At 32.2% G+C, this 144,179-nt stretch overlaps 12 protein-coding genes and 1 non-coding gene across 23 annotated transcripts; 5 read left to right on the forward strand and 8 right to left on the reverse strand.

Annotated features, from left to right (window-relative positions):
• Positions 1-1,066: 1,066 nt before the first annotated feature.
• Positions 1,067-6,357, forward strand: LOC113864657 (receptor protein-tyrosine kinase CEPR2). Of its 4 annotated transcripts, XM_027498632.1 has the most exons (4): positions 1,194-1,330; positions 1,722-1,822; positions 2,435-5,142; positions 5,707-6,357. In XM_027498632.1, the coding sequence occupies exons 3-4, from the start codon at positions 2,583-2,585 to the stop codon at positions 6,069-6,071; spliced, it is 2,925 nt and encodes a 974-aa protein (XP_027354433.1). In that variant the 5' UTR covers positions 1,194-1,330; positions 1,722-1,822; positions 2,435-2,582; the 3' UTR covers positions 6,072-6,357. The 4 variants fall into 4 exon arrangements, with proteins under 4 accessions (XP_027354431.1, XP_027354433.1, XP_027354432.1 ...); XM_027498630.1 differs by having other exon boundaries at positions 1,067-1,822; positions 2,445-5,142; XM_027498631.1 differs by lacking the exon at positions 1,194-1,330 and having other exon boundaries at positions 1,372-1,860; positions 2,445-5,142.
• Positions 6,358-6,629: 272 nt separating this feature from the next.
• Positions 6,630-9,901, reverse strand: LOC113865738 (serine/threonine-protein kinase-like protein CCR4). The gene has a single exon (XM_027500466.1). The coding sequence runs from the start codon at positions 9,351-9,353 to the stop codon at positions 7,053-7,055; it is 2,301 nt and encodes a 766-aa protein (XP_027356267.1). The 5' UTR covers positions 9,354-9,901; the 3' UTR covers positions 6,630-7,052.
• Positions 9,902-14,579: 4,678 nt separating this feature from the next.
• On the reverse strand, positions 14,580-16,981 carry LOC113865486 (adenylate kinase, chloroplastic). The gene is made up of 7 exons (XM_027500075.1): positions 16,658-16,981; positions 16,491-16,589; positions 16,294-16,422; positions 16,083-16,217; positions 15,759-15,905; positions 15,536-15,610; positions 14,580-15,114 (listed from the first exon to the last, which is right to left on the reverse strand). Exons 1-7 carry the CDS (start codon positions 16,856-16,858, stop codon positions 15,010-15,012), a joined length of 891 nt encoding a protein of 296 aa, XP_027355876.1. The 5' UTR covers positions 16,859-16,981; the 3' UTR covers positions 14,580-15,009.
• Positions 16,982-23,835: 6,854 nt separating this feature from the next.
• Positions 23,836-43,958, reverse strand: LOC113864617 (TATA-binding protein-associated factor BTAF1). Its single transcript, XM_027498540.1, has 28 exons — positions 43,774-43,958; positions 43,591-43,685; positions 42,798-43,012; positions 42,322-42,376; positions 41,230-41,311; positions 40,381-40,715; positions 40,036-40,144; positions 39,283-39,898; positions 38,959-39,091; positions 38,690-38,758; positions 36,349-36,560; positions 34,679-34,901; positions 34,365-34,538; positions 32,533-32,958; positions 32,019-32,453; positions 31,762-31,881; positions 31,200-31,679; positions 30,130-30,668; positions 29,259-29,751; positions 29,109-29,177; positions 27,444-27,548; positions 26,942-27,169; positions 26,596-26,859; positions 26,454-26,503; positions 26,138-26,247; positions 25,954-26,036; positions 24,771-24,983; positions 23,836-24,367 (listed from the first exon to the last, which is right to left on the reverse strand). The coding sequence occupies exons 1-28, from the start codon at positions 43,820-43,822 to the stop codon at positions 24,197-24,199; spliced, it is 6,153 nt and encodes a 2,050-aa protein (XP_027354341.1). The 5' UTR covers positions 43,823-43,958; the 3' UTR covers positions 23,836-24,196.
• Positions 43,959-49,196: 5,238 nt separating this feature from the next.
• Positions 49,197-67,564, forward strand: LOC113864311 (phospholipase SGR2). 5 transcript variants are annotated; one of them, XM_027497898.1, is made up of 21 exons: positions 49,197-49,659; positions 49,892-49,992; positions 50,104-50,298; positions 51,028-51,183; positions 51,580-51,651; positions 51,771-51,923; positions 52,428-52,478; positions 52,680-52,850; positions 53,387-53,536; positions 56,202-56,267; positions 56,355-56,858; positions 59,196-59,274; positions 59,393-59,481; positions 59,846-59,918; positions 60,283-60,391; positions 62,514-62,607; positions 62,689-62,751; positions 64,185-64,233; positions 65,363-65,460; positions 66,181-66,227; positions 66,965-67,564. In XM_027497898.1, exons 1-21 carry the CDS (start codon positions 49,461-49,463, stop codon positions 67,215-67,217), a joined length of 2,772 nt encoding a protein of 923 aa, XP_027353699.1. In that variant the 5' UTR covers positions 49,197-49,460; the 3' UTR covers positions 67,218-67,564. The 5 variants fall into 5 exon arrangements, 4 of the variants coding, with proteins under 4 accessions (XP_027353699.1, XP_027353698.1, XP_027353701.1 ...); XR_003504821.1 differs by having other exon boundaries at positions 49,227-49,659; positions 62,702-62,751; positions 66,965-67,441; XM_027497897.1 differs by having other exon boundaries at positions 49,227-49,659; positions 59,363-59,481; positions 60,289-60,391.
• Positions 67,565-67,988: 424 nt separating this feature from the next.
• On the reverse strand, positions 67,989-69,297 carry LOC113864312. Its single transcript, XM_027497901.1, has 4 exons — positions 68,867-69,297; positions 68,714-68,767; positions 68,510-68,635; positions 67,989-68,396 (listed from the first exon to the last, which is right to left on the reverse strand). The coding sequence occupies exons 1-4, from the start codon at positions 69,230-69,232 to the stop codon at positions 68,217-68,219; spliced, it is 726 nt and encodes a 241-aa protein (XP_027353702.1). The 5' UTR covers positions 69,233-69,297; the 3' UTR covers positions 67,989-68,216.
• A 1,314-nt stretch (positions 69,298-70,611) lies between these two features.
• On the forward strand, positions 70,612-72,732 carry LOC113865218 (chloroplast envelope quinone oxidoreductase homolog). Its single transcript, XM_027499627.1, has 4 exons — positions 70,612-70,780; positions 70,856-71,000; positions 71,077-71,168; positions 71,549-72,732. The coding sequence occupies exons 1-4, from the start codon at positions 70,715-70,717 to the stop codon at positions 72,236-72,238; spliced, it is 993 nt and encodes a 330-aa protein (XP_027355428.1). The 5' UTR covers positions 70,612-70,714; the 3' UTR covers positions 72,239-72,732.
• A 16,504-nt stretch (positions 72,733-89,236) lies between these two features.
• LOC113866459 lies at positions 89,237-89,343 on the reverse strand. Its single transcript, XR_003505099.1, has one exon. It is a non-coding gene; the product is annotated as a small nucleolar RNA R71 (small nucleolar RNA).
• A 13,107-nt stretch (positions 89,344-102,450) lies between these two features.
• On the forward strand, positions 102,451-104,691 carry LOC113864315 (chloroplast envelope quinone oxidoreductase homolog). Its single transcript, XM_027497903.1, has 4 exons — positions 102,451-102,712; positions 102,788-102,932; positions 103,006-103,097; positions 103,520-104,691. Exons 1-4 carry the CDS (start codon positions 102,647-102,649, stop codon positions 104,207-104,209), a joined length of 993 nt encoding a protein of 330 aa, XP_027353704.1. The 5' UTR covers positions 102,451-102,646; the 3' UTR covers positions 104,210-104,691.
• A 244-nt stretch (positions 104,692-104,935) lies between these two features.
• Positions 104,936-107,129, reverse strand: LOC113864316. The gene is made up of 4 exons (XM_027497904.1): positions 106,586-107,129; positions 106,013-106,065; positions 105,607-105,777; positions 104,936-105,520 (listed from the first exon to the last, which is right to left on the reverse strand). The coding sequence occupies exons 1-4, from the start codon at positions 107,000-107,002 to the stop codon at positions 105,295-105,297; spliced, it is 867 nt and encodes a 288-aa protein (XP_027353705.1). The 5' UTR covers positions 107,003-107,129; the 3' UTR covers positions 104,936-105,294.
• A 1,509-nt stretch (positions 107,130-108,638) lies between these two features.
• On the forward strand, positions 108,639-111,058 carry LOC113864314 (patellin-3). Its single transcript, XM_027497902.1, has 3 exons — positions 108,639-109,866; positions 109,947-110,097; positions 110,177-111,058. The coding sequence occupies exons 1-3, from the start codon at positions 108,881-108,883 to the stop codon at positions 110,429-110,431; spliced, it is 1,392 nt and encodes a 463-aa protein (XP_027353703.1). The 5' UTR covers positions 108,639-108,880; the 3' UTR covers positions 110,432-111,058.
• A 4,723-nt stretch (positions 111,059-115,781) lies between these two features.
• Positions 115,782-118,402, reverse strand: LOC113864626 (patellin-3-like). Of its 2 annotated transcripts, XM_027498558.1 has the most exons (3): positions 116,828-118,402; positions 116,596-116,737; positions 115,782-116,495 (listed from the first exon to the last, which is right to left on the reverse strand). In XM_027498558.1, the coding sequence occupies exons 1-3, from the start codon at positions 118,213-118,215 to the stop codon at positions 116,241-116,243; spliced, it is 1,785 nt and encodes a 594-aa protein (XP_027354359.1). In that variant the 5' UTR covers positions 118,216-118,402; the 3' UTR covers positions 115,782-116,240. The 2 variants fall into 2 exon arrangements, with proteins under 2 accessions (XP_027354359.1, XP_027354360.1); XM_027498559.1 differs by lacking the exon at positions 116,596-116,737 and having other exon boundaries at positions 116,828-118,339.
• An 11,165-nt stretch (positions 118,403-129,567) lies between these two features.
• LOC113864861 (protein NRT1/ PTR FAMILY 5.10-like) lies at positions 129,568-141,159 on the reverse strand. Of its 3 annotated transcripts, none has more exons than XM_027499041.1 (4): positions 140,769-141,159; positions 140,481-140,698; positions 132,643-133,175; positions 129,568-132,490 (listed from the first exon to the last, which is right to left on the reverse strand). In XM_027499041.1, exons 1-4 carry the CDS (start codon positions 140,881-140,883, stop codon positions 131,671-131,673), a joined length of 1,686 nt encoding a protein of 561 aa, XP_027354842.1. In that variant the 5' UTR covers positions 140,884-141,159; the 3' UTR covers positions 129,568-131,670. The 3 variants fall into 3 exon arrangements, with proteins under 3 accessions (XP_027354842.1, XP_027354843.1, XP_027354844.1); XM_027499042.1 differs by having other exon boundaries at positions 129,568-132,506; positions 132,665-133,175; positions 140,769-141,040; XM_027499043.1 differs by having other exon boundaries at positions 131,499-132,490; positions 132,643-133,168; positions 140,769-141,040.
• Positions 141,160-144,179: the final 3,020 nt, after the last annotated feature.

The following is a 144,179-nucleotide window of genomic DNA, read 5'->3' on the forward strand; positions in this document are numbered from 1 at the left end:
TTGTTTGTCAGTATTATTCATAGTCTTTTTTTCAAGTTTTTTCATACACTTTTGATCATATTTTTTTAAAGTTTTAGAACATTTGGTTTTTTTGTTTTAAAAATAAAATATAATACAAATTTATATTAGATTTTATTTTTAAAAACATAAAACTATTTTTAAAACAAAAATCATACATATTCTTTTGTTTTTTCTTACTTCTTTTTTCTCTTCTCCCTCCCCCCAAACATCCATAGTGCGTTTCTATGACAACCACTACATCCACTTCTCTTGTGAGAAGTTTTGAAAAAAAAAAAAATTGATCTTTAAGTCAGAAAATAAAATATTAATTTTACATAAATACATATATATATATATATATATATATATATATATATAAAGAGACAAAATTAAAAAACTGATTGAATGAATCGTAAAGCAGCAATAATAATAATAATAATAATAATAATACACTTAAAGATAAGAAATAAAAGGTCACGAAGACTTGAGGCCAAAAAAGCTATATTGTTGTGCTTAAATCTAAGCAGGGACATAGCGTGTCCACGTTTTCTTATCGAAGTTTTTTTTTATTTTGCTCAATGATTTCTTTGATAGACATTTCAAGTAAAATACGTTTTTGTTAAAAAAGAGAAAACATGTTTTTGGGTACAAGGACAGGTTCTCTCCTATATTTTCTTATTTTCAAGATTTTTTCCCCACAAAAAAACGACCAAGAATTTTCATCTTCTTATCCAAACACGTGTTGTGGTACTTAAAGGTATGAATCATGATAGATAACAAAAAAAAGTGAACGTGATAAAAAACTTATTGTATTATTTTTGTTCTCAGTTGGTAATTCATTTCCAGCTTGATGTCTCTATTTAGACCAATATTTATCAATTTTACAAATTGACAGATTAATCTGTCGGTCCCATGAGAACCCAGAAAAATAAAAACAAAATATTTGTAGACTAAGCAGGATAAATTAAAATTGATTAGTAATATATATCATAACATAAGTGATATTTGTGTAAATTGAATAAATTTAATCATTGTGTATTTATGTTGAAGCTGAGATAGTAGTAGCAGTATTGAGTAATATAGGAATAGATTCGTGAAAGAAAGAGAAGAGAAATAGTTGAACGGTGTTAAAATGACCGTACTTGTGCATAGTGGATGGACCACTAGTAGTGGATGAAAGGTGGAACAAGTTCAGAGCAATCTGGGAATAGCACATTCTAATGCTAATCTCTTAAAGCATTTTGAAAGGACTAGAATACAATACATCAATCAGAATCATTGGCTCACCCCTTGACTATAGGCAAAGGCATTCAAATAGTGTCAAGCTTAAGCAATCTCTCCCTAACTTTTTCTGTTTAGCTTTTTACTGATTTCACTTGCAAGGCATCATTAGATTAAATTAAATTAAATTTTATGAAAAGCATTTTTGTCTGCTTCTCCCCCATCCCACTTCACCTAAATGGAAATTGGAAATAGCTCACTCTCTTTTCTATGTCCAATTCTAGCCCACACACCCCACTACCAATTTTGTCTTTCTGGTTTCAACTTAGAACAATATTTCCGACAGAATACTGTAGGGTGTAGCAGTGTTTGTGTAGCCTAGCTACTTCTCTGACTCACTCATGCATCAACAATTCCATTTCGTTCTCAGCTCTTGATGTCCATGCATTTCCATGACTTTTTTCTATCCTTTCCCATAATTTACTCTATAAATTTCTCAGTTGGCAGAAAAGAAGGCTCAGTTCCTTTTTCCCCTCTCAGTTTGGAGAAGTGACACTCCTCAGATAGAGCATATAATTGATATACGTTCACTCAAAATCAGGTTAGATCATACTCAGATACCTGATCCTTTTTTTTAAGGCAAGTTTAATCCATGCTGCTGAAATTTGTATCTTCTATTTCTTGATGAAAATTCTACTTTGATTCACTTTCTTGAAAAAAGAGCAAAAGGGTGCTTCTTCAGGGTTGAACTAGTAACAATTTTAACTTATTCCAATTGAAAAATGAAAAGGTACCTTTGTAACTATTACCTTGTGATTAGCTAGCCCCAACCCCCCCCCCCCCACACACCAAAAAAAAGGGCATCATTCTGATGTCCACGGTAGTTAGTGACAGTAACTCATGATTAAAAAAGTAGTAGTATACTTGGCCATAATTATGTGTGCTTTGCTTTCAGAGAAAATTAGATTAGAACCTCTTTTGTGCAAAAGATGCGAATGAGTGACTTCAAAGCATTATCTCTTTCTTAAATTCTTTGATTAGAATCATAGTAATGACAGTGCAATTATTCTCTACAGATAGAAACAAAGTTGACGTTCCAACGCCACCTTTTTCTGCTCTCTGACCTCACCATCTTGCTTTTCCTTTGCGTTATTTATTCATGTATGGATTGTTTACAATTTTGTGTGAGTGAATAATTTTGTTGCTTGATCAGCTGTTTCCAGGATGGTGACTTGTTTCCCTGCAATTATGGATTATTGATCAACAAAGTTCAAATAACATCCGCCTTCACCACCTTGCTAGCATTCCAATGATTCTTGCTTCTCTTCTGAACTGACAAATTTGTCCCTGAATTTGTCCTGATGGCCAACATTCCACGTTTCTTTCACTCTTTCCAGTTCTTGGCAGTGCTGTTACTCAATTCCTTCTACTCTATTTTCCCGCCTTGTGTGTCACTAACTTTGGAAACCAAAGCGCTTCTTCAGTTCAAGAGCCATTTGAAGGACTCCTTCAATTCCTTGGATTCATGGAATGAATCAGACTCCCCATGTGGATTTTATGGAATTACATGTGATCCAGTTTCTGGGAGAGTCACAGAAATCTCACTAGAGAATAAGTCCCTCTCTGGTGACATTTTCCCATCACTCCCAGTTCTGCAGAGTCTGCAAGTTCTGTCACTGCCATTCAATTTACTTTCTGGAAAGCTTCCATCAGAAATAACCAGCTGCAGCAACCTCAGAGTGTTGAATTTAACTGGAAATAAGTTGGTTGGAGCAATCCCAGACCTGTCAGGGCTGAGAAACCTGCAGGTTCTAGACCTTTCAGCAAACTACTTTTCTGGAATCATCCCCAGCTGGTTGGGGAATCTTACTGGACTGGTTTCACTGGGTCTTGGGGAGAATGACTACAGTGAGGGTGAGATTCCAGAGACTATTGGAAATCTGAAGAACTTGACCTGGCTCTATCTTGGTGGTTCACATTTGATAGGAGAGATTCCAGAATCAATGTATGAAATGAAGGCATTGGAGACACTGGATATTTCAAGAAACAAGATCTCTGGCAAACTTTCTAGATCAATTTCCAAGTTAGAGAATATTTACAAGATTGAGCTCTTCTCTAATAATTTGACAGGAGAAGTTCCAGCTGAGCTTGCAAACCTCACTAATCTGAGGGAGATTGACATTTCTGCAAATAACATGTATGGTAGTTTGCCAGAGGAAATTGGTAATATGAAGAACTTGGTTGTTTTTCAACTATATGAAAACAGATTTTCTGGAGAACTTCCCGCAGGATTTGGGGATATGCAACATCTCATTGGGTTCTCAGCTTATAGAAACGCCTTCACTGGGATTATTCCAGAAAACTTTGGCCGGTTTTCGCCACTTGAAAGTATTGACATATCTGAGAATCAATTTTCAGGTGATTTCCCAAAGTTCTTGTGTGAAAACAGGAAGTTGAGATTTTTGCTTGCATTGCAAAACAATTTCTCTGGTACTTTTCCGGAGTCTTATGCTGCATGCAAATCTCTGAAGAGATTTAGGATCAGTAATAACCAGTTATCTGGGAAAATTCCAAATGAGGTTTGGGCACTTCCATTTGTACAAATAATTGATTTGGCTTATAATGATTTCACTGGCGTGGTACCTTCAGAAATTGGGTTATCTACTAGCTTAAGTCAGATAGTTTTGATGATGAACAGGTTTTCAGGTAAGCTCCCATCAGAGCTTGGTAAGCTAGTGAACTTGGAGAAGCTTTATTTTAGCAACAATAATTTCTCCGGTGAAATACCACCTGAAATTGGTTATCTGAAGCAGTTATCCTCTTTGCATCTAGAAGAGAATTCATTAACTGGATCAATTCCCACAGAACTGGGTCATTGTGCAAGGCTGGTGGACTTGAATCTTGCTTGGAATTCTCTATCTGGGAATATACCACAATCAGTGTCACTTATGAGTTCATTGAACTCTCTTAACATATCTGGAAACCAACTTACAGGTTCCATTCCAGATAATGTAGAGGCAATAAAGCTAAGCTCGGTGGATTTTTCGAAAAACCTGCTTTCTGGGAGAATTCCATCCAGCCTTTTCATTATTGGTGGAGACAAAGCTTTTGTTGGAAACAAGGGACTTTGTGTTGAGGAAAACCTAAAGCCTTCCATGAATTCAGATTTGAAGATTTGTGCCAATAATCACGGTCAGACAAGGGTCTTTGCTGATAAATTTGTCTTGCTCTTCTTCACTGCTTCTATTTTTGTTGTTATTTTAGTTGGGTTGCTGCTTTTGAGGTGTAGAAGCATCAAGCAGAGTGCCGGAAAAAACATGGAATGTCAGAAGGAAGCAACTCAAAAATGGAAACTTGCGTCTTTCCACCAAGTAGATATTGATGCCGATGAAATATGTAATCTGGATGAGGATAATTTAATAGGAAGTGGTGGTACGGGAAAGGTTTATCGAGTGGAGCTAAGAAAAAATGGAGCCATGGTGGCTGTCAAGCAACTAGGGAAAGTAGATGGTGTAAAGATTTTAGCTGCAGAGATGGAGATTTTGGGGAAAATTAGGCACAGAAATATACTTAAACTTTATGCTTGTCTACTTAAAGGAGGATCCAACCTGTTAGTGTTTGAGTACATGCCAAATGGTAATCTTTTTCAAGCTCTTCACAGACAAGTAAAGGATGGGAAGCCAAACTTGGATTGGAACCAGAGGTATAAAATTGCTCTGGGAGCTGCAAAAGGAATTGCCTATTTACACCATGACTATAATCCACCAATTATTCACAGAGATATAAAATCCAGCAATATTTTGCTTGATGAGGATTATGAGCCAAAAATTGCGGATTTTGGTATTGCAAGGTTTGCAGAAAAGTCTAATGACCAGTTGGGTTATAGCTGTCTAGTTGGCACACTTGGTTATATTGCTCCAGGTAAATTTGCCAATGCTTTTAACAGAAATTTCAGTATGCGGTTTATGTTTCAGAAGCATCGCATGTTTGACACTGTTAGCTTATTATTTATGAGTTATGAAATGTATCAGACTATCTGCTGTATACAATTTTTTTGTTGGTTATCTAGAATTTTTAATTTCTTTCTGAATTTACTTGAGGAATCAGGATGCTGCCCCCAGAGTGTACTGTGTACTTGTTATTAATGAATGGCTACATTACCAAGATTGGTTGATCAGTTGAATTTCTGTTATTGACATAATGCCAATGGAACAAAATAAATGTGTCAGTTCAAATCATATTTTGGCCCTTATGTCCCCGAGGTTAGCTGAACAAGTTATAGATCTGTTTCGAGTTAATTTTATTTTTGATAAACAAATGACATAGTCTAATAATTTGGTGAATAAAATGTGTTATAAGGTTTCTTTTTGTCTCTAAACAGATAATGTTAAATCTTGAGTTTCTTTATAGGACACAAGCTCTCTCTATGCACATTTGAATATGTAATAGCAAATGTTAATTTATACATTGCACTCCTGCATGCAGAACTTGCTTATGCCACTGACATCACTGAAAAGAGTGATGTTTATAGCTTTGGAGTGGTGCTATTAGAATTAGTGTCCGGCAGAGAACCCATTGAAGATGATTATGGAGAAGCAAAGGATATTGTTTACTGGGTTTTGACTCATCTCAATGACCGTGAAAGTGTTCTCACTATTCTTGATGATAGAGTGGCACCTGAATCTGTTGAATATATGATAAAAGTGTTGAAGATTGCTATTAAGTGTATCACTAAGCTTCCATCTTTGCGCCCCACTATGAGAGAGGTTGTCAAGATGCTCATTGATGCTGAACCTTGCACATTGAAATTTCCTGACAGCCGTCTTGAAGATGCGAAAGCTTTTCTCTAGTGCTCTTCTTTACAAAGCTAATGTATATACCCTTGCAAGCTCCCTTGAATTATATATAGTTTCTGTTTGAGAAACACTTTTTCAACCTTGTCGACATTTATATGATAATTATGCCTTCCTAAAGTGTTATCCAAGCTGGCAAGCTTTTTTCTTTCTCCTGTTTTATTGCTTTGCGTGTATGGGTATCTTGCTCTTTTTACTTTACCCCGTTTTTTTTTTACTTTATTTTTAAGGCCTATTTTTTATTCGAATTGCTTAAAAAACATGCACTCAATCGAGTTTCCCTTCATATTAGTTAGGCCGTACTACTTTTAAAAGTCGAATCTTTTGGTCCAAATATTTTAACCCACTTGGTACCGGTGGTTCTGAATGTTTCTCGAGTTGTTGGTGGAAGTTTTTGTGAAGAAAATTCTGTAACTTAGAAACTTCACATTTTTCTTTCCTTTTGTTTCTCATTTCTTCCACAAAAGCTGCACACCACATGAGAGGTTCCATTGTCACGTGAATTGTTAAAATAAATGAAAACGATATGAACAAACACTACGTCAAATGAAATCTGAAGTTCGAAGTTGAACAGTACATATATTTTGGTTTGTTGCAGATCTTATTCAAAAATTTCTAAATATGACTTTGTCTCGAGAAGAAAGAAATGAAACACTGACCTAATAGCAAGTAGTAGTAGTTACAAAAAAATAGAAAAAAAAAGGTACGATTCCGATTCATTACACACTGTTTTTTTTATTCCTTTCTGGGTTTTTCAGAATCAATTTATAATACACTGTTTGGTCCCTAGAAATTCAAAATAAAACAAAAATGGGACCGGGTTAGTAATTGACTCCTCTCTAGAATAAGATGTGACATGGAAATTAGTACTAACAAAAAATGGAGAAAGAAAAGTGGTATAATAATGTACAAAAGTTGACCGTTTCATAATCCAGGGAGCCGAATGGGAAGGCCTTAAGCGTAAGGAAATTTGGTGAACTAGTCAAAAGAAGCAGCAGTAGTGGACCTTGACAGTGTTGGTTGGGCCAAGCATGCATCTAATGCTCTTTCCAAGTTATTTACAACCTGAGACATAGTTGGTCTCTCTCTACCTTCTAGCCTAACGCAATCTACTGCCAAATAACCCACAAACGCCACGGCCTCTATCTCAAAGGGTGAGGGTGGTGGCATTCTTGGATCCAACACCCTATGAATTTCATCTTGAACAATGCGGGGTACCACAAAGTCCACCACATTTCTGGGCACCCCATTTTCGTTTTTATGGATGGCTTTGTGGCCAGAAAGAAGCTCTAGCAAAACAACGCCAAAGCTGTACACGTCAGTCTTGGGAGTCAAATGTTGAAGCCTATAGTATTCAGGATCCATGTAGCCAACGGTGCCAGCAGCAAGAAGTGAAAGGTGTGAATGATCATCTTCGGGATGAGGGCCCATCAGAGAGAGCCCAAAATCAGAGACTTTGGCCGTCCATCTGGCGTCCAATAATATGTTGGCAGATTTGATGTCACGGTGAATGATTGGTGGAGTGGCGTAGTTGTGTAGATACTCAATGCCTCTGGCAGCATCTAAAGCTACCTTTATGCGAAGTGGCCATGACATGAGAGCTGAACTTTGGAGCTTGTGAAGATGATCACTGAGGCTACCATTGTTCATGTACTCGTACACCAAAATGCGCTCTTTGGTGTCCTCATAGAAACCCAACAGCATGACCAGGTTCTTGTGGTGGAGTCTTGAAAGAGACTCAAGTTCGTTCACAAAGGCATTGTCTTTGTCTTGTTGGCCGCCCACAACTGCATAGGAGGTGGAGGAGACTTCAGCTCTCTTGATAGCAACCTCCTTCCCATCTTCGAGCGTGGCATGATACACTGAACCAAAGCTACCTATTCCAATTTTGTTCTCTTCTGAGAAATTGTTGGTGGCTTGAAGCAGCACTTGCAGAGAAAACTCCTCCAAAGAACTGCCATTTCCCATGCTGATTACATGGCTCAACCGCTTTTGAAGAACTCGAGCCGCAGCTTCAGCTTCTGGCTCGTCCAATGGCCCAGAGTCATGCACGCGGCTTCCTCGGTTTTTGCAGTTGCAGTGCCTGTAAAGGAAGAAAGCCAAGACGAGGAAGAAGATAATGCAACCCACGATTCCAACAACTAGAAATGCCACCATTTTGTTGCTCCAACCACTCTCTGATGCTTCTTTTTGGGGGGGGGGTGGTGGTGGTGGTGGTGATGATGACTGTGGTGGCTGCAATGGAGATTCAAACACGGGGGGACAAGGCTGGCAAATGATGGAAGGAGAGTCACAGAGTTTGGCAGAGTTTGACAAGGGTCCACAGCGACACTCATTCCTACAAGGTCCTGGGAAGACATTATCAAACACCTTCCTATTTGACTCAAACATTTCAGTACCCCAACAAAGCAAGGAATAGTTTGAAGACACAACTCCACAGAAAACACTTCGCTTTGCTACAATTGATTCAAAAAAGGTGTCTTGCAAACTCTGTGGCATGCTGAAGTTATTGGATCCCCAACAAGCAACTCTTCTATCAGAGCCAAGTGCACAACTTCTGTTCTCCCCCAACGCCAAGGAAACGAACCTCCCCTGTGGCTTCTCGCCCTCTACCTCTCCCCAACAATCCAAACTACCATAACGAGAGATGGCACAAGCATGCCTAAACCCAGCTGCAACTACCGAGTAATTTCCACCAGGCGTAGGCCCATGCCCAACAACTCTACTATTAGTGCCTATGCAAGTAACATCCCCCGTTTGTGATAACCCACACACGAAATTCTCTCCCACAGCAATGCTTAACATTGACATGTTCATGCTAGTGCTTGAATTGAAGCCATTCCATTGCCAACACTCTAGGCCAAGGCCGTTAGTTCTGTTTACAAGACCACAAACGTGAGAACTGCCAGCATCAATGTCTTGAATAACGGGTCCACGGTAGATACGCTTGTAGGGAACATTGGTGGCATTGGCAGAGAATCTCCAACAGCCCATGATGGAGCCAGAAGAAGATGGTGGCCTTAATGCACATAGAAACCCGTTGCCACCCACAATCTCCGAGTAGGAAATATTGGGGTTCAGTTGGAGTCCAATAGCCGGAGGGAAGCTAGTACAGTTGAGATTTGATTGTCCTTGTTGGTTTGAATGTTGCAAGACACAAATAAATGTTTGGGTGGAAGTCTCCGAAATGGAAACGGTTGAGAGTGCGTTTATGATTGAAAGACAAGAAAGGAAACACAAGGAGATGAAGAAGTGGCTGAGGCTAAGGAGAAAAGCCATGGGAAAGAGTAGCAGAACTCAATAATCTCATGGTGGGAGAAGTGATTAGAGAAGCGTGCTGAGATGAAAGGCCAAAAGCAAAAGCTAATATAATATAATAAACGCGGTTTCAGAACAGAGACAGTAACGCTGTTTGTTTGTTAGGACTAATGACCAGAGGCTAAGACCAAGTCTACATTTCCATCTACTCTGACTCGGACTTTGCTTTCTTCCAATAACATATTACTCGGTCGTTTCACTCGCCAAATTTAAAAAATAAAATGCAAAAGGAAACATCCATTTCAAAGTTCTATTCCACCTGTTTTATATTAGAAAATTCAATCAATAAAATTGAACATATTCGTCCAACTTCGCTCAATGCGTCGGTACCTCTGTTTTTCTCCACACTTTGTTGATCATAAGGTCAGTTTCATCGCAGGGCATTGCCTTTGTTATGTATTAATCTATTATAACATTTTCATAAAATATTTCTCTGTGTTGATTGTCATAATCATAAGGATAAGATGTCTACGCACACCTCGTTAACACATAACAAAGGGCTAAGTAAAGTAATGGTAATGAATAATGATAAAAATCATTCAAATTGCATTTGCTATTTGGTATTTAAACTAATTTTTTTTCTGAATTGGGGTTTATATTAATCAATTTGATTAGAAATAAATCATTTCAGCACATGAATAATTATAAAAATATTTTCTTGTTTTTTATTCCGTTTCTCATTTTTAAATATATAAGGTTGTGAAAGAAATAAAGTTTATCATTTTTTAAAAATTGGGATAGAAAGAGGTTGTGTAAAGAGAAGCAGCATGAAGCTCCAAAATTGTTGCTATAGGGATTTGATCATTCGCGTGGAGTAGAAGAAGTATGCATGAATCAATCTCTCACATCACATGCCTCATTCCCACCATCCCGATTAGAGATTAAAGATGAAATTATGAATGAAAAGACTCGAAATGAATCAATTAGCCCATTCTGGCATGCAATAAACAAAAACATTGATTCTTAAGAATATGGACACTACAGTATCTCAACAGGTTCGAATTTTATTTCAAGTTCTCCTAAAAAGCTATGACGTGGAATATAAGCAAGTTAAAGTTGTCATCACAATACAGTAAGAAGAAATAGTTGCATGAAAATATTTATTATCATCAAATTTTTTTATCTTATGCACTAAGTGCATTAGTTAAAGAAATAAATAAATAATTACTGAAAAATATGAAAGGAGAAAAATCATTTAAAATTTAACATTTTAATAGTTGAAAGCATAGAAAATGCATATTTAATGTCCTTTATTAATCTATTCACTTGATACATAGGATAGAAAAATAAAATCACGTTTGGCAAATACTAATTTGCTACGGCCTACAACATGTTTCTGCTGATTTGGTGGGTTCTGATTCATTATTTGACCCGCGATCTATACGAAGCTGTTATTTAGTTCCACAGATTTAGCACGTACGAACAACTAACATCGCTGACCTTTCAACTTCGATTGCCCAAACTTGTAGGAGAGTCAACAAAGCTAACATTAGTACAGAGCAGAGACTAGTGATGAGAGGATTATTAAATGGATTTGTTAAGAAGACACAGAACTATTCAATAAGCAAATGTTGATTATATGGAGAGAACTACAACAGGTTCCTGAAAGTCAAAGATTCATCAACAATACAATCCATATAGATCCATTCTCCAACTTAAATTGTTAAAGTGGGTGGAAAATAACATTTTAGTAAGTTTTCAACGTAAAAATGCTTAACCACTCTGAGTGACCACATCCTTCAAACGATTTAAAACGATAGAGAGTACTATTTGTGAACGAAGAAGAGTCCGAAGCCTGAAAATAAGAGTTTAGGCCAAATGGATATTTTATAGGGAAATTATACAAGGTCAGTTGAGTGTGCACCTACGGTTATCAATTATTCTTAAATAACATTTACGTTTTTAAATTTATTTACATTTATTTCTAGAGATAAAAATGCACTGAAAAAAAATACGATATTTCTAGAAAAAATATATATGAAAACTTTTATTAGACAATTATTGTAATTTTATATTATAGCTATGCAATTGTTATTAGTTTCTTTAATAAATATATGGATTAAAACAAGGACATTTTAAGATCTTTATGAACGAAGAGTTGTACAAATTACCCCAATATTCTCTTCAGTAATATTCGTAGTTAGTAGGTTACAGCATCTCTATAAGTAAATAAATTTTAATGCACATTAGTGTTTAATGTTATATTTATTAAATAGAGCATATAATTGATTTAATAAAAAAATGATACATTAATAAATATTATATTCATTAATTATTATATATTTTCTTAAACAAATGACTTTTTGTATTAGAAAAATTATTATTAAACAAAATAATAACATATAAATTTGATACCTTCAAATATATACTAAAATGTGTATTAAAAAGGTTTATTAATTTTAAAATAATTTTTATAAATTTATTTTAAATTAAATAATATAATAAATAGAAAATGATAAATATACATATAACAATTTATATCATCCTATTAGTATATAATGTTATATTAATTAAGGAGAAGAATCTTCTCACACTGGTATAAATCTAAAAACTCTTATACTCAATTTGAGCTTTTCATTTAACTTGTATTTAACGGCCAATGAAATAATAAATTATAACTCATTAAATGTAAATTAAATAAAAGACTCATATGAGTGTAAAAGTTTTTAGACTTACAAAAGATTATCATGTCCCATTAATTAAATATAATATATGATTAGGTTAAAAAAATATTATATTAAATACCAACATTACAATTAAATATTATATTCATTAATTAAAATATATTTATCATACGAATACCATTTGTATTAAAATATATTGATGGTGTAAAAAGACTTTATACTATACTTCAATTATAGACTCATAATTAAAAATTATTAACTTTTATAATTTTTTAAACTAAATTAAGAAATATTTTTCATTTTCTTAAGTATTAAATTAAGTTCAAACAAACATGAACCGAACTAACCTGACCAATAAAGAGGTTGCCTTTGAAATTTTTGGTAAGACAATAAAAAAACTATTAGGTCTCAGACCAAAACAAAAACTTTAGTTCCCAAACAAAAAGAAAAGGCACTAATGACTATAAATATCTAAGCAAAATCTAAATTACTACTCTTTATAAGTGATACAATATAATTTGAGCAAATGGCTTCTACACATTATTGATAGAAAAATATTGATAAATAAAAAGGAGAAAATTATTGTAACATGAATAAAAAAATTTATAACAAATGATTTCTATATATAACGTGAACAAATGATTAACTATTACATCATATATGTAAATTTTCAACAACAAATACGAATGATGTGATAAAAATATTAATTTATACTCTTGTTATAAATGACATTGTTGATGAGATTTATAATTATATTAGTAGTATAAATAGTATATGTTACTTGTATCTTATCAAGGATATAATCACATGATGCATGATTAAAAGGGATATTGTTGATAAAGTTATTTTATTATTATTATTAAACATATTAAAATGAACTAGGGATCATAAGAAAAAAGATAAAATAAGAAATGACCATCTATACAAGAATATTAGAGTAGTACTTATAGAGAAAAATATAATAAAAATTTGTTTAAAAGAATTTGATAACATGCAAAGAAGGCTAAAGACATAAGTGAGAAAAGTGAATAGTATGATTTTTAATACAATAAAGAAGGAATAGAGAGAATTAAAAGAATCTTGAAAAAAATTATTAAAAAATATATTGATTAATGATTAAATTTCAAATTTAGTCTTAGCAAAAAAAAATCTCAAATTTAGTCATTAATACTATTAGCAACAGATATATTAGTTCCAAAGATTTTAAAATTAATATATTAGTTTGACTTTTGTTTCTATCAATCACTTTAGTCCTTCAAGTCATATATTTGTAATACAATAAGAAAATATTGGCATGTCACATTAAATGACATGTATGATTAATTGTATGACAAAAATGATATCATATATGATGTGATATATATTTTTATTTCATGACTTCTATGTTATTCTTATTCCTCTTAACTTTAACTCTGTCCTTAATAAAGCACTGTGTTTACTAGTTCTTTGTTGTTATGTATTTAACCGTTATACCTAATTGTAAATGCTAAAAGATTTTAATTTGTCATTGCTGCCTTCAACCCACTAGAAACCACTACTACTCTTTGAAATTTTAAAAATGGAAGGGGAAAAAAAAACCTAGAAAGAAGAGAGAGAGTCAAATGAGATTGTAGTTGCAAAAGATGTTGTTGGTTTTGGGTGGGCAAAAGAAGAAAAAGATTAAGGTGAACAACAATGATAGTTTTTGATAAAGTAATTATCAACAATAGTAGTGTTAAAAAAGAATGAAGAAGAAGAATGATTGATAGATAGATATTTTTTAATAAATTTTGGAAGAAATTAATTTTATAAGGGTATTATGGTAATTTTTGACAATAATAATATTAAAAAATGAATAAAGAAGAAAAATAGTGGGTAGATAAAAGATTTTAAGAATTAAAATGTTTACCAATAACAATTTCAAGGACTAAAATAAAATAAATATATATATTACTATGATGTTTTTTTTTCTACCAATTAATCATATATGTTGATGACATGTTAACATTGTATTATTATGTATTGATAACATATAGTTCAAAGAACTAAAGTCATCAACAAAGTCAAGGATTGGCATGGAGATTTTAAAATATCAAAAATTAAAATATCTAATACTATTAATCTCATGGACTAAATTGAAGGTTTAATCGATAAATGATATTTTAAAAATTTTAGTTTTTGACTAAACACAGTGACATTGAATAATGTATTTAATTTACCTTACCTAATAAGATAAAACTTGATTATTACATACATAATAATAAATATAAAAACATTAAAATATAATTTATAGCGAAGAGTTTAACAAAAAAAAAATTCATTATGCTATAATTATACTTAAAAGTAGATAATTTGTATTGTTGATTTTAATGAAAACACACATTGATAATAAAAATATTATTTCAAACAAATCATTTCTAAAAAATTATAATTTAATAGAAATTTAATTCCTTTACACATTTTTATATTTTATATTATATTTTTTATATATTTACACAAACCTGGGTAACGTAAGGGTTTTATACCCCGTTTTACTATCAATCTTCAATTCCACGACACTGATACAACACCAAAGTAAGTTGTACTATCAAGAACACAATAGATTCTTTTCTATTTTCTTTTGGTAGATCAAATTCATGATTTTCAGTCATCAATAAATAATACAGAAAATGGTACTTGGTATAGAACGCACAACGTACCAACCAAGCAATAACAGGAACCAACCAACCAACAACAGATAGTTCACTAAATCCTCCATTTACAAGCCAGCCAGCCAGCCATTACATGAAAACGAATTTAAAGTAATAATTTTGTCGTAAAATGAACTTACAAAATATATTGCGCACTTCACTATCACAGGTCCCCATGCATGGTCCAAACCAATTACTGCATTGCTTTCCAAAAGGGATATAAAGCCGTCAATTTCAACGGATCAATCTTCACGATAATATAGCTTTAAATCCATTACCTCTAGCAGGGAACCATGCTAGATCAAGATGCCAAAACATGGTCTTCTATGCAGCCACAGATCCTGAAGCAGCCTTCCTTTGCTCCAAAAGACTCGTCAGTGCACCATCAATTTGAGCAAATACTTCCTCCTTAGAGACATTTCCATTAATCTGAAGACAACAAAGGCACGTTAGCTGGGGTTTACCCAAATATATATGACCAGAACCTGCTCAACTTTATCTTTCCTGTATATTAGCTTTTGCATCAGTCGTATCTTATTGAAAACTAAATATACCGCCAGATAGCAGCCACTAATAACACTAGAAGCAACACAACATTAAAGCTTGAAGCAGTTAAGCAACAAACATCTATTGCCCATTTAATTATTGTTTAGTTCAAATTCACAAAAGACCATTTAGTGTGGATATCAATGCTTTATACTGTGGTGGCACTGGCAAGGATTATTCACTCTAAATTGGTAGCTTATTATATTAGTACATACATGCATGCATGATAAATTGGTAATTGCATTATTTAAGATGTCCACTCCACAGACGTTTGTTGGAGGGAGAGAGAGACTATAAAGCATACCTTAACAGTTATATCTTTATACATGGACAGAACTGCCTCCACATTTTGATGATGGGTGTTTAATCGCAACTTCACCTAAGTCAAAAGCAAACAATAATGGAAAAGAACTTTCAATGGCACTTAATTATAAGCCTGTGTGCGTGTATTCTGCATTTTCTGACAAAAGAAGTGAGATATTTATGGAAACAATGGACTAGAGAAACATATAGGGATATATCCATGCCTTTTCTTCAGTATCATCAAAACGTTGCGTAAGCCTAGCTGCAATTTCTTTTGTCTCAGGAGGAGAATACTTCAAGTGATATATCTTGCCAGTAACAGGATCTAATCTGCGTCCAACTACTCTCTCCAAAAGAATATCTTCAGAAACCTGCACATTATAACAAGAGCTACTATGACTTTTTTGCATATGAAGACTAATGGTTTCTGGTGTTTATAGCAGCAGAACATAAGTCTCATTGGGTATGTACGATGGCATTAGAATCCAAGCTCCAACTGCTTTGACAATGATTCAATGATAATTGATAAAAATACAAGAAATGTTGACCTCAAGAAGAACAAAAATATCAGGTTGAAAACCAAATTGGTGAAGTGCAGTAGCCTGCGACAAGCTCCTGGGATATCCGTCCAATAGCCAACCATTCTCTATAGAATCAGGCTTCAAGAGGCGCTCCTTCACCATCTATAGTACAAAAATGAGGAGGTAAAAAAGGATAGGAACAAAATGATTTGAAGAGAAATGATCCGTTCTTGCTTACCATGACAACAATTTCATCAGGGACCAACTGTCCCATCTCCATATACTGTTTGGCTCGCTTTCCATTTTCACTTCCGGTGGCAATTTCTGCTCTGAGTAAATCTCCAGCGGCAACGTGCACCAAACCGTACTGCATATATGAATTGAATGAGAATGAATGTGTTTATGAAAAGGAAAAGTAGAAGTAGCAGCAGTAACCTTGTTGGTGATGAGGTGGCATTGGGTTCCTTTGCCAGAAGCAGGAGCTCCAGAAATCATAACATGGAGACCCTCCTTTGACTCCGCCGCCTTCAAAATCTGTAATTATAAATCAATTTTCGTTTCCTAACAGATAAATGGAAATTGAAGAGTGGAATGGAAGATACCAGAGAGTGGGTATGGGAATGGAGGGCGTTTGGAGCAGTGAGAGGGGATCGAAAGTCACCGCAAAAGAAACGACAAGGGCGTTGCCGTTTTGGAGTAACTGAAAGAGAGGATCCATGGCCACGCGCCTTAGTCTTATTAGTTGGAGTGGGGATCCAAATTGATGCCGCTGCCGTATTCAAAGTGATGCTGCTGCAACCCATTTTGCTCCCTCACTCACTCACACCCTTTCCATTACTACTAATTTACTGCTTCTACAGTTCTCCTTGCTTATCATCAAACACTTCCTCCCTTCTCCCCAATTCATGCCCATTTCACTTATCACCCCATCGCACAATAATTATAATTTTTCAAATACATTTCACACAATATATTTACTTCATTTATATTTCTAAACAATATTGTCAATGGTTATTTTTAACTTTAATGAATAGATGGATTAAATATTTTAATTAAAACTTGAAAAATAAGATATTAAATAGTAATTTTTTTAAAAAGAGAAATTATGGAATTTTATTAATGTTATTCCTTTTTTTCTCTACTTAACATTATTTATTATGATTTAATCCACATTGATTGTCTTAAGTTGAAATTTTTCAAAATTCAAATAGATTTTACAAATACGTAAAATATGAAATTTAAATAGCATTTTACTAATTGGTATTTATATTTTCTATTTTTAATCAATGTGTCAATAATAAAGAGTATATTTTTAAAATTGGTTTGAAATTAACTCATGTTAATATATCTTAGCTTTAAATTTTTGAATAATTATAAAAAAGAAAAAACATAAAAAAATAAAGATATTAATGAGAAAAACTAAAGTAACAAAATGATATTATAATTTATAATAAATAGAAAATAACATGTTACAATTCTATTGAAACTTTTGAATATTACAATTTATAAGAAATAGAGTAAACGAAGAAGATTTATTGATGATAATAATAATCATGAATATAAGCAATGTGATTCTCGCATACTGTGGGCTACACTTTGCAATCTAAACAAAGGGGAAGAAGGGATGGGTGAAGGTGGGTAGTGGACTAGTGGGGAAAGAGAAGAATAGAAAATTTATTTGTAAATATATAAAATATATTCAAAAATTTATTTATGAATATTAACTTTAATATTAAAAATTAAATAAAACTGATTTTTTATTTAATATTTTAAGAATTAAATCACAACAGAAAATTTTATAATATTTATAAGAAGCAATCAGATATTTAAGCTTAATTTTAATTATACTTTTAAATGTTATTACTTTATTTTTATTCATTATCTTTAAGCAAGAGTTTAATTTTAATATATTAATATACATAGACACTAATAAATATGTCTCCGTATTGCATGAGTTTGTTTTATTTTTATTAAATTAATTTATTTTAAAATATAAAATATATAATTTAAATATATAAATATAGTAAAAAAAATTATTATATTAAATATATTTACACTGAGGAAGATTATGAAATACTTTTTTATATACAATATTTTTTGTATATTCTATATATTTGGTATCTTCTTTAATAATAAGTATTTTTATTTCTTTTGTTGACATTATTTTAGACAATGCAACATATAATTGACTATGATTAAATATAGGTTTTGGCAAATATAATCAAACATAATTTAATGATTGTCATTGATAAAGAGTCTTGTTCTATTGCACATTCCTAATGTGGGATTGATGTTTCTAGGTAACATAATTGACATTCTTTCTTTGAATTACAAGTGGGAAGAAAATCCATTAAATTTTAAAGTATTCAAGAATTTTACGAGATACATAAGCTTTTGTTTAATAATTTAATTTGATTTATCACCTATAATTTTAAAAAATATTAATAAATAAGCAAGCATAATTTTAATTTATAATTTTATTATAAAATATTAATTATAAAATTAGTTATGATAAATTCTATAAGTGTATAACTGAATTATATTAATAAATAAATAAGCTCATATTATCACAGTTTATAATATTAATATCAATATATGCATGAATAAATGTTTATAATCATTCTCTATTAATTAAAATAAAGAAGTAAATTAATTTTAAAATATGAAATAATTTTAAATAATTATTTGTTAATATAATAATAATAGAATTAATAAAATTAAGATAATAATAAATTTAATAATATGTTGCCTCTTAAAAAAGCCAATAAATAAATAAATAAATAAAATTTTAATTTAAATATATATATATTATACCGTCATTAAAATATTTATTAGGTCTGTAATTATTTTAAAAAATATAAATATAACTTTAATATAAACACATTAAAATATTATACTGTCATTAAAAAAATAGATGTGTTCTAACAATTTTGACATAGATCTTTTGTATTTGAGATTTGATTATTGCTTTTAGATATAATTTTTGTATGATGTCCACGTGTCTATCTCTATAATCTAATATTTGATATATCACATGGTTTTACAAATAATAATAATAATAATAATAATATATTAGTGAACCTGATTTAAATATTTTTTTAAAATTAAAAAATATATAATTTTAAGAATATAACATAATAAATAATTATATTAATAAAAAAATATTTCTATTGAATTAATATTTTTACGTATAATACTTGTATTTTGATTTATATCTTGAGAACTAACTTTAAGTCCACAAAATGACTGAATTTTCCATTGGAAAGTATGATTCTTTGCATTTGTAATTGAATATTTAAAAAAAAAAATTTAAAAATTAGAACTTGTATTCCAATCTAAAATTTTTGAATAATCATATAGTGAGAATATAGAATTTTAATAAATAAATATAATTTGATATGTTGATATAAAGAATATTTTTATAATATTTTAAACACTAACCTATCTTTCTTGAATTGTAAGTCTTCCAGTAGTTGTGAAAATTTAAACGTGGTACTCATAAAATTTTAAAAGTACGTAATAGAAAATGTTTATTAACTTTTGAAACAAATAATATATATAGAAATTAAATCTAAAATTTGAACTTAATTCAGAGTTAAAACGTTACATTTTTTTTACATATTTATTCATTACAATATAAAATTATTAAATATATAAAATGAACAGTTACCTAAAGATTTAAATATTAAATCATATTCATTTTCATTATTATGACATTTAATAATATTTAATTTATTTTAATTATTATAATTAATTAGTTTTAATTTGAGAGTTTTGAATTTATCATCATCATTATAATATTTAAAAAAAAAATTACAACAAAATCATTAAGTAAAAATATTATTAATTTTTTAATATAAAAAAATTAAATTTTTCATCGTAATTATTATAATATAAAATATAAATAAAATATTATCTACATTAATAAGTTATAAATAATTATGATAAGTCAATTCTTATTAAATTATTTTTAAAAAAATTAAAATAATAGAAGTAGAGAAAAAAAAAGAGTAGTTAAAATATTTTTAATTAAGATTTGGGTAGAAACTAAGAGAGAATAATAATTTTATTTAATATAAAAATTAATCTCTACATCAATTAGAATTACAGATGTTAATATAATATAAAATTTATGCGTTATATATAAAATTTAAATAAATTTTATATTAAGAATAAAGTCAATACATAATATATATAATAATAAAATAAAATATATATATATATATATAATAAGATAACAAAATTATTTTTTAAATGATAGAAATATTTGGTGATATTTTATTTTTCAAATTCTATATAATATTAAATGTATTTATACAATATTGTAATAAAAATTGTTCAATCTTCTAAATTTTCCATTGTTGCCTTTTGTTTATCAATTTTTATTTCATCTTCCTCAAGTTGCAACCTAATAAAAAATATCAAATATAAATTATTGTATGATCTAAAAAATTTGAACAATACATTACAAATTTATAATTTATACATCAATTTCCTCCTTCTTTTATCTTACTTTGAGCATTTATTTTTTCTTTAATAAAACTTGTATGCATGACCACTCTAATCACATCTATTCATAAAATAAATAAATTTAGGAAACTAATTGATAAATTAAATACAAATAATATAATAATTTTAGTAAAATTTTATAACAAAATATTTGTTAAGACGTTATTTTCAAAGCAACATTTCAAATCTTCAAAGTTTACAAACTCAAAGATATGGTAAAAAAATTATCTTATTATCATTTAATTCCTTAATAATAGTTAGTGGCATAGAATTGCAACATGAAAGAATTATTTTCAACAGCAACAAATCTATCTTTGTTCTTTGTCACTGAAAAATTTGTTATGAAGTATATTTTTTCTTCTTTTAATATACCCTTGAACAGGTAAGAAATACTTTGTACTATGGAAGCATGTATGTAATTGCTCCATAGAAAGATAAAATTAATCAATTAAAAAATTTAAAAATAAATTAAGTTAGTTAATTATTATACAACAACGTATAAAAGATAATGCAATTATAATTTATTAAAAATAATAAATTTTTAATCAAGAAAATACAAATACTAATACTTTTTCATCATCAATTAGTACCGTATCAGTACTAATTAACTTTTTTTAGCGATATATATTTAGTGTATCACACAATTGTGATCCATTTATCTTTATTGGAATTTGTTATTCTTTACAAAAGCATGAAAAATATAAAAGTAAATAATTACTTATGATGTATTAAAGAAAATAATGATAGATTTGATATAAATTAATCAGTTAAAAATAAAATTTAATACATAATATCATTTAAAAATAATACACCTTTATGCTTACACAAAAAATTAAATTGAAATATATAACACAATTTAGTAAAACAAAATAAAAAATATCAACGTGAAAAACATATATACTTACATGAACAGGTAATTCTTGACAGTTGACATAATTAAAAAATATAAAAAAAAAGACAATAGAAAGAACTGTGAATTACTAAAACAAATTCTAACTTAAAGATCTAGGAGGAAAACACACCTTAGAACTCATCTATTATACCTCCTATAGAAAATAAATATTCGCTTGTATCAAAAGTACTTGGTGGAAACCTCCTATTTAACTCTAACTGAAACTTTGACTAGCTCAAATTAAATATAGTTTTTTTTTAATTTAAAGTATATTTTAGTATTTGAAGTACAAATTAAAACATAGATTATATATATTATATTTAATAAAATAATTTAAATTAATATCATTCAAATTTAAGTATAATTTAAAGTAAATATATAATTTTATTTTCAATTAAAATGTAACTTAAGAAATTAATAGATATTTTTTTTACTATTTAATTTTTTCGTTCATTAGATACATGTAAAAATTTAATAATTTTTTTATTAAGCATCATGTCATTCACAATAATATTATTATTGTCATTTTTAAGATAATATAACCATCAATTTTAATAAATTTTTTTAAATATAATTCAAAGATAATAAATATGAATTAATTATGATTATAATTCTTAAATTATGTAAATTATTAAAGTAATTTTAAATTATTTTATTTGATCTTATCTTGTCTTTTTATTAAAAATTTAATTTAATAATATATAATTATTATATTATGTAAGTATAATTTTTTTATTTTAAAGTAAAATTTAGTTTTTGAAATATAAATTAAACTATATATTATGTTAAAATAATTAATAAAATAATTTAAATTTGTAAATTTGTCTTTTTATTAGAATTTTAATTTAAAAATATATATTAATAATATTATAAATGTAATATTTTTAATTCAAATTATATTTTTGTATTTTTAATAAATATTGAAATATAAATTATATTAAAATAATTTAAATATGTAAATTTATATTATCATTAAAAATTTAATTTAATAAATTTAATTTAATAATATATAATATAAAAAAGTAATTTTATAAATATATTTTTTTATTCAAATTACATTTTAGTATTTAAAGTATAAATATAGATTATGTTAAACTAATTAATAAAATAATTTAAATATGCAAGTTTATCTTTTATTATAAATTTAATTTAACAATTTATAATATAAAATAATAATTTTATAAATTTAATTTTTTTAATTCAAAATATATTTTAGTATTTGAAGTACATAATAAAATATAAATTATATTAAAATATAGTAATAATTTTAATTCATAAATTATAAAAAATATTATAATTAATTTTAATAACGATAATTTAAGTTAATTTATAATATAAATATTTATATTGTCGTTTGTAACATAATATAACCATCAATACTAATAAATAATTTTTAAATATAATTCAAATATAATAAGTATGAATAAAATATAATTTTAATTTATAAGTTTTACGTTTCGAATTTTAATGCACAGAATAATAAGTAATACACAAAATAATAAGTAAATGTAGTTAATACGAGTGACTTTATACATTTTAAATTTTAATATATAGAGTAATAAGTAGACGAAGTTACATATATAAAAATAATTTTTTATGTTCCAAAATTTAATACACTCAGTAATAAGTGCAGTCAATTTTATATAGATATATAGATACATGCATAATTTAAATAATTATTTTTTTGTCAAACATAAAAAAGTGAGACCTACTAACTGAGTAAAAAGTATAATTTTTAAGTTATTTAAAAACCATTAGAAAGTAATTTTTCAAAAAAAATGTAAAACTTAACCTAATCCAATTCATTTCCATCTCAAAATACAAAATTTAAATTGGTAAAGATGTTCACATACAATATAAAAATTTGGTGATTGCATTAAAAAAAAAAAGTGGGAATGAAACAAAAATAATAATAATTTAAATAATTAAGAGTATGTTTGATTTATTTTTTAAAAACAGTTTTTAGTTTTTAACTTATTCTAGCTTTTTTTTGTAAACCATAATTACTTAGTGCTCTTCCATACCGAACTCGGTAATAGAACACAATTTTAATCTCGTTATTCTTCGAAACACGAAAGAGGATAACTTATTTCGATTTCTTCTGGACCCAAATTCTCTCTCGTGCCATCCTGTCACGTTGATTTTGTATTTTCGCTTAAGCGAAAATGCAAAATTTTGCTTGACTGAACCGTTCAGTTCGCGCCAAAATGCCCAACTATTCCATTATATTTAATTAGTTAAAAACAAAAATCCCAATTTAGCAACTCTTCAAATTTAGAAGCGTTTCACTATTTATCTTCGATGGCTTAGCAGATTAACAACTACTAGATAGAGAGATCTTACGGATTTCCGTATTAGCAGCACTCCAGAGAACATTGCAAAATGCAAGGCATTTCATGTTAGCAACGACTATAACTATAATTAGGATCGATTGTATATATACAAAATCCAAAAAAAATATTACTCCATCCCCTCCTGAAGCCGTCACTAGTTCATTTCTCTACAAATCACCCAAACAAAGGGCCTCCACACCTCAAACCTCACTATCCTCAATGTCCTGTAAAATACAGACACTGATTTACCTTGTATGCATGCACACGAGGAGATGCCAGAAATGGGGTATTCGAAAAGTGACGACAAAAAATGACTGAAGGGCATGGGAGGAAAAAATGAGATGTTACAATGTCAAAATTTGTACTCTTGGATATGTACACTCTGACTCTGAAATGAATCTGGAATATTAGCCATTGAGCTTTGCCAAAAATTGACTTAGATTGTACTCCTCTGTATATTGTGATTGATCCCATAGCTCCTCCAATCCCCCAAGTATTGCTTTCAACCCTTTCCCACTGCCGACCAATTTAGCATCTCCATCAGAGTTGTTCTCTGAACTCTTCACACCAGAAGCCCCCTATACAAATGATCATGCCCAAAACATTAGAAAAGAAACAAAAACCATGGTCATTAATATTCTCCAAAATCACAAAAAATCGAGTTTTTTATAAACTTGTATCTCCTGTGCATGTGGGTATCTAACTTGCATGTTAGAATGGGTCAAAAGACAGAAGCCTCAGAAGAATATGATGGCTTACAACTTCTAAAATCCTAGCCCAAGGCAGAAGCCCCATGCATAAAATAAAATGGCACACACTAATCCTCTAGCAACTTCAGTTGCCAGGGTAGACATACATATAGCATACAAAAACAAATTAATAATGTTCAATCTTCATTCATAAAATACCGCCCCGGTCATATTCAAATTATTATATTCTGCATTGAGAGCAACTATACAAGACATAAACACGTATTCGTACCTTCTTGGAGACTTCTGCTGAAGCAAATAAATCAAGCAACTGATCTGTATTCATTGTTTTCATACTAGCATTTTCCGCATTAATGACAGCATTAGCCACTGACAATTTGAACCTTTGTAGACTCATAACTTTCTCCTCCAATGTGCCACGCATTATTAGACGGTGGACATTAACTACTTTTTTCTGACCTAACCTGTGTGCTCTATCCATAGCCTGAAGGTTAAATAAATAATATAAGAAACGGTGTCATTAAAAAATGAGTATTAGACATTTCATGCACTTAAACACAATGTAAAAAAAATTACAATACAAGACATTAAGCATCCCAACAAAACCATAGATGAACAAGACCTGTAATTTATTAAAAATAATGAGGATATTTAAAAAAATAATGGTTTCCCATCTTTCCCTCTACTTTCCCGCTCATCAAACACTAGTGAAAATGTTGAAAAACGATAGACCTTCAATAATGGAAGGTTACATGAGAAGAAAGAAAGTGGGGACTAAATACGGAATCAAAAGAAAATGTAACAGAATAGGCTCTGATGCAATGCAACAGTTTAGTGGCTGTTAACACAACAGACTAGTATAGATTGAAAAGGGGAAAAAGGGAATTATGCGGGTTGTAAATTGTAGTCTAAAAGGAAAAGTGATGTGGGAGTTGACAGGCCACTCAGAGAGCCGGAAGCTGAGTTGTATTCGTTATTATTAGTTTCTGAGATTGATCTGGGTATCACACTGATCTTGGGTTGATCAACAGTGAGTAACTAAATCAATAATGATTCATGGTAATCTTTCATTTCTTTCCTTTCTCTTGGTGGTACCAGTTCTGTTAAAAAGCTATTCCTAATAGCTTCTCCAAGTCCAAACAAACCTGAAATTTGATTATTTCTGCTGGTTTTTATTTTTCAAAAGCTTATATATATATATACACATATATGGGAGAGAGCGAGAAGTGCTTTTTTCACAAAAGAATCTTAAACATACATCATCCAAAGCCATACTGGAAACAAACGACTACTACATATAACTAGAGTTTAATCTGAAAAACCTGATTACAGTCTGTTGGAAGAAAATTAATCCAACAGCTAGTTTTGAATTATAAGCACCCAAAATTAGAATGGTACTGAACTGGAAAAAAAAAAAAAAAAACCAAAGATTACAGTAAGTGAATTGTAATTACCTGATGATCTCGCATTGGATTCCAGTCATGCTCCACAAAAACAAGGGTGTCAGCAGATGTCAGGTTCAAACCAAGCCCACCCACTGCAGAAAGATAAAATTATATAATTTCAAAATAGTAAGCTACAACTACAAGAGAAATAAATGGGTAAATCAATTCAGACAAGGTGGTGAAATTTTTTTACCATGTGTTGTAAGCAGTAAGACATCAATGGTAGGGTCTGAATTGAAAGTTTTGACAATTTCAAAACGCTTTTCTGGCTCAACTGATCCATCCAACCGCAAATAAGTGACACTGTAACACATAAAAGGTAAAAACAAGATGAAAGTTCAGAATAAGCAAATCCATTTTGGAGAATAATAGTTCCATGCAAAAAAAAGTGGAAACTGTTTAAAAACAAAAAGGAGCTTTCAAGTTAAAGCTTTAAATGAACCAGCTTGGGAATCGAAACTGCAAAATTTATTAACTGGATGAACTGGATGACTAGTCCAGGAACTAACCTTTTCATGTGTGTCTGAAACAAATCTCTTTCAATTATATCAAGGAAAGCCTGAAAATAAGCAATTGTTAAAATAAAAAATCAGTAAACCATTTATTAATCTTCTGAAAGAAATTAGCCCCAAAGAAAAGGGTAATCATCACCTTATGTTGAGCAAATATCAAGACTCTATGCTGCCCAACGTTAACCGCACCCTCAGAACCTGAATTATCAATTCCAATTCCACACTCTTCAAGAATCTCATGAAGTGCAACTAGTTTTGGGGAGTGATGGAGTTTGCGAAGTTCAGAAATAACATCAGAGCCAGTAGGAAACAGTCCTGAGAGGATGATAGAGAGTGAATCTGGAATCTTTTCACCGGTGACAAGCAATGGATGACTACAGAGCTTTAGCAAGTATTGGATTGCCTGAAGCATGGAATAGATTTCTGAGCATAAAAGAATGATAGAACAAACAGTAATTAACTGATAACTAAAGAAATCACATTGCCTGGAAAACATGTGAAGATGCTTTAGTAGAACTGCTACTTCCTTCTGCTGCAGCTGACTCGTCTGTTGTTACAATGGATGACATTTCTTGTTTTACTTGGGAACCAGAAAACTGTTCATATAGTTTAAGCTGTACAGGGCTCAAATCACAGTATCTGTCTTGAATTATTTTCTCTGGCAGATCTGACAAGACTTCATCCTTTGTCCTGCGAAGGAGGAAAGGCATTGCCTAGAGGACAGAGGTATATCAAGTTAGGAAAACAAAAAGAAATCTTCTTGTCTTGTATTTTGCAGTACAATAATACAACAATAATAACCACCAAGTCTTATCTCACTTGATGATGTTGAATACATAGATCACACGACATTATTGAGATCAATCATAAACCAAAATTTCAGAAATCTTAATCAAAAAGTCTCTTTTAATAACTTCGTTTAAGATTCTTGAGTCTCCTTCGACCCTTCTGTATCAGACTTTGCTGTAATGAGAAAGAGAAAATCACCTGCTTGTGCAATGCCTCCATAGCAAGTGCTCCTGCTTCAGCATCCTTAGCAGAGCATTTTGGATCTCTTGCAGCCAAAAGCGGTTTTCCATATGTGGCTTGGAACTGTTAAAGCCACATTAAAGAATGCTCATTGTGACAACAATTTAAAAAGAACACTAAAAAAAACATTTATTGGTACTCAGCAAATAAGCATTACCATTAACACAAGTACTAGCTAGATGGCTAAGACATTTTTTAAAGAAACTCTCATGAAACATATAAGCACAAAATGTCAGGAGGGAAAATCAAATACTTGAATGAACATGGTTTTGCAGTATATTCTAAATATTTTTATGGTTAAATGGATTTTTTTGCAGGGAAAAGTTGTGCTACTGTGTGATAAACTGATAACTGAAACAAGAAAAGACAATCATTGTCACATACCAAATAAACCTAAGAGATTAAATTAAGTAGAGACCCAAGAACAGTTTTATATCTTCTGGACCTAGATGCAAGATCATTTTGGCAAGGCAAGCATAAAAGTCCTTTTTAAATTTGAGTTGAACCTAACTCAAACTCAAAAGCTAGTTCATAAGGTTAGGATTGTCTTAGCTTTTATAAGCTTTACTTTGACCATAAATACAGTCAATAACTCAATATGAAATCCCAAGTCCCAACACACACTCCATGCCTGGGACTGGACATCTGGTGCAAGGAGGATAATATCACATCCGGAACTAAATCAACCCAAACATTTGAGTGATTGAGTGAAGGCCCAGGTTTAGATTTATATTTCTAACAGCCCAAAAGCAAATTAAGACACTATTACATTAAATCTAATCATGGCCATACCATGAAAAAGCTCATAGGAAATTCAGGAATGGTAGTTGGTAATGCATTTCAGCAAGTAATTCCAGTAAATTAGCTTTGGTAGGTGAAACATTTGAAATTAGGAAAATGCAAGACGTACAAAATTAGTTTGCCAAAATTTTTCCACAATGGGTTGGCATTGTTATTGAATCAGATGAAGGAGTGATTCCCACCACTTTGACTAATTCAACCACCCTTGAATCTAATTATATTGTGGTTCAATTCTATCAACTTCTATCCAGCTGAGTAGCACTATCATCCAAATTAATTTATCATCATAATGAATGAAATAGACTCAGTAAAATCAAATTTTATAGAACTAAATTTTGTTTCATGCAATGTGAATTGACATTTTAAATCAACCATACTGCAATTAGGCTTCAGTTGAGGACTTATGATGGCACATTCACTCTATCAAATGGCAATAAATGGGGGTAAAAAGTAAAAACTTTGGAACCAAAATGTTGTCTCAATTGTCTCTAAAGAAACTCTCTCTCTTCCCCCCCCCCCCCCACCAACATACACACTCTCCCATGCCAAAAATAGTGATTTTGAGGATTTTAGCTGGAAAACATTTTTGAGAGTCCAAATTGAGCTACTCCAAACATGCAATAAATATGATCAAGGGGTACAATTCATTTGGTCAACTATTTCAAAAACTTATTGTATAAAATATAAACACAATTCTGTCCCAGCATTTTAAGACCCTAACATACCAAATGAATCATGTTTCCAAATTATAGCAAATACCAATCACAGGTTGCAGTTATATTTTTGTAACATCAGTTGTAATGATTAGCAGCAAAAGGATACCTGTCTCTCAGTTCCAAGAAATCCAGGCATCAGAAAATCAAAAAGTGACCACAAGTCCATAATGTTATTCTGCAAGAAAAAGTAGCATAGTTATCTGATTATTGAGGATAGGATTGTGACTTTAATGAGACATAAATTTTCATTACCAACCTGTATAGGTGTCCCACTCAATATCAAGCGGTGTTGGGCTTTCAACTGTTTTACAGCAAGTGTAACTTTAGACTTGGCATTCTTGATTATATGTCCTTCATCTAAAATGCAGTAATTCCACAGCAGTTGTCCCAAATAATCAATATCTTTACGGACAACATCATATGATGTTATGATGACATTATGCTTGCAGAAATGATCTCGAAGAAGCATTCTATCCTGAGCAGAACCAACATATTGAAGACTAGATATAACAGAAAGATCAATATATTTCTCTATCTCAAAGGCCCAGTGCCCAACTAATGTTGATGGACAAATAATTAAAGAAGGCAGAAGATCCTCATTCCCAATTGAAGTTCGATGCTCAGCTATATCAGATGCCACAATTGCTGATGCTTGAAGTGTCTTTCCAAGTCCCATGTCGTCACATAAAATTCCATGAAGCTTAAAACGTTTCAAAAAAGCTAACCAATTTATCCCTTCCTGCTGATACCTGGAAGCATAAGAATAAAATATATTAAAGGTTAAACTAATAGATCCAAAAATTAAGAATATAAACAAAGATAATGACATAACAAGTCATGAACCAAGTAACTAGAGGAACAAAGACATGAGAGTGGAGGAATGAATTGTCTTGGATGAGATTGAAGTAGGGACATATCATCTTCATTGTGAAGACTTAAAACAGTTTTTTTATTTTTTTTGTTCTATGGATACAACACAACACTGGGAACTGCTTAAAGATTTAAAGCTCAATTCCATCATCAAGCCATGCTATCCAAAATGGAATATTGAGCTCCACCACCACCACCCCCCCCCCCCCAAAAAAAAAAAATAATAATAATAATAAATAAAAATAAGTCCAATTTACCTCCTCAATGTTACTTTCAATTCAGTGCACAAATTGTAATCTTCAATATGAGAGTTGTCAAGTAGTTGCTCCAAAAACTGCAAATCTTCTGCATTTTTGGATATACCTTCCCCTAATCCAACTGGTTGAGGAAGGCCTCGGGCTAAAGGAAGTAAAGGTACAAGAGCAGCAAAACTATGGGTCACACTCTGTCTGACAGATTGATCACAATCACTCATGCACCTTAGAAGTGGAACCACCAATAGAGGAGCATAAGGGACCAACTCAACACCCAGCCCCTGAACAAGAAAACTAATCAACATGCCTGCCCCTTGCCGAGCATAAACTGATGATGCATCTTCCAACATAGGGATAGCGTTTTCAACCACAGCTCCCATAACTTTAACAGTCATTGACTGTGCCATGGAAGTGATGCAGCGTGAAGCAGCTAATCTAACTGCAACATGAGAATGCTGAATGCATTTGAAAATGCATGGAAGAAGTGTCAACAATTTTGGCTTCAACTCCTCATTTAACAGGGGAGCAATAGAGCGCACCACCTACAAGAAAACCATGATGCATATCATGCAGAATAATACAAGCAATCACTAAGAAGAGATGCAAATGAATATTGAAAAATTATAGAATTTATTTAAGCAAAGAAACCAATACAAAAATGTTATCAGACCAAAAATCTAAACAAAGCATATTCCCAAACTTGAAACTATTGAACTACAGTATAGTTTAAAACAATATATATACATACATACATGGTATACATACATACATACATACACACACACACACACACACACACACATATATATATATACTTTCTTTAATTTCAGAAATTTACAGATAGGGGAGACTTGTAAAAAGCCAGGAAAATTCGCTGGGGCTGTCTTATTTCCCGTTTTCTATCCTACATCATAAAAATATTAAAACAATATAAAAAATTTCATGAATGAATGCCTCATTGACAATTTCATCCCATCTTGTGATACTGCAGTTCAACTCCACACAAATTCATAGCTATTGATGAGAAAGTCTCATGTAAGCCAAGTTCACTGGTAGAAATCAATAACACCAACCTGGATATTGTTAATCAAAGTCTGAGGGTCACTAACAGATTCAATGGCCACAGCATCTTGCTTTTCATTACTGACAAGTAGAGATTCAGAGGAGCTTGGCTTAAGCACCTCAGTAAGGCAATCCCACAGTTTAGGAAGCTTATCAAATAATGAAGAACCAAACTTTTCACACAGAAGCCTCAGTGATAGCTCAGACCCACGTCTACTTAAAAATCCCTCCACCTTTGACCGATCTTCACCTGCCAGCACATGGACCTTTGACTTCTGTTTGCTCACGGGAGTTCTAAAAGACAGAAGACCTTGGTCATCAATATTCTCCATGGTGCAAATGGATTTGGCTTGAGGTGTCTCAGAGGGATCCATGCAAGTCAAACTACATATATTCTTAATTAATTTATCATTTGGGCTAGGTTTACGTGCAACACAATGATACATTAGCTCGGCAAGGGCCTCAGCTGATTTCATTTGTAGTATTTCCTCCTGAAGATAAGACATATTTTGTCCAATATCAATCTATTAAACATATACTAAGCACTACAAAAACAGTACGTTAAATTTGCACCTGCTCTCGTTTGATAGAAGCCATCAAAGGCAAAATGATTGGGTTAAGTCGTGTAGGAAATTCAGACATCCAGACAACTGCAGCTGCAACTGCAGATGTGACTGTAACATGCAAATTACTCTGCAAATCATCCCATGACATGAACCAAAAATAAACATGTCAAAAATCTATTGAGGATAATTTAAAACAAAAACAAAGCACAAACCATGTAATAACACTTCAAGAAAGTTTAAAAATAATAAATTTTTGAAGCATACCTGAACACACTTTAAATATCCAGAAGTTGTCAAGAGTCTCTGTTTAGTGGATTCAATATCATCCATAATATTCTTTCCCAAGGATTCATTAGCAGAACTATCATTACACAATGCTGGAATTTTGGATGTAAAACCAATGGCATCATCAACACTCAAGCTATCCAACTCAATTTGGATAGCAGTCAATAAGTCATTAAACATACCAGAAGACTTGACAGCATTTAGTAATTGACCGGTCTCACCACGCATCTTCGCATAGGTTCTTGAAAGCTCAGCATAAGGAAGAAGTGAATCTTTAGTTGGGATTGCAGGGTCAGAACATGCTAACAAGTCCAGTAACCACTCTTTGAGGGCACCAGGAATACCATCAAGTTTTTTGGATGAATTCCTGTTCTTAATCTCCTTGAACCAAGAAATAAGTACCATAGATCCAACCTGAGTAGAATAACAAATATTAGAGGCAGGAAAAGAAGGCTGAAGATTACCTAGACATTCATTGTGTATGAATTCATACCTGCCGTTGGACACCAGATAAAGAAGTCAGAGAGCTCCACAGTGGATCAATCACATATTTTAATGAACCCTCTGGCAACTTAGAGGCAAAAATTCCCAAAGCAGTTGCTGTAACTACTCGAGTATGAGTTACAGATGTGTCCACATCAGCACCAACAACTATCTTAACAGAATTCATAGGAACATCTCCATTTTTATCATGTGGAATAGTTACTTTTGTAGTATCAAGACTAAAATCCACACTACATTCATTTTCAATCTTTACAGCTCTCATTTTAGCAGCTGCTCTAACTTGACTTTTTCGTGGAAAAGAAACAGGCCAATACATCTTTGAGGCATCTAATGCTGAGCCAAATGGTGTAGATGCAAGTTCTATCCAAGAAGCCATGTATGACCTTGCAGCCATCTCCAAGTCCTCCACTGAACACTGCCATCAATTAGGCAGACAACTTTATGGATGAGAAAATACAAATATAAAATTAACCAAGACCAGAGTGGGAAAGAAAACACTTTTTAGGGCCTAGGGAAGAGTGGAGAAGATTCTTTAGTAAAATGAATCCCCATCCACATTTAAAAACAAGAATAACAATGGTCAGTTCGAGACAGAGAGCAGAATGAAGATAGAATTGAAACAAACGATCAAATTTGAACCCAAATAAAATAATTTTGATGCAAAAATTATACAAAATAAGCAATGGCCAAAGATATGAATTAGCAAGACCGAACATATAGAGTGGCTTGTCATCTAGTCCAAGAAGAGATCCTGTCAAGGAGCATTTCTACAAGTTTCATCAACTTGTAGGACAATCAGCACACATATTTACAGAGCCTCTTCTTAGAGGTTGTGAATTAGCTACAGTTCTAACAAACATGGTGCATATGATTTATATGCTCCAGCAAGAGAGAGACTGTTGTATTAGTAGCTACATAGTAGCTATCCCATTCATTAGTATCTATCAGTATTTGCTGTACACAGCAGTGTTTTTTTCTGAACAGTCGTGCAACACAGCACAGATGTATACATCTTCTCTTTGAAAAAAAATACGAGAGATAAATTAACACGTGCACATTGCTCAGTTTTCTCTACCGTTTTACATGTATCAACAGCATCCTCTCTCTATGTGTGGTTCAAAACATACACCAAACAGTTTGGAATTAAAATCAAAATAGAACCAATTTACATTATAAAAGTTGATTGCAAATTTACATTATAATCAATTTACATAGTATCCTTAAAAAGAACAAAGCTGGAGATGATAATAACACTTCTCATATTTTTTCTACTGAAATTTTTTTAGTTTGCATTCTTTTAGAATAGTTATGATATTTTTTACAATTATTTTCGTTGTTTATTTTATTATTAGTAGCTAAATTCTACACATCATTTGATTGGACTAGGATAATTGGCTAAATATTAGCAATAGCTGGAAACCCTGAGTCCAGATATAATAACACTAACTTGATACAGAATTAGAAACCAACAAAAATACCATTTGGTTTGCATAAATCCACCCACAAACTGATCCAACAACAGGTTTCTGATAACAATTACTGCTTTTAACATAAGAAATCTCAAATTTATATTGCTAGAATCTTTATAACTGTCAGAAATGTTGAATTTGAGTTTGCAATAATGTTCATGCATGTAATTTTAGATCATATTTAAACACCGTAATGGGTATGATACTATGATTTCTGTAGCTTTTAAAATTAATTTCTTTCAACAATCAACATATGAAGTCCTGACTAAATGTTTATCTCTGAACAAGGAGATACACACAAATAACATTTAGTCAAAAACATTTCTATGTCCCATCTTATCAGATGATATACCTGAACAAGGAGACTCCAAACTCTCTCAGAACATTGCAAGATATCGTCGTTTGTTTCCAATAGCAGATTCTGGAAGACAATTCTAAGGGTATCTCCAAATATAAAAGATGGCCAAAATGAAGTACTAGAGAACTCAGACATGCTTCTCTTATATCCAGCTTCAAGGAGCCTCTCCTGAAGACAGAAAATTTACAGTAAGCCATTAAGGCATGTATCACCTTTTGTGAAACAGAAACTGTATTATAAATATGTTACAGGAAGTGTTATATAAGATTCAATTTTTGCACCGAACATCAAGGAATAAAGATAAATACCAAAGTTCTTATTGCAGAATAACGGACAGATGTGATACTATGCCTCATAAAGGGCCACAAACGCGGTGCCAATGTTGAAAGCACATAGGGATTATCTTCTCCATCATCATCACCACAACCACGAACTCCATTTTCCGTTTCCTTGTCACCAAATTTTAATACTTTATACATTTTTGGGGCCATCTCTTCTTGAGAATAAATTTCTGCCAGAAGATTCATTACACTGCAAACAGATAACAATAATATTATTTAATACTAATATAACATCACAAAACTTTGGTTTGATGCCTTTGATCTCTACAATATACAAACTAACCCAAAACCTAGAATTAGCAGGAAGTAGTAATACTCTCTAAAACAATTATAACTGCATATGATGCAAGCACTGATATTCAGCTACTTCAAAGAATAGATAACAAAAGGATGACAAGATCAAATTACTATTATAATGCATCAGATTGCATCGTATATAATCAGCAAACAAAGATAAGTGATTAGTTTAAAGGATGTTACTCAAAAACAATCTAGCAAGAGCATGTAAGAACATAGGATTATAATAAAAAGTTTTATCATTTAAATTTTGCCAAAAATAAAAGGAGAGAAATTACAGAAATATTGAAACCCTAGTCAAATAGAAATGTTGGATAGGGGATTGATGAGGAAAAGACAGGGATATGGGCCTCCAAAAATGAACACAGCCTTGCCCAATTTTAGAGAGAACTGAGATCTAAATCATACAGCTGTGAAATATATTTCAATGGGTTAGATCAAGATGCAGACATGGATGAGTTGCATTGCAGCCTATTTAGGGGTAACTCCATCAGATCATACAGTTACCACAAGGACAAAAGTTATAAATGACAAGGGTACAACTTTATTACCCTGAAGTTTCTCAAAATTGTATCAACAATCCCTCTCTCTTCCCCTTATGTCACCCAGGGGACTCAAACCAGTAACCTTGATCCTATTATAGGAAATCAAGTGCTCATCACTAGGCTAAAGGCTACAACTGACTGGCAGCAAGGCTATAGCCTAAAACCTTTTTCCTTCCAGTTTCTTAAACAGCATCAAGTTTAAGGGATGCACCTATTACAAGTGACATGGGCCAGGATGTTGAGCCATTCAAATTTCAGTGGATATGCTAACTAAATAAAGCCAAGCATAACATAAGAAGCACAAGGCTTAGGGGGTATATGAGGAGGGTAAGATACTAAGATGAATGCAAACATTCCTGCAAAGAGGCTATTTGTGGGATTTGAACCAATGATTTCCATGTCACAAGGCAACAACTTTTGCCGTTTTGCCAGGGCACACCCTTGTACTATAATAACATAACAAAATTTAAAATCCTATTTTTTAGAATATGTGACACTTGAGGATAACAAATTGAGGGAAAAGGTACCAGTACACATCAACATTATATTTATATAATACATTAAATTATGACCAAAATGGTATCATTACAGACTGGCCAATTAATCAACATCATCAAATAAACAACCTAAGGTAACAACAAGCAAATTCACCAACATATAGACTCTATAATTGATGGAGCATGGAAGACATATCAGACAAACATATTATCATTGCTGTCTACATAAATGAGGACATAATAATGTAATGTAACAAAGGTTGTAAAGATAACTATCAAAATTTAGCCAGTAAAATACCTGCTAGTGGACGGGCTTAAATCATCCAAATCAAGCAATATATCCCATAAAAGCATCACAATTGAATGCAACGTTTGACCCTGTAATGCAACAATTGCAGCCGCAGCTGGTAACAATGCATCAGCAGCAACCGCCCGGACATCATCATCTGGGTCCTCCAACCCAGATTTACAAGCAGGAAGAACACGTCCAAGCAAATCAGAAAGCATCTCCTAGTATAAGTAAGAGATACATCAGAAGCCAGAATAATATAAAACATCTCTTGAATTTCATGTCATTAAAAAAGAAAGAAACAACACTTCCTATGTGGGTAGGTTTGATTGAGTTTTCATGTAATATCTAAAACAAACCAATCAATCTTTTTGTGATTCAATTTGGATCACTTTATTTGGTTTATATGACTTATATATATATATATATAATTATGAAGTTTAATTTAACTCTTAATTTAAATAAAGGAGCTAAATCCAGCCAAAATTGAAGTGAATTTGTTAAGAACAACAACAACTAAGTCTTATCCCACTAAGTGAGGTCAGTTTGAATTTGTTAAGAAAACAAACAAAAAAAAAAAGAGAAGAAATATTAATCAAAGGAGTGAACTTATGAAAACATGGTTGATTTGTTTGTAGAGAAGGGAAAAAAAGATACTCAATGAAAAGAAAAGTGAGAGGGTCTAAAGTAAATAAGTGTCTCATATATTTATGCAAAGTAATGATAATAATAAGGAAAAATTAACTTGTATATAATAGAAAAAGTAATATAAGTATACTAAATATGCAATTTGGTTCAGTTTTAATAATACATTTGTAATAAAATATACTAAATATGCTTGACACATGGCATATATGTAAATATTAGAGCATATATAACCGTTACTGCAGTTATAGGATATTATAAAACATATTTATCAAGGGTTAATATTTATATAAAACACAGTTACAGAAGTTCGGGGAGCCATTACCATAATTAAGAGATTTGATTTTTTCTTCATACTCTGACGTGATTATAAATGCACAAGTGTGGACACACAACATTCATGTAATTTTTTCTATATCCTACATACTCAATAGGGAAAGAACTAACCACTATCAAATGAAAAATGACTGTGATATAATCTTCTTAATTAGCTGCTACCAATGTTGTACTAATATAGGGATTTTTTTCTAGAGTTCAGGAGGTCATTGAAACATTGTACACTCTACAGAACTAACTACAAATGAATTGGGAAGGGGGTCTTTGCCCTACTGTGTTTATAATTTATGCTATTCATCCTTTTGAGACTTTATTTAATACATATTAAGAGCAGATATCACCACTCAAGTAAAAACCATTAAACTCAGTCCTTGCATAGACGTGGGAAACAATTAAACAGCTACATCACTGTTGGCAACACAATGACACCTAGTCAAAGTCATAGAACCAGATGTCCTTCAGGGATGTAACTTGCAAAACCCCACCAAAGAAATACTATACAGGCTAGTTACTTTCCTAATTCCAATTCAAACCCAACCACCCCCATTCCACACTGCCAGGTTGGTCCATATCCCATGCATTTCACTAAGGCAAAGATAACTCTTCTTTTAAAAGCAAAAAGGATTTATTCAACATTTTATTACATGCAACACTACCACATCAAAGAAGCTGGCTATTAGTCATTCAAATAACAACACATCATGCTACACACAAACAGAATAGAAAAGTATACAGAGTTGTTATATGGTAAGGGATTAGAGATCCAGAAACTGCTAACTCATAACCTCATCATGCATGACACGTCAAGATCTAGAAAAATATAATAGGATTATGGAAATTTCTCCATTCTAGTAATCAACAAACACATAATTGGTCTTTCAAACGATTTTATTTTCTCTTTATGATGAGAAACTAGCAATAATCGCAAAGAAAAAATTATTGAACTAGAATATTTGAAAGCCATTAATTATCACTTTGCTGTTTTTCAGTTAAGAAAAAAAATAGACTGACACCAATACGATGCAAATTAGATTTCAATGAGTGTCAAGGATGGAAACAAAAACTGAACGGCAACTAGGATCAGGCCTTGCACTACATCAAAAGCACAGGAAACATATTATAGACACACTCAAAAGAAAAGAGACAGAATTATCATGAAAATTTATTGCATACATAAAAATCTAAGTGTATATTGAAACCCATAAAAAGTTTTTGCAGACAATGACTCAATGCATATGACTACAGTGTATTGCACAGACAATGGCCAAAAAAAATATATGCATAACAAGAGAGCTAAGTAAGTGTCCCAACTGTGATACATATAGAGCAAAAAAACCTAGAAAAGAAGTGGTGGCAAATAGAAATTCACCTGCCGTACAGCAACCAAATATTTGATACCCAGAAGACTGCCATGACGAATCTCCCACTCTGGCCTACACTGAACAAAAGGCAACACCAGAAGCATAAAGATTAAAAACCAATCTGAGTCAGAGAACACATAAACCAAAACCAATAAAAGAAATTGTTCCATGGGAAAGAAAAGGACACAGAAAAAGTCAGAGAAGTTGAATGCATATTAAAGCTATGAAAATTATAAGTATTAAAAGGAAAAAAATTGTGCCATTAAGTGATGTTTACCTGCATTTTCAACAATATGTTCAATGTTTCATTTACTAGGGCTGGGTGCATATACTTAAATGCAGCACCTAATGCTTGTGCACAGGTTTCACGCACTGGAGCAACAACCTGATCAGATACATAATCTCCAAAGCTGAAATAAAATACAAAAAAAAATGATCAAAAACACATGCAGAAAAAGAGACAGCCCTGAGGTATAAAGTTGACAATAATAGCCAATAATAAGAAAAAACAGAAGCACAGCATTTTGTCAATCAGCCATGTAAACATAAGTTCACCAGAATCTAGATTATTCATTAAGAGACATGAACAAAAATTTCATACCGATCAAGTGACAACACACACAAAAAGCGTATCACACAGTCTTGAAGAAATTCACAGTTTCGAAGCCAGGAACTTCTAGCCACTTTAACCAAGTTCACCAGCTCACAATTCTGAGGAAGATTTCTGAGCACATTAAGATTTCCAGAGGGAATCTTATTGTCATCAGAATGACCCTTCTGCTCTGCAATATTAGCAGGCTCCTTGCATGCATCATGTAAACCATCAGAGAAAGATTCCAGATCGATGTCAACAGAATTACCATTAAATTGCCCACTTCCATAGTCCAAAGGTAAATTGCATCCGTGGGTTTCAGAATTAATGCTGATTTCATTGTCAAATTCATTGCCACATATCATTACACTATCCACAGAGGTGGATGATGTTACATCTTCATGTTTTGGCCTCTTCAAGTTTGGAACAACTTCATCCACTGAAACTTGCATATTTAAATCAATTTCCCTCTCTCTCTTCAAAGTATTTGATATACTTTTGTCTTCTAATTCAATAAACAGGGTCCCACCCAAGCGTGAGTCATGTTTAAATACTCCAGCAGAAGCACCTTGATGTGTTAAAATCTCTCTCAGTGCCATCACGCTACCATGTCGTACCTCCCAAACTAGCAACAGCATTTGATAAATAATCATTCAAAGAAAAATGAAAGTTAAAATTCACTAGTGTGTGTATGTTTGTGCGTGTGTCCCACAATCTTTTTTCAAATTATACAAAAATGTGCCAACAGGGAAAAATGTTTACCAGGATCAAACATATCAATAATAAGTTGCTCTACAAAAGTATGGAAAGGCCATTGTCCATCTCCATCAAGCTCAAAGCCATCTTCATCATGATTAACATCAACGAATGCCTATACAAAATCACACATTGAAATAATTCCAAATCATGCCTTGTGATTGCAAATAGAAAGTGAATCAATACAAAAAATAGAATATACAATAGTAACAACAAATAACAATGCTTAACAATTAACAAAATAACTGCTACCAGCAATGCCTATAGGAGAGTAATGGATTATAGTGCCAAGCCATGCCCTAAAGAGAGCCCAAAATTACCAATGAATTAACAAGCAAAACAAAACATCACCTTACTGCAATTTACTGAATCAGGACATGAACCTTTTGAAGCCAAATTTTGAGCAACTGATATCTCTGTACTTCCATCTTCACACCAGCTTTTGGTTTGGTCCTTTGAGTTTATTTTTGCTTTGCGCTTTAAAAGATTTAGTTCCCTAGCACTTGGCCACTTGGATTTGACACTAGGAACCATATTTGCAACCATTTTCTGGATGTTATGTACGGAACAAGATGTAAAAACTCTATGATCTATTCCATTGAGATGTGAGTCTGATTTGGGAGCCATAAGATCTTCATCTCTTATCACATCACTGATATCCATAAATTGTTCACAGACATCCAAACCTATACTAACAGAAAAGGATTTTTGGAATCAGAAACACAAAAACATAGGATGCCTTAACTTAGGATATGCTTTAAAAAGGAAGAAGAAAATGATTGTGTAATAATAAAAGACATTATGTATGCTTTTAAATCAAAAGAATTGTTTTTCTTTAAAAACAACTCAAACAAATAGACACTTAAGTGAAAAGAAAGTAAATTAATGCCTCATTTCAAGTGCTTTAGATTCTGTAAGTACCAAAGCATTAACCTACCCACTACAGCTGCTTCTCTTTTTACTTACCCCTCCCCCCCCACCCCATAAATTAATACAGTGCCATTTGACTTTCTAATAATGCAGCTTGCTTTCTTCCTACCACAACACCCTGTTAGGTGCTCACAAGTGTTCATTTACATCAACTAAATGAGATCATGAATCAGCCATACATGTTTACCAATCATTAACTTGGTTAAAGTCATCATTTCACTTGCACCTATTGACCAGGGAAATATTACATCTTGAGACATTCTTACTAACCTAAACGACGCCGAAGATTTTGCTTCTGACGAACCAAACGCTCCTTTGGGTTCTTTATATTATCATTTCCGATATCATATTCCTGAAATGGAAGAAGACATAAAATGTCTACAAAATAATTTGCACGTGCAATCAAAACAAGAAAACTCCAAAAGAAATCCATGGGTCTTTCATTGTGTGTGAGGTATGAACCACAAAATGCAGTTTATGGACATACAATTGCAATGGAAAAACAAGTTCAACTGACACATTCAGATATAATACCAATCTGGCATTGTCAATATGGACCCAACTCAGCTCTCATACCAATCAACACAAATTAGAAATTTCAGTGGTTTATGAAACGGGGGTAGGTTCTGTCCAAGCACCTAGGACTATAAAGAAATTATAAATTTACCAGAACCAGAAAAATCCTTGGAAAAACATATTTATTTGCTCTACACATTGGAACTTGATTGGGAATTAAACAATTAACTCTAAAAACTTCGTAGTTTGTAGTCACTAAATATTTGCGTTAAAATAGTAGTCTGGAACAGCTAATTCTATTATAATCGCATTAAAACAGTCACTAAAAAAGTGATGGAAACATTGGCGGTGGTGTTGGGGGGGGGGGGGGGGAGGAGCATGCAAGATTCTTTGGTGTTGTGCAGCGTATGTTGTCATTTGGTGCTCAACTATTTTCTGAAAAATCAATCTAGATCACAACCACCAAGACTATCTAGTAATCCCATTCCTTGTCTAGTGTCCTAACCCCTGAACAATTCATATTTCTTTGGTCGGTATTTTTTTTTTTTTACATCCAATTTTTCTATCCGTGATTTAGAATACAGATCTCATTCAACTTCTCTAAAACTTTATAATTTCTTAAGCGTCATGAATGTTTTGTCAAAAATTGTTCACTTCTCAAACAAAAAGTTCATCCCTCCCTTAAAACAAGGATGACTCTTTACCAATCAAGGACAATATGGTCTTTTCCTTTTTGTACAATTTAAACGTATCTGCAACAAGTGGTAATATATTTGAGTGTGTGTGAGTATATTGACCCAGAAAAACAAAATATAAGGTTTAGATTGTAACAACAAATTATATTACCTGTCCTCCTGAAGCTAATAAAGCTCCATATTCAAGCACCTTGTTCATATCAAAGCTGTCAAAGGACAAATTAAATATTTTTCAAAAGATATGTTCAATCAATGTAATAAAAAAAGGGAAAAATCATTCTCAAACAACTATAATTTTTCAGTTCATGATGAGCGCTGGATGGATTTCACTTTGGAGCAGTTTTTCATGATTCAGTATAAAGCTTTGGGTAAAACATGGGAGTAAGACTCCACGGCAGTGTTCAGAAGTTCTTTGATACATCAGATTGGAGTATAAAGCAATAACTTTTAAGGCTGTTGTTTTCCCTGGGCAGGCAGCTGATGCCTCCCAATTTTTTTATGCTCCTTGTTCTATTTTTACTATTTTCTATTTTGTAGGATTACTTCCCCTAGCTCTACCTTCTTTTTTTTATCCAATAGAAATGTCTATTTTATGAAACAAAAAAATGTCATCATTCATTGTACAACCTTCTAAATGAGCTTCCTGTAATTTTTGATAGTAAATAAGGTGATGCACACAGATCCTCAATGCTACAAGATATCCCATCCTTTAACATTTTTGAAACAACAGAAGCAATAAGTTCATTTAAACTTATGTGCTTAACATTCTCAGCAATAGACCCAATCGCATGAGCAGCTGCAACTCTTGTATCCCAATTTTTACTGCGCAAATATTGAGAAACCTAAACATCATATGAAAACAGGGTGTTAAAATCAATTTCACAAATAATTGACAAACATCATAAATATACGGGACAGGGAGGAAAGGAAAAACAAACATTGGTGTTAAATATTTATCTTGAATAAATATTTAAAACAACTTGTCCAAATTAAATAACATCAATTTCTTCGATACAACTCAACTCTAACAGGCAGTCACCTAGTGCTGAAATTTTTATTTTAAAAGTTATTAAAAAAAAGCAGCAGCAGCAAGCAACCATTAAGCTATTGAATCCTGTTAACTTAATCAAAGAGGCTAAATTACCATGTCAAGAAATTATTCCAAACGCTTGCAATATTAGGGGCAGGCCATGAAATGGTTTTATTATCTTAACATTTAACCATAAAATTGTCCACCAACCAAAAGTTTTGATTTCTTAATGAGAGAGAGATATAAAAGAGAATGAGTTCATTACTAATTTTGACTTTTACACCATGGTACTTAGCAAAATTGACATAAAATGAAGACAGTGCATAATGTGATGTAAAATGAACATATAACAACAAAAAAAGGGTGAATAGAACTATAGCAAAATAATACCTTCTTAAGAAGACTGGTCAAGTCTTGAGGGTGTGATTTTGCAATGTCCCCTATTTGACGAGCAGCTGTCAACCTTGTTGCTTGGGTTGAACCAGCTTAAAGGTTTTGGTTAAAGAAAAGTAAAAATAAATAAAAAAATAATAGATTAAGTAAAAGTAAAGAGAAGGAAAATATGGAGGATACTGTCCAGGAGAGTAAGCAAGCGCTGGAGCCTAGATGACTGCTGGGCCATAGCAAATCATTCCAAATGCTTTGCTGCTCCCTTTGCCTATAATCTACAGTACCAACCAGCAAATATGCTATCGAACAAAAACATTCATAGCTACTTTTTTGCAATAGTGCATCAATGTACCCTTATACCTTTCATAAATCTGCATCCACATCCACGTAAAAGTTACAATAAAATATAATGTTATCAAAGACAAATAAATTAGTACATTAACATTAACCCATACACTGCAATTACTCCAAGAGCTAGACATGCCTAAGACAATGGAAATGCCAATCATTTATTTGCTATTTTCCAAATAACTATAGACTTTAAATTGACATGACAGTAATACCTAATAGGAACATAAGAAATGACACGTTGAAATATGATGATTTACATAGCTCGTTCTTTTAGTGTGTATATACGCAGATTTAGCATGGAACTGCTGCTCATTTCCTCTCGGCATTTTGTATTGTAAGAAGTAACTTTTTACGGAACAATATATTAGAGGATATTGATGAACATTGAGTGTATCCAGTTTAGCGAGGTGTCTAAACATAAACTAGGGCAAAGAAAAATAGATACAGAATTCAACGTGATTCAACCTATAACAAACTATGGACCTACTTCCACAAGCAAAAGACGGACAGAATAACGCCCTTCAACCATGAAAATCGATTGGCTTTACATGTTATCGTTATGCAGTGATCTCGACGAAATGGACATTATATTCAATAGCAGCAAGTTCAACAATCCAGTGCGAGTAACAATAGATTGCCAACAGTTGCATAACTAGGAAAAGTCGTGACTATAAAGATTGAAAGAAAAAAATGAACGAAAGTAAACAAATCCTGAGTTTTGATTCGCTATAAAAGCCCCATTGTTTTACACGAAAATAATAAAGCCAGAGAATTCAAGAACATGACTGCGGAATTCGAATCATTAATGTATCAATTGCGAAAAGAATAATGAAAAACGCTTTTGTGATTTGCCACGACAATGCAGACAGCAATAGAGAATAGATCATGCGGTGCAAGGAAGAATAATTCTATGAAATTCGATAAACAAAGAAAGAGAGATGAAGAATGAGAAACGAGCCTGTGGTTCTGGCAGAAACTGATCGGCGGTGAATATAGGCGCCGGAGCTAAGAAAACCGCCGGCGAGAATGAGGCGGCAGAGTGTCTGAGTCGATAGAGGGAGAGAGAGCCTCCGTCAATAGCTAGGGATTAGTCGAGAGAGAACGAGAGCAAGTGTACCTCACTTTAAATTTTTTTTCTTTGTAAAATTTTATTTATTGTTGTTATTGATTTTTAAGAAATAAAAATTAAAAGTTGGCCGGTCAATTTTTTGCGACGTCGTTTCCGGCTATGGACTTATGACCAAAAAATTTGGCATCATTTCCCACTGTGATTTGGAACAAGAATAAAAATTAAAAAAAACGAATAAAATAGTAACAACTAAAATTAAAATAAAATAACAAACACATTTGCACTAATATTTCTAAATTCTAATTAATCATTATTAACATACATATCCGAATCTAAATCATAATAATAGAGACATTTATTGTGAAGCAGTAAATTAAATTTATTTTTTAAAACTTATATAATTTATAAAGAAAAGGGATATTTTAAAGAAAAATTCAAATAAATATAAAAAATTATAATAATTTTAAGTTATTATTTTACTAAATATATATTTAAAAAATTTACTTTTTTATGATAATAACTATGTTTGTTAAAAATAACTTGTAACTTATTTACAAACTTGTAATTTATTGATTTCTGTTAATAAATTAGTAGAATTGATTGGTAAATATAAAATTAAAGGTATTTATAACTTTTGAAAGTTAACTTTCCAAAACTAATTATTAATATTTTTTTATTTTTTATTTTTAAAAAAATATAACTTATCATTTATACAATTAAAATTCAGTATATTAATTTTATTATGAATTTATTTTTTATTTTTATGATAGTATTTTTTATTTTTTTAGTATTAATATTTAATAATACATTTGTTAAATAAAATAAATTAATTAGATAAATAATAATATAAAATTAAAATTATTTAAATCAATTTGTGTAATATTTATTGATATAATATATTAAAATATTAATAATTTTAAAAATAATTTAAACTTTAATTTAAATTAATAGTATTATTTTTATTAATAAGATATATTAAAATAACTTATATTTAACTTTAGCATTATATAGATATAATATTATATGTCATTTTAAAATATTAAACATAAATTAATAACTTAATTTGTCAAATAATTTAATTTTATAAACTATTTATATATCTATAAATTTTTAGTTACAAATCTATAGATAAAAATTATAAATTCGCAGATTTCAACTTGTTTTACCAAATATAGCTAGTATAATTTGGATATCATAAAATATTTTATAAAAAAAATTCTATATAACAAATTTTTTTGTATTTATTAAAATTTAAATTTAAGATCATAAATTAAATTAAAATAACTTTTAGAGTATGTTTGAATGAAATATATTTTTTTAAGAATTTATAATTTTATCAATTAAAATTTATTATTTTGATATTTAATTTTAAAAAATTTAAAAATTTAAGAATTCTAGTGGAAAGTTTTAATAAATTAAAATTAAAGAATTATAAATTTTTAAAAATTAAAAATTTGAAATATTATTTTCATTTATTTTTTTATTCAATTTTTTTATTAATTTGTGAATTATTTAATAATATTATTTTATATTTTAATGAATTTTGTCAAATATAGTAATATTTTAAATATATATATAAATATTTTAATTACTCTATACAAATAAAAATATTTGATATAAAAAATTTCAATTCTTTTATCCAAAAAACTGTTTTAAAATAATAAAATTTAAATTTCTTAAAATTTAAAATTCTCCAAAATTTTAATTATTTTATCTAAACACGGTTTATTCAAATAATTTATATGTTCATTCCTTTTCAATATGTGAAAATTATTTACAGTAAATATTTAAACATAATATATAGAATTATAAAAATATTATACATATGTGTGACACATATTGAATGATTTTTTTTATATAGAAGTGAAATAAAAAACAAATTAATCATTGAATCTTACTATAAACGGTCAAGATTAAAGCAAGCAAATCATGTAAATTTTATAAAATTGTATATTTTTAAAAAAAATTAAATTTTAACTATTCATATATAATTGTATGATTAATTGATTTTATTAATATTATATTTTTAAACTCTCATGTTATAGTAAAAGTTTATACATATTTTATTATTTGAATATTTGAAATTTAAATAATTATTAAATTTAAATTTCAATACTAAATATTACACGTACGAAAAATTAACATTAGAAGAATTGCATCTACCTTCTTTTTAATTAAATTTGAGAAGCAAGTCTTGAATATTTTTTTTTAACTTATCAATTTGTGAATAACTTATTTATAAAAAATGATAAATGAAAAGAGAAAACATGTAAAATATCTTAAAATGAATTTGTTTGTTTTGTTATTATGTGTTTTTATTTAATCACCCAAATAAAATGACATGAGTCTTCCTATATATTGATATAAATCATTTTTAAGTTTATCATGAGATAATGAGAAATTTCCTATCTCTAACATTATATAGAATTGGATTTTAACAAATTATTGATTTAATTGAGTTTTAAAAAGTTGTATTTTATCCTTTAATTACTAATCAAATTATCAATAATATTAATAATATATGAGATATCTGAGTTGTGATAAGATTATTTTTAAATAACCCTGTTTCAACTTATTTATCTGATTTGTGTTTTGGTCTTTTTTATCATCTATTTTCATGTTATTTTTTTTAATTCAAAATTTCTTTAAATATTATTAATTTTTATTATTTATCCCTTGATAGTTACAAAATTATCAAAAGAATTGAATTTTAACATGAAAACAAAAACATATACACAAGTTTATTGTAGTTAAAAAAATATCAAAGGCTTAAAAGTATTGGAATTAGAACTAAGTTAAAACTAACACATTTTTCTCAAACACAAATTTAAAAAGAGATGACAAATTCTTAAAGCGGTTAGACAGAGAGATCAAGAGTAGGGAATAATCTCACTTCTAATGTTCAATTTCTCTTCGAAGCCTTTAAAAATATAACTCGACAGTGAAAAAAAAATAGAAAATTGAGAATAAATTTGTATAAATGTAATCGTTAATTTTTATTTTAAAATACACTGTAAAAAATTATATTTGTTAAAAACACTTACACACATAATTATGATTGTTTTAATATTTTATCTTATATGACAGAGAATGTAATTACCACCTTCATTAAATATATTTTGGGAAATTCTTCATTCTTATTCTTCCAAGATATAAAAAATCTCTGATCCTAAAGCCTCAAACAAGACAATCTTCATGAAGATCCTCAAATTCAATGAAAACTGGTCTCTTGTACAAGAAAAGCATCTTGTATTATTTTGGTTTTTATTCAAGTGTTATTTGAATGTGGCTCCTTTATAACTATTCACTTAATTTGCAATGCTTCCCTGTTCCTCATCCTTGTGCTCTTGTTATCTAATCTATCAAGCACTCCTAGATTATGGAACATTTGTATAACTTCTTACTGATAAAAAAACATATTTGTAAGTAAATATTCATACACACTCAACTCATTTTAGCCTATTTTTATATTCCTCACACTTCCAAAATCCCATTATTTTCAATTGAATCAAGTATTTCAAGTTAATTAAAATATTATCACCAACTATTTCAGAAAGCATGAATGAGCCATTGATAAAATATAATAATCAAATTTACAACTTAAAGTTCATAAACCATTTCTTCAAGAGGCTGTGCAAACCAAAATTTCATTGTAGATCGGCAGTATAGAGTAACGTGAGACGGGATATAATCATGATCTCCATGAATAATACATAAAAGTTTATTTAAAATGTGTCTATTAACCTAAAATTTAAATTTCAACATTTCAATAAAATTTAAATAAGTGATATAAATCACTTTTATTTAAATAAACTCAACTACTAATTTCCATCAATAGTAGGACAAGTGGGTCTCATTTTTTTCTAAATCTTTCACATAAAATTAAAACTTATTAGCAAGTGTTTTATGATTATTAGTTAAGAACATGTATTGAAAAACATAATAATTTATTTTGACAATTTTTAATATATTTACTTAATTTGTAATTATTTAAATTGTAATTTTTAACATGTATTTAAAAATAAAAATAGTTTATGCATAACTAGTATTTATTAAAAATTATAAGATCAAATTTATTGAAAATCATACATTATTATTAAATATTAATTTTTAAAATTTATTATTTATTAAATTTTGATTGCGATTAAAACAACCGTTTAAATACAACTGTTAGCATTTAGGATTTAGCTTAAAAAATGATTGGGACCAAATTTGGCAATAGCTTTAAAATTTGATGATTGAGAGCTGCGAGATGGGTGTCGGTCTGTGGCGATTGAATTCACCTGACGTTCAACGCATGGCATTGCTGTCATTCCTTTTGAGTATGGAGAATCCCTTTAGTTCTTTGCTATTTTTTTCATCGTAATTATAATAATAATATTAGAGAGAGAGAGAGAGAGAGAGAGACGAAGCAAAACCTTCCTGGGTGGTGCGGGTTGGCGATTCTGCGATGGCGGAAGGGGGAGAGCATCGGGGCGTGGATGCAACTACCCCTGACTTGCTCAAGAACACGCCTTCTAACATTGCGAGATTGGAGGACGTGATCGAACACTCTAAAGCCAGACACAAGTATCTTGCGCAGACTGCTAGCCCCTCCGATGGCGGTGATGTTAGGTGGTACTTTTGTAAAATCCCTTTGGCTCCCAGTGGTATCTTCCTCTTTCTTCCACACACTCAATTCCCTCGCAAATCAATTCTCTGTTTCATGCCATAGGGTTTTAGCAGCTCTTTCAATTTCAGTTTTATCTGGAGACATGCATCGTTTAGCACTCTATTTGTTATTTTCTTAAAGCTATCTGTCTGTGCTGTGTTTTCCTCATGGAGGATCAGAGAATTCGCTTGTACACATTTTTAATAAGTTCTTTTGGTGTGGTGTTGCAGAGTTGGCAGCCTCATTCCCGCGAACAGAGATAGTTGGGAAGAGTGACTATTTCCGTTTTGGCATGAGAGATTCTCTGGCTATTGAAGCATATTTCTTGCAGGTCATTTTATAAAATGTATACTTGGATAATTTTTTCTATTTGTCTTTCGTTTGAATTGGGGCTTGGGTGGCCTTTAGATGCTGAGATTCTTTCTTGTGCATGCAATGGTAGAGAGAGGAGGAGTTACTTTCTAGCTGGTGGAGAGAGTATGCAGAATGTAGTGAAGGCCCAAGAGAACGACAAAGTTTTAGTACCAACTCCGATAAGCATCCTAATGGATCTTTTCTGGGACATGCACAATCTTCTGAACTATATGAAATAGAGGAAGAGAGAGTTGGTGTCCCTGTTAAGGGAGGACTGTATGAGGTATTTGTTTTATTTTGTCTTTTGCTTTTTTGTAGCCAATTAAGAGAAAATTTGATCTTTTTTTATTCCTAAAAATTTTTCTTGTGTTATAGTGGGAGTGACTTCTTTTAAGTTCTTTTATCCCTCCTACAATTGTCTGGTTTGTCGTTGAAATTTGTGTGCGTTATGAATTTGACGCACAATTTTCTATATTTCTTCTCCAAGCCTTAGTCCTTTCTCATGCAAATGCAATCTTACTTTCCATGAAAGGGAAAAATACCAAAAAAAGACTTTGGACTTAATAGAAATGGAAAGGAAAAGTGGAAAGCAAATATTTGTTTTACGTCAACCTTTTTTCCCACAAGATAAACAAGTTTCATTTATGTGTGAAGTTTTTATGTCTTTTTGGGTATATTTGGCTAGATGTAGGAGTGTAGGATCCTATATATATATATATATATATATATATATATATATATATATATTTATTTATTTATTTATTTATATTACCTTTTCAAACTCGGATGCATATCAAAAACATAGAAAGGGATGGAGTGTTTTGGCATTCATATATGCAGCAGTTAGTATTTTTAACTTATGCTTCCGAGGATATTGTTAAACATCAACACCTATCAAACTCTTAACATTTTTAGAATTTGAGGATATATGGCTTTTCTTTTTTACTTTTACCATTAAGAAAAAGGAATAAATTGAGATCTTCTCCCAAGGCTGTGATGATCATCCATGCAGGTAGATTTGATTAAGAGACATTGTTTCCCTGTTTATTGGAATGGAGAAAATCGACGTGTCCTAAGAGGCCATTGGTTTGCTCGTAAAGGAGGGCTTGATTGGCTACCACTTCGTGAAGATGTTGCTGAACAACTAGAGATTGCTTATCGTGCTCAGGTATGTCTGTTATTGAAAATTCAAATTATTATTTTTGATGTATAAAAAAAATCAATGCAACTACTACTACTACTCTGAAAATTTTAGCACCCCTCTCCAACTTACATCAAATAGAAACAAATATTTCACTGTGAAAGGGCCTTGCCTTCCTTAGATCTTTCCATAACCCTTTGTTTTTCTTAATTTTATTCTTCTTTTTTCCCCTCTAAAACTGATACTAAGTAGCACTACATCTTATTTGGTACTGTTTAGATAATTTTCTTTCTGGCTTTTCTGTTTAATTTAGGCTTTCAGCATCTTTCTTCTTTGACATGTGGTAGGGAAGAGGATAGTCAGTTTCCAATTTGTGTTCTTTTCTTCAGAAAGTGAGAAGTTTTCATTAACTGGTTTCTGTAGGTTTGGCACCGGAGAACATTTCAACCGTCAGGACTTTTTGCGGCTCGGGTTGATTTGCAAGGCTCCACCCAAGTATGCAGATTATTTCAAAATGGATGATAATTTATTTATTTTTTTGTTTTATGGACAGATATTGTCTCTTAATATCTTGTGCATTATTGTATATTGGTATAATGGTATTGAACATGCAGGGTCTGCATGCCCTTTTTATGGGAGAAGATGATACCTGGGAAGCCTGGCTAAATGTCGATGCTTCTGGCTTTTCTAGTTTTGTTGGTTTTGCTGGAAATGGAATCAAGCTTAGGCGTGGGTACTCCCCATCAAATTCTCCTAAACCAACCCAGGTTTTCTAATCTTTTTCTCCTATTGGCTATAATGTATAGATACAGGTAGTCTGCCATTTGGGTACTCTTCAATCTAATCACTGGCTTACTTGGGTGATTCAGCCCAATTTTGCTTTATTTTTGTATCTTGTACTATTTCTGTGATTATAAGGTGTATTTATGCTGAGTACAAATACCTTGGTATAGTCATGTCGAGTATGCCCTTCAAGGCTTCAACTATTTCTTTAGTATGTTTTTTATGATAGAATCATAGAAAATCAGCAACTGTATCATATTTGACGTAAATGATCATTAGAATGAGCAAATTTTACTCTGTTTCTTGCAACAGTAATGTTATTTATTTAACTACTTGTGGTGACTGATATCTCTTTTCTTGTCTTTATGGTTTGATTTTGTATTGTGGATAGTCATTAGTTATAGGTGAATAAATTGTATGTTCATTCTTTCTGGAAGAACGTGTACACAGATCAATTCTATTATTATTAACTTACAACTTTTTAATAGGATGAATTAAGGCAGCAGAAGGAGGAGGATATGGATGATTACTGTTCACAAGTATGTAACAGAAAATCAAGATTATTATCGTTATTAACTTGTTATACTTCTCCTGTTCTTATCCATCTATCCATACTTGGCTGCTGACACCTGGGACTCTCTGTTTTATCATTTTCAAAAAACTGAATTTCATCAGATAGTAGTTCCCCTGTCCTACTATGGTTTGCTTGATATCAATTGCATGACAATAATTGTTTGTAGGTCCCTGTTCGACACTTGGTATTTATGGTTCATGGGATTGGTCAAAGATTGGAAAAATCCAATTTGGTTGATGATGTGGGAAATTTCCGGCATATTACGGCAAGTCTTGCAGAGCAGCACCTTACGTCACATCAACGTGGCACTCAGAGGGTCCTCTTTATCCCATGCCAGGTATCTGATGTTATATGTGTTATTATGCATTCTGTTTCCCCTCTATTTTGGGCTGTTTACTATGTCTCCATTCTCTATAAAATTAAGCTCTTTCTCCCCCTTGTGTTCCATTTTTGCACCTTACGTCACACTGGACCTTATTTTGTTGTTAGGGTTAAAATTAAAGCTGATTGTGTGCTGATATGTCGTGATTATATTGAGATATGTATTGCTGATCTTATGACCTGTTTCCTGAATCTTGACCTGTAGCTGGCATCAAATCCCTAAATTTTCCAAATATCTCTGCAGGAGTTCAGAAAATTCGTCAGTTTCACATGCTTTCCTTCCTTAATTTTGAGCACCTGTGGTGCTGTTAGACTGTTGTTTCCTTGTTATGTATTGTGTATAGATTAAAAATATCTATGCAAGAGAGCACTGCAATTTTTACTGAAATTTTTTACCTTCAGTTACTGAGTTTACTAATGTTACGTTGTTAGTCATGATCTCCCTTTTTTTTTTATTTGACTATAACTAAATGACATTTTCATATTATAAAGTGGAGAAAAGGTTTGAAGCTGAGCGGTGAAACAGCTGTTGAGAAAATAACTTTGGATGGAGTGAGGGGATTGCGTGTCATGCTGAGCGCAACTGTTCATGATGTGCTATACTACATGAGCCCAATTTACTGTCAAGACATAATTGACTCGGTACGTGTGTGTGTGCTGCTTTCATTTTTTTTTTAAAATTTTGTGTTACACTTTTACAAAATCTTGTTATTTCAACTTTATCCTATTTTTCTTCTATGATTTGAAATCTGTATTCCACATAAAAAAAATGTGCAGAAATGATATGAAATAAGGAACTGTACAAACTACAATGGGAGTTTACTAATTCTACAATAAATTATTTAAAATTTGATGGTTGTTTGTGCCACATCATTTAGACAAAGCTTTAACAATTGCAATGGTGAGAGCATGTAAGTTGATGTGGTCCTAGCTAAAGTTCATTTAGACACAGGTTTCACAATATCTTAGCATTACTGTACAATATCTTCAACATTCAAAGAACTGGGTAGCTGTTGTTATTCTTTCTTGAGAATACCTTTCTTCCATTGTTTGGTTGGTTTGCTTTAAAAGATAAGGAAGAAATTTGGTGCATAGTTTACATATTTCCTTTACTGGGTTGGCATAGGATGGATTTCAATAGAACATAAAATATATGTAATGTAGGAGATAGAATGAAAACAAGGAAATAATGCCTTTCTATTAGATAATTTGACTGGGCTTAATTCAACTGCAGATATTAGATCAAGAAAAGAGAACTGCCCAAGTCTTGTTATGAGTACTTGTCCATATTCTTAGGCTTTAATTGCCATATTAGAAAATGGATTGAGCCTAATTTAAGCCAAACATTTAGTTCAAGGGAGAAGGATTCCCCAAGTTTTATGAGGAGTACTTTGGCTACATTCCTATCTAATATGAGATCTTAACACTTTATTTCATTTTACTCCCTTAAATTAGACCAAGCATAAGTGATTTTGGTGTGGCATTAATGACATTGGCAATGCGTAAGCTTAAATAACAAATATTAAGCCTAAGTTTTATGAGGAGTACTTTGGTTATATTCCTATCTAGTATGAGATCTTAACACTTTATTTCTTTTTGCTCCCTTAAATTAGACCAAGCAGAAGTGATGTTGGCGGTAATGACATTGGCAATGCTTAAGCTTAAATAGCAAATCTTAAGCCCAATTTTATGCGGAGTACTGTGGTTATATATTCCTAGGAGTGAAACTTTGTTGAATCTTCTTGACTTTAACTGTCTTTATAAATTTTTCAGATCTATTGTGCATGGCAGACAACATTAGAAATTCACTCAAACAACATTTAGTTGATTCTTGCTATAATTTCCTCTAGAATCCATAAAACCCTAGACTACACATTTTAAGAGCTTAAAAGAGTTTTATGTCTGCAAACCATAGTAGTCAATCCTGGATAGCGGCATGGAGTGGCCAACCTAAAAAGGGCTATAGTGGTGATAGTGGTAGCTGGATGACCACTATTCTAAAGTTTTAATACAAAAATATACATTCTGAAAAATATAAAATTAATACACAAATTTGGAACCAAACAAAAAAGGAAAAATATAAAATTAATACACAAATTTGGAACCAAACAAAAATGGAAAACTCAAATCAGAGAAGGAAATAAATAACTAACAGCGAAGGGTGTAGGAGCAGCCATTGCTTCTAGTTGAAGTTTTGAAAATTGAAACAGAATAGAGTAGGATAATCAAAATAGAGAAGGAAATAAAAAAACAGAGAAGAAAAATAGAAAAATAAGTTCAGTCACCAAAAAATGTGCAATTTACCAGAGATGTAGAATATGACCAGAAAGTGTTTGGATGACGTTGGAAGCTTTGTTGACCTTGAAGAAGATGACCAGAGATGAAGAGGATGACTCAAAACAATTTGGGTCACATTGGAGGCTTCACTAGGGATGAAGAAGATGACTGAAGAACGTCCTTTTGCTGTTAAAAGCCTTACCTGAGATGAAGGCCACACTCCAAAGGTGGAAACATAAATATCAGAGATGAAATGAGAGGAGAGTTGAGAGGCTAGGGCTCGCGAGAGGGAGGGAGAAGACTCAGAAAATAAGGGGGGGCGAAGTCCCAAGATTGCGTCCTTTAAAAGCCCCCAACATTAAAAAATAGAGGAAATTCAGAATTTTCAGAGAGCAGAGCATAGCGGTTGCAATTTTTGCCATTTCCAGGTGTTATTCGCGGTGTGACACTACTGGATTGCCATAGCCGGGCTGTGCTGCTCTGCTATGCCGCGGCTGCTATTGATAACTATGCTATTGATAACTATTGATGAAATGAGAGGAGAGTTGAGAGGCTAGGGCTCGCGAGAGGGAGGGAGAAGACCCAAGATTGCGTCCTTTAAAAGTCCCCAACATTAAAAAATAGAGGAAATTCAGAATTTTCAGAGAGGAGAGCATGGCGGTTGCAATTTTTGCCATTTCCAGGCGTTATTCGTGGCGTGACACTACTGGATTGCCATAGCCGGGCTGTGCTGCTCTGCTATGCCGCGGCTGCTATTGATAACTATGCTGCAAACTCCCTTGCATATGCATGCTTGTTTCAAAATGCATTATGCAATTGCAAAATTACGATGCAAAGATAAAGAGAACCTTTGCATTTTATGATTATGAAAAACTGCATCCGTTTTTAAAAACTAGATTCACAATCACATTCTTATTTCCTTTTTCTTAGTAGTTGCATAGGTTGCTATAAAAGCATAGATTTTTATATACTATTGTAATAGATAATTAAGACAAATACATATTTTGACCCGTGAATTTCACTTCTCTAGGTATCCAACCAACTGAATAGACTATATTTGAAGTTTCTCAAGAGGAATCCTGGATATGATGGAAAGGTATGCTAGTCAGAAAATTTGCTTCATTTTTCCTTCGATGCATTTTAAATATCTATAATGGTTCACTTCCTACTGACTTTTGTGTAGGTTTCATTATATGGTCATTCTCTGGGTAGTGTCCTCTCATATGATATCCTTTGCCATCAAGATAATCTGTCATGCCCATTTCCAATGGACTGGATGTATAAGCAACACAGTGAAAATGAGGAATCACTCCCTGATAAGAAAAATGATTTTTTTCAAAACTCACCTATCAATCAGGATAACACATTTGATATGGTGAACCCCTCTGATGAAAAGAAGCATACACAACAGACTTGTTCAGAAATGGAGGCAGAAAATATTGGGGAGTCCTCAGTTTTAGGCCCTGCATTATCAAGTGTACATGACTTTACTGCAGAACCTAACTCTTTGGAACCATGTAATAAGGGAGATGTTTCTGAGTTCCATTCTGATTCCAGTGACATGTTTTTTGAGAAGATGGATGCATTTGATAAACCTGAGAGCATGAATGTTGGGCTACAAGTGGATAAGGAAGAATGTAAAAATACAAGCTACAAAGATGAAGTAATCAAGAAGCTCAGGGAAGAGGTTAGTACATGGTTTCTACTTTTACTTTTGTTAAATTTTGTTTTTCATGGACTTCTCTAGCAAGTTTTCCTCTTTCAATATAGGGATTTTGAGAGGCTGTAAATTTGAAGGCACCCTTACTATTAACATTCTCACTTCCCTTCAAGATAAAGCATAAGTGTTAATCATGTGCAGTGCAGCATGTTACAAATTAAATTATCAAGATGTTATTCAGCCCAAGATCTTAAGTTGTTAGGTGCATGTCTAACAATGGTTTATTTCTCTAATACACCCTGTCATTTCAAAGTCCTTTCTGCCTCCATGGAAAAAGTATAAGATTTGAGGCCATCATAATTTGTGTTAAAATTAAATTTAATTATGAAGAATGTGAGAGAGAGGATTGAATTTCAAGCAACATGATCACGTAGACTTTAATACCACTTCAACGACCTATTCATTATTCATCCCAAAAGCTTAGACGTTAGGAGCAGGACATGAAATATTTGATATTACTGTATAATAGCAAGCCATATTCTGATTAAGAGCTATAGTCACTCTATGGTGAAGATGTCTATAACATTTTCTCCAGTTTTCATGGTATGGTATTGGTAAGTCTCACTTCTCACCAAAATGTGACAATCTGTCTCAATTTGATTTGTTCTCTAGTGGATCATTGGGTTTGAGTCACTGTGGATGTTAGTTTGTTTATTACCCTACTGTATAGTAAAGTCCCTTGGAAACCAAGTCCATCAAACAACAGATGCAACAATTAAGGGTGAGTTTAGTACTTTGGTTGTTTTGTGTTTTTATTTTCGGATGATATGCTTTGGTTATTAATTACAAGAATGTGTCCTTGTTTATTCCCTTCTCAAAAATTAATTGCGAAAACAAACTAGACACCTATGTTTAAAGGAAGATTTAGCTCTAGCACAGTAGTCTAATTTTGAATGTAAATGTGAGTTACTGTTGTAACATCTGATTGTGATTCAGTGGTTGTGCCTCAAGCTCTATTCTGAACCATGAGTTACATATCCATCAAAGTAGAACAAAGGGGTGATGTGAAACAGAAAAGGTTGGAGGATGATAGAGGGCCAGAAGGAATGTGGAATCTAGGGTGATATGAGAATATTGATTCCATACAGAGAGAAGATGATACCGAGTTATGCTATAATTCCATAGTACAAGAGTGCATGTGAGTGTGAATGCTGATAGGTGAAACTCAATGCCTTATTGTGAAATTTAATTTTTTTAGGTATTATTCATTGAAATAGAAATTACGACTTACAAATACAATTGTGTTAATTACACATTTTAATAGATGTTTGATATTTATATATAAAAATGTTTAGGAAAAAAGAAATAGGATCAATTTACGATGATAAATTCTCAATGATAGTTGGTTCAACTGGTGGATCAAATTGTGTTAAGGTTTGGTTCATAGGTTGTGGGTTCAAATTCTATTGGTGGTATTTCATTAGTCAGTCATGTGTACTTGTACTGCAGTTAACCTTAGAATGGGAATCCCTCTTCTTCTCAAACTTGTAACTACTGAAAAATGTAAAAAATATTATAAAATAGGATGTTATTTTTTGGGTAACCAAACTTTGATTTAGAATCCTAAAGTAGATCAATGACAGACTAAACATGATATTATTCAACCTATGACAACAGAACCCCTGTGCCACTGTGCCCATACATACTTGTGGTGGCACAGTGAAAAGAAAAAATTATGATATATGATGAATTTCATGAAGCTATTTTACTGATTCAGCAAAGCTAATATCCATGAACTATCCTCCAATCTGCTTCCATTATGTTAATTCACATATGGGTGCAGTGCACATTGCAGATGGGTATATGGATGGATTCATGACTTGGGTACTAGGAAGCAGTCGCCCAATTTGGTTTGGTGTGTGTTTATATACTACATATGCAAGGTGTACAGTGGAATTCATACAAATACTGAAATTCTGATAGGCCAGAGTAGTTATTTAGGATAGTTGGTTAGTTACAATAGTTGGGTGGTTAAAGTTGTAGAGGAGGAGACTTGGCTTAAAAAGAAGAGGGGGTAGAAGAGTGGCATTCTTTTTTATTATCATTTTGGAAACCGAGCATTAGCTCGGATGTAGAAAGGTGAAACCTTGGAAGGAGAACCTTCCATTTAGGTTCTTTGCAATTCAATAAATACTGCCAAAGCATTTTTTTTCCCCTTTCATTCTCTGTGTTTCTTGGCTCTCTCCCCTGAAAACACAACCCATCTCTGGGTTAACAAATACCTTTGTAGTACTGTGCTATCTCTACTGCTAACATTTATTGCATTTATAACTTGCTTGTCACTGACAAAGTTTATTTGTTTAGATTGATTCATTGAGAGCCAATCTAGCTGAACTGGAATCGCATTGTGGCAATAATCATACTGAAGAAGAGCTACATTCTGGTAACTACTAGTTTCCTTTTCCTTTAGAATTTTATGATGTTTTTCTATGTTTTTTTTTTTTTTTTAAATTTAATAAGTAATAACACAGCAAATAAGGATGTTTACTCGCACATGACAGCACAACAGCTATCTAAAAAGTTATCTCCCATACAAGATGCGCCAAAGAGTTATACTCCATTTATCAAGTACACAAAGCTTCAATTCAAGGTATGGAAACAGATAAGAACTTCGATTCTGTTATGTATGTATGCATTTAACGGACAGATTCGACATTGACAAAAGATGGTCATTGTTATTTTCCCTGTTAAATGTAAATCAGTGGTTAAGGTTAAGAACTGAGTGATTTCATGACACAGCTTATTTTTAGAGCTTTTTTCCATAAACTATTGTCTTTAGCTTCTGTGGAAATTAGTAAAAAAAACTTTCTAAGGTTTTTGCTTTTCCTCCCCAAAATACTTACATAATTTTGTGATATTTTAGACATCTTTTAATTATAAAAATTTTCATTAAAACATAATAAAAGGGTCCTATAGGTCATGTTGCTGATTTGACTAAACTACATTTATGCCAGGTTGATACATTCTTTGCTGTTGGATCCCCTCTGGGTGTATTTCTTGCACTTCGTAATATCCGAATTGGTGTAGGTAATAATTTCTAAGCAAGTCTTTTTATATGGTAATAATTTCTACCAATGCTAGATCAGATTAACAAAATAAGGAAACAAATCATAATGAGGAAATATGCAAACCAATCCTGAGGGATAACCTAAGATATTCTAAATTATTCTTAGATGTAATCAAAATACTATTGGATTTTTGTCATATATTCTAAACTTTTCTACCTTTCATCTGCGTCGACTTTATTAGGTTAATGTTAGAACTTTATAAGTATATATATTTTTATCAGAGAAAGAGGTTACGATTGTAAGTGCTAGTCACTTACCAATGTACAGTTTTTAATGATGTGCAGCTAAATTGATAACTTTGTATTCTTTCTTGTTAATTTCAGGTAGAGGTAGAGGCCAAGAATATTGGGAGCAGGAAAATATAAGAGAGGAGATGCCAGCTTGTCGGCAGTTATTCAACATCTTTCACCCCTTTGATCCAGTGGCATACAGGTTTGCTACAATTTCTGCCCTAATGAAGTTTCCCCTGTGATTGTGAGTAGAGTAGTAAACATTATAATTTCTTGCGAGTTGCCACCTGTTGATTTGTATAGTTTTCCTCTGTTTTAATGTTCTTTCTGTTTACTAAATTCTTATGCTGTTTGGAACATCCATTCTAATGTATAGATTGTAATAAGAGGAGTATCAAGGGTGAGAAATATACTTGTATATCTAATGATCCACCAAAACTCCACCAAAACTGTTGGAACTTGGATGTGTGAACCATTCCTCATGGGGCTATAGTTAGATTATTTTGAAGTTCTTTCTTGATTTGTTTCTTTATTTTAGTTGGTTTTAGTCTCATAGTTGGTGGATCTAGACTTGTACTAACTGTCCCAGTACTTGACTTAATTATTAATATAAATATGAGTATTAGGTTAAGGTATTGTAACCAAGGCATAGTAGTCAATCCTAGATATTGGCAGGGAGTGGCCAACCTCAAAAACGTTATAGCAGGGATAGTGGTAGCGAGATGACCGCTATTATGAAGTTTTAATACACACTTATACATGTTGAAAAATATAAAATTAACATACAAATTTGGAACAAAACAAAAAAGGAAAACTCAAATCAGAGTAGGAGAATCAAAACAGAGAAGGAAATAAATAACAAACAGCGAAGGGTGCGGGAGCAGCCATTGCTTCTACCTGAAGCTTTGAAATTTGAAACAGAAGTCAGAGTAGAAGAATCAAAACAGAGAAGGAAATAAAAGAACAGAGAAGAAAAATAGAAAAATAAGTTCAGTCACCAGAAAATGTGCAGTTTACCAGATATGTAGAAGATGACCAGAAAGTCTCTAGGTGATTTTGGAAGCTTTGTTGATCTTGAAGAAGACGACCAAAGATGAAGATGACTCAACAATTTGGTTTACGTTGGAGGCTTCACTGAAGAACATCCCTGTCCTATTAAAAGCCTTGTCGAAGACGAAGGCCACACTCCAGTGGTGGAAACGTAGAGAACATAGATGAGCTGAGTGGAGAGTTGAGAAGCTAGGGCTCGCGAGAGGGAGGGAGAAGATTCAGAAAATAGGGGGGGGGGGGGAATCTCAAGATTGGCCCCCTTAAAAGCGCATAACATTAAAAAACAGAGGGTAAATTTAGAATTTTCAGAGAGGAGAGCATGGCGGTCACAACAGCTGCGATTTCTGCCATTTTTTGCTGCTATTCATAGTGCAACAGCCGCGGCGCTACTAAGTCGCCATAGCAGCATTGCGCCGCTCCATTGCAATTGCGGTCGCTATGCTTGCTATTTTTAACTATGAACCAAGGTAGTTAAAATTGGAATTTTACTTTTAAATCATAAAAGGGAGTGAAAATCTTAAATCATAAATTGGAATTTTGTAAGTGTTTACAAAATTCATACATATGCTTATAAATTCATATTATGCATATAAAATAGCATAAATTAGGGGAAAAAAACTTCAAATCAGTAGAAGCACTTAAATAAAGCCAGCACTCACAAATCTTAATCCATATTCCATAAGAATGTCATGCATCGGCATGAGTGAAAAATAGACCAGAACAAAAAAGATGTAAGAACAGCAGCACTAGACTCGAACTCAGGGCATTAGCACCACTGCTGGGTTTAGCTGCAGACCAGGCTGCACACACTGGGAGGACTGTTGAATTGACAACAATGTTAGGGTTCAAAGCTGCAAGAGGAAATTTGGTTTCAATAAAAAAGAGATATAAAAGAGGTTTCAACAAATGAGACTTTTCAAGGAATTTTCAGAATTAAAGTGCAATTGAAAAATCTCACAATTTGAGGGATTTTACGATTTAAATTGGGATGTTACAACGATTTTACTCAGCCACGATTTTATGATTCCAAAATCGGGATTTTAATTACCATGATTGTAACACAGCATATTACACCCTGCTAAATAATGTTACAGTTTTCTATCTCTCTTTTCCTTTCCCTAACTCTAAACCAATATTTCTTGAACATAAAGCATACTTCAGCATGTAGAATGATAGATACTGATCCAACTATGATTTTTTGCTAACATTTTCTGTTTTAAATATATCTTTTGCCTGAAAAACGTATGACATGCTATATTTTAAATTCACCACAGGATAGAGCCACTTGTCTGCAAAGAATATATCAGCAAACGACCTGTTTTGATACCATATCACAGAGGAGGAAAAAGGTTGCATATTGGATTTCAGGTTAGGCAGCAGAGATACTAGTACTACGTGTGCTTTGGACCATTTATATCTGTACCAAATAATCCCTAAGTCTTGGTGTAGGAATTTACTGAAGATCTAGCAGTTCGCACTCAGACAATAAAGAATTATATGAAATCTGCAAGGGTAAGCTAACTAAAAGGTTGAAGGTGATGCAAGAAGACTATTTTTGCATTAGATAATTTTTGTGAATTATGTGAAAAAATATTTAAAAAGCACTTTTATTTTTTATTTGGTAAATCTTGAGAAATCAGCTTATCTTTGATTATGTTTTTACAAAAGAAATAGCTTATAGAGTGTAAGCAAAATTTCAGAACTTATGATGAAAAGCTATCAATTTATTTTCTAGTTAACTTTTATTTTCTCATTTTATCCTTCATAGTTGATTATTTTAAATACAAAACTATCCTTATTTGTAATTTCACCTGAGAAAAAAATGCTTATTTTATACAATTCAAACACAATGTATTATTATATTTTAAAATCAGTTTTCATCTACATATCCGAACACAATACAATTTTCTTACAATCACAACAATTTTCTTACAATCAATTGTCACAATAATTGATTATACACAATCAATTATTGTAATACCCTATTTGTTTTCAGCTTCTTATCCAAATTCCCTGAAGATTTTGAGTTAGGATTCATTGACATTAGGTGTTAAACTTGAATACTTATACCATTTAATAACTTTTCATAGAATGCGAGATTAAATAATTCAATTGTTGGTTTAAAAGCTTTATTAAGTAAATCAACTTCATAAAATTTATAAGAAAATAAAATCATTAGGTACATCATTGCATTACTTTATTTCAACGAGTAATCTGTTTTTAAAATATCAGTAAATATCAAATTTTGGATGGCATACTTACAAATGTCAAAATTACGTGAAATTTGATGTACATGATAAAAAAGATAATATAAGATAATTCAAAGGTTGATTAGTCCATTTTGCATTCTATAAAAAACTTACTAAGTGGTGTAAGTGTTTTAGTTTGACACTTATGTCAATGGATGTTGACTCATTATAGTCATATGTTGTTAATCATATGTTGATTTGTTATCATTCTCGCTTGCTGCAATTAATTCATTTTTCCCTAATTTTTTCTCATATCGCTTTTGATATTTTATGTGAATTGCACAAGGAAATAGACACATCAAGCATTAAGAGAGGATAATTGTTATAATGACTGATAAAATTGTGGTCACCATAGTGATGATTAAGTTCAAAGGCGAAATTTTTAATTTGTTTATTTGTATTGCTTTATAATTTACTTGCTTTAGAGTGGAGTTCTTGACTCTGGTGTTTTCATTGTCAGATTCACAATTCTTGTTGAAAATAGAAATATACTAGTATACGAAGTGTAGTAATATGTATAAGTAGGACAAGACAAAATATAATATTGTTCTCTGACATGCAAAAATTGAAATTTAAAAATGAAGAAACACAAGATATATGATGGGTCTGTTAGAATGAACAGAAAACACACACTCATGATATTTGATCTTCTAGTCTTGTGCATGATGATGATTGTAATTTATGTTTTCTAAGCAGGATAAAGTAATTACAGTTTGTCAAGCAAAGAATATGGAGAACATAGAAGGTAATACAATCTTCCAAGTTCTTCATTTGGTGGCATCTTTTTAATGAATTTCAAAATCTTGAGTTTGAGAATGCCATCCCTTTTAAGATTCCTGATAGTTTAGCACATTCTTTGTTGTTACTATGGGGTCCTAAAGCACAGGGATATTTTACTTGTTGGTGTCAATTGGGTGATCTGTGGACTTTTATTGCTTTCCACGGTGCTTTTGGATTAATAATTTTCATACTACATCAATATGAACTTGCTAAGCCGTTAAAATTGATGTTGTAAACTTAATTTTGCAGTTGATTTTTAGAAGGCTCTTGTGAAGGAATTTGTTATTGTGCCTAACCTGTTAAAATAGGTTGTAATTCTTGTAGGTAGTAAGTTTCATAGACTGACTTTTTGGTAACTATTATAGAAGGCAGCAAAGTTAAAGTTTTGAAAATTGGTGTGTATGTAATTTTTTCTTTTACATCTCCTTAGTAATAATTATGAAATGGGTAATGCCTTTGTTTATATTGTACTTAGGGTCTAATATAGCTTGTCAATAATCCTTGAAAAGTAGTACTGAACTCATATTTTGTAAAACCCATGGGCTTGCTTGCCAAATTTTCATGGCAACTCTTTTAGCAGCATTGTCATGAGCTCTATCTATAACATTTCATCAAAGACTCACATATGACTTAGACGTTACGGGTTTACTTTATCTTTTACTCAATTTTTTGTTCCTAATGTATATGTGTGCATGCATCCATGGTTTGCACTGTAAAATGTGTTGCAAAAATCTAGCAATCCCATAAAGGTTACGTGCTTGATGCTGTTTTTGCAAGTGTAATAGTGTTCTGGTAATTAAAGGATTTGGCTTTTCTAAATTGAGTGGTACATTTTAGAGGATAAAATACGGACTATAACTATTGATTGAAAAATCAACAGTCGAATTTTTAACAACTTCATAATTTGTTATACATGTGCATGCGTTTCATCATAACTTTTCAGTTGTTAATTTTTCACTCGATAGTTCCAACTCCATACTTTACCCTCTATCTGCAGCTTGTTTTAAAAATATTTACTTAATTAATCCTGCAACATAAATGTGGCTATTGTTCTCCTGTAATTTTGGTCAAAATCTTGTCTATATGTACTGTAGGGGAGAGTTCTGAAGAGGAGGAAGGGTCATCATATGGATCTTTTATGATAGAGAGGTTGACAGGAAGCCAGATTGGACGAATTGATCACATGCTTCAGGTTTTAAGTTGTTCCAATTAGTTACTGATCTCTTTGGTTTAGCAATCTGGTGTGCAAAATGAGAACACACGTAACTGGTGGTGTGCAAAACTAAGTATAAGATTGTATCAATGTATAAATTTAATTTGAAATGAAGCCGATGTTATGTACTTGGATATAGCCATATAGGTACTATCCTGGCTTCCTTTTCCAGGTTCAAACTGCATAAAGTCAATATAATGACTCAACTTATATTAAGTGAGGAGTCTCCACCAGTCACTAGGTTAACTAAAGCACGTTCAGTTGGTGCAAATCCTAGAGGCCAGATACTCAAGGGTACCAGGGGTTCAGGTGGAACAAAAGTTTCTGATGTAATGATGTGTCACTTTTTCAATTTGTATGCTTGTTATTTTATTGCTATTATTGATACCCTTCAGTCTTTTTGCCTCATCACTCACCTTAATCTGGTTGGATGGTCTTCTTTACTTCTTTCCAAGGAGATATTGGTATTAGCAAGAAAAATTGTACATGCAACTATTTAAAATTTAAAATTCAAAATTTTTGTACCGAGAAATAATATAGGATAAACATGTTTTAAAGAAAATGGGACTACTTTCTAAGGCCATTCCTAGGTTCTTTCAAGCTAATGGCTGCCTTAAGTTTCTTCCATTTAGTTAATTCTCTGTCTGATATAGTGGCTTTTATTTTTATTATTAATCTGACATATTTTTTGTAATGCAGGACAAGACCTTTGAGCATCCATACCTGCAAGCCATTGGCTCACATACGTAAGTGTATTTACAATTTTCACATTTTGTAGTCATACTATCTAGATCATAGTTGGAAGTTTGGAACTGGAGCCAATGAGGCAACTATGTTATTGGTTTGATTGTTAGGTCACCAATTGAGCTTATCATTTTTTAAATTAGTACTCGTGTCACTCTGTGGTCATGGATTCTAATCATAGAGTGATCATGGATTCTAATCATAGAAGCGATCTCTTTGCTTATGGGAGTAAGGTTATATACTTTTGTTCCTTACTACGACTCAGCAATTGTGGGAACCTCTTACAATGCTCCATTCTTTTAGTGTATTTATTACAAAAATGCACACTTCATTTAGAAACAATTTTGACATTATAGAATCAGACCCTATGGTGACTAAGATGATCTGGTTCCTATGATTTTGTGAATTAGTATAATTGCTCCTCACATTCTGTGTCCTGCATTTGTTGAGTTTGGTGCTTGTTCCCCTATTTTCCTCGTTATCCAACAATGCAATATTGTGTATACTTTGTTGCTCGATTATATTTGATTAGAGAATTGTGATTGTGTGGCTTCTTTAAGGAAGTATAGCTAACTTGTGCCAAAAAGATAAAAAGGATCCATGATATATATAGGTGAGGGCATTTGTTTTGGAACTTTGACTTTGATTATTTTAATTACCAGAATGAGTGACCAATATCACAGATTTAACGTGTTTGCTTTTATAACTGACGTATTTAATCTATCTATTTGGTGGACAGAAACTATTGGCGGGATTATGATACCGCTCTTTTCATATTGAAACACTTGTATCGTGATATACCAGAAGACCCCAATTTGTCAATTGTATCTAGCGGGGGCAGCCCAAAATATGAGAGTAGCTCTGCTGGTTGGTACGATCAAAGAGACACTGTTGAGGAAGATCTTCCTTTGACTTTTTCTGACAAGTTTATGATCAGAAGTTTCTCAAGCAAAGCTAAGAAGATTATGCAGCACAGGGCATCAAATTTCTAAATGCATGGCTGCTAATGATGTAACCACCTCAGCACATCAGATAAGAGATTTGCAAGCATCCGGCGTTACTGCTCTCACGATGTTATTGAGATTGTGCAATTTATGTATATTAAAAGGATTCTCCATCTCAGCATTGTTTCATATGGATCGCTAGTGTAGAGATAAATTAGTTCATTTTCCATTGTACATAATAAAGGAAAAAGAAATACAGGAAAATTATCCTTCTACCTTATGGTTAGTACCAATATATAAGAACTGCATAAAGCTTGTGTTACTAAAATAAGCTGCATAACGATTTTGCTTAACCTTTGTCTGTTTGGGAGTTATAATGAAATGATTCTAATTTCAATTAGCGTGTCTATACTTAGTTTCACCTGAGTATGACTACAGTTAGAGTATAAACGAATGAAAAGAAACATAAGATCAATTTATGCATGATAAACGTGAACAATGATTTTCCATATTCCAGAAAAATTGGGTGAAAGACCCTAATAAAAAAAAAAAAAAAAAGAAATTGGCAAAATTGAATACATGATAGATAGCAAAAAGTGAAAGCACTTCTTGTAGAAGAATGTATTTAAGTATTCTAGTGTCAAATTCCCAAGTATGTTTGATGGCAATGTGCTTTATTTATGACGACGAAATGCTCTATATAACCAAACATTATGACGCAAAAATGATGTCTCCTGCCTATATATTGCGTGCATTCATAACTAGACGATATGGCTCCAGAAACTGTTTGGAGCTAAGAACAGGCTGTTTCTTTTGATATTTTTGTTCCCTTTTCCTCCCCATCCCATCTCTGCTATCATAACATAAAGAAAGATTTACAAATTTGGATGCAATTGAACTAACTCTGTAAGCGCTTCATACAGCAACTATGTAAGAACAAACTTGAATTATAAAGAAAGTGAAGACAGAATAAATGTGCAGTCGCTGAACGCATTGTCTATTCATCTGTTTGTAAAGGCAAATGGAGAGTGATAACTGGTGATGTCTTCATTTCTCCTCAAAGTCAACATCAATAATATCAGGGTCAGACTTGGATGAAGAGGCGCTTCTACCACCTCTGGAAGAGAAATCCCCTTTGGGTTGCCACACAATGTTGCCACAACCTGTACATCGAATTATTTGGTTCTTGTAACCAGCAAATTGCATCTTGCAAGCGGGACAGGTACCCTATCCAATTTCAATAAAAACAGAATATAAAAAGGTTAAAATAAAATCGAGAGAACTGAAAATTTGAGACACAGTATACCACTACCATATAGTCTTAATAGCAGTGAAAGTACCTTTATAACTAAGGAATTGGCTATGGTGCCAATGAGAAGAGGTCCAGCAAATGGAAGTACCCACGTGGCAATAATGAGGAAGCGAAAAAGCCAACCAGACAATGCGAACCATAGGAAGAAAATTGTCTGAAAAGGGAAAATTGAAGCTGAGTATTTGCGAATGTAATGAGATAGGAATGGAAGAGAATGATAATGTATACTTACAGTAAAGCTCTTTCCGAGTGGACTATCGAGAAAGCTACTCAGCTGCTTCCTGTACTGCAATGCAATGCAATATACAACAATACTATGGAATACAAAAAAGATATATCTATTAATCTATCTATCAAACAGAAAAAAGACGACTAATTACAGTACCTTGGGCCAGTTTCTCTGGAAATCGATGGTGAGAGCGCGGTACCGTTGTCCAATCTCGAAGTCACGATCAATCTCGCGTGCTCGGTCGGCGGCGGCCCTGGCGACGGAGGAGAGGCGGTGCGAAACGGAATAACGGCGGTCGATGCGCTCCGCAGTCTTCTTGGCTTCGAAGAGGAAGCGCTCAAAGCCATCGTTGGCACTTCGCCATGCCTCCTTCAAAACCCTATCCATATTCATATTATTACCCTTTCCAAAGGCTTTCACTTTCACAACTCTTACTCTTTTCCTCTCATTCCTAACCCTAATGTTTGGCGGTTGCCACCGCCCAGCCACAGCGGTGGCCGCCATCCCTCCTCCCCCTATCATCTATCTATTTTTCTTTCTTCTCTTCACTCAACTCACCCTACTTAAATTCCTCTATTCCTTTTATTACATGCCTCGGTATACTTTCTTAATCTTAATTATTACTTCTAAATTTATTAACTAATTTATGAGAATATAACGAATATAATGCTTTGATTTATGAAAATTTATAATATATAAATTTTTAAAAAATTAAAATAATCTAATTTTTTTTTCCCATGAAAAATGTCGTCTTAATTTTTTTAAATAATATAAAAGAATTTGATAAAATACGATACTTAATTGAATAGAATTTAATCTCATCACCATGAAAATTGTATTCATACCGGAAAGTTTGGCAATTGGCAACAAACCTTCCATCTATGGGAGGAGATGAAGGAGTCGATAATAACTGATTCAATGCATATAATTTTTGGGGCTTTACTGTCAAAATATCAATTTTTTAGAAACATTTTATAAAAATATTGTTTGAAACCTATGTTTTAGTTTGGGATGCTTTTTAAAATGTGGTATTTTTATAATATAATTTTTTTATTAATTTTAAATTCACATTGTGACAAAAAATACCTCAAGTAAACAAATAATTTTAATTATACTTTTTTTAGAATTCCAACAGGCTACTATTCTTCGTAATAATAGCAGTTTTGGAAAAAAAAATTAAAAAATCTGACTGGTATTCTTGTTATAGAATACTTTTCTTGTCACGTATAAAAAAATCAACCATTATATATTAATAATTAATAAATAATAATGCGAACGATAAATATATGGTGTACGTGTATGCCACGTGTAGGTTTCTAGCTTTCACCCGAATTCGATGAAGAAAGACGAAGCTATCGTGTTCCCACAAGGCAAAAATATGCAAAGAACATACGTATTAAAGGCATTTACTATTTTTTATAATATTTCTTCAACCAGAAAAAAGAAAAGAGATAAATCTGACTGCATTTGACTAAATATGTGTTCAGAAATATTTTTAAAACGTGTAAATGTACGTAAAAATTACAATTAATAGTATAAAAATTAAAATAAATATTTAAACGTATTATAATTTTTATAATCGTCCCGCGCTATGATTTTTATACTCAAACTATGCTATCACTTATATTATATTTATAATATTTAGTCCTTTTTTTGACTATTCTCCTCAAAATAAAATTAATCAACAAAGTGATAACACGTGAGTACGTGACAAAGATATACTCTCATACACAAAAATTAATTTAGGATAAAAAAACAAATATTTTTTAAATAAATAAATATTATTATAAAAATAATAGTTAAAATTATGATTATTAAGTAATTTTTTTAAAAATTAAAATTTTTTTTTTATTAATTTTATAAAATTGGAAGAATTAAATTAAATTAATCTGCGGTTATGAATTGAACAAGAACTTATACGGTAGGTGAGGTGATCACATCCAGCAATGTAGTTTTGAGATATAAAAGGAGTGAGATGAATTGAATTGGAAAAGGAAGAGGGAGATGGCGAGAAATGTGATGCACGCGGTTCAGTACGACGCCTATGGGGGAGGATCCAATGGCTTGAAGGTTAGTGATTGAAATTTGAAATTCACTTATCGGTTAACAGAATTGGTGGTAACTGAATCTGAATCTGAACTGCAGCACGTTGAAGTTAACGTTCCGACTCCAGAGCCAGACCAAGTTTTACTGAAACTTGAAGCAATTAGCATAAACCCGATCGATTGGACGATTCAGAAAGGCCTTCTGCGCCCTTTGTTTCTTCCAAGAAGCTTTCCCCACATACCTTGTACGTAATCTATACCTAACTCTTAATTCCCTCCGTCGTTTATTTCTGTAACTAACATGCAATTCCATCCAACCAGGCACTGATGTCGCCGGAGAGATAGTTGAGATTGGCACGCAAGTCAAAGATTTTCAAGTTGGCGTCAAAGTCGTTGCCAAACTCACTCATCAAGTAATTTCATTTCATGCTTCTCTTCATTCCAATTTCCCATTTCAGTAACATCTTTATCTCTAGAAATAGTAGATTGTCTGAATTTTAACAAGTAGAGGCGTGTAATTCACCGAAGAGGCTGTGAATAGTTGTTAAACAGGATGCTTGTGTTATTGCTGTCATACTCTGTCTGTAGGACGGCCAAAAGATAACAATACCTTGGATGGAAGTGTATTGCGTGTCTAACTGAAATCTAGTACAAATGTAGAGTACATATGATGATGCTCCGTGATTTTCAGTGAGAAATAAATGGCATGTTACAGCTGTATGTGCTGCATGATATTGTTATTTATAATGTTTGGTATGTGATATCCATTTTGGTTGTTTATGCCGAGTGACAGTATGGAGGTGGACTGGCTGAGTTTGCTGTGGCTAGTGAGAGCTTAACAGCTGCCAGACCGTCTGAAGTCTCGGCTGCTGAAGCTGCGGGTTTACCCATCGCTGGTCTCACTGCTCGTGATGCCCTCACTCAAGTTGCAGGAGTCAAGCTTGATGAGACTGGCGAGCCCAAGAACGTTTTAGTAACTGCTGCTTCAGGTGGTGTAGGTCACTATGCTGTTCAACTGGCAAAACTAGGGAACAACCATGTCACAGCCACTTGTGGGGCTCGCAACATTGACTTTGTTAAGGGCTTAGGCGCAGATGAGGTTCTTGACTACAGGACCCCAGAGGGGGCAGCACTGAGGAGTCCATCTGGTAGGAAATATGATGCAGTGATACATTGTACATCTGGAATACCCTGGTCAACTTTTGATTCTAATCTGAGTGAAAAAGGGGTGGTAGTTGATTTAACACCCACCCCAAAAACATTTTTGACTTTTGCTCTGAAGAAACTTACTTTTTCTAAGAAGCAGCTGGTGCCATATTTCGTAAATGTCAAGCGTGAAGGCCTGGATCATCTAGTTCAATTATTGAAAGATGGAAAACTTAAGTCTGTAATTGACTCTAAGTTTCCTTTGAGCAAAGCTGAAGATGCTTGGGCTAAGAGCATTGATGGCCACGCTACTGGAAAAATTATTGTGGAGCCATAGGTACAGTTTACGTGGAGTTGTTGTATTTCAAGTCTCTGCGTATCTGTACAAGGATTGTGAAAACAAGTAGAAATGAATAACTGGGCATATCATATGTTGTAAGGATTTTAAGTTAATATTTATTCTCTTTCTGGTTTGTGTATGACGATATGTTTTTTTTTTCATTCCTACGTGGTTTTGTGCATTCAGTAAACGGGTTAAGATAAACCCTATGTGAAATGTGCCTAGATTCATAGAACTCCGTGGTGATAAGTGTTAATGGGGGACCGCTCGACCTCCATATAGTGAGGGATAAGCGTTCTAAATTCTGGTTGTGTATTTTTCTGAAAGACGCATTAGGTTGGACATAGGACAAAATTAAGTTACTTTGATTTTCGTTTAGGTGCGATCAATTTTACCTTTTTTTTTCTTCCTTATGAAGCAAGAAGAAACTGCTAATCTCTGCTGCTCTGAGAAACTTTTTTCCCTTCCTCTGATGTTTAGTTGGTTTTCATGTTAATTGATGTTTATTCAGCATTCTAGTGATATGAAGTGGTTGTCTCTTCGGATGTAACATCTTTCCCGTGAATGGAATATATTTTATATGTATCTTGGAAAACAAATAAAGTAAGTAGAACAAAATAAAAATAAAATAACTAAAAAGAAAGTGTATAATTTATTTTTTATATCTTACCCGATTTTGTGTTAAAACTTTTGTTCAAGTTATAATCAATTAAAAATCTTTTAATTCTCAAAATAATTAGTCATAGAATATGTTTTAGAAAATATTGAATGAAGTTTTTTCCCCTTATTAAACATTTGAATTAGCTGTTTTTTAAATACTTTATAAGTAAAAAATTAAGTCTATCAATATGAAAGTTCATATGTGATAAATATGTTTGTCTATTACATGTGTGTATTTTATGGATTCTTTGAGATGAGATTTAATGCATTTTTATTTTTATACTTTTATTGCTTGAGGACAAATAATGCTTTTAATTAATGGTCATTTTACTACTTTATTAATGAGATTTTATCCTCTTTTTTTATTGAAATTGTTATTTTGCCTATTAAGTTGACTAAGTTTATTTTAATTTTATTTGAAATGAATAAAGGAGTGAATTCTGAACTTGAATTTAAATTTTAAATTTAAATCTAAAATTTGAAATTGATGATAGAAGATTATCTTTATTTATGGATAAGTCATTTTTTTAATAGATAAAATATTATTTTGTGGAAGTCAAATCATTATCTTTTAGACTTTATATTATATATAAAGGTTTTACACACTTGATACTAGAGACTTGACTAATCCCTCTCTCCATCTCCTTCTCTCTTTTCCTGTCATAAGAGTTATGCTTTCCTCAGAGCAAATCAACATTTTTATTTGAAAAGTATGTGAAGTAATTATATTATTTAAAGTTTCCTTCACAACTTTAACCCTTTACCATCATCTTAACAAAAATTATTGCATAAAAATAGTTATTTATTTTAATATATTTTATTTATATAATCAACCAAATGATTATATTTTTTTAATAAGTTAGATCTTAACAATACATTTCTTTATAATCTCAAAGGTTGCAATGAGGTATTTTAACTTTACTTTTATGTTAATTATTCAACAACTTCATTAAATAAGACAAATATAGTCGAATAAGTAGAATCTTTAATATCAAGCTCAAGACGAAACATGTAATATATATATATATATATATATATAAATAAAGATAATAATATATAATTTAGTTTGTTTTAATATTAAAATTTTAAAATTAAAACACATAGCGTAATAACTATATCAATAAATTAATTACTTTATCATTGGGTACTCAAAATCTTAATAACATAATTCACAATTAAAATTTATAATTATAAAAGAAACTTTCTTTCTGCAATAGGGGCAAGAAATATAATATCAACTATTTTTAAGCAATATATCGTTCACAATTGTAATACAACAAATTATGTCATTCAGAAAAATAATTTAAAAAAATTAGTTAAAGAATAAAATAAGAAGAACTGAGTATAAGAGAAATATTTCAGATATTGTTCTTGAAATTTTTCAACTGAAGAAAAAACACAGATTTTGTAATATCAAGACTGTCAGCGATATGCACATAATTGAAATTCCTACAATAAAGTAATAATGAATAATTAAAAATTTGGTTAAAAAAAAGTAAAGTATTATTAATAATTACCACAATAAGAAAAATTTAAATAATTTTAATACTAGAATAAATCTATAAAATGAGTAAATTCTAATATGTCAATATTGACATAAATATTTATTGATCTTGATATAAAAATAGAAATATTATCTATGATATATACGCTCATATTTTTTTATAATTAAATAGGAATGATATATATATATATATATATATATATATATATAATTTATTTATTTAAATACAATATTTAAAAATATGATAATACAAATATCATTCACAGAAGTAGATGTAATTATTGTAACATTAATTTTTGAAACCTTAGATATGTTATTTTATTATTATTTTTTTAAACAGTGCAATATAATCATCTCACAATGTTACTTTGACTTTATTTTTTCTCCAAATAATTTATAACTTTAAAATAGTTGTTTATATATGATGTCTTGTAATTGAAGTGTTATGCCATTAATCTTGTCCTAAACAGTTCTTTTTACTTCAATAGAACTTGTATGCATGATCACTCTGATCATATCTATTCATAAAATAAATAAATTTAGGAAACTAATTAATAAATTAAATCATATAATAAATTTTAGTAAAGTTTTACAACAAAATACTTGTTAAGACGTTATTTACATGATAACTTTTTAAATCTTTAAAGTTTACAAACTCAAAAATATGGTAAGAAATTATGTTATCATCAAGGTCTCATTCCTTAATAATAGTTGTGGTATATAATTGTAATATAAAAATATTGTTTTCAACTACAACAAACCTATATTTGTTCTTTTACACCAAATTTTTTTATGGAGTATATTTTTCCTTCTTTTAATATATTAAGCAATACTTGTCCTATTGAAGTTTGTATGTAATTACTTTATAAAAAGAAAAAATTAATCAATTAAAAAATTTAAAAATAAATCAACGAGATGTTAATTAGTATACAATGACATATAAAAGACATCATTAGAATTTACTAAAAATAATAATCTTTTAATAAAAATACAAATATTAATATTTAAAAGGTTTAAAGTCACTTCTATATATTTTTAATAAGAAAAATACAAAATACAACAACATTATGTTAAATTTATACTATTGTAGGTTAGATTAGATAAAAAAATAATGATAGATTTAATACAATTTAGTCAATTAAAAATAAAATTTAATATATGATATTACTTTAAAATAATACAGTTTTATGATTATTCAACAAATTAAAATAAAATCTATAAATGTAACTTAGTGAAACAAAATAAAAAATATCAACCTAAAAAATACATGTATAAATAACTTTTGAAAGTTGACATAATTGTAAAATATAAAGATAAAAGAAGATAATAAAGACAACGTGGATAAGTTTTTAAAAGTTATGCAAACATTACTTATATAAATCATACTTATTGATATATGAAAAGTCAGATAATAAAAAATTAATATAATAAAAGTTATCTTTTCATCAAAAATTTAATTAACAATATACAATATAAAATAATAAATTTGTAAGTGTAGGTTTTTTTAATTAAGGTATATTTTAGAGTTTAAATTACATATTTAAGTATAAAATCCATTAAACTAATTAATAAAATAATTTAAATAAATAACATTTAAATTTGAATAAAACTTAAAGTAAAAATATAATTTTATTTTTAATTAAAAGGTAACTCAAGAATTTCATTAAATTTTTATAAAAATATTTTTGTATAATTTAATCAATATTCTTTTTTATATTTTTTAACATTTGATAATGAATTTTTAAAAATTTTTTTATATATAATAAATTTGATAATTTTTATTAAATATCATTCGCAACAGTTTTGTTATTATCGTTTTTAACATTATATAATTATAATTTTTATAAATTTTTCTTAAATACTGGAAACATTTTTTCATAATAATTATGATGGATAAAATGCCAATTCAAATAGAATAGATTTAAAATGATATTACTGCATCTATCAGGTTTATAAATTCTCTCATTTTCGTCCATTAAATAATATTTGAATATTTAAAGAGTTTCTTTTAATTTGTCAAGTTGCAAATTATTATTCATTTTAAATTAATTATAATTTTAATTCTTAATTTATAAAAAATATTAAAATTAATTTTACTAAATTTTACTTTAATGTAATTTATAGTGAATTTATTTATATTTTATACTTAAGTAATTTTTATATTACCTTTAAACATTCTAAACCTTGTAAATGCAACACATAGAAATGACTTTAAACCTTTTAAATCTTAATAATAATAAATTTCATAAATTTTGTTGTAAATACATAGGGTAATAAGTAAATGCAGTTAATTTTATATATAGTCTTTTCATATGTATTATAATTTATTTATCTTTTCATCATAAATTTAATTTAACAATATATAATATAAAAAAATAATTGTGTAAGTATAGTTTTTTTAATTCAAAGTACATTTTAGTGTTTGAAGTACATATTTAAATATAGATTATATTAAACTAATTAATAAAATAATTTAAATTAATACCATTCAAATTTAAATATAACTTAAAGTAAAGATACAATTTTATTTTCAATAAAAAAGGTAACTCAAGAAATTTATTAGATTTTTCTTTTTCCTATTTTTAATATTTGATAATAATTTTTTAATTTTTTTTATTGTGTAAATGTAATTTTTTTAATTTAAAATATATTTTAGGGTTAGAAGTACACATTTAAATATATAATAGATTAAACTAATTAATAATCTTCTAATAGAAGTGACTTTAAACCTTTCAAATTTTAATAACATAAATTTTATAAATTTTATTATAAATACATAGAATAATAAATAAGTGTAGTTAATTCATTTAAATTATATCTAATGAGTTATAATATATATATATTGATAGATAGTTTTAGGGAAGATTTAATTTTTTTTTTATTAAATATCACAAATAATTTCTACTCCATGGCAAAGGCCACATTATGTATTTTTATTGTTCTACACAAGGTGAATTATAAACTATTAAATTAGAAATAAATTTAGGAAGGATAAAACTGCAACTAACATATACACACTTTCAAATTACTAAAATTTTGAAGTAGAAAAGAAACATATATTTGACAAAATTACAAATACAATAGAATCATCTATAAGGTCATAAAAATCTACACAGCATCTAATGTTCCCACTTTTCTTCTTTACAAGAACTATATTTGCCAACCACTCTGGATGTTGTATTAGTTTAATGAACTTCGCTTGCAACAATTTTTCTATCTTATTTTTTATCTGCATTTTCACTCCTAAACTAAATCATCGAGCAAGTTGCTTAATGGGCTTTGCCTCTGGGCATACAAGTTGTGCGTCACTAGGGAGGTATCTAGCCTCGACATTTTTTAGTATTCCCAAAGTGAACACATATATGAATTCTTTTAGCAATGCTACCACATCAACCTTTACTCCTGTTACAACTTAATGTAAATACCAAAAACAACTTGAAATATAGTAGTGAGTTAGTATCGTATCCACAGGGAACAACATGATTAAATTCTTTCAGACATTTAATTCTTTAAGTCATTTACAATTTGGGTGATTTTGGAGTAGGTTCTTTTTAGTAATATTGCAATTAGATAAAAGATAGTAAAATGAAATTTGTAAAACAAGATTTAATTCAAATTTAATGGTTGAGATTAAACTTCATTGATCTCTCTCTTCTGTATTTTAGTGATACGTACAGTCAAATTCATAGATCTTGTTGTTACACACAATTTTCACCTATATTGATTCCTCGCGTACATGGTTCTAAGATAATCCATTATATACTGATCCCTCAGAAATACAATAAACACATCAGTCTTTTTGGTGGATAGACTGCTCATTAGGACTAGTTATATTTTGTATTTTGTAAATATTGTAAACGAGTCCTAATGTATTTTGATGTATATTTTGCAAATGTTAACATCTTGTACATTATAAGAACAATTTATATTAATGTTATTTTGATGTTTCCTCTTAAAATTGATTTAATTCTTATTACTTTGTCATTTAATTTTTTTGTAAGTTAAGCAAAATAAACAGAATATTTTATAATTTCACTTATTATATTCGGCTGGTAAATGGATTTAACTAAAATTTTCTTTCTTATTTCTGAAATTAGTTTTTTATTATTTTAAATAAAATAAGGATGTTACAATTTGGTATCAGAGCAGTTATTCCAAACTGGATTGGGTATGAGACTAGTTGTCTATGCTATGTGCCTTTATATTCTTGCTTAACAAGAATATTGGTTGATTGATTGTTAGAATAGTCTGTTTAGTTCTCCCAATAGGAATATGTGTGATTTGTTTGCCTTAATTGTTTATGCGCGCTGGCGTGAATATTGGTTGTTGATGAGTTTTACTGACTTCTCTAATATAGAATCATGGCTGGTAAAGGTAGACCTACGGGAGTCACGAATGAAATTCTGAACTGCATGACTCAAGTACTAGAAGCTCTAGTACAAAATCAAGATGCTGAGCTAGCAGAATACTGAGGACTATCATCATTTACAAAACATAACCCTCTGAGATTTGAGGGAAAGTTTGATCCTGAAGGAGCTTAACAGTGAATTGCAGACATAGAAAAGATCTTTAATGTGATGGGCTACCGTGAAGAGCACTGTAACGCCTCATATTCATTTTTTATATATATACAAATTTTTATGAAAAATTTAAATGATAAAGTAAATTTCTTTCAAAAACTCTCTAATGAGAAAGAAATAATGAAATGATATAAGGTTCATAGAGTACAATTTTATTGATTCATAAGTATTTTAGAGAATAAAGATTCTAAAATTTCATCTGCAACAAAGAAAATAATTGTTTTACAACTGTTTCAAAAGAATGTTATAGAACTAAAAATATCCATTAAATAACTCAAAATAACTAAGTCTTATAACAGTTCTTATCCATCCATGCACTGTGAGCTTGGTATTACTCGTCTTGGTTTCCTGAAAATATTGTGTAAGGGTGAGTCTCTACCCTACCACTCATACATAATACATATTCATCATAACACATATCTTATCACAATTAAAGAAAACATCATGGTATTACATATCAAAGTTTCATATAAAGCAAGTTCTTATCTCAATACATAAACACATATTATATTCCACAGATTCACATCTTCTTTTTCATTATCTGCGCTCACCACGCCCTATAGCCACAGTTTTCCGATGCCTCTATCCTGAGGTCTTACACATCCATGAAAGTAGTTGTTGGATGGCCCAATGCAATATGGATACAACTCATGCAATAGACAGCCTTTTAGTAAAGGTAATGGTCAGAGTCAAGTCGGAAAACGAGTGTGGGCCATGTGGTGCATTCGTACATAATATTTCATGCACAATCCTGAAGTCACTCACCACCCTGCATTGTCCCAAGATATCCTATATCGTCTCCATCTTCCACCCCCAGTGTATCTCTATAACTATTTACATCATATCCATTTCTATCTTATACTCTTTTTGAGTATATTTACATGTTCACATATGCCATTTCTCATGTTCACATATATTTTTCATTATATTTCTACATACCTTTCATCATATACATTAAACCATGGCATATTCACAACACACATCATTTTTACATGAACCACAATATATTCAAACATGAAGGATTCATCTCTTTGTACATTTCATATAACAAAATCACAAAATCATATCATTCATCCTCAATATACCTTATCTTGCACTATTTGAACATAATAACACATTTTCACCATATATTTTCATATATTCATCATCAAATCACATAAACTATCAATTATTCTCACTATTCACTAATTACTTTTCACAAAAACAAAGATTATTCCACATATAATCAAGTATATAACCAGATTTATAAGAACATAAGTAATATACATAACAAAATGTAAAGTAGAGCCCTCTTACCTTAAAATAAGGATTCACACAAGATGAATCAAAGATTTTGCTCTAGAATCAAAGTTTCTCTTCGAACCTCTTAGTATGAATGTATAATCTCATATTTGAATAGTAAATGGAGTTTAAAGGGGTTTTATTTGAAGAAAAGGATAAAAGTTCAGATTTGAGGTTTGAGAACGTCAAGGGAAAGATAAGAAAATGTGACGTTCATATTCCATAGCACCACCTATTTATAGAGTTTTAGAGGAAATCTAACTCAATTTGCATTTGTCTTGAAATGTTCAATTTTAATTTGCCTTCTTCATGAAAAGTTCAATTAAGATTTGTCTTCTCCATGAAGAGTTCAATTTGAATTTATCTTCTTCATGAAGAGTTCAATTTATATTTGTTTTCTTCATAAAGAGTTTAATTTGAATTTGTCTTTTTCATGAAGAATTTAATTTAGATTTGTCTTTTTCATGAAGAATTCAATTTAGATTTGTCTTTTTCTCACTCTAGCGAGAATGCTTCAGAATATTCTAGGTTGAGATTCCAGAGATCTCTCTAACTGCCTTACTCTCATTACAACGAGAATCTTACAGTTCTAACCTTTTAAACTCTTTCGATATCCAACCACATGTATATTTAACATAAAAATGTAATTATCTTTGATACAAAAATAGGGATGTTACAAGCACAAGGTGGGCTATGCTACTTACATGCTGAGTGGAGAAGCTGAAGACTAATGGAGATTTGCCAACCCAACCCTGACTCAAGAAAAAGGGATATATTTCCTGGGAGGCATTCAGGACTTGCTTTCTACGAAATTACTTCTCAAGAGATTTACAGAAGTAAAAGGCACAGGAGTTCCTCAAGCTGAAGTAAGGAGATATGTTAGTAAGGTAGTACGTTGCCAAATTTCATGAGCTAATGAAATATTGGCCTTATTTCCAGCATGAAGGTGGTCATGAAGATCTGTGTGCCCAATTTGAGAATGGGTTTAGAGCTGATATATGCATGACTGTTAGCGTATTCCCAGTAACTGCCCTCCCTACCTTGGTAAGCATGTACTAAGTCTATGAAGCAAATTTCAAGGGAAAGTCTGTACACAGTCAAAGTGGAGGACTAGTGAGGCAAGATATAAGGCCCTCAAAATTTCAAAGGAGACCTTATACAAGCCCAACTCAATCTCAGGTGAGCGGGATTGCACCTCGCAGGGGTGGTAGCTACATCTCTAACATCCCTCGAGAACTATTGAAGTATTTTCGATGGGGAGGACCCTACATGATCCGAAACTGCCCACAACCAACTGCTGCATGTGGTCACTGTGAAAAAATGGGGCATCTAATTAGTGCTTTTTGGTTTGCACCCCAAAGGAGCAGAAGTGTCAGTGGGAGCAACAAGCCAGCACCTAAGAGCAGTGGTGGATCAAAGTCCAATGTCCAAGGTAAAGTGTTTGCTATTACTGGCTCTGAAGCATCAAAGTCTGATGATCTCATCTAAGATAAATGCATCCTGAAAGAGAAATCATTGATGTTTTTTTATTTATTTTGGTGCTACGCATTCTTTTATTTCCTTGGATTGTGTGCGATGCCTTGAATTGCCTATCTCTGTCCTGCCATATGATATTGTAGTATCCACCCCTACAGATAAGCCTGTGTAACCTCGTACATATGTTTAGGTTGTTCTATAATAATCCATGGTAGGAATTTCTTGGTAGATTTGATTTGCCTACCCCTCTCTCAGCTGGACATCATACTAGGAATGGATTGGTTGGCATTCAATCATGTCCTTATTGATTATAAAGAGAAAATATTGATTTTCAGTGATAGTGTACTGACAAATCCTAGGATTCTATATGAGGGTGACTCAAGGAACATTGTCAATGTTAAGACCTTTATGGTATTATTCTCTATTGAGGCAGAAAAGAGCGTGAAGGTGGAGCACATACTAGTGGTGAGCGAATTATTTGAGTCCTAGAGGATGTAACCGAACTGCCACTAGAAAGGGAGATTGAGTTTACGATCGACCTCATGCCAGAAACAAGTCCAGTCTCTATTGCACCTAATCGAATGTCACCGATTGAGTTGGCTGAAGTGAAAAAGCAAGTTGACGACCTGTTGGAAAAATAATTTGTGAGACCGAGCGTATCGCCATGGGAAGCACCTGTACTCTTAGTGAAAAAGAAGGATGAGAGCATGAAAATATAAACGATCAAGAATAATTATCCTCTTCCCAGAATAGATGACTTGATGGATCAACTGTGAGGAGCCTCGGTATTCTCAAAGATCGATATGCAATCTGACCATAGTATTCAGTTGAAGAACAAAGATATCCCAAAGATCGCATTCAGAATTCATTATGGACATTATGAGTACTTAGTTATGCCATTCTATGTGACTAATACTCCAACAGTATTCATGGATAACATGAATTGAATCTTCCATCAATATCGAGACCAGATCATAGTGGTATTCATAGATGACATCTTGATCTATTCAAAGAGTCATGAGGAACATGTCGAGCATGTGAGAATTGTCTTGTGGATTCTGAGCAAGAGACAGTTATAAAGTTTTCAAAATGAAACTTTTGGTTATTACAAATACAATTTTTGGGACATGTAGTATCACGCGAAGGAATCATGGTTGACCCAACTAAGGTTGAAGCAGTGTCCCAATGGTCAAGACCTATTACTCCAACACAAGTTCAAAGTTTCTTAGGATTGGCCAGCTATTATACAAAGTTCATTAAGGAATTTTCTAAGATAGCCTTACCTTTGATGAAACTGATGCAAGAAAGGAAGGAAAATATCAAGGTTTCTTGGGATAGATAGAAGAGTTACTATGATGGCCGGAGAAATCCTTTTGAATTTCAAGTGGGTGACCATGTGTTTTTGAAGATTTCACCCACCATTGGAGTATGTAGAGCCTTAAAATTCAAAAAGTTGTCACCCAAGTTTATTGGACCCTTCGAAATCTTGCAAAGGGTTGGCTCCCTAGCTTACCGAATTGCCTTGCCACCTAGTCTTTCAAATCTGCATCCAGTCTTTCACGTGTCCCAACTCAGAAAATACATTTTGGATCCATCTCATGTGATCGAACTTGACCTTGTCCAAGTTTGAGAGAACCACTCTTATGATGTATTTCTGGTGAAGATTGTCGATCATCAAGTCAAACAGTTAAGGGGCAAAGATATATCTCTGTTGAAAGTGATATGGAGTGCAAATGATGAAGGAGATGCAACTTGGGAGTTGAAATTGAAGTACGACCATGCTTCTACAAGCATGTCCATGGCAATGATAAGAGCATGGTCGTGCATCACCATAAGCAAGGTCGTGCTTCAAGTGAAGAGCCTGAGAAAAAAAAAAGAGACTCTTGTTTAACCAAGGCCCTATGAGCCTAAGATACCTTTTCTACAGTGACTTCAAGGTCACCCTTCTTATGATGAAAAGTTTCATAAGTTCTTAGACCTATTGGGTAAAGTGCACATTAATATGTCTTTCGTTGATGCCATCTCCAAAATGTCCAAATATGCTAAATTTTTAAAGGAGATTTTGACCAATAAGAGAAAGTTGAGAGCACATGAAACTATGAAGCTCACCCAAGAGTGCTCAGCTATAGTTCTTAAAAAGCTTCCACCTAAGCTTCAGGACCCAGGGAGTTTTACTATTCCTTGAATAATTGGAAAAACTCATATTGTTAAGGCTTTATGTGATTTAGGAGCAAGTATTAATCTTATGCCTTATTCTATTTTCAGAAAGCTTGGAATGCATAAACCTAAGCCGACCTCCATGTCACTTCAATTGGCAGATAGGTCGATCACATACCCCAAAGGGATAATGGAGGATGTACATGTAAAAGTTGGGGAATTTATATTTCCTGCTAACTTTGTGGTACTTGACATAGAGGAAGATGATGATGTTCCTATCATACTAGAGAGACCATTCTTGGCCACTGCAAGGGCCATCATAGACATATAAGAAGGGAAGCTCACACTAAGGCTAGATGATAAGGAAGTTGTATTTCAAGTTTTTAATTCTTTCAAGTAGCATTCTCGCCAAAAGTCCTGTCACTTTGTGAGCACTGTGGATGTTGCTTCTCCTCCTCGAATTTATGTGAAGCAAGGAATCACAAGAAGAAGGTCAAGGAGGAAGCAATATAAGAAGAAGAAAAGACAAAAACTTAAACCATCCATTAATAAGCCTCCTAATTTAGAGCTTAAATTTTCTTCTCTTTATTCTAATCCACATCTTATGAATAAACTTTCTGATGTAATAGGTGTTAGGGAGGAAAAGTTGTTGAGAAGACAATTACATATTGTCACAACCCTTTTTTGTAAGGAACCGATAATATTATTTTTACACCACTTATTTATTTGAGATAAATAATTAATGAAAAATATAAGTATAAAATTCACTTTTTATTCAAAATAAACAAAACTCCTTATGACAAATATCCAACAAGACAACATAATATTATATTTAGTTCATAATACTCAAAATACAAAAAAAAAATTACTATATAACTCCCTCTATATGAGGTCTCAAAATATAAGGAAAAATGACTTTAATGCAAAATTATTCAACTCCAGCTTCTAACATTTCTCCACTGGCCCCTCAAACTGTGAAGTAGATGCAACACCTGCTACATCTGCTCACGTACCACCGTACGATCATCGCAGTACACATGCACACAACAACATAGACAAAAATGCAAGGGTGAGCTTACAAAAATAAAATAAAATCATATATATAGAACAAAATATTACTCACAGCAACAACCCCATGCATTCCTAGTCCATCTAATGCACAACATGAAAATAGTTTCCAACTGGTTTCATAGCCTAAGTAATACAGAAGGAACTAAGTTGGTCTGGGAGTAACTCATTTCGGTATCTAGATCCAGATAGTATAGCACATCTCAACATGCTCTATCATTACACGTCTACCCACCTAAACGTGTAACTCGGCTCTATAATGATGCAAGACATATATCTCGGCATGATGCAACACGACTAATATCATTTCAACAGCTCAGTTAAGACAGGTTTATAATAAATCAGCCAAATCTTAGTGTTATTAAATCAGTTATCAACAGTTACAACATATAAAAATAACTTTCAAGTATTAAATCCTCTATATCTTAGATTTTATCAAAGAGATCTAACAAAACCAACTCAAACCTTTCCTTAATATCGTATCAAACCGTTCAAAACATAGTTCATAGGCTAAAGTAAGCTCTCTTTACCTTAAAATGGTGATTTACACCAGATCTACCAAATATTACTTGTTTTAATGCAAGATTCACCGCAGATTTGGCTTTAGAACAAAGTCTCTTCTAAGAACACCATGAACTTTTATGAGAAAAAGAAAGAGAAGAGAAATGAACGGTGAAAACTAACTTCAAACTTAGAGAAACTTACTTCAAATCCCTTAGAACGGATGTAGAATTACATATCTGAAGAGAAATCTAAGTTTATGAGGGTTTAGTATGAGAAAATGGTGGTATATGGCCTTGGAACCTTTGAGAAGTGTTAAGAAGTGAAAATTTTGTGCAAGGACCACAATTTAAAGAAAAATATTTTTGGCACTGTTCACGTTAGAGTTACTGTTCACACAACCTTACTGTTCATGCCAGAATTACTGTTCACACCGCCTTAATGTTCACGCACAATTACTGTTCACGTGCACTATTCACTGACACTGTTCAATTTTTTTTTTAAAAAAAAAGCCTCCATCTAAATTTATTTCAATACCAAATAATCATTCAATTAATATTTAACAAGTACAAAATATTATAGATTACCTAATAATAAATTATTGGCCTGACACATATCAAGGGAGTCACCTCTGAGACTTATGCCTTCTTCCCACCATGATTTAATAGGAACGTTAGGTTCGTGACATTAAACAAGCACTCCCAAGAGACAACTTGTGTCTTTTATTTTATTTAAATTTTATTTTTTTGTTTATCTTAATTTTTCTATTGTTATTTTATTTTTAAAATAAAGAATAAGCATATTGGAAGATTGCAAGAATTGAGTTGATTGTTCTAATAAATGTAGATTTTACTAGGTTTTAAAGTAGTTTTCTAGGTTATTTTTGATAGAAAATGTAATTTGGAAAATGAAAACTGCACAAAAATATATAAATATTCAATAAAGTAAATTGTTATTTTTAGTAATTCAAATTGTGTGAATTTAATAGAATTCTAATGTAATTTTGTTAGTTTTGAAAGAGATTCTAAGCTAAGAGTCTTGAGGATAAGGATTGAAGAAGAGAAAATAGAAGAAAGTGGAAGATTTGAGCTTACAAAGAGCAAAGAATAATGAAGCTAAGTGCTGGGCGTTACCACTTTTTGCAAGGAAAGTGATCATTCCAGAGCTCAAGTTCAGAGGCTAACCTGCGCGTTAACACTTTTTTCAACAATAGTAACCACATCATGAAGAAAGGCTCTGCGTTATCACTATTACAAATAATAGTGATTGTTCCAGAACTGGGGTAAGAGGAATCAGCTGCGTGTGATCACTATTTTCAAGAAAAGTGAACATGCGCAAGTTTGGGTAGAAGGAATAAGCTGCGCGTGATCACTATTGCTCAGAAAAGTGATCATACGCATAATCAAAGGGCAAAACAAGCTACGCGTTGCTACTTTTGTCAATAAGAGTGATTGTTCTAAAGAGCATTCCAACAAAACAAGCTGCGCTTTGTTACTTTTGTCAATAAAAGTGATCGTTCCAGAGAGCATTCCAACAAAACAAGCTGCGCGTTGTTACTTTTGTGAATAAAAGTGATCGTTCTAGAGAGCATTAAAAAAAAAAAAGTTGTGCGTACCGCTTATTGTGAATAAAAGTGAACAACGCATGATATTTGAGACAATTCATCTCTGCGTTGCTATTAGTATCCACAAAAGTGGTTGTTCTAGCTATGAAGATTACCAGAAAGTCTTCTGCGTGGTTACTTTATGTTATAAAAGTAACTACGCCAGAAAGGCAGAAAATTTTATAAATATGAAATTAGCTCAGAGATTAGGAATCTTTTCTCATTTTTTTTCATTTCCATACCTTAGGAGAGTTAGAGAGGGAGAATGGGAGCGACTTCCAAGCTTTGAACCTTGAGGAATCAAGCTGGGGATCGGATTTATGAAGAAATTTTACAGCTCCTATTCTTCTACTCTTTCTCTCTCTTTTTCTTTTAGGAACATGTTCTGATTTCTTTCTGTTATGGATTGATGGATCTGATTTTGATATTGTAAATTGATTGTGGATCTGGATTTTAAGATCTTGATTGTATTGAATGTTTAATTCTTTCCTTAATGCAATTCTTGAATTAGCTATTCAATTGAATTGAACCTAGAGGATTTTCATCAATGGAAGTTGAGTTAATTTCTCATATTTAAATTGAATGTCAAGGTTATGGATATCTTAGGGATAAGAATTTGTGATCGTGTGATCTCTTAATTTCTCATACTTAATGCAATGTTTGATTGATTTACACCTAAGGAATTAGGGTAGTTCATTGAATATTAGGATCATTAAGGCAAAGAATTGTCCTTCGATTAAATAAGTGAAATTAATCATCAATCAATTATGGAACTTAGAGTTCAGATCTACTTCAATTTTGCACTTGATAAAGAGGTGAAATCAGTCCTAACTCCATCCACACATCATTTCATTTCTAAATTCGTCACTCTATTTTGCTGTTATTTTCTTATTTCTACACTTTATTGCTTTTGTTTGCAAATGCTCAAAACATATCCAATATTCATTTGGCTCAACTAGTTATTAATTTGTGAAGTGGTAATTGATAGAACTAATCCCTTAGGACGATACTTGGGACTCAAATGAATTTCAAATTTTATTACTTGCTACAATTACCTAGTACACTTGCTAGTTAGTGTTCTCTCAGCTTTGTGACAAGTTTTTGGTGTTGCTGCTGTGGATTATTTACTTTCAATATCATTAGTAGCAGAGAGATAGCTAGATTGGACATTTCTTTTTGTTGTTTTGCTTTCTAATTTTTCTGTAAATTGTCTAATTTTTCTGTATAATTTTTCCCTTCATTTTGTGTAGTTTTCTGTACTATTTTCTATTGTTTTCTGCATAATTTTGTTTTTCTTTTTTCTGCATACTTTCATTTTTCATTTTTCTGCATAATTTTAATTTTCATTCTGCATAATTTTCTATGTTTTCAACATATTCTGTTTTGTAGTTTTCTTCATAATTTTTACATCATTTTCTATTGAATTCTGCATGATTCTATTTTGTATTTTGCTGCATAATTGTCTAATTTCTCTGCATAATGCATTGTTGTTTCTGCATTTAGTTGTACTTTTTTGCAATGTTCTGCAATAATTTTCTACATGATTCATTTTTACTTCTCCATAATTTTCTAAATTCATTTATATTTTGTTTCCTTTCTTTTTGTATACAAGGAAAAACCAAAAATAAAGTTGTTTTATTGTTTGATCTAGATACAGACAACGCTCTTAAGTAATTGAAGAGTGAAGCAAAGGCAAGGAAGTTGCAAAAAAAAAAGTGCAAAAGATAACATCCACTTCTGAAGAACCAAGTGTAAGCCAACCACTACCAAAAGAGAACAATATGACTGTAAACAATATGATAAGAACTTTGGGAGATTATGCTATTCCAACTATACAGGGTTATAATTTGAGTATTGTTAGACCAACAATTCAAGCTAACAGTTTTGAGATCAAACCTGCATTGATAAAATTGATACAGCAAGATTAGTTCTCTAGAAATGTTTTAGATGATCCCTATCTGCATATCTATAATTTTCTACAGCTATGTGACACCATTCGTATCAATGGTGTAAGTGAAGATGCTATCCACTTGAGATTATTTCCCTTTTCTCTTAAGGACAAGGTTAAATATTGGCTTCAAGCTCAACCACAAAGAAGTATCACTACTTAGACTGACTTAGTGAACAAATTTTTAATTAAGTACTTTCCACCATCAAAATTTGTCAAGTTGCAAAGTGAAATCACCTCTTTTGTTCAACAAGATGGTGAATCTCTTTATAATGCATGGGAAAAATATAAAGATCTACTAAGAAGATATCCTCATCATTGCATTCCAGAGTGAATGCAAATCCAAACTTTCTACAATAGGATGAATGTTGTCACAAGAACCATGGTAGATGCAGTAGCAGGAGGTTCATTGAATACTAAAACTGTAGAGGAAGCTTAGCAATTAATTGGCATGATGACAACCAGCATGTATTAGAATTTCAGTAAGAGGCATGTTGCAAGTAAGGAAGAATTTGAAGCAAAGGCACTTGAGACTTTGATCAACCAAAATCAAATAAAAAATCAATTACTTTCTGAACAACTTGCAACCTTGACTCAACAAATCAATACTTTTCAAGTTGGAGTTGCAAAAACAAGCTACTTGATATGTGACTTATGTGGAGGAAATCATATGAATGGAGCATGTGATGTATTTACACCAGAATCTCAAGAACATATTAATTACTTGGGTGATTTTTAGAAGTCTCAACCTCTATTCCATTCTGATTTTCAATATCAAGCCAATTTAAAACTTTTTATGATAATTTAAAACTTTTTCCCTCATGGAACCCAATTTTTCCAGATAGAAAAGCATGTTGAGTAATTATTATTAGCATTATACTTTCATTTGGAAACTAATAATTACCTAACTTCTTTACTTTTATGTCTACATTAAACTTTAAACCATAGATGTGAGTTTTGAGCTTTAAAGGAAATTTTTATCTTAATTTAATTAATTGTACCCTTTTTCTCATTGTTTTGTGTTATTATCTCCTTAGGATTTGTGCTGTAGAACTTGACTTGGAACCGACTTAATACTTCTCTTTTTAATTGCATGTTTTAATGTGATTGAGGCATGATAGGATTTTTATTCCTAGCTTTTCACATGTTTGAGATACAACTAGTTGTCCACTTTGAGCTTTATTGATTTTCTTGGTCCCTTGCGTTGAATTTATAGAATGTTTTGATAACCTTGAGTTTACAAATGGAGCAATTGAGTTGTTGAATTGTTTGATAAATTCTCCTCTATATCTCTCATGTGCAAAAAGAAAAAAAAAATTAGCAAAAAGAAAAGGAAAAGGGTTACATATGACTGAAAGGAGAAATGAGTAAAGATATTGATTATATATAAAATATAAAAATTACTCCAAGAACTTCATTTGTAAACTTAGGAGATGTTTGTAATTTTTATAATTTATTACCCCTTTATATATCTCCTTCCTTTCATTTATCTTACCTCAATTATTATAACTCCTTGCCCACATTATAACCTGAAAAAGACCTCATGATTTTTACTTGCATTTAATTTATTTAGTAGAGAGTTGATTTATAGTCAAGCCTATGGTAGTACACTTTTCTTTAGGAGAACTGAGTGATATCTCATTTTGTCCCTTAGTGAGAAAGGAAAGTAGAGTACCTTAATTTAATATTTGAGTGAAAAGTATGAAAATATAAAATTCTAATTGTGAATCCTTTTGATTGCTTATGCTCAGTGATATTACTCTTGTTGCTATCTTTATCTTCTTTATCTCGGCTTCCTTGTGTGTATTGTGTTTCAAGTTATTCTGTTATTCTCTTAATCAGCACTTTGCTAGAGGACAAACAAATAGATAAGTATGGAGGAGTTGATAAGTATGTAATTAGGCCATCTTTTATAGCCCATATATTCATATTTTACCTTTATTTTATTTGAATTTTATACTAATTTATATATTAATTGTGCAGTTTGGTATAAAGAGGCCCGCAAGTGGATTTTAGGTGCATTCTGGGCCCAAATTGATGGAAGATTAGGGCTTCATAGCAGTCAACACACCAGACCCTTTCAACAAGCATAGAGGGTGCTTCAAGCCCATGCACGGTCGTGCTTAAGGCCTTGCACGGTCATGCTCATCTGCGAGAAGCCCCATTATAAAGAATCTTTAGGGTTTTCAAACCCTATTAAAAAAAGGAAACCTCAGGCATTACAAGGAAGACTGTTTTACACCTTGGCTTTTGCTATTTAACCTCGTCTTTCTTCTAGGGGAATCTTTGGCATATTCTTAGCGAAACTTGGAGCTTCAAGCGCCTGAACTTGAAGATTAGGAACTCATCTCATTCTATTTTGCTTTTCTTTATGCCTTTGTTTATGATTATTTTAGTTCTTTTATTTAGTATGAGTAACTAAGTCCATAGCTAGGGCTATGGGAACCATCGTTCATGAATTTAAAGGATTTTGATGTTTGAATCTAAATTTGATTTTCGTTTTGTGATTAGATTTTATCCTATTGAACTTTTTTCTTAATCCTAAATTAATTATATCATCAGGCGACCGTACATCGGTTAATCAATAGATCTATAGGGTAAAACGAGACAAAGGATTAGGTGGACTAAACCAATCTTTCTCTTCTAATCGTTATTAAATTAACAAGTTCATAGGCTTCTTAAGCTTTGGTAAATTGATGTCTTGCATCACCATTGGGGATGTTAATTTAGAGAAAAGAATATTAATATTGCATGACCATTGGGTATTAATAGTATGAATGATTGATAATCACAAGAAAATCAAATTTAGAGTTAAACAGAAAAATAACATAAAAGATTGAATGAGAAAACTCATATGCCCTAGGTTTCTCTCCCATAAGTTTAACCAAGACATGCATTGTATTCTTTACTCTTAGTTTTATAATTGATTTTATAAATTCTTGTTTTAATTAATCTCATATCTTTGAAGCTTAAACAAATAAATTAAGAAATTCTTAGTAATTTGAAATCAATCCTTGTGGAACGATATTTCGGGAACTTAATTTAAAAATCCTTTATTACTTCTTGATGGGTACACTTGTTCTCCAAATAGCAACTACGTGATTGAATCCCTGAATCATCTCATCTCGAGCGTGGATTGCAAGACCAATTGATTGCTCCGAGTTTGTCTTTTCACATTCCCACAATTCTTGATTAAGATTTGTGCATGCATAATTTGATTGAATTTGATTTTATTCTTGAGTGTAAGATCGATTGATTGATTTCTTTTGCATTCAAGGTTTAGGAAAATTCGGTATAGTAATCATAATTCGTGTTGGTGATTCTTGGCTTTAATTTGTGTTTGTTTTAATTGCTTTAATTCTTTCTCTTGGTTTCAATTCGTTTTTGTTTAATTTTTTGTTGGTTTCTCTTTGTTTCCAATTCATTTTGTTTTTAATCTATGTTTTCATTTTTAATTTGCATTTTCATTTTCATCTGCGTTTTTGTTTTAATCTGCATTCATTCATTTTGATTTGCACTGGTTTTAATTGCTTTCATTTTTTTATTTAATTCTGGGTTTAATTCAATTTTCTTTTGCCAATTTACGTTTTTGTTTAATTTCTTGAAAATTATAAAACCCGCAAATTAACCACCATTGCATGTTCAAAACTGGAAATAGAATGAATTTGTGTCCTTGTGAGATGACCTAAGTTTACTCCCTAAATTGCATAATTATTTGAGAAATTTAGTTTTGTTTGAAACCAATATGAAGTGGTTGTCACTCATAGGACAAGCTGTATTGTTGCTTTTTGAAAGACTATGTACTAGAGGTCTATTTTGATGTATATATACTTATGGGTTTGTTTAGATAAATGCTTTGGTATTTTGATATACTTTTGTGCGACTTGCAGTATCTACGGGCTTACTTTTGATCTGGTTAGTTATTAATGAACATGCATGTTATGTTGTACCTTGCTGAAATGAAGTAACTACTATATAGGGATGTTGCAAGAAACTGTTGAAGTATGATGGTATTGCAGGTGCCAGGACTTAGGATGTGATAAGCATATATATATATATATATATATATATATATATATGACTGTGTATTGAAATTATTTTGTTTGAATGATTGAATGGCCTAGTGATTTCTACTTATTATGATTTTGGACTCGTTACAGAAGTGGCATACCTGCCTTTAGAATTTTATAATGAAGAGAACGTATTACAATGCTAATTTTATGCATTCTACATAATGTTTGGACCGAACCTTCCAGAAAATGGATGATGTTTAATGTATTTAAATAGTTTGATGCTTCACTTTATAGTTTGTTGCCATGCTCAGCTCATAACTATAAATTTTACTCTTGAGGGATAGATTATCCACGTTAACTCTCTCCTCTAACAGTGAAAGAGGGTATTCCATGTCTACATGTATGTACCACGATGACCTATTTTAGAGATAGTATGCGTAACAATTGTGACATGACACAGTGCAACTAATTTTGAGATGTCAAGGGTGATCAGTTCTTAACATGCAAAGTTCAATTCGATAAGATAAAAATCAAATATTAAAAAGAAATCAACATTGTTATTAAACATAAAAATCACATAGAGTGTGCAATAGGATCTGTAACGCCAAATTTTATAATAATATTGGATTATTAATATAAGTATTAGTATTGTTATTTGAATTATGTTGATGGTGCGCATTCTAGGCTTGGTCTCGCTGTAGGATTTGTAATGCCTAGACAACTAATTAGTCTTGTTGTAGCGAGATGGTCTCGCTATAGCGAGATTATGCAGAAAACAAGATGCAAAATTGTTTGATATTTTCGCTGTAGTGAGAATGAGTCTCGCAGTAGAGAGAAATGCCTCACTACAGTGAGAATATTGCAACTCTTGGGCGTATTTGAGGGGTTTAGAGTTTGGGAAAACATATTTTCCACTTTTCCTTTATCTCTCCTTCAATTCTCTTGACTCCTAACCCTTTTCACTTATTAGATTGCCTCCAAAGCCGTTTGTGCGCTAGATTGGAGGTTGGGATCGCGTTTTGGGAAATTGGAGGTAAGTTTCATGAGCTAAGGTTTGCGTTTTTACCCCTTTCTTCATTCTCCTAGATTTCTCATGGAGTTTTTCGTGTATTTAGGACGAAAGCATGTGTGGGGAACCCTTTGATGAAACGAATTTAGCTACTCGTCATGCAAAAGATTGTTGTCAATCCTCATCAAATATGCAAAGAAATAAATGCAGTACTAGGGTGTTGTCCTAGGTCGTCTCCAAGGAATTTTTGATTGAGAACATACATCGAACAAGTGTGAACATGTATTTTAAAGCAAGTAAATTGGGGGGAGGTTTGTCAATTTTTAGATTTTAATCAAGAGCAAAGTGTAAACTAGTGAAATTCAATCAATTAAAATGAGTAATTCCTAGTCAATCAATGAGTTCCATCATTATTCTTTCAAATGATTCACTATTCCCCTTTCTTTCCCTTGAATTAAGTTAATCTAATAAGCGAAAATCAACTTTAACATCCCAATTAAAATTAAGCATCTTAATGGGCTCCAATCTCTATTCCTAAGATTAAGCAACCTCAAGGATTAATCAAAATTAAGCAATTTTGAATAAGAATTTCGTTGGGTAATTTAGGGTTCATTAAGCAATGTTTCCTTCATGCAAATTCTATTTCATTCAAAGATTGAGGTTAATAAATTCAAGGAAAGAAAGATTTCTATTGCAATTAATCCCAAGAATTCAAGATTCATGTGCATTGACTAGGAATTATAAGGAAGTTTAGCCCTCCATGTGGATAGGCTTCACAAATGAAAGGAAGAAATGCAAGAACGTAAGTAACATTAATGTAAATTCAACCAAAATCAAAAGGGAAATTGGAAATTAAAACCTATAGAGGACCCTTGGCTGTCACCCAAGACTCCAATGTTCTGAAGAAATGTCTCAATTTGGCAAAGGAAAATTGTGTAAAATGTAAAAAGTCCCGTACCCTAATTCCTAAAATCTATTTATAGTTGATGACATGTCACCAAAGTGTCCACTTTTGCCTTTGAAAGTGTCCACGCATAGGATGGAAGGGTTGCCACTTCTCTGGAGTTGCCACTATTTGTGCTGAAAGTGGCTACTTTAGTGCGCGTGGCTACTATGAGAGCCAATAGTAGCTACGCGCAGGAATGCTTCAAAATCAGCGTCCTGGAGCTTCTGGAGTTGCCACTTTTGGGCTTGATAGTAGCTACTTTGGTGCGCATGGCTACTATGAGAGCCAATAGTGGCCACGCGCAGGAATGCTTCAAAATCAGCGTCCCTGGAGCTTCTGGAGTTGCCACTTTTGGGCTTGATAGTAGCTACTTTGGTGCTTTTAATGCCCAGACTTGTTGTAGTTGCCACTATTGCTTCTAAAAGTGGCTACTTTGAGGGCAACTTTCATCCAAGGGCCAAGATTTCTCAAAATTAACTTGGGGACTCTGCAAAATTATTAAGATAATTAAAATTGCAATCTATATCTATGTAATTGAATGCAAATTAACCAAAAATTAATAAACCTATGATATTTACTCAAAATGTGATTTCTCTATTATTTGCACTATCTAAGTCCATTTTTTCTATCAAGGAGCACCAAAAAGACAAGTAAAAATATAATAAAAAGTGGATTCATCACCCTTCTACCGTCGTTTGTGTTATGTGTCTTTATTTTGAGGTAAGGGAGACTTTACCCTTATTTCTTTGTGCTTAGAATTCGTTTATATTATTATGTAGTGGAATGTGATTGATTAGAACATAAGAAGATGTGTGTTTTGATGAAAATGATTTGATTGTAGTGGGATTGTGATGGAAAGTTTGTGTGGAATATAATGTGGTTGATGTTGAATAGTGTGTGTGATGAAAATGGTCAAATGTGTGTATAAGTGCCATGATTGAGAATGTGGGTGAATGTGTGTGGATGACATGTTGATTTTGATTGTAGATGTGTTTGACATGATTGGAAACTAATGAATGGTTACAGCGATACATTAGGGGTGTGGATGATGGGGCAGTAGAATACCTTGGAGAAAAAAGGGTGGTGGTGACACCAACAGTGAGCGTGGATGCACCACAGGCCAGACACTCTTCTCCTGACTCGGCCTCTAACCAACACCTTTGCTAAGAGGCCCATGATCGCACACGTTGTATTCGTGAGGCGGGGCTAACTGGCTACCATTTATGGCCTGAAACTGAGTAAATCCATGGGTTGAGGGCGTCAAGAAACTGTGATCACAGTGCCACAGTGAGCGTAGCTAACGTGCAGTGAGCGCAAGTGTATGTGTGAAATGATTGAAGGTGCAGTGAGCGCACCTGTGTATGAATTGATATGTAAGTATATGTGTGCGTTGTTGGAAAGAATATATTAATGTTGTTAAAGTGTGATTTTATCATATTAGTGGTTGTTATGAAATATGCAAGGTGAGTCTCAATGTTTGTGTGTGATAGTGTAGAGGACTCACCCTTACATTTATTTTTCAAGTGACCAAGACAATCAGCTCAGTGAATGGGATGAATGACACTGTTATAGGATTAGGATTTATATTTTATTTTGAAAATTGTAATTTGTTGAAAGAGTCCTGTAACATTTATTTTGATTCAAATTTATAACCCATCTCATATTTTAAAATACTTTATTGAAATTCTGTGTTGGAAACAATTGAAATGAAATTTTATTATTTTCATTCTATTGTGAAAATATCTCATTGAAAAACATTTAAAAATAAATTAAGGTGTTACAAGATCCATCATAGCCCTAACTATAGATTTAGCTACTCATGACAAAACAAACAATGAAAAACATGATAAATAAATTCATAAATTGAAAAGAAAACTCAAACTGAAAAGGTATAAAAGGAGAAAGAATGAAAATAACTCTCGCTCTCCAAGGGATGCTTAATAACTCTTGCTTAGACTTCGAAGGTACACTCATCATCTTTACCAATGATCTCCAAAACTCTCAATGGTTAATTAAGTTGGGACTTAAGAGAAGAAGATGGTGTGTAAAAAGTGTTTCTGTCAAGCATAAGGCCTCTTTATATAAGATGTACACCAATAATTCTCTTATGTTTAACTATGAAAATTAATAATAAAATAAGCTTCAATTACATTAATATAAGTCGTAGAACACTGTGGACTTATCATAGACTTATGAAGCACACCGTTGTTCTTCTTCTGCTCTTCTATATATATATTGACCTTATTTTCATAAGAAACCCTTTGATTCTTAATTAAGGTACTAGGCATGGCTTCTTTTTCTCATGACATCATGCCCATTTATGGTTATATCTTCTTTTTTTTTCAATTCAATGCTTCCTTTTCCTTTTTTGGAGGGAGTCATCGTAGGAAGCAGTCTGAAGAGAAATCCTTCTTCTTCCCAAGAGCCCTCCTTTCTCGTCTCTTTTACTGTGAAGCTGTTTCTCATTAAGTCAGATATGACAGAAATTTCATTAGCAGCTTTTATTCAACCGTTAACGGTAACAAGTTTGGTGTAACAGAGATTGAGCGAAAAAGAGAATTCAGAGTAGAGAGAAAGACAGTTCAAACTCAAGAAAAGAAAGAAGCTGAATATACTTCATTGATTGAAAGAATGAAAGATACTACTTACAAGGTCTATGGTGACACCTATATATATATATACATGCATCTAAAGGACCTGACTAATAACAAACTAACTAACAGATAAAGCTAACTAACAAACTGACTAAAAATAAAAGAAAAGAAAAATGGAAGCTTAATTATTGTCCGGTATTAGCCCCCCGCAAGCTGGAGAATATATATCAATCATTCCCAGCTTGGACAAAATGGCATGAAAGCTGGTATGAGCAAGAGGTTTGGTAAGAAAGTCAGCCAACTGGTTTAAAGAAGATACAGGCAGAAGCTTAATTAAACCTGAGAGGAGTTTTTCCCGGACAATATGGCAGTCGATCTCAATATGTTTAGTCCGTTCATGGAAGGAATCATTATGAGCTATGTGTATTGCAGACTGGTTATCACAGAAAAGATTGCAAGGAGTATTTGGTAAGCTGTGAAGATATTTCAAAAGGTGGTGAATCACCTGTATCTCGCAAACAGTGGAGGCTAAAGCTCTATATTCAGCCTCGGATGATGATTTGGATATAGTGGTTTGCTTTTTGGTCTTCCAAGATACTAGAGAAGAACCAAAGTAGATGCAGAATCCGGTTATAGATCGCCTAGAATCAATGCACCTTCCCCAATCTGAGTCACTGAATGCATGAAGCTTGAAGTCTGATTTCGACGGGAAGAATAGCCCTTTTCCTGGTGAAGCTTTGATGTACCTGAGGATGCGATGAGCAGTTTGAAGATGTATATCAGTAGGTCTGTCCAGGAATTGACTTAGCTGCTGGACAGAATAGGATATATCTGGTCGAGTAGAGGTTAAGTACAAAAGTCTACCAATGAGTCTTCTGTAAGAAAAAATATCAGATAGAGGATTTCCAGTGTCTTTGGACAACTGAATAGAGGGATCCATGGGAGTTTTTGTTGGCTTTGAGGCCAAAAGACCAGCATCAGATAAGAGTTCCAAAGCATACTTTCTTTGGTTTAATGAAATTCCCTTTGAAGATCTGGCAATTTCAAGTCCAAGGAAGAATTTAAGATCTCCAATGTCTTTGATGCGAAATTGTTTGTGTAAGAAATCTTTGACGTGATTAATTTCAGCAAGGTTACTTCCCGTGAGAACGATATCATCAACATACACTAATAGAGCAGTGAAACCGGTTGAAGTGTACTTAGTATAAAGCGTGTGATCAGAAAAGCATTGAACGAAATTCAGGGATTGGAGAGCCTTGTGAAGAGTGTTAAACCACTGTCTGCTTGCTTGCTTCAGCCCATACAGCTATTTCTTGAGAAGACAGACTTGATTTGGTTTTAGAGAAGAGAGTCCTTGAGGAAGAGTCATATACACTTCTTCATCTAAATGTCCATGAAGAAATGCATTGTCAATGTCCAATTGATGTAGGTGCCAGTGCTTGGCTGCTGCAAGTGAAAGGATTAGCCTGAGTGTAGTCATCCTTGCTACCGGTGAAAAAGTATCCAAGAAATCAATTCCTTCCACTTGTGTATACCCTTTTGCTACGAGTCGGGCCTTATATCTATCAACAGTTCCATCTGGCTTGTGCTTGAGCTTGTAAACCCACTTGCATCCTATAGGGATTTTTCCTTTTGGTAGATAAATAAGAATCCACGTATTGTTTCTCTGTAGGGCAGCAATTTCTTCTTGCATGGCTTTCTTCCAATTTTCATCTTTAACAGCTTCGGAGTAATTTCTCGGCTCCATGATAGTGGATATGTGTGCAACAAAATTCTGATATTTAGGAGGCAACCTGTTATAAGATATTACATAGGAAAGAGGATAAGTAACAGAGGACAATTGTTTTTCAGAGTCAGAAAGAAGCTTCACTGATGATGTAGATAAACTGCAGTGGTAATCCTGCAAGTAGGTAGGAGCCCTCCTTGTTCTGGCGGATTGTCTCCCAGGCTGAGCTTGATTTAGGTTGTGATTAGGTGCTTCATTCTGACTCTGGACAGTAGATGTGGTCATTCCATTTGGCTCGTTGACGATTGGAGTATAATCAATGTTGTGCTCTTGTGGTTTTCTAGATTGACTGATATCGTGGTTGTCCTGTTGACTAGAATAGTAGGGAAAAACATGTTCATGAAACACCACATTTCTGGAAATGAAGATCTCTCTATTCTTGAGGTCAAAGAGGACAAATCCTTTCTTTCCTTGTTTAAAACCTATAAAAACACATCTCTTTGCACGAGGATCAAGTTTGGTTCTGTTGTTAGTGAGAGTAGAAGCAAAACACAGTGAACCAAAGACCCTTAACATGGAAAAATCGGGAGCAGCAGAATGCAAGACTTCATAGGGACTTTTATCCCTGAGTACAGGTGTAGGAATCCTGTTGATAAGATAAGCTGAGTGCCCAACTGCATATGACCAGAAGCACTTAGGCAGATTGGCTTGGAAGAGAAGAGCCCTTGTTACATTAAGAAGGTGTTGGTGCTTCCTTTCAACTATAGCATTTTGTTGAGGAGTTTCAACACACGATGTTTAATGAATAACTCCTTTAGCAGCATAGAATTGTTCCATATTAAATTCAGGACCATTATAAGTTCTAATTACCTTGATTTTGGTATTAAACTGGTTTTCTACTAAAGCAAAAAAATTTTGGGTTAAACTTCTAGCTTCGTGTTTACCTTTCAACAGATAAACCCATGTGTACCTTGAAAAATCATCAATAACAGTAAGAAAATAAACATGACCATGAATAGAACTAGTAGAGAGGCCCCCAAATGTCAACATGAATCAAATCAAAAATTTTATTAGATTTAGTTTCACTCAGAGTATATGGCAATTTCCTTTGTTTAGCAAAATGACATATATCACAATCAAAGTGTCTATTATTACTGATGAAAGGGAATTGTTTCTGTAAAACATTCAATCTATCCAAAGAAAGATGGCCTAACCTATAGTGCCATAGATTTTTATTAACAGCAACCAAATTACAATTATCAGTGTCTGTATGAAGCATGGAAATATAAGAATGAGTGTCTGTAGGATCCTTCAAGAGGTAAAGCCCATCTCTAATCTCAGCTGTACCAATCATCTTGCAGGTACTGGAACTCTGAATCCAGCAACAAGAACCAGAAAAGATTAGCTTGCAATTTAAAATAGTAGTCAGTCTGGATATAGAAATAAGATTGTATTGAAAATTAGGTAAATAGAGAACATCTGTTAAGTAAAGAAAGGGAGAAAAATGTATGGTTCCAGAAACACTAGTCACAACAGAATTTCCATTCGGAAGATTCACACGCACAGGTTTAATATACTTGTAAGAAGTAAAAAAGGATAAAGAAAAGCATATGTGATTTGTAGCACCCGTATCTAAAATCCACTTATCTTTAAATGCTTTACCATTATGAGTAGGAACGGTGCTATGTTGTTGTACTGTGGACAGATTCACTTGCACATTGCTGTTATGATCAATCAGGTTCTCGTTGGAATTTTGTGGAAGCAGGGCAGCAAGTTTCGGTGTTGTTCAGCCGTGAACCCGAACGTTTGTTCCTGGGCACCGTTGCTTATCTCTCCAGTGTTTGCCAAATTGTCAGAAACCACCACATTAGCTGTCCGATTTGCGTATTTGGGGTTATTGAATTTGAACCCTGGGGGAAATCCATGTTTCTTATAGCAAACATCTACAGTGTGTCCCATTCTTCCACAGTGCGAACATATTTTTCCAGTCTGCTGTTGAAATTTCTGATGATTACTGCCTTTGTAATTATTGTATTTCCTCGGTTCTTGGTTAGAGCTTTCACTGATGTTGACGAGAATCTTAGAATTTTCGGAATGTTCGACATGGAACTGCCTTTCTTGTTGAGCGATGAGGGAATATACCTTGTTGATAGTAGGAAGGGGATCGATAAGCATGATCTGAGATCTGACGTTAGAATATTGTTCATTTAACCCTTTCAAGAACCTCACCACAATATCAACATTCCTTTGATTCTTTAGTTTGGTCAGGGCACCACAAGTGCACCTCGCATTACAGGTGCAAACAGGTATTGGATTCAAAACATCAAGTTCATCTAATAAAATTTTCATACCCGTATAATACTTGGTTACAGACAAATCTCCTTGTTTGAAACTATAGATTTCTTCTTGTAACTCAGAAATTCTGAAAAGATTTGCATGAGACAACCTTTCTTTGAGTTCTGCCTAAACGTCTGAAGCTTTGTTTCTCCATATAACAGATCGAGCGATCTCAAAGCTCATAGACTGAATAAGCCAACGGAGAACATAGGTATTACATCGCTCCCAAAAAGGATGAATAGGGTTAGTTGCGTCTGGTTCTGGAATTGTACCATCGATGAAGCCAACCTTGTTCTTGGTTAACAGACTCATCTTCATTGATCTGGACCAGGTGTGATAGTTCCCATCTGTTAGAAGATCTGGAACAAGAACCATTGTTAGGTTTTCGTTCGGATGAATATAATATGGACATGCTGGACTCTGCATATCCTCCAAAGTATACGTTACCATGATCAGAGTTACGCAACAGAGCCCTCCTAAGAGAGCTCTGATACCATAACAAGTTTGGTGTAACAGAGATTGACGAAAAAGAGAATTTAGAGTAGAGAGAAAGACAGTTCGAACTCAAGAAAAGAAAGAAACTGAATATACTTCATTAATTGAAAGAATGAAAGATACTACTTACAAAGTCTATGGTAACACCTATATATATATATACATACATGCATCCAAAGGACCTGACTAATAATAAACTAACTAACAGCTAAAGCTAACTAACAAACTGACTAAAAATAAAAGAAAAGAAAAATGGAAGCTTAATTATTGCCCGGTATTAAACGGAATCCCTACAATGTAAATCACCTCTCGTTGCCTTAGTCTGCTAGATACTTTATTTATTCCTTTTTAGCGATTTTGCTTCTTTTCCATTAAGCGCCCATGCTATCCCCTTGAATATATTTTATTTTTTTCATGGGCCACCTTACTTTTGCTTTCCCATCTTGCCCTTATTTTATTATTTGGTTCCCAAGATAAAGGAGTGAGATAAATTGAATTGGACGAGAGATGGCCAGAAATGTGATGCACGCGGTTCAGTACTACGCCTATGGGCGAGGACCCAATGGCTTGAAGGTTAGTGATTGAAATTTGAAATTCAATTATTGGTTAACAGAATTGGTGGTAACTGAATCTGAATCTGAACTGTAGCACGTTGAAGTTAACGTTCCGACTCCAAAGCCAGACCAAGTTTTACTGAAACTTGAAGCAATTAGCATAAACCCGATCGATTGGAAGATTCAGAATGGTCTTCTGCGCCCTTTGTTTCTTCCAAGAAGCTTTCCTCACATACCTTGTACGTAAGCTATACCTAACTCCCAATTCCCTCCATTTATTTCTGTAACTAACATGCAATTCCATCCAAACAGGCACTGATGTCGCCGGAGAGATAGTTGAGATTGGCACGCAAGTCAAAGATTTTCAAGTTGGCGACAAAGTCGTTGCCAAACTCACTCATCAAGTAATTTCATTTCATGCTTCTCTTCATCCCAATTTCCCGTTTCAGTAACATCTTTATCTCTAGAAATAGTAGATTGTCCGAATTTTAACAAGTAGAGGCGTGTAATTCACTGAAGAGGCTCTGAATAGTTATACAAGATGTTTTTGTAATTGCTGTCATATCTCTGTTTGTTCTGTGTCTGAACTAGGACGGCCAAAAGATAACAAAACCTTGGATGGAAGTGTATTGCCTGTCTAACTGAAATCTTGTAGAAATGTAGAATATATATGATGATGCTCCATGATTTTCAGTGTGAAATAAATGGCATGTTACAGCTGTATGTGCTGCATGTATAGAACCTTGTCCAAGTCATACGCCATGATATTGTTATTTGTAATGCTTGGTATCTGATATCCACTTTTGTTGTTTATGCTGAGTGACAGTATGGAGGTGGACTGGCTGAGTTTGCTGTGGCTAGTGAGAGCTTAACAGCTGCCAGACCGTCTGAAGTCTCGGCTGCTGAAGCTGCGGGTTTACCCATCGCTGGTCTCACTGCTCGTGATGCCCTCACTCAAGTTGCAGGAGTCAAGCTTGATGGGACTGGCGAGCCCAAGAACGTTTTAGTAACTGCTGCTTCAGGTGGTGTAGGTCACTATGCTGTTCAACTGGCAAAACTAGGGAACAACCATGTCACAGCCACTTGTGGGGCTCGCAACATTGACTTTGTTAAGGGCTTAGGAGCAGATGAGGTTCTTGACTACAGGACCCCAGAGGGGGCAGCACTAAGGAGTCCATCTGGTAGGAAATATGATGCAGTGATACATTGTACATCTGGAATACCCTGGTCAGCTTTTGATTCTAATCTGAGTGAAAAAGGGGTGGTGGTTGATTTAACACCCACCCCAAGCTCATTTATGACTTTTGCTCTGAAGAAACTTACTTTTTCCAAGAAGCAGCTGGTGCCATATTTCGTCACTGTCAAGCGTGAAGGCCTGGATTATCTAGTTCAATTAGTGAAAGATGGAAAACTCAAGTCTGTAATTGACTCGAAGTTTCCTTTGAGCAAAGCTGAAGATGCTTGGGATAAGAGCATTGATGGCCACGCTACTGGAAAAATTGTTGTAGAGCCATAGGTACAGTTTACGTGGAGGAATTGTATTTCTAGTTTCTGCGTATCTGTACAAGGTTTGTGAAAACTCATAAAATTGAATAACAGGGCATATCATATGTTGTAAGGATTTTAAGTTAATATTTATGCTCTTGCTGGTTTGTGTATGACGATATGCTTTATTAGGCAACTTTTTTTCATGTCCTACGTGGTTTTGTGCATTCAGGAAACGGGCTAAGATAAACCCTGTGTGAAATGTGCCTAGATTCATAGAACTCCGTGGTGATAAGTGTTAATGGTGGACCGCTTGACCTCCATATAGTGAGGAATAAGCGTTCTACATTCTGGTTGAGTATTTTTCTGAAAGACGCATTAAGATGGACATAGGACAAAATTAAGTTACTTTGATTTTCGTTTAGGTGCGATCATTTTTATCATTTTTTTTTTCTCTTGCTTATGTAGCAAGAAGAAACTGTTAATCTCTGCTGCTCTGAAGAACTTTTTTCCCTTCCTCTGATGTTTAGTTGGTTTTCATGTTAATTGATGTTTATTCAGCATTCTAGTGATATGAAGTGGTTGTCTCTTCGGATGTAACATCTTTCTCGTGTTACGGAGAGGCTAAGGCTTCTCACTTGAAAGCAAAATAACGGATTGAAGTATATTTTATTTTTTTTAAATTGCAAATTTACAACGGGTTTTTGCTGATTTTGATTATGAATGGGCATGTGGGTTTTGTAGATTTTTTGTATTTATATTAGAAAATCAGTGAGATACACGAGTTCCATTGAAACGGGGGAGGGTCAAAATAGTTAAAAGGGTATTTGGGTGGGGGGCGATGAAGATTTAGGAGTGCTTATAGAGGTTAAGGATCTTTGAGGCAAATGTCCAGCACTGGCTATTAAATTAGGGAAAAGGGAGATTCAAAATAGAATTTAACTGTTCCGCCAATTGAACTCCTCATTTCACAGGGGGGAAAAATGAGAGATACTTGAGAAAAGGTGTGTGCAATCTGTGAGAAATGAACCAATCATACTAACACATGCTATATGCCTAGGATACATTTACTGTTGATATTATTTTGTTTGGATGTCTTGACAATTGTAAATAAAGCTACTTGGGCAAATTAGTTCTTTTGATCATAAGAACACGACATTTCCTTCCAATCCAATTACTTGTCCACGGTGGATCTCGAGACACAACATGGTACCCTGCATTTGCGTACAATTTGCGAGCTCCTAGATCTTCTTCATAGGCTCGAAGTGCAAGAAACTCAAAACCCCACAAAATGGAGAGCATGTCACAAGCTTTCAACAATGCGGTCGCTATTTTCCTCCTCCTGTGCTATCAATTAGTTTCTTAAGTATACACTTCACAACAACATAATAGAGATCATGTGCTGATTATCCAATTTTACTTAATCACCTGAAAGTTTTGGAGACGGCTATTCCTGATACGTAAAGGTACTCTTCTGCTTCAGCAGGAAGATGTTGAAGCACATGTTGGTCTCTTAAGACTGTGACATCTGTAACACCTACAAGTTGTTTTGATGAATCTGGTTCGTTTTTGGCTGGCTCAGCCACCAAACAAGCATACCTAAATTAACATCATACATTAGTGCCTAGCGTTGAACAAGAATGCGGATTTGCAAGGATCAATTGCTGAGAAAACGTAACACGAGGTGAAAAAATGTGGTACATTTGGATTTCATGGGATAGGGTTGAAGTAAATAGAACAACGATCAGATGCTGCATATTGTAAAAGTAATTTTATAATTCAGAAATTTCAGATCAATAACATACATAAGCTTGCTTAGATAGAACAACTTTACCTATTAGGAGGTGAGTTTTTAAGCTTGTAAAGAAGCCCCGAGAGCACTTCCGCCTAATTTCATCAAGGAAGGACAGCAAAAGGCACACAAATTAACTAAGAAGTGGGTGATTGAAAAAATATAAAGCGACTTCCTCACAAAATCAATAGTTGAATTGAAAGTTCTTAATAAAGACTACTGATACGAAATTTCCATTCATTCATAATTATTTTATACTTCAAAATATATTAAAATGAATGTAATATGTACTTTTTAAATATAAAAATGGGTTATTTAATACCATTATTGTTTGTTCCTGAAAAAATTGACCCAAAGTTTAATATGAAAAATAGTTATATCTCAATGGTTTTCATCTGCCAAAATACATAAGGGAAAACGAAAGTCATGAAGTGGGACATGTATGATGAGATCCAACCCTGTTAAATTGGTTAATAACAGAATAATTTATTAATTTCTTCCACGAACAATGCTTATTTTATTTAATCAAACTTGCATCTTCTAGGTAGACAAAGGAAGAATTAATGAAGACATTCGTTTGATAAGATTGGAAAAGAAAAAAGAGAGAAGCAGAACCTTAAAGAATTGAAAGAACAAATCGTTGAAAAGAGCGACAGGAACATGGAATGCTTGGGCCTGAACTTGAGCTGCCATCCTTATCTCATCTGTGTTTTCAATTAGTCTCCTTACCCTCCAACCATATTCACACACCAAATACTCAAACCGCTGCTTTAGCTTTCCACTGCCATTCTCAATCTGTAACCTCACTTTCTGATCAGCACAGGATAATTGTGAACTACTTGTGCTGCTGCTGCTGCTGCAATGCAACACCAAACCACTCCCACAACCTCGGCTTTTCCTTCTCACCCTGTGACACGCACTTCTGGATCCTGTTCTAACACCATGCACCGTGTTTGAGCATACAAGTTTATGTGAAGCATTGGGGTTGCTCACCAGTAAATGAGCCATACATGCATACATACATTCATTCATGCATGCACTAACCAAACAAAGAAAATGAAGGGGGGCAAGGTTAGGCTACACAACATAGTTTGCTCGCCATCCTTTTCACTTCACATTTGGTTTTGGTTGATATCGCAAAATCCATTACAGAATTCGGAGTGGGACCTGTTGGTGTTTGTGTGGCCACTCTTTCTTGTGCTCATTTATGTGGCTGCCAATTATTGATCCAGAGGCCACGTGCAATCATGTCAACCAAGAAAATTTTTATTTTCGTTTCAATCTTAAGGATGCCCTCGTTGTTTAATTCCAATTCCACACTCCATCTTCACAAACCTCACTAGTCATGTTCAATATCCTGCCAACAACATCATTAACCATAAATTCTTAATCAATATAAAGCTTTAAAAGATGTGTCTGAATCACCCCACCAGTTAGAAGATGTGTTGAAAGCATAGGATGCAAGACCAAAAACAATGAGAAAACTTAAATAACACCGACCAAATACAAGGCATCATATGATGTCAAACAATCTACTAATGTAAGAACAACCAGCAATATAAAGTGAAGCAAAAGCTTAGTCACATAAGCAGAGTTACAATCAGTGCATTATCACTTAATTGAAGCAAATATAACATTGTCCACAACGATTGAAAAAGAAACTGAACAATTTAGGCAAAAGCCATAATTATTGAATGATGTAAAGGACAAATTTGAGGTATATAATTTATTTGATCATATACATGTTATATGATTTTAACAATTACCTATTTATCTTCGTATGATAATAATTATTGCCATTCTTTAAAGTTTTTTTATTAAATTACTCTGACTAACCCAGGATCTGTCCCGATATAATTGAAGATGTTTGCTACTGTTAAACTATGAAAAAGAAAATAAAGAAGACCTTGGATGGTTGAAGGAGAATGTGTGTGTACTAATCTGATCCCCAAAAGTAGAAAATACCCATCGAGCATTAGGACTCAGTACCACAATCAAGGAATAATTATTGATCTTCGAGTGGATATGAAACCTTAAAGTGACAAGACAAACACAGAGAGAGACTGAGAATTAAAAGACTGCTAAATGAACAGGCCAATGACGAGACGAACAAATTCACGCAGCCCCTTTCTTTCTTGCCAAAATTACTCCATTTGTGTTCATCCCAACGAAACCTCCCTTGGCCATTTCTAAATTTAGGACTGGCCCATTCCATTCAATATTTTTTGCTTTTATTTATTATGCAACAAAAGTTAGTTTTATTTAACTTTCTATCTGACCAATTTTTTTCCTATCATTCTACAAAATTCTAAAATTTTACTTATTTAGTCAGAAAAAAAAATTAAAACAATTTTTATAAGTAAAGTCGTTGGCAAACTACCTAAATATTCTTTTTCAAAAATAAAAATTATTTCATATTCTCAGAGTCTATTAAATGTTTTTGTTCATAATGGGTTACTAGTTCTACACTATTAAAATAAGTGTGTTTTTTTAATCGTCTTGACTTATTTAATAACCATTCTTAATTTTAATAAATGAGGACTGTATTTTGTCAAACGCTTTCTATTTAGGATTAATCAGTTTTAAAGAGAAAATAGTTATGGTTGAGGTATAAAACTCGGATTTTGTCACAGGTGGCATAAAAGAAAAGAAAAATGAGGCATATGCATAAAACACCGCGTGTAGGAAGGCAATTATTTGTTGAACATTTTGGTTGTCTCTATTAAAAAAGGGAAAAAGGAACGGTGCGGGATATTAACGAAACCACCGTAAAACAAGAGACGAGTTTGTGGAACAGTGGCATTGGATTCCGCAGATGAATGTCTTTTGAAACCACACCCACCTAACCTTCGACTTCTTGCTACTCACACCACTTTCTACACATTTACTCCCAAACACTTTCTCTTCCAAATGGCCGACAGTGGTTCCAACCCTACCCCTTCTCCTCCTCCACCGCCCGCTGACACCGCTCCACCGCCACAACAACTTGATTTGCCCACTGCCTTAGCTGCAGAACCCGAACCCGAACCCGAACCCAAACCCAAACCCCCTGTTACTGACAACAAGGAGCCCGATAACACTTGCGAGGAGGATGTGGTAGTGGTTGAAGAGAAAGAGAAAGAAGAAGAAAAAGAGGAGCGGAAGATTCCGCAAAGCTTAGAGTCGTTCAAGGAGGAGAGCAATAGGGTTTGTGATCTGTCGGAATCGGAGAGAAAGAGTGTGGAGGAGCTGAAGGAGATGCTGAGGGAGGAGCTGAAAGCGGAAGGAGAAGTTTCGATTTGGGGTGTTCCTCTGCTGAAGGACGAAAGAACCGATGTGATTCTTCTGAAGTTTCTGAGAGCCCGAGAGTTCAGAGTGAAGGACGCTCTTTTCATGATCAAGAACACTCTCCGCTGGAGGAAGGACTTCAACATGGACGCTCTCTTAGATGAAGATCTGGGTGATGATTTGGATAAGGTTGTGTTCATGCACGGACATTCCAGACAGGAGCACCCTGTCTGTTACAACGTCTATGGAGAGTTCCAGAACAAGGACCTTTATCGCAAGGCATTCTCCACGGAACAAGCTCGCACCAACTTTCTCCGTTGGAGGATTCAGTTCTTGGAGAGGAGCATTAGAAAGCTGGACTTCTCTCCCGGAGGCATTAACACCATTTTCCAAGTGAATGATCTTAAAAATTCTCCAGGCCCTGCCAAACGCGAACTTCGCCTTGCCACCAAACAAGCCTTGCAGTTGCTTCAGGACAATTATCCCGAATTTGTTGCCAAACAGGTTTTTATCAATGTTCCCTGGTGGTACCTTGCTTTCTACACCATGCTCAATCCCTTCCTCACTCAGAGGACCAAAAGCAAATTTGTCTTTGCAGGCCCTTCCAAGTCTCCCGATACTCTTTTCAAGTTAGCCTCTGTTCTGTTTCCGATAATTTCTCCCTTTTTTTCGTGTTTTTGTTTGTTAATCATCTTGTGCAATGAAATAGGTACATTTCTCCGGAGCAAGTGCCGATTCAGTATGGTGGCCTCAGTGTAGACTTTTGTGACTGCAACCCAGATTTCAGTGTGTCTGATCCTGTCACGGAAATTCCCATCAAGCCAACCACAAAGCAAACTGTGGAAATTGCTATTTATGAGGTGCGTTGCAACTGCCACTGTTCTTTTTTCTTCCTGTTATTAGTCTTTGAATTAAAGTATGTGGGTGTGTGATTTGCAGAAATGCATTATTGTTTGGGAGCTGCGGGTGGTGGGCTGGGAGGTCAGTTATGGTGCTGAGTTCAAGCCCGATGCTACAGATGGATATACTGTTATCATACAGAAGGCTGCCAAGATGTCACCCACCGATGAACCCGTGGTTTCCAATAGCTTTAAAGTTGGTGAACTAGGCAAATTATTGCTCACTGTCGACAATCCTACCACCAAGAAAAAGAGGCTTCTTTACAGGTTCAAGATCAAACCTTATTCTGATTGAGGCAAAATCATCTCCTGTCCTCTCTGGTGATTTTCGGTACACGAAGGAAATTGAACCTGAAGAGTAAGAATTATGCATGTCATCATTTGTTCAGTCCATTCTTCATCTGTAATTTTGGTCCTGAGTTGTTTGCAGATTGGCTTTCTCTGTCTTTGTTGTATTCATTACTTTTATTGCTAGACAAACATGTTAGCTGGCTAGTCTAAATTGGTCGTTTATTTTCTGGTGATGGGCAATGCCGGGGAAGAGTGTAGGATGTGTAATTGGAATTGGAGTTGGTTTATGGGATTATATGTATTACCAACATTTTGTGTCACTTTAATGGTCAAACCAACGTATAGAAAGCCTGGTTAAGAGAAGTTTCCATGTAAAATTTTTGTTATTGTACTTATCCAGCCTGCAGTTTGGTTTAATTATAAGCATTTTGAATGTCATAGATATGTAATATAAGAGTTGTATGCTTGATTTCTCACTTTCTTTCTTGACAAAATTTACTAGTTTAAACTGGTTGTACAAGTTCTTTTAGATTTGGCTTCTAATTTCCAAGTTAGGGGAAAGGTTCTAAGGAAGCTAGTCCCCTTTTGAATGATATTTTTGAGGATTTGAATGTATATTGCGATTTCATTGGTTTTCTTGGTGTTGATAACTCCCATGTGAACTTTTTTTGTTTAGATTACATTTTAAAGGCCGACAGTGTGTAGACGACGATCTGTTTATATCTGAACATAAACTGATCTGAAGATGCCAATTTGCGTATGTCTGTGTCAGTATGCTTGCATACTATTCTGTAGATTGCTTTCCATGTTTTAGATTAGTCATCTTTTCTGTCTTTTTGTACTTTTTTTCTGAGTGGATCTCTATTTTTTTTATTTTTCGAATTTAAATTAAATGAAAACTCAACACGTCCGTTTTATTTGCTCTGAAATTCTATTACTAGGTTTCTGCTGATGAATCATTACACTACATAGTCATCCTAATGGGCAGACATATTTGCTATAGGTTTTGTTGATTGGAACACGTGGTTGGCTTTTGGTCTTTCCTACCTTTTATAATTTCCTTATGATGTTCGGTATCACTACTGTTGCTTGGTTTTTCTCTTTGCTTGTTCGATGTACTTGCCCATACCATAGTCTTTGTTAGTTGATCACAGCGTAGCCTGAACTGCCCAATAACTTATGCCAAGAGGCAAGAGAACAACGTCAAGCCAAATAAAAGAAAAAAAGGAGAGATTTTTTTTCTTAATTTATATGTATCTCTCTCTCTCGTAGGAGACATAGCCCATATGCTGCTTAGTTGTACTGTCTATTTGCTGTACAACTATTCTCATGTGCTTTACGATGAAAATTGTCTGCTTTGTTCCAATATTCATTTGTTCTCACCCTCATTATTTTGTTCAAAAAACCAATAATATTTATATATGTAGTATGTCATCTACTTTGCAGAAACAGCTGTTCACAAGCAACTTTCATTTATTTTTTTTAATTTCATACAAATGCTTTTAAGTATCATTTTACAAAATATACTCTACTATACTGCATATTTTGGGTTATTTTACCTGATTCAGTACAGCTTGTTTGGATATACGTTCCGAGAATATAAATCAGTTTTGTTTATTTTGATTAACGGCTATAGTTTCACTTTCACAGATTTTAAAGCAAGTAGATGGCATTGATAGAGTATCAATTCTTACAAAACAGATTGTGGATTCGGCACAAACAGGCAGGCACTAACCTTTTCAAATTAACCTGCAATGAATACATAACCGGTAATCATGCCAACAAAGGAAGCAATGAATGTAATGAAAAAGAATTGAAGAAGGAAACAGTATGTAGTTTAGTTTTAATTTATAAATAAAAATTAAAATATACTGATAATATACCTTTTTTATGTTATTCTTTAATTATCAATTGTCATGTTATTAAAAATTATTAGTTTTTATACTATAAACACACTAAAAGTTATACTTACAGTAATTTTTAATTGATTGGCAGTAAATTTTTTACATTAACGGCGTATCAATGTTAAATTCTTTCTCTCTATATATTCAGTGCAAGTAAATAAATATAAATGTTAAGTGTCTATTTATATTTAGACTTGAATTCATTTAGCAAAGTATTTATCGTATTCACTGAACTAAATGAATATATAAAATCTATTGCTGTTCCTAATAATATCTATTATTATCTACAAAAACAATTTTTTTGAGATATAGTAAAATGACAATCGCCAAAATTAAACAGGTTAACAGTCGGCATTCATTCCAAAGAAGGGAATGAGTTGGTTGAGCTATCAATGCTTTTGGTAGGTGACATTTTCTGCTTTCTTCTTTTGCTTCAATGATCCATTTTGTGCAAAAGATGGTTGTAATCATTATGTTTGCAGTTGTTTAAAATATAAACGCACCCCATCATCCTTTGCTTGGTAGTTTTTAATAATGGACCAAAAGTAACATCCAGTTGTACATAAATCAAAACCTAACTGGGAATCTCTCTCTCTCTCTTCATAGGAGATTTTCAAATCCTTATCATTGTCTTACGATGATGCCTTTTATCAATTGAATCTCGCCTACTGCTAAAAGCTTCACCGCTCCAATGTTCTATTATTTTCCAGAACACGGGGACGTTGAATTCCTATTTTCAAAGTTCTTTTTTCTTTTGAAAATTAGAATATAATAGGTTAAGGAAGTGTTTAAAAAAATTATATGAATTATTTATGATTCTCAAACTCTTTTTATTTTAATAAGTTTCATAACCAAATTTATATCAGAAGCCTTCAGGTGATCACAACTTATTGTTTAACAGGTTCATAATACTTTAGGACTCATTTATAAGTAGATTCTTAAACCTTTAAATTTTAATTGGTCTCACTAATTTAATTATTCAACAAGCCCTTGAACTACTTAATTTTTTTTAATTATGTCTTTAATACTTAATAGAATCCTAACAAGATCATATTTAATTTTGATTTATTTTAATATATATTTTTTATTAGTTCTACTAAATGTATTCGTACAATAATTGTTAGAAAAAAAAAAAAAACACCTTTCCCTTTAGATCCATCCCTTTGGGCTACAGAAGGCAGAATTCTTCACTGGTTTTATAATTGGATCAGGGGAATTTCACTGTACATCCGTCTCTTCTTTTCAGAATTTTAATTCTTAAATTTTTTCTAAGAATTATATTTTGAAAATACTTTATAAATCACTTCCAAATTTTAGTTAACAAAAAAATGTTATGAGAGGTGCGAATGTAAATTATGGAGAACGTAAAAAGAATGGGCCCTAGCCGGCCCATTTTGAGAGCATCTTGCTATGAATAATGATTATGTATGTTGGTTTTATAAGGATCATGATTCATGAATGCTTGGGTTTAGTTCGAAGCAATTGTAGTTCACTAACATTTTTTTATAATCGACATACTGTTTTTATTGCGATGAATATGAATATGTGTTCTTCACATTTTTGTAGTTATTTATATATTAGCAATTTCTTCTTGTGTATTGTTTAAGTACTTTAAATTTAAATAATTATTTAAAAGAAATTAAAGGTGTATTGTATGATAAATTTTTAATTTAAATTAAATTTATGAATAAAAAATAGACATATTTTAAACTTGCTCATTTGAAAACAAAATTAAATTTCAAGTACTCAATTTGTCTCTACTTATCTAAACATCTAATTATATGCACTTTGGTAGTTGGTACATGGACCTCACTAATGCCTCTCATTAGCTCATTGTGTGGGACCAATATTAAATTGTATTAGTCAGTCAAAAAATTGAGAAAAGACATATAAAGAATACCCAAATTCCACGATCACTTGTATAGAGTTCATAGGGACGCAAATATGGCGCCATGCTTCTGCCATAAAATAAAAACGGTAGAAGTTGGAGTCGGTGAATTCTATCATCCTCTCTACTGTTTTAATAAGTAATAAAAAAAGTTATCTTTTGAAAAAGAGTGTATAATGTTAATATGTACTGTGCATTATTGATTAAGAAATTTTTTAATAAAACAGTTAGCAATGTTACATAGGAATACTATAGAAAAATAGTTCTGTACTTTTTTTATTATTTGTTATAGGTTTTTTTATTGAATTTAATTTGATATTTTTAAAATTTTAATTTGATTTATTAATATTTTTAATATCATATTTTGCATTGATATTTTTAGTATACTGTTAAGTTTTTTTATAAATGTTATTAAATTATCTAAATAAATATATTTTTATAAGACATATATCTAAATAAAGCATAAAAAATAGTTTAACAATTTAAATTTTTGTAATAAAATTTTATATTTTTATTTATCACTTCCAAACTACAGATTTAATTTAAATAAATAAATCAGTAAATATACAATAAATATAAATACATATCAATATTACATGGACGAGATAAACTAAATAACATTAACGTAATAGATCTAACAAACAGTATTAACTTTTTCAAAAAATATATCGTAAGAATAATCTTTAACTTTAATAAAAAAAATATTAATATTTTTAATTTAAAATTTTATTTATTTTAAAAATTAATTAATTTAATATAATATTATATTATACATTTAATATTAAAATATTCAATATATTATAAATTTTAAATAGGTAATTTTTTACTTTTTCTGAGTTATTTCTAATGAAATTGTCTATCCACTGCGCAACAAGAAGCTATTATTGGTGAAGAAAAAAAGTTTGCCCTTTAAAGTACATCTTGTATGTTGTTTTAATAATATGAATGTATAAAGAATGATATTAAAGTTAAAAACTAATCTTATGCAATTTTGACGCGAACAAATTCGAAAAATGCAATTTGCTTCTCCCTCTTGCTATCCCTTTCTCCTCACTTTTCCCATCCACTCTTCCCCACCTAGCTCTGCTTTCCCCCACTCCTCTCTTTCTTGCTCTCTCTTATCCCCCACTCCTCACTTTTGCTCTTCTTTTTCCTATTTTTTTTGCTTAAATAAAAATTACATTGTATACTTTATTTATATAAAAATTTATTGCAAAATGCAATTTGTGCTAAAATTATAAAATATTCAAATATAATAAGATTGTGTATCTACATATTCACCCTTTGCTTCCTATTGCTTAGAATTCACCAACTCACTTGAAAAAAAAAAAACATAATTTATGTTCTTAGACGAACCATTACCATCCTCACCCTGGTACTCTTAGTACACTACTTTTTTATTCTCGCTGGTTTGATAACTGCACGTCCATCAGGTGCTTCCCCAGGGGTTCTACTTGGAAGCAAGTGCAGGGACTTGGGAGGAGCTTCAAATAAAGAGGAATAACTAAGCAAAACTCACAAGTGACAAGCCCTTAGAATTACAAATTGAAGAAAAAAGAACAGAAACAATGAACTAATTTTTTATTATTTACGGGAATAAGTAATACATCATCACATTTAAACAAACTTTACAGCAATTAAGAGTATCACAATGCAAACAGTTTCACTCGCACAGTCCACGGAGACATCAAATTTTCATTTACAAAGGAATCCCGACTGGGTTCCCTCTCCAGCAAGCCTTCATCTTCACTGCTCAGTCGATGCATTTCAGAGATTTCCAATCCGCAAAGGGTTTTATCCATCCAATTCGAAAACCAAGTGAACAAAATACTAAAAGAAACTAACTGCAAATGAAATTGCCCAACCCGAGACTTGAAACAAAATAATTTATAAAGCAAATGAAGAAAAAAGAATAAGTCCCCCACCCCCGAATTTGTGATAATAACAATGAATACAAATAACACCCTTATTCTCTTATGAGTGGGAATTTAGAGATTCTTTTCTTGCTTGAACCCGAAGGCTTACTCAGAGACGGGTTTGGTCTTGGACCTGTAGAGGAGTTTCTTCTTCTTGGATGTTTGGTTATCTACGGTGAGTACAACCTTGCCAGTTTCACCAACTTTGAAGCTGTTGGAAATCACTGTCTCGTCAGCGGGAGCAATTTTCCTGCTCTTCTGTACTATGACGGTGTATCCATCCTCAGCGGCGGGTACAAATTCAGCTCCATAGTTCACATCCCAACCCACAACTCGGATTTCCCAGAGCAGATGGCTTTTCTGCAGGCAGGGGGTCAATGCTCAATAGCATTAGGAAAATAAGATTGCATAATGAAACAAACAAACAAGGGTTGGTGAGTGGTGACTGACTCAGACTCACCTCAGAAACGGGGAACTCAACGGTGTGCTTAGTTGCGGGTTTAACAGTAACCTCCGTGACGGGGTCAGCGGTGGTGAATTCCTGTTCCCCCTCTCTGCTGAGTCCACCGTATTGAACAGGCACTAGCTCGGGAGCAATATATCTGGGAGGCCAAATATAGACGATATCAAGAGCTTACTAATATAATAAACACAGAGCAGTGGAGGAAACAGGGAGAAGGAAATGGACTTACTTGAAAAGGGTTTCGGCAGATTTGGATGGGCCAGCAAAAACAAATTTGCTCTTGGTCCGCTGGGTGAGGAAAGCATTGATCATCCTAGCAAAGGCAAGGTACCACCAGGGGACGTTGATAAATATCTGTTTAGCCACAAACTCAGGGTAGTTATCCTGAAGCAATTGAAGGGCATGATTGGTGACCTGCCTGTGTTCCCACTTAGCCAGTCCAGGAGAGTTTTTAAGATCGTTAACCTGCACAATTGTGGATATAGCAGAGGGTGAGAAATCCAGTTTTCTCACACTCTTTTCCAAAAACTGAATCCTCCAACGGATGAACTTTTCCCGCTTCTCCTCGTCCGAAAACGTCTTCTGATACAGTTCCTTCTTCCCAAACTCCCCAAACACGTTGTAGCAAACAGGGTGCCCTTCCTTGTCGTATCCGTGAGAGTAAACCACCTTGTCCCAATTGCTTCCCAGGTCCTCCTCCACCAGAGCGTCGATTCCGAATTCCTTTCTCCAACGCACCGTGTTCTTTATCATTGTGAACGCATCCTTCACCTTGAAATCCCTCGCTCTCAAGAATTTCAGCAGAATCACGTCGCTCCTCTCGTCCGCCAGCAGGGGAATTCCCCATATCTCAACTTCCTCAGGGCTCACTTCCTTCTTCTCTACTTCTTTTTCTTTTTCTTCTTCTCCCACAACCTCTGATTCTTTCTTCTCCCCTTCTTTTTCTTCTGTTTCTGTTCCTCCCGCTTCTACTTCCTTCTTTTCCACTTCTTTTACTTCTTCTGCCACTACCTCTAATTCCGTCTTCTCCGCTTCTTCTCCACCTCCCACCTCTAATTCTTTCTTCTCCGTTTCTTGTACCGCCACCACTTCTGATTCCTTCTTCTCTTCTTCTTTTTCCGTCACTTCTAATTCCTTCTTCTCTACTTCTTCTGTGGCCACCGCCTCTTCCTTCTTCTCCACTTCTTCGGCTGCCACTTCTTGTTCCTTCTTCTCAGCATCTTCTGCTGCCGCCACATCTTCCTTCTTCTCAGCTTCTGCAGCGGGGGCCTTGGGAGGTGGGGGAGCACTAAGCTCGTGCTTGTTAAGCGCTTCTTGAATGAGCTTCTTGAGTTCATCGAGGGCTTTCTTTTGCGCTTCGGGGAGGTCGCCAACCACGTTGCTCTCCTCCTTGAACGAAACTGATTGCGAAATCTTCTCTTCAACACCCGCCTGCTGGGCCTTCGCCTCTTCCACCACAACTTCTTCAGTAGTAGTTCCTGCTGGCTTCTCGGCTTCATCGGCGGCTACCGGCTTCTCGGCTTCATCGGCTGGAGCTTGAGCAACAGGGTCCTTGTCAGTGTGGACAACGGGCACCACCTCTTCAGCAGGAGCTGGCTTTTGGGGTTCCTCGGCCATGGTTGGATGGTACAGCGAAGAGTGGTAGAAAGTATGAACAAAAAGAGAGAAGAAGTTGGAAGTTGAAAGGAGTATTGTGAATCTAAAAGAGAGAGTGATTGGCAACGGTGGTTGTATGATGGCAAAAACCAGTCTGTCATGCCAGCAGATACACCACTTTGTTTCTCATACGTGGGTCCCTCTCTCCCACCTTAATCCTTTCTACATATTCAATTATACTATAATTAATTATTTCAAAACAACCACTGCATGTGTTTTTCCTTTTTTTTTTTTACCAATTTCAAATTATTCACCTCAAAGCCCATTGTATCAACTCTTTTCTGTGTCTTCATCCTTAATTACATGGTCGTCCTGATCAAAATTTATTCAAGGAATGATTTTAGTGCGAATCAATCACAACTTTATTTTCAAAATATTAATGATAAATATCAACGTCAACAAAAACGTTCCATTGTCTCCTTCGCCAAGCAACATTGCTTGTAACGTTATCCACATTCAACATTGCCGTGTTATTATTAATAACATTTAAAAAACCTAACACCGCCGAGACCAATGAAAATTAACGTCATCAAATAATATAAACCACAATAAGTACTTAATTTATTTTTTTATAATTTTCACTTCATCTCTAAAATAAATCATTAAATAATTTTTCAAAATTATAAATTAATATATTTTAATCCTTCCGTTCATTGGATATAAGAATTAAAATATATTATTTTTACAATTTTTTGAAATTAAATTATTTAATTTTTTTTCAAGGATTAAAATATCTCAAACTTTTTAGGACTATTTTAAAATTATGGAAAGCTGCAGCATTCTTTGTTCATACTTTTAAGAAAATACTAATAATGTTATTATATTCTTTATAACTTATTATTTACCAGTAATTTTTCTTTTAAAATTTTAAAAATAACTGGTGTTAAAATGAATCAATACTATTGTGTATATGCTGTCATCATTCTTTTGTGTATATTAAAATTATTTTTAAGACAAAGTTTTATTTATAAAAAAAGTATACAACTGTAATCAATATCTTTATTAATTAAGAAATTAAAAAATAAAAAGTATATTAATAATATACTGAAAATTATGATGAAAGTATATTTATAATATTTATATGCAAAATAATCCGTATTTTTAATATATTACTTAATATGTATTGTATAATTATGATAAATTTTAAAGAGGTTGTTATTAAAAATTAATATTCCACTATAATCAAGACGAAGTTATTATGTCAAAATCGCTTTTGCCAACCGAACAACCACTATTTTCGGGCTGTACAAAACGCAATTTGGCTGTTCTTCAAATCACTCAAAGCTACTTTAATTTTCGGCGAAATAAACAAAATAAAATTAAAAAATATTCAAGGCACCTTCATGGTCTAAAAAGAGCTTCTCTTCCTTCAAACTACACAGTGCCACTTGGCAACATGCAAATACCCGTAAGTAGAATTAATCAATTAATCTCTTCACTTATCTTATAGGAAGCCTCAATCAATAAAACACATGAAAATTTCTCCAAACCAATGCTCGGCTACAATTTTGTTTTTCTAAAATTTGGATGAAAATTTTGAAAAAGTTAAAAAATGAAAAACAAAAACGTGTTTGGGTTATCATAATTCGCAAAGCCTATGCGTGGGGTGACCAGTTGTTGAAGGAGAAACACGGCTAACACCACCGATGATTCTGGACAGCTTCACCATCTGGCCACCAAATGGTCAAAGTTAAGAAGCCATGCCATGCTAAAGGTAAAGTTGCAGAGAATGCCGAAAACGAAAGTGAGAGAGAAAGACAGATTAAAAGCAATTAGAATCTACCTTTTTTAATGACCCATTCTATTAGTTTAAAGTTGAGTAAATATCATTGCTTTTTCAAAAAAAACTTGTTTAGAAATCATCATTTTAAGTTTCTTTATAAAAATAGTAATTATCTTCAGAAATAAATTAAACCAAACACATGCAAGAAATAATGGTTTTACTGTTTTGAAACACATACAGAGAACTTCCCCCAATAGCTGAAAAAAAAATAAAACAAGTACTTAATTAACCAAAGGCTTTTTTTTAGAAAAAAAAAAACAAAATATTGTTTTGAAAACAATATCCCAATGGACTACCAATTCTCTGAACAGTACCACACATTTAGTTAAAAAAAGTATTTTATTTAAATATTTAATTATTTAAGGTATATAATAAAATATTGAGGTACTTTATTTCATTAAGTTAAAATATTGTGTAATATCATGCAAAAAATAGTTATAATATTATACCAAATTAATACTAATAAATTTTGACATGATTAATAGATAATTGGATCCTTTACATGTATTAACAGTAATTTGATTTTTAAGTATGTATATGAAAATATTTTACTTACTTCAGTAATTTATTTATCTTAAATATAAATAATTTTTGTTTGTCAGCGAATCCTTAATGCTTTAAATAGTAAATGACTCTTTTGCTGAAGAACACTAATAATACACACTTTAAAGATACAATTTTAGCATGCTTGTTAATAAAACTCATAAAATTATATATAATTTAAAATTTTAATTAATAATAAAGTGTCATTAGTATTTTTCTAATCAATTATTATAAAATAGGAAAAGTTGTATTGCTAGTATTAACAATAACTTGTATTTACACTATTGAAATCTATTGCCATCATTATCGTTTAGCGAATAATTTCAGATAACTCATATTCTTACGAAATCAAGTTGTGATTAAAAACAATTAGCAAACTAGAATCGTTGACTTAATGAACGACAAACTTTTAAAGATGGTGGGAGTGAGGATCAGCATTAGTTCTTGGGCATTATCTGATTATCATTTTTACTTTATTTTTTAAAGAGATTAATTTATCTAATATTTTAATTCAATTTAATATAATTTTTTAAGCTCAACATTATTGATAATCAATTTCAAACTTTTTGCTATCAACTTCAAAATTATAAACGATGGATTAAGATTACAAGTAAAGTTTCAAAGTTAATTGTACAAGTATTTGAAACATTAATTAGTTCACCATCTATAATCTTAAAGGTGTCACAGATTTTTAGAAGTTGCAAAGAGAGAGAGAGAGAGAGAGAGAGAGAGAGAGAAATATCCATAACATGTCTGTTTGTAATTGTTTACTGCAACTAATTGTCTCATTTATATTAACATAAATTAATATATATATATATATATATATATATATATATATATGTATAACATTAATTAATTTATTAAATTAAAAAAATATAATTTTCACAATAGAAAAAAGGACAGTATAATTTAAGCTTATATAAAGAATAAAAATGTGGTTTGCTCTTTATTTTTAAATTTTTTTTAAAGATCTGATACTTGGAGAGTATTTTATCTTCAACTACTTATATTGAATAAACCTCAAATATTTATCAATAGTTAATAAATATTAAACAAATAATTTTACGTATCACAATAATTCTTATAATTTCATCTTATATTTGTATGTTAGTTTGGGAGTAGAAATATTATTCAAAGAGCAACTAAATGCGCTTTTTTTCTTTCTAAAAGTTAGTTGTTAGAATTAAATCAACTATCTAAGATGTGATTTTATTCTACTAGCTAATAAGATTTCATGATTTAACACGTCTAGTTAATTAATGAACAATACGCTTATATCTATGCCGTCAGCTATCATATACGTAAACAAATAAATGATTCATATTTTTAGTAGACACAAATAAATTATTTTACTTAGCAATAATTACTAATTGGTGTTCCTTATCATGTACTAGGACAAACAAACAACAACACTAATACTATGGGCAGGAGCAGGCGGCGAAGTGAGGAATGAAAGGTGAGGTAGTAATGGTATGCACGCAACGCTGACAAAGATAGCAGCGCTGTCACGGAGAATATAATCACAGGAGGCGTTGTGGCGGACCACGTCGTACACAGCAATGTCGGAAGAGTAAATTATATGGACACGTAGCCCCGACCACAGTATGTTTTTCTGGAACAGCCTGTCATGGGATCATATCCTTCACATTGATGCAATGCAACCCTAACGCACACCACCCCGTACTCGTAGCCGGCAACAAAGAACGAAGAGACATTATTATATTTTACGAAAGTGGTATCCTGTGTCTGTCTGCGTGTCCAAATCCAAAAACATAAAAAAATAAAAGGGGGTTTTATTTGTCTTTTCGCTAAAAGTGGCCCCCACACACCCCCTTGTTCTTTCTCTTTCTTGCTCCTTCAAGCAAGCCCAAGCTGTTGGCTGATTCTTCTTTGCTGTCTCATTCTACTCTTCTCACTTCTTATATTTCTTTTCTCTTTGGCAAAATTATTAGTTTCAAGACAAAACCCAAAACCCAAAACGTCCTTAAGACATTTTAGAAAGGAGAGAGGTTACGTGCCTGGCACTTGTTTTGAGTGAGAGAAGAGGGCTCTAATTTCAGCCATTGTATATTGGACTTTATAAGCGTCCAATTGGCCACCCTATTTTTTTAATGGATAAGTCTCAAATTAGTCTTCGCTGGAGCGATTGAATAGAATGACATATTTGTCTACTGTCGCTGTCCTTTTAATTTCTAAGTTTCTTCTCATTTTTTGTTTACCTTTCACAGCTTCATCCAGGAATTTCTTGTACAACGACTATTGCAGTTGGTGCATGTTTATCTGACTTTTCTTATGTTATGAATCATTTTCAATTTGTTTTAACTTTTAATCGTCAGACTTGAATATTATAAAATCATCCTTTACTCGTTATCTTCTTAACCATGAAGCTACTTGTTAACATCCACCGTTTATCGGATTTTTTTTTGGTCATATGACGTTAACAGCAACTTGCAAACGAAATTGATTGCCCATTGAAAAGACATAAACTAGTACTTTCAAATAGTATAAATTTGTCATTTATCTCGTAATTGAAAGCTAATTTAATTGCAATTTTTTTAAGGTTTTAGATTTTTCTGAAGAAGGGGAAAATAAACAAAGTAGAGACAGAATTACCTCAGGCCTCAGCAGAAATTATCTTCAATTGAACCAGTCTTGAAAAATTTATCGTGTCGTTAACTTGAACTAAGGTTTCAATAACATTTAATTGCATTTTTACCTTCCTCATCACATATAAGATAATTTTCATTATTCTTATAAAAAGGTACGTAATATACCAAATCCTCACAATAGAAATGAATTAAAATCAAATAAAGCAAGAAAAAAATAACTTCCCTTATAATCAAAAGAGCCTTAGAATTCTTTTTCATAACTCGTATCAAGCATGAAAATGTCAAAATTTTCACTTTATTTTCTCTAAAGTTCACTTTTATCTTATAAATTTGAATTTTAAATTTTAAATTATTTTAATTAACACATTTTTTAACCATCATAAAGTATAATGAGATATTATTATTAAATACCTTTTCATTATTTTTTTAATATTTTTTCAAAATTAAAAGTTATTGTTATGTTTAAATTTTGTTTATTATCACCAAAAGCAATTTGTTTTTAATTTTTATTTTCCTTTCATCTATATTTATAAGAGAGCGTGAATAATATGCTTTCTAACACACTAATTTAGATTAACTCTTTATTATTAAGTAAAATTTATTAAAAATTATGTTACTTTTGCTTGTAATTTAATAATTCTTATTGTAATTTGTATTTTTAAACAAATTTTAACTAATTAGTGAGATTATGTTAGAATAGCGTGTTCCTGATATTGTGTTATTTATAAATACACAAGAGTATTTACTAACTTAACTAACCTCAAAACAAACATGACCTAAAAAGTGAGTTAATTGTTAGGCTACTCCTAGAACTGTATTAAGTGGAACACCTGTGAAAGTATGAGTGAGTTAGAATATTGCAGTTATAGTTCATAATCTCCGAATGAATTCTCTCTTTACTGGATACAATTTTGGTTCTTCTCTTGGCTTTCAATGCCCATCACTCGCCGTCATAAGCCTTGGCAAAAGACGAGTTTAATGTTGGTTGGAGCAGGCCATGGTGGCTGCCTCCATTGAAAAGAGTTGGAGTTTTAATTTGTGTCGTTGAGTTCATCCAGGAAATATGCGCAGAATCCAGAGATGGATCGCAGATTCGCAGGAGGAGTGAAGAGGCGCGCGCAATGCTAATTGAACGAAACCGAAGCACAAGAATGTCCATACGGATCCTAAATTTCAGGTAAGAAACCAAACTTTATACTCATCGTCTTATCATCTTTGTTCTCATATTTTTTAAAATTTATTTTACACTTCACAAACCATTAAATACACACTCTATCATATTTTTTTTATAATATAAATTCATTTATGTTTTCTTTTCTTTTAATCCTCAATTTTCGGATTAATTTTATTTGTCAAATGATATATTTCCAGCAAAACTTCCAAACTTATTGTATACAATTGATTATTTCGAATACTAAAATATTTTTTTCTTAGTGAAAAAAACTATGCTACGTTACCGATGATGTTTTACGCTTCATATATTTTTTCAAATACAAACATACTTGTTTAAAATAAAATAAAAATCGAAAGTAATTAGTAATAGCCTTCTTTTGTGAATGAGCATTCACAATTTGGTTCATAGATATTGGCTTTATGAAGCTACAATCTATCCAAAACTAATCAGGACTGTATTTCTAAAATTATTGTCGTTGACCAAAAGATATTTTTCTCAATTATTTATTTTTAAAATTAAAATCATGTTATGTTATATAAAAGCCAAGGCCCAACAGTTGGCAGTTTGACATTGAGGAGAATATGGGAAACTTAAGAGAGACTGTCTTAATATTTAGTTAAAGGTAGTTTACAAAATTTAAAAGTAAAGTTAATTAGCAAGTAAAGTAAAGTATATATGCCGATTAAAAAGTAAAGTTAATTAGCATCCTTCAATAGCCAGTTGCATAACATTTTCCAAAATGTCAATGGATTCTCTCCTGCTTTCTATTCTCTGTTCCTCTCTTCTAACATGAGAGCCCTATCTTTAACCTCAGCTATGGAGCCTAAATCTAAGCTCTTGACTTCTGCTCTCAGTCCCCTTTTCAGCCCATTAACGAAGATGTTTTTCATGATCTCTCGGTCCATATGCTTCATGGGCCTAAAGACTTTTTCAAATTCTTCAATATAGTTCATGATCGAGCCCAATTGCTTTAATCCCAACAAGGACCCATAGGGGTCCTTCACTACCCCTGGTTGGAACCTCCGTAGCACACCATCTTTAAATTGTCTCCATGACGAACGTGGAGTTTGTTTCTCCCACACTTAGAACCAATTCAGCGCCTTGTCTTCCAATGCTAAGATCATAACCTCCATTCTCTCATCTCCCTCGATGCTGTTAATAGCAAAATACCTTTCAATTTTCACCAGCCAGCCTAATGCATCTTCATTGAAAAAAAAAGGGAGTTCCATCTTCTTATCCAGGTCATGTCACTGGCGGTGAGGCTGTCACGACATGAGTTTGATAATCGACTACCCTAAGAAGGGCCACCCTAATGGTGCGAGTGACCACCGTAGGAGTGGGAGGAGCCTTGATCATCGCGGTACCAAGACCTCGAATCACGAAGCTCACTACAACGAAGAGAAGGGCAGTGGTATGACCCCTCATCTCATCTAGAACCCTCATTCCATCGGTATCTCAGCTCCACTTGATGGTTCCTTTGTAGATGTGGCGGTCGAGCTCGTTCCCTCATCTCATATAGAACTCCTATTCTATCGATCTCTCAGCTCCACTTGATGGTTCCTCCGAGATGTGGCGATCGACCTCGTGAACGAGCTCGACGTGATTCCTTCAATAGATGCAACATCTCATCAAACTTCCTCTCCAGCTCTTCCACTCGTTTCTCCATTGGCAACTTTAGCGAAATTGAACGCCCATAGCTTCCAAAAAAAGGAGCTCTGATGCCAAAATGATAGAAATAATCCAAGAAACAGCAAGAAAAATGTTTGGTATTAAGGAAATCAGGAAGACACAAATGCAGTAATAAGAATGGTAAAAATGGAGCACTAAGCAGCTCCTACACTCCAAGTCCTAATTTAAAAAAATCCCTCCTCCTCTTTTTCACTAGCGAACAATTATACTCTTTTTCTCGTAACAGAATGTTTGCTAATCATTCTCTTGCCCCACCCCTCAGCATGACACGAACACACATGTCTTCATAGTTAGTTAGGATTGGGCCCACCTAGTTCATACCCCTCTCCCAATTTATTGTTTTCCAAGTTGCCTCTGAATTTTCTTCTTTTATACACTTTTATCCCATCTGGAATTCAATCCCTAACATCATCACACAAGTCATACACCTCTCTTATATTTAGGCAGCTAATATTTGAGTAAAAACAAATATATAACAAGTAGATGGGGACTGTTAAAGTATCTATCACTACAACAAGTTACAAGGTCACTCAGAGGGATCCCATTAGCAAGGGCCAAAGTTGCAGCATTTATACAAGCAGATCTAGTTCCTGTAGAACGCATGTGAAGAACAAAAGTTATATAAAAGTACAAAGTCATACTTTAATATTGCAAAAGATTAACAGGAGACATGTTATTGAAAGAGCAAAAGAGAGAAAAAATAAAATGATGAGAGGAGAAGACGATCACAAGATCCTATTATCATGTCTTAATTACCTCCATTTGCTTGGAGAACTTGGACTCTGCAAATTAAATAGCTAAATCATTAGAAACACAAAATATAAAAACAATTTATATTTATACAAAGTAAGTTCCAAAAACAATAACAAAACTTAAGAATGGGGCATTAAATGGGTCAATATACATGCTTCCATAGTTTGTCAAATAACCAGAGAAATTTGAGTTGATATCCGATAGCATTGGAAAGCTTCAATCAAATAATTTAAGAACAAGATGCCATCTCATTATCCTCGTACAAGAGAACCTTGCAATGATAAACAAATTAACACATTCTAAAGGAGAAACAAAACAAGATAAAATTTATATCTAGAAATATTGATGGCTGAGCCATTCAAAACTATTTGCAAATTTAGTTGAAGATGATTCATAAAAATTAAAGCATAAAGAAAAAATAAAAAAACATGGATGGCAGTAATGGTGCTTTAGATTTTACTTTTGACTGCTCCACCATACATAGCTCATTTTTGAGTGTATAAATCCTACCAGAGGCACGGGGACAAACTACAATAGGCTACCAGATAACAAGATAGTTGTTTCACCGAAGATTATAGATACAATATAAATATTTTATACTGTGTAGTGCATACACATAAATGCTAAAAGATTCCCCCAAAAATAAATACATCCATAATTAATAATCAAAAATCACATTCTAAACTCTATGGTTCTGTACACACAATCTCCATTATTGTAGTTTAATTACTGCTTCTATAAAAAGTTATTCCTACTCTTGTCGTTTAATTCCTACCTTTTTCCTTTGTTCTTTCTATTGTAGTCTATAAGAACAGACATCAGTTGTGTAGTTTAATTCTTACCTCTGTAAGAAGATGAAAAGGTCCAATTTACTATTACAAGATATTCTTTTGATTAATTATGACAATGCAACATTCACTTTGGCCTATTAGTCCATATTACATTGATACCATTTCAATAAGTATAATTTTATATATATATATATATATATATATATATATATATATATAATTAATCATTGGTAAATATAATAGAAAGTAAAACAATTAAATAAGTCAGACATGTCATCCTCAAAATCTTAATGTGATATTTAGTGCCAAAATTAGCCATGTTATATTCATAACTCACAACATACCTATTTAATAATTTTATATTTTGATATATTTTTATAATTTATTTTTATATTATTGACCCTTATTTGATGAAAATTTTGCACTAATTTATTTAATAATTGTTGAAGTTTAGCATAAATCGATCATCTACACATTATGGAAGCACTTTGTTTGTAATTTGGTAGAAAGCAAGGTCAAGCACAACAAGAAGCATGACTTTACTTAACAACTAGTTTGAGAGTGCTTTGTGACATGCATGATCATATTTCTGTCAGGATATAACTATTTAAAAAAATTTCAAGGGTTAAAGAACCTTATTTAAGGACAGTGACGACTAAACAACATATTTCTTAACTAACTCTTAACTATTTTCAGAGCTGTTTAGGGAGTGAAGATCATTGATAAAGACCAATGATACATTTTCAGAGTCTGAACAAGTGACCAAGAGAGCTTTTTGGGAATAAGAACTATTCTTAGCTCTTTTCCACGAGATTCCTTTAATTTGTGTTTTTCTTTTCAAATGAATATGAATTTATTTACAATTATTTTCCTTCTGATTTCATTATGAATAGATAAATTCATAGTTAGAGTTAGAGTGAATTCTTAACATACTTTATGTGATCTTTATGTTTAATAACAATTGTGATTTCTTTTTATGATTGATTTTTGCTCTAGTGTATGTATTTATGTTAGAAATTAATCATTCTTAACATCTCATAATTAATTGCATTGTAAGCGACCATATTACATGTAGTTAGTGGAATTATAAGATAAAACAAGACAAAGAATTAAGTGGATCAAACTTAATTTTTCTGTTTCAATCGATTATTAAAGTACCAAACTCATAGGCTTTTTATGTTTTTTTGTATATTTTTGCCTTATATGACCATTAGGCATAATAATTTAGGAAAAATAATATCAACATTACATGATCATTGGATATTAGTAGTTTTATTATGAGTGATTGACGATTATAAGAAAACTAAGATTAAGGTTAAACTAAAAATGAACATAAAGAGTGTAAAGGTGAAATTACAAACCCTTTTAATTTGGGATTCCAAACTCTTGCATCAAGAAGCAACAAAATTAACACATGTATGACATATGAAACTTATCCACAATTTCACTCCACTTATGTTGAAACTTATCCATATCCTAATCAAATAACATGCATTTCTTAAATTTAGTAGTAAATGTGAGAATTCAGACATTTGCAGTTGCATTACGAAGCACACAATCTATCATACACATTGGGCCACACCCTCTTTATGACACTTCTTATTCCTCCATCACCATCAATAATAATTCATACATGTGCCTTATTTTCTATTACTTTCATGAATTATTTTTATCAGTCACACATAAGTTTCTTTAGTTTCATCTCCTATAACTATAATAGTAAACATTGTGGTGTCAAAAATACTTCTTCTTTTCATATATTGCATCAAATGTCATAACTTCACCAAAAATTTATAATCCATCCAACTAAAGTCACCCCTCCAAAACAAATATTTCAATCTAACTTCCTCATCTATTGTGTGATGTCAAAATATTAGTGGATCAATCGATCTCAACTCATTAAGATATTGTAAAGCACAAATACAACCAATTCTCTTTTTTTTTTTTTTTTTTTCCTTTTAACATGATTATATCTTTGTTACTAAAGCCTATTTTTTCATATCCTCGTGATTGAATAGCAAAGGAACCATATATAAGGTGAGCACTATACTAACCTTCTTGAAGTTGTTTTACCTGTATTATATTTGACTAGCTCAATTTCCAATATGTTGGAATTATTCCACAAAACTATTCATCTAGTAGTTCATGATTATGGTAATAAAAAATGTGAGTAACCACCAACTAGAATAGATGTTATATATAGAATTTGCAACCACACATCGTTAAAAATCTACTTTGAAACTCACAAATTCATTAGTTGAAGTCTTCACATGAAATCATTGCCTATAACAAACGAATGTTTGCTATAGAATTTTATATTTACTGTTTCAAAGGATTGTTTATTTCCTTACAACAAAACCATGTAGTCTTGCATACTATTATAAAATAAGGAAAGTACGCCATCTCTAAACTTATAGAATGAACATTTTTTATTTGGTAAGGTTAAAGTTTTTAAGATTCATGCCAAGAAAGTATTCTAAGCTATTAACGTTAATTACCACATCATTGTCATCTCTTTTTGCCAATTTATCTTTTATATAATTGTTATTTACATCATTAGTGCAAAAGTTTCCTGAACTTTAGCCTCATCTCCATCTTCAAAATTAGAATCATCTTTATCTTCTAATTCTAATAAAATTTCTTCCGATTCCTAAAACAAAAGCTAACAACACTTCAACAAATTAAACTTAAATTCAAGTTAAAAAATTGCATTACTATTCAAGTGACTTTAATGATACCTTTGTTGATGCAATTACTTTGGGAAAGACCTATTTGTTGCTCATTGTTCATGTTATTCTACATATATTTATTCATATATTACTAATTTTTGAACACTTATTGCAAAATTTAAACCATGCCTAACTATTATAAGTAAGATGATTAACCATTTAACAATCAATATGACATAGGAAACATGAAAAATTAAAAGGAAAATTCAATTAAATAATATCCCGGACTTATAAATTAACAACATAAAACGTTATTATACCTTATGACATGTTTGCATCTTTTCTAAAAAATAATTTGAATTTAAGTCTTATATGTTGATTGTAAAAGATTTATGGAAAAATGTTAAAATAAATAAATATTGTTTTAAAATAATATATCGCTTAAGTGAATGTAATATTGGCTTAAGCGGGTACATAGTCGTTTAAGCGACTTTTATATAGTTTTAAGCAAATTGTGCAAATAAAAGTTTTCCTACAATTTTTTGCTTAAGCAAAAATAGATCGCTTAAGCGAAAGTTGATAAAATTTGTATGATGATTTTTTATCATAATAATTTTGCTGTATTTTTTAACGTTTAACTACATTTCTTTGATCATCACTTCTATTCTGATTTAGCCAAGTTGTTCATTGTTAATAAAATTGAAACAATTATTAGTTTTTAAATTTAATTATTTTCACTTACAAATATCACAATTCAGTGTAACAATACAAAAAAAAGTATGATTATTTGAGTTGTTAAATTTAAAAAATAGGTTAGAATGCTATTTAAGAGGGGAAATCAAGAGTTACAAGTAACATTCAAGTAAGATAAGAAGGAATTGGACAAAGCTCTCATACATTATTCTAAACGCGGATTACTTGATTTTATTTGATTTCTTGACTTTAGTATTCCTTTCAATCTTTTAACCTTAAACTTCAACCACAATCATGAAATCATTGTGTCAAACTAACTAACAAAATAAAAAAACTTAAAACAGGTAAATAATAGTAAATTTGAAGAAATAAAGTTGCATTTCATGTAAATAAAAAAACTCATTATAAATTGTTTAAATTACTTCAAAAAATCTATTTTAAATATATAATAATTTAATATCCTTAACCTATAAAATATTTAAAATATCAAAATATAAATACTATAACTTTTAAAACACACCGTATCTTGTTTTTTCACTAACTTATCTACGATACCTTATTCCTTACCATCTTTTCCTTTGTCAGTATACATTTGGATAAAATATTTGAAGCTTTTGATATTCTGTTATCTACATCCATCTTTACGAACATCGCACATATATTTGGAAAAATATGAGAGTAAAAAAAGCTGATTAGTTAAGGACTATCCTCATCTGTTCCCTTTGTGATTATATACGTAAGATTTGGCAAAGCAAACGAAGAGAGCCAATCCAATCACACTGAGTCCAGCAAGTAACCAGTAAAAGTAATCAAGATGCGCCTTATTGAGATTATTAGCAAACCAACTGTCATGTCCATCTTTGCCAGTCAATTCTTCTATCACAGAAATGAGCAAGCCACTTAGAAAGCTCCCTACACCAAAGATACACAAGTAGAGAGCAAGACCCATGCTTCTTAATTCATTTGGAACCTGATCATAGAAAAATTCCTGCAGACCAACCATGGTAAAAACTTCAGAAACTCCGAACAAGAAATATTGGGGAATCAACCACCATATACTCATTGGAACAGTTGCATTAGGTTCATCAGCAACACCAGACTCTTGTGCTGTTTTTAATCTTTTCATCTCAGCAAGGGCAGCAAATACTACAGTAAATATGGATATAAAAATTCCAGTCCCAATTCTTTGCAGCATTGTGATGCCTGAGGGTTTCCCAGTGATAGATCTTGCCAGTGGCACAAATAGGCGGTCATAGATGGGACTGAAGAGAACAATGGCCAGAGTGTTAAGCGTTTGAAGAGAAGCAGCGGGTATGTCAAAACCGGGAAATACTGTTCTCTCCATAGTACTCCCTTGTTTGGTAAAGAAGGTAGGAACTTGAGCAAACACGATAGCATAAACCAGATTTGTAGCCCATATAGGAACCAGCCTTAGCACTGCTTTTGCTTCTTCCACCTCACTAAGGCTACACCCACAACTCTCCTCTTCTTTCGAATCCTCTGGCGCTAATAATGCTTTGTTGAGGAAGCTGCAAAGGAACTTGCCTAAAACGTTAAAGCAAAACTCAAGTGGGACCATACCGTATTTCACCATATTTGATGCTTTAAGATTGCCACTAATAAGATTGACAAAAATTGACGAGACACAGAAATAAGCAGAAATTAGCATTGTGATTCTTACTTGAATTGATCAGAACTTTGACTAGGAAGCATTACCCCAGGTTCCGTGCTTGATTGGGTAGTTTGCCGATTTCTTATAGCTGCAACAAATACACGGCCAATTCTGAGAAAGGGGCTCTTGTGACGCTCCTGAATGTTAAACCTGTAGGTCATTGTTCCAAGCAAGAAAACAAACAATGCAATAATCATTGCAACACATGGGATTCCGAATCCAAGAACCCAACTAAGGTTGTCCTGTATGTAGTTTAAGATCCAAAGAGTTGCCATGCAACCTGCACACATAGTAAAATACCACCAATTAAAGAAAGAGCTTCTAGCTTTGTACTCCTGTGGATGACGTTCATCGAATTGGTCAGCTCCAAAAGCCTGAACACAGGGCTTATGTCCACCTTGTCCAATTGCGACCAAATAAAGTGAGATAAAGAACAAGGTTACTTGCAACCGAGGAGAGCATGATTTTAATTTATTGCCATCTTGGCACTCAGAATTGATGAGAGAAGGAAGCATAGCTGATAGTGTCAACAATCCTAGTCCCTGTAACTCATATTAAGCCATGGACTTGTATCAAACCAATGGAAAAACATATTATTCCCACAGAGCATCCATTTTATTGTTTTCTTAAGACACTTTTTTGGTTCATAAAAAATCCAATTGTGTAAGGGTAAACTATTGTACATGTAGGATAGAATTTAGGTACAACATTAATGTTTGACCCAAACGAAACTTCAGTTCTGATTAGATCATAATATTAACAATACCTATCATACTACACAAATTTTGTCAGTTGATACATTAATTTTGTACATCAAACTTAAAAGAATGACTTTTACTCAATTTTCCATTCACCAGCGCCTAGAGTGCAGAAAAATAACGGGTCACAAATCATTTTAGGTTAAAATGTTTTTTATTCTTATATTTTCATAAAATTGTATTTCTAGTCTTTTATACTTAATATCTGATTTTTTTAAAATTTAAAATTCTTTATTCCTATTGTAATAAAAAATTGAGATGTGATAACTTCGTTGATAGCCATTGAGACTAACAGTAATTTTAAAGAAAAATGTCATGTATAGATTACAGGAAAACTATAATTAAAAATATACTTTCTTTAAAATTACAAAAATTAATTATGAAAATACCACTTTAACTCATCAAAAGGGACATTTATATTTTTTTATTAGCTTCTCAATTCTTTTATGTATATTCTTGTTGACATCTTTTGTTCCCAACATTTTGAATATTGCTTTTAAAATTTTTTGCAGTTATTTTACAATTTTTTTAAATAAAGGTCAAATAAAAGTATTAACTTTATATAAACTATAAATCTATTATTATTTTATTATATATTAAAATTAAATTTAATATAAAAATTCATATAAAACATTAATTTTTTTATTTATTTGTAAATTCTACTATCTGCTGATTTTTCACATATAATATTTGAATTATTCTTTTGATTTTTTTTGTAATAAAATGTTTTATAGTTAGTAAATTAACCAAGAAAATTTAAAAATTTACAGTATTTCGAACACGGAAAGTCAATAAACATATTTATAAAATCAATATAAAGCTAATAAAAAATTCATATAACAAGTTTATTGAGAGATATTGTACTAAATATTAATCGATATATAAGAGATCGATCTAAATAGATGATAATTAAAAATATAATTGATAGTTTGAGAAATATTTGATGTTAAAATAAAAATATCAAAACATAGAAAAGCATCACAAGAACAAAATGTAGCTTAGCTTTAAAAAAAAAATCACAAAGCAGAGGTTCAGTAGAGGTGTTGTTTATTTTTATCATTTTTTATTTCCATTTTTAATGAAAATATAAAATAATAACAAAATATGTTTGGTTATTTATTCTTATTTCTATAAAATAAAATTAAAGTGCATCATTATCTAGGATTTCTCATTTGACATTTAATGCTGACATTTGACGTATGTATTACAAAGGTAAAACCCTAATTTTAATTTTAGAAAAATATAATAAAACACCTATAATGATAAAGAAAATTAATTTAAATATGGTACATTTATTGATTATGGAAAAAAAATAGTATTTTTGACATGGCCTATCCAAATTTGTACATGGCAACTTTTGCTTAAAAAGAGAGAGAATTATTTGTTAGAGTCTTTGTTACCACGTTCCATCTATTTTAGCTGCTAGAAACTCGCCAACGGTGATTTGTGGAAGAGAATTTCGGCTTTCATACCCTTTTAGGGATAGTTTTAAAAAAAATTACCAAAACAGGACTTCATGTAAACATATTCTCGGTCTGGGGTTAGGGGTGATGTGGCAAGAGAATCATCTAGAAGAGGGATGACACCAAAAAGCAAAATCGTTCAACTAACAGCTGACACACGTATTGTACCAAATACACAGAAAAAAATTAGAAAAATTAAAAATGAATCGACGGGTGGAGAAGAACGAAGGCACGTGTATAAATCGTAGAGAGTCGTCTATGTCAGAGCCGACTTCAGTGTCGGTGGGGTCAGGGACGATTAAAGAGAGTCATTTGGGTAACAGCTGATACACGTATTGTACTAAATACACACAAAAAAATTAGAAAAATTAAAAATGAATCGACGGGTGAGGAAGAACGAAGGCACGTGTATAAATCGTAGAGAGTCGTCTATGTCAGAGCCGACTTCAGTGTCGGTGGGGTCAGGGACGATTTAAGAGAGTCGTTTGGGTCAGGGATGACACTCTGTTCATTGGTCCACGTGGCAGAAAAGTTTGACCGTTTGGGCGCAGACTTCTTCCTTTCTTCCCTTTCCCCTTCATCTTCTCTGATTCGCGTTTTGGTTGTAGAGAGATTTGTGTTGCCGGAAAAAATACAGCGTTTGAATAGCATTTTGTTGGCTTGGTGTATTAAGATTTTTGAGCCAAAAATTATTAAAAGGTAATGAGACAAATATTTTGAATATATTTAACTTTTTAAATATGAAATTGCATGTATGTAATATTGAGATTGTGGTGCAGGTAATCGTGGGTGAGTGCTTGGGTCGTGAGTGAGTGGAGCTCGGTTCCTTCAAATCCATTTCAAAGCTGCAGAGGTGCACAAATTAATTTTAGTTTTTAAATATTTGATAAATTAATTAATTTATTTTGTAACAAATAAAATTTTAGATAAATTGTATTAGAAATTATATAATAGATATAATTTAATTTATAATTAGTTGTTTAAAAATGTAATAAATAAAAATTATCGTAATCCATAATATGTATTAATTATTAAAAAAATTACATTTTAATAATTTGAAAAATTAAGAGGAAAGAATAATATATAGAAATATATAGTTTAAAAAAAACGTGATAATGAAAAAATATGTATAGAATGCAGTAAAAATATTAAATAATTAATGTAGAAGAAATAATAAATTTTCAGATTTTAATAGTAGATTGATATATAAAGAAATGAGTGAAATAAAAAATATTAGATAGTAAATACAATATTTTTATTAAAAGAGCATATACAATTATATTATAAAATAGATAAAATATGAAAAGAAAATAATTATAAACATAATTTAAATATTATATTCATAAAAAAATTAGCAATAAAATAAAATAATTATGTCATCAAATTTATTTAAAACATTACATATTTAAAAAAGATTATGATTTAAGAAACAAAATAATTATTGAATAAATATAATAAATTAAAAAATAATGATATTATGAAAATTAACATAACAGAAGTTTTACTTTAAGTAAGAATATAGTAATTAATTTGCTAAAAAATAAGTAATTATTATCTTTTACAAATATTATAATTTATTTGATTTAGCTGAAAGGATTTTATAAATAAAACATCTTTGAATGTAATTTTTTTGCCAACCTTTAATATAAGAATTTTTAGAAGATAAAATAAACAATTTTTTTTTTTTTACATATATATCCATCGTAATTATTGAACCATTTAAATTTTTTAATAATTAATATGATAATGAAATTAAACTTTAAATAGGAGTAAACTTTAACTATTGTGAGGGAACACTTTAATGAAATTAAAAAAAATAATGATTTTATGATTTAATATGAAGAATTACAGAAAAAAATGTAAGTGTGATAAAATTATGTATTTGTTTATTTTTTGTAATTGTAAAATTTGATATACGAAGTGAACTTAGTGCATGAAAGTACACTTTGTTTATAATTTAAAGTAAAAAAATTATATATAATATTTAATAGAGTGCATGTAATAATATTTATTGCTACATATTATAATTGTAAAATAATATATAAAAGTTGTTAAATTGTTAATAAAAATAAATACTATAATAAGTAAATGAAATAATTTTTTACGTTAATTTGAAAATTTGAAATTGTTAGAGTTAAATAATTATAATAAAACCCATGTACTAATAATGAATAATAAAATGATAAAATGAATAGAATTTGGTATTTATTAATTTGAACGTACATAATTTAAGTTTAAGTTGATAAATTTAATTTCAGATGGCATCATCTTTATCGCGGAGTAGGGTTTTAAATCCTGGTCCGGAGGATGGTTCATTATTGAGATATCAGTCTGTTCACGTATCGGAGCATATTTGGGATGGACGTGACCACTCAATTCTGAAGGTAAGAAGGAGTCATTTCATACCGGCTGGCATGGAAGGGGTTCTAGTGGAGATACTTCCTCATCTTACCTTAGCTGGATTTGCTGGGGTAGCTCAGTTGGCATGTTTTCCTATTGACCAACATCTTATTACAGCTTTGGTAGAAAGATGAAGGCCAGAGACTCATACATTTCACATGCCTTCTTGAGAGTGTACTGTAACTCTTCAGGACATTGCTATTCAAATAGGGCTTCGTATAGATGAAAAGGCAGTCATTGCAGCTGTAGGAGGTAATAAGGCACAAATTGTGGAGGACTTGCTTGGTATTAAGCCACCTGATGATGCATTTATGGGAGTAGTTTGAAGTTGAGTTGGTTAGACAACACTTTACACATGTTGTATGCTATCGACCATTTGTCCCAACTAAAATTCGTGAAATTAATTTAGAAATTACGTGACAACTAGACAATTTCAATTTTGTGTGCATCTTCCTTTTAAACATCTCAAGTGTGATGCCACGTTCTATCTTAATCATCTTTTTCTCTCCTTCAAAAATTATACCCTCATTTCCTTCATATATTCTACCATTTGAATATAATATAACAACAATTTCATTCATCCTGCATTACAAATAAGCCAAATTTATAATATAATAAAATTATATTTAAAAACTTATTTATAATTACAAATATTTAAATTTTTTTTAACATTATATTTTATCTGCCTTATTTTCAAACATAACAAAAAAATTATATTACAACATTAACACTTAAAATATTATCCAAATATAAAAATAAATATTATTATTCAAAATATAAATTCTTAATAGCCAATAAACAAAATTATATATTTATAATGCTTAAAAAAATCTAACCTTATTATTGCTCTTCTTGCAATTTCTTCTCCAGCCTATCTAGTTACAATGTCTTCTCCAGCCTATTCGATCTTCAGCTTCACGGTTACAATGTGAAAGTTTCATATTTATACACATTTAAAGTTAGATAAAAAAATGTATCCAAATTTTTATCTACTGGTCACATTAAAATCGGGTATCGTGGACTGGCACTGGAGTCGTCTCTGTTGTAGACACTACTAAAATCGTCCAAAAATAGACGACACAACTTCATTGAGCGACACGTGTCAACATCTCATGAGTGTCGTCTAATAATGGGATGACACTGTCATGAGTGTCAGCTACTGGTGGGACAACACTCTCACAGTTTGCCACGTCATCATATGTGTCGTCCCTGTTATGGACGACTCTCTTGCCACGTCACTCTCACAGTTTACATGAAGCCCTATTTTAGTATTTTGTTTTAAAATTAACCCTAAAAGGGCAAAAAAAACTTGAGATTTTCTACTGTAGTATCAAATTCCACCCAAACAAAAAGTAATGAAACGTTTCCATTTTCAAAAAATTTGCAAGAATATAATTTATTATTAATAAGAGTTTGGTGACGAAAATAAAGGTAGATATGGGATTATAATATATTATATTTATTCTTAATCAAGTATTCATTGAGCTACAAGATATGATTAATTTATACTTAAATATGATTAAGTTTAAAAATAATAATAACAATTATCTTCTTAAAAATATTTTTAACTTTTTTTTCTTATCTCTCCTTTCTATTTTTATAATTAAATTATTTATATATTTTCTATAAAATAAATAAATAACTTATGTAAAGTAAAAAAATTAAATTTTAATTTAATAAATGTAAACAAAAGAGTAATTAAGTCATTCTCTGTATATTTATTTTATATCATTTTTTTCTATTAAGTTTGCATCAAACATTAGATATAATAAAAGTTTATTATCTAATACTCTTATCTTATCTATTTTCATCTTATTTTGGTCATAAAAATGTTCTAAAAGCATGTCATACTTCTATAGCTGGACATAAGGCCCAAACAGACAAACGGGCTCTAAATGTTATGATTTGTAGTAAATTTATTGTTGATTATTGATATTATAGAAAAAATAATTAATATTTTATTAAAGTATGTATTAATTAAACCATTAGAGTAAAGATTTTATATAAATATATTAATGTGTAATGCAAGTAAATGTTAATTGTAAAATGACGTATCTATGCATATCTAATTTACTTAAAATTTGATTTACATAAAGAATATATTAATATTACATTATTTAATAGTTAAATTTAATAAATTTATATTTTATAAAAAATTATTAAAATACTAACTCTAATTATGATATCTCATTTCATATACTTATAAATTTATTTGAATAATTTGATTATTATTTGGTATGATAATATAAATATTATTATTGGAGTAAGAGGTGTTGTAAGAAGCTGGAGTCCATGCCCTGTTGATGTCCGAAGCAAATTAGTTTGAAGAGAAAAGGAAAAGCTTATTGGAAAGATAGGTTTATGGAGAAGAGGTTGTTTTTGGAACTTGTTAGGAGTTGGATAAGCTTTGGATGATGGTGATTGCATTCTTTTAATCGACTGTAATTGTTATTTGGGAGAGCTTATCCTTGGCATGTTTTGAAGGATATAAGTGAGGTAACTAGAGATAGGAATGAGATAAAATAAAAACAAAACAATCAAACATGTTTTTAAATTATAAAAACAGAAAATGGAAATAAATTATTGAAAATGAAAATAGAGAATAAAAAGAATTTAAAAGCAAACAACCCAGAAAATAAAATAAAATCAGTACATATATATATGATTATATTGTATCGATATTTAATATTCAATGTAGTTATAATTTAACGCAACGCTTTCAAATGTCTTATATTGTTAAACATTTCTATATATTATTATTTTTAACATCAATATCAATGAATATAAGAAACAAATCCAACTAAATACATGTATAAAAATTAACAAAAAAAGGCAAGAAACAGCCCAATCCATTGGAAGCTTAGCCCATGGGGACCATTCAATTCAAAGTTGAGCAAGGTTTAAACAAATAAAAATTAATCTTAAATTTTAAAATCCAACAAGTTATATGTCAGGTTGTTTAGATTGGTGAAACAGACTACCCATTTTTACACTCCAAATAATAGCATCCAAGAGAGGCATGTAATCCAAAAGCAGAGTTCAATTATTACGAAGGCCCACCATTAATTTTAAGTCAATTATTATCAACTAATTATTACAATAACTTTATCAAATTAATAAAATGAATTTATATGATTATATTAATCAATAAGATTATTAACAATTGAAGTGAAATGTAAAATGAGAGGCAGGGAAGAGTAAATAGTTAGGGGGGAGAAAGACGAACCAAAATATAGACGAAGGAAGCGAGTATTATAGTGCGGTAGCGTCCGAGAAGAGAATCGGCGAGAAAAGCTCCAACGAGAGGAAGCAAGGCAGCAGTTCCCGACCAAAGGTTCACATTCTCAGCTGCGGTGGCCGTATTCTGATGGAGTGGTCCTGTCAGATACGATATCAGGTTCGTCTGAATCCCATAATATGCAATCCTCTCCGCCACTTCCACACCTTAATCATCAAATCACATCATTAATCTCAATTATAACTTAATTCAATTCAATAATCCACTGCGCCTTACCTATGATAAACCCAGCGGATCTCCAAGAACCAGATTTGGATCTGATGACGCCTTCGCCTTTATAGTCAACAGCGCCATCAACATAAACGTCAACGCTGGGTACGGAAACCGCCATCCTCTTCACTTTTGCGAATGCCCACAACCACACCAATTGTTGAATTTCTTGCTATATGGTTAGCGTTCGCAATCGCGTTTTCTTTATTTCTGCTCCTGCTTCCCGCGCAGTGCCCCAAAAGTCTCAACTCTTGCTTGTGATAGTAATGATCACTTCTACAAGCGATAACTTTCCTGTTATAGAACTGCTAAATACGACATCTGCAACTGCAAATAATCGAAGTGGGGACCCCTTCTTTTATGGAGGATGTATAAAACAATATAAATATATTTCAGAGCAGTTCGAGAGGTTTTTACTAATATAATATAAAAGAAGAATATAATTATGTGACCGGTGTCGAACAAATATGCTGCACTAATTCTGAAAGTTTGATTTTTTAACCTCTTTTTTTCCTTGATTTTCTCGGATTTTTTTTAACACAGAAGACTTCACATATCCATTCAGATTTAGTTGGTTCAATCAATCCTTGACGAAGAAGCTCAGCACATTCTTGTCTGGCCATATGGAGGTCACTGGGACTCATTCCAGGATGTGTGGCTTTAGTAGGATTGATGTCTTCATTAAGTTTGAAAGGAAGCCTTATGAAAAATTCTGGATTGTTCCAAATTGGTTTGGGATGAAAGAAATTCTCATGTCCATCTGCACACAAAGTTTTCAGTTTCTTCTTAAGTTCAGAGTATTCTGCTGAACTTTCTTCAAGAGAATAAAGCTTCAATATATCTGTGTAGGGCTTGAAATTTCTTTTGAATTTTATTCCTCTGGGAAGAATTTGGAGTTTATCAGTGAGACAGTAAGCATCCATTCCAAGCAGAATGTCTTTGTCAGGAAGATGGGTTCCTATAGGCTTGATCCAGATTATGCAATCTGGAAACAATTTAATCCCAATGGGCATTCTTGAGATTAAGTGGGTGTTGAAGACTTTTCCATCAGCTGCAACAAAACTAGTTGTATATTGAGTCCAACATTCTTTTGGAAGAATATCTGGATTCATCATGGTTCTTTGTGCTCCAGTATCCATATAGGCTATGGCTTTGATTGGTGCAGCATATTTGTTGATAAGAACTTGAACCTCGACACAGGGTTGTGATGGAGTTTGAAGGACACTATTTACTTCTTGAGTAAAATAAAGAGGGATGTACTCTTCTTCTTTGCTTGATGAATCTGAAGAATCATCAGATGATTCTTGAATAGCAAAGACAGTATCCTGATCAGCTTCTTCTTGTTCCGAATATTCGGATTCAATATCTCTTTCAATAGGATCTAATGAATTTACCAGATTTTGGGCTTTGGCATCTTTGTTAGGGCATTTTTTTGGCAAAGTGCCCTTTTTTCCCACAAATGAAGCATCTGGTTCCTTTATTTTTTCCTCTTTTGTTCTTCTTTTTGAAGTACTTCATCTTCTTCTTCTTCTTTTTTGAGAATTTCTTTATTGTACCTTTCTTCTTGGATGAGCAGACACATTTCTTTTCTTTGCATCCAATTTCAAGGTATTTTTTCTTGTAGGCCTTAGTAAACTTTGATCTCTCATTCATCACATCAGAGATGAAAAGATGTGTCCTGCACAATTTATCAAGAGATTCCAATGTTTTTTGGTGGATCTGGCCAAGGCTTAGACTGGTTAAGTCTTGTCCTTGAGCAACAATGAGTTTGTGGATTTCTGGTTGTAGTTCTTGAGGGAGAGAAGCAACATAAGTATTTTTTAGACTGACATCATTATATCCATTGAGAAGATAGAAAATTTCTACCATTCTTTTATGATGTCTTTCTAAATCATTTTTCTTCAATGAACAGCATCTCATCTCAAAATAATCTTGCCTGATCTTCTTGTCATAAAGATCCATGTCTCCTACAAATTCTTGATGTATGGCTCCAAGAACTTGGCGAGTATTTTCCAATTGATGAAACTGGTCTTGTTTGACACTGCCAAGATTATGATACCATTCCTTTAGAGTGCCAGTCATTTTGCAACAGAATTCTTCAATAACTTTATATGGATCTGCATCTAACTTCATGAACTGAGTATCTAACTAGGCTCCAAAATCAAGTAATCTTTTTCTCCAGTGTTTTGGAGAGACGTCATCAAGAGTAAAATAAGGACCTCCATTAAATTTTGATCCTTTTTTCTCTTGTCTACTGGTTTCTTCCTCTTCATCAGGTGAATCATAAAAGGATCCTCTTTGATTGCTAGATTGTGCTGTATTGACCATCAGCATTTCAGTAATATCTGTAAATTCTTCATCAGAGGATTTTTTTTCTGGTGATTCTGATTCACTCTAAGACTCTTCAGCTGTTGAAGATTCATGGGATTCTTCATGTGAATCCTGTTCAGCTGATAAGGATTCTTGAGATTCTTTTTCAGTATCTGAGGAATTGAATTCTTCTTCTTCAAATATCACTCCTATAAAAGGTGTTCTTTCTTGACTTCCCTTTGAGGATTTTTTTGGGGGAGATTTTTCTTCTTCAGAGGAGTCTAAACTTTTTGTCTTGATAGTTTCTGAAGAAGAAATACTCATCTTTCCTTTTCCCTTAGAATCACGTGTGGAAGACCTAGGTTTAGGTCTATAAGCAGAGGGTAAGGAATATGATGGTGCTGTAAAAGTTCCTTGGTAGAAGGGAGATGGACTAAAAGGAGAATAATAACTTGATTGCACAGGAGGTGAAACTAGAAAGGGATTTATTTCAGCTTCCCTATTCTGTTGTTTGGCAGCAATTAACTCATCCATTTGTTTTACTTGTTCTTTGAGTCTCCTGATTTCTCTATCTTTTTTGTGATATTCTCCGGTGAAGACAACTTTTTCTTCTGTCAATCTTGAAATGTCTAAGTCCAGTTTTGCAATCTGCTTTTGAGATTCTTTGTAACATCTTCTGAGCTTATCAGAAAGATACTGGAGCTTCTCATCATTCTTATGGACAGATTCAACAATCTGGTCCATCTTTCCGTCCATCTTTTTCAAGAGTTGGTTTTGGGCTAAAGAATTCTCAGTTTGCCAATTGAGAACTTCTTCAGCTTGAGATGGAGCCTTAAGAGTTCCATCTGGTTGTATTTCTAAAGGTATCACTAAAGGCCGAGTGTTGACCTTAGTGACTAGATCCACTTTTCTTTCCAAAGAAGGAAAGTTTTCATCATACTTGGTAAACATCATACAGGGAATAGGAGCTACAACTTTTTCAAGGGGTGCACTGAAAGAATTGCACAATCCTAGAGGAGGAGGCCATGTGATGAGATCTGGATCACAAGGAGGTTTGGTCAGCAGGTTTTCTTTTCTTAAAATTTCCAAAGCCTCATCATAGATGGG

Source organism: Abrus precatorius, unplaced genomic scaffold (assembly GCF_003935025.1).
Source record: "Abrus precatorius isolate BTA unplaced genomic scaffold, Abrus_2018 Scaffold4, whole genome shotgun sequence".
Taxonomy (NCBI): Eukaryota; Viridiplantae; Streptophyta; class Magnoliopsida; order Fabales; family Fabaceae; genus Abrus; species Abrus precatorius.

Coding starts and splice junctions, on each gene's coding strand:
- LOC113864315 (XM_027497903.1), top strand. CDS start 102,647: ATGGCCAGAAATGTGATGCACGCGGTTCAGTACTACGCCTATGGGCGA. Junction 102,713..102,787: donor GAGGACCCAATGGCTTGAAG/GTTAGTGATTGA, acceptor TCTGAACTGTAG/CACGTTGAAGTTAACGTTCC. Junction 102,933..103,005: donor AAGCTTTCCTCACATACCTT/GTACGTAAGCTA, acceptor CCATCCAAACAG/GCACTGATGTCGCCGGAGAG.
- LOC113864311 (XM_027497897.1), top strand. CDS start 49,461: ATGGCGGAAGGGGGAGAGCATCGGGGCGTGGATGCAACTACCCCTGAC. Junction 52,479..52,679: donor TGGATGATTACTGTTCACAA/GTATGTAACAGA, acceptor AATTGTTTGTAG/GTCCCTGTTCGACACTTGGT. Junction 53,537..56,201: donor GTCAAGACATAATTGACTCG/GTACGTGTGTGT, acceptor TCACTTCTCTAG/GTATCCAACCAACTGAATAG.
- LOC113864861 (XM_027499041.1), bottom strand. CDS start 140,883: ATGGCGGTTTCCGTACCCAGCGTTGACGTTTATGTTGATGGCGCTGTT. Junction 140,699..140,768: donor ATCCGCTGGGTTTATCATAG/GTAAGGCGCAGT, acceptor TTGATGATTAAG/GTGTGGAAGTGGCGGAGAGG. Junction 132,491..132,642: donor CAAAGTTCTGATCAATTCAA/GTAAGAATCACA, acceptor GTTCCTTTGCAG/CTTCCTCAACAAAGCATTAT.
- LOC113864617 (XM_027498540.1), bottom strand. CDS start 43,822: ATGGCCCAGCAGTCATCTAGGCTCCAGCGCTTGCTTACTCTCCTGGAC. Junction 39,092..39,282: donor TGTGTGTTGTCACTTGATCG/GTATGAAATTTT, acceptor ATTTTATTTCAG/CTTTGGAGATTATGTATCTG. Junction 34,539..34,678: donor ATTCTGCAATAAGAACTTTG/GTATTTATCTTT, acceptor TTCTGTCTTCAG/GAGAGGCTCCTTGAAGCTGG.
- LOC113865738 (XM_027500466.1), bottom strand. CDS start 9,353: ATGGCTTTTCTCCTTAGCCTCAGCCACTTCTTCATCTCCTTGTGTTTC.
- LOC113864312 (XM_027497901.1), bottom strand. CDS start 69,232: ATGATAGGGGGAGGAGGGATGGCGGCCACCGCTGTGGCTGGGCGGTGG. Junction 68,768..68,866: donor TCCAGAGAAACTGGCCCAAG/GTACTGTAATTA, acceptor ATTGCATTGCAG/TACAGGAAGCAGCTGAGTAG. Junction 68,636..68,713: donor CACTCGGAAAGAGCTTTACT/GTAAGTATACAT, acceptor TTCCCTTTTCAG/ACAATTTTCTTCCTATGGTT.
- LOC113864316 (XM_027497904.1), bottom strand. CDS start 107,002: ATGAATGAATGTATGTATGCATGTATGGCTCATTTACTGGTGAGCAAC. Junction 106,066..106,585: donor TGTTCTTTCAATTCTTTAAG/GTTCTGCTTCTC, acceptor TGATGAAATTAG/GCGGAAGTGCTCTCGGGGCT. Junction 105,778..106,012: donor AAAAACTCACCTCCTAATAG/GTAAAGTTGTTC, acceptor ATGTTAATTTAG/GTATGCTTGTTTGGTGGCTG.
- LOC113864626 (XM_027498558.1), bottom strand. CDS start 118,215: ATGGCCGAGGAACCCCAAAAGCCAGCTCCTGCTGAAGAGGTGGTGCCC. Junction 116,738..116,827: donor TCTGCCGAAACCCTTTTCAA/GTAAGTCCATTT, acceptor TTGGCCTCCCAG/ATATATTGCTCCCGAGCTAG. Junction 116,496..116,595: donor TTGAGTTCCCCGTTTCTGAG/GTGAGTCTGAGT, acceptor CCCTGCCTGCAG/AAAAGCCATCTGCTCTGGGA.
- LOC113865486 (XM_027500075.1), bottom strand. CDS start 16,858: ATGGGTTGCAGCAGCATCACTTTGAATACGGCAGCGGCATCAATTTGG. Junction 16,218..16,293: donor CTGATGAAATTGTTGTCATG/GTAAGCAAGAAC, acceptor TTTGTACTATAG/ATGGTGAAGGAGCGCCTCTT. Junction 15,611..15,758: donor TTGATGATACTGAAGAAAAG/GCATGGATATAT, acceptor CTTTTGACTTAG/GTGAAGTTGCGATTAAACAC.
- LOC113865218 (XM_027499627.1), top strand. CDS start 70,715: ATGGCGAGAAATGTGATGCACGCGGTTCAGTACGACGCCTATGGGGGA. Junction 71,001..71,076: donor AAGCTTTCCCCACATACCTT/GTACGTAATCTA, acceptor CCATCCAACCAG/GCACTGATGTCGCCGGAGAG. Junction 71,169..71,548: donor TTGCCAAACTCACTCATCAA/GTAATTTCATTT, acceptor GCCGAGTGACAG/TATGGAGGTGGACTGGCTGA.
- LOC113864314 (XM_027497902.1), top strand. CDS start 108,881: ATGGCCGACAGTGGTTCCAACCCTACCCCTTCTCCTCCTCCACCGCCC. Junction 109,867..109,946: donor TCTCCCGATACTCTTTTCAA/GTTAGCCTCTGT, acceptor GCAATGAAATAG/GTACATTTCTCCGGAGCAAG. Junction 110,098..110,176: donor TGGAAATTGCTATTTATGAG/GTGCGTTGCAAC, acceptor TGTGATTTGCAG/AAATGCATTATTGTTTGGGA.
- LOC113864657 (XM_027498630.1), top strand. CDS start 2,583: ATGGCCAACATTCCACGTTTCTTTCACTCTTTCCAGTTCTTGGCAGTG. Junction 5,143..5,706: donor ACTTGGTTATATTGCTCCAG/GTAAATTTGCCA, acceptor TCCTGCATGCAG/AACTTGCTTATGCCACTGAC.